The 122076-nt window shown below is 33.1% G+C and overlaps 6 protein-coding genes across 8 annotated transcripts; 3 read left to right on the forward strand and 3 right to left on the reverse strand.

Annotated features, from left to right (window-relative positions):
- Window positions 1-2029: 2029 nt before the first annotated feature.
- LOC114327394 (CBP80/20-dependent translation initiation factor-like) lies at window positions 2030-33340 on the reverse strand. Of its 2 annotated transcripts, XM_028276001.2 has the most exons (6): window positions 33170-33340; window positions 32417-32570; window positions 25189-25346; window positions 20011-20201; window positions 16285-16512; window positions 2030-2916 (listed from the first exon to the last, which is right to left on the reverse strand). In XM_028276001.2, the coding sequence occupies exons 1-6, from the start codon at window positions 33183-33185 to the stop codon at window positions 2485-2487; spliced, it is 1179 nt and encodes a 392-aa protein (XP_028131802.1). In that variant the 5' UTR covers window positions 33186-33340; the 3' UTR covers window positions 2030-2484. The 2 variants fall into 2 exon arrangements, with proteins under 2 accessions (XP_028131802.1, XP_028131801.1); XM_028276000.2 differs by lacking the exon at window positions 33170-33340 and having other exon boundaries at window positions 32417-32835.
- Window positions 32941-66236, forward strand: LOC114327395 (coatomer subunit zeta-1). 2 transcript variants are annotated; one of them, XM_050649905.1, is made up of 6 exons: window positions 35431-36031; window positions 36089-36381; window positions 37475-37723; window positions 51712-51845; window positions 65851-65941; window positions 66106-66236. In XM_050649905.1, exons 2-6 carry the CDS (start codon window positions 36352-36354, stop codon window positions 66151-66153), a joined length of 552 nt encoding a protein of 183 aa, XP_050505862.1. In that variant the 5' UTR covers window positions 35431-36031; window positions 36089-36351; the 3' UTR covers window positions 66154-66236. The 2 variants fall into 2 exon arrangements, with proteins under 2 accessions (XP_028131804.1, XP_050505862.1); XM_028276003.2 differs by lacking the exons at window positions 35431-36031; window positions 36089-36381 and adding an exon at window positions 32941-33095.
- On the forward strand, window positions 56798-58871 carry LOC126884104 (uncharacterized). The gene is made up of 2 exons (XM_050649902.1): window positions 56798-57348; window positions 57440-58871. Exons 1-2 carry the CDS (start codon window positions 57017-57019, stop codon window positions 58404-58406), a joined length of 1299 nt encoding a protein of 432 aa, XP_050505859.1. The 5' UTR covers window positions 56798-57016; the 3' UTR covers window positions 58407-58871.
- On the reverse strand, window positions 59974-64943 carry LOC126884105 (uncharacterized). The gene is made up of 5 exons (XM_050649903.1): window positions 64558-64943; window positions 64371-64502; window positions 64127-64277; window positions 62575-62870; window positions 59974-62028 (listed from the first exon to the last, which is right to left on the reverse strand). The coding sequence occupies exons 1-5, from the start codon at window positions 64562-64564 to the stop codon at window positions 61805-61807; spliced, it is 810 nt and encodes a 269-aa protein (XP_050505860.1). The 5' UTR covers window positions 64565-64943; the 3' UTR covers window positions 59974-61804.
- Window positions 66237-74311: 8075 nt separating the features above from the next.
- Window positions 74312-90272, forward strand: LOC114327396 (coatomer subunit zeta-1). Its single transcript, XM_028276004.2, has 5 exons — window positions 74312-74482; window positions 74875-75120; window positions 79907-80040; window positions 82256-82346; window positions 90137-90272. Exons 1-5 carry the CDS (start codon window positions 74465-74467, stop codon window positions 90182-90184), a joined length of 537 nt encoding a protein of 178 aa, XP_028131805.1. The 5' UTR covers window positions 74312-74464; the 3' UTR covers window positions 90185-90272.
- Window positions 90273-92358: 2086 nt separating this feature from the next.
- On the reverse strand, window positions 92359-118307 carry LOC114327397 (guanine nucleotide-binding protein G(f) subunit alpha). Its single transcript, XM_050649906.1, has 6 exons — window positions 118057-118307; window positions 116535-116709; window positions 102187-102284; window positions 99531-99863; window positions 96241-96412; window positions 92359-92619 (listed from the first exon to the last, which is right to left on the reverse strand). The coding sequence occupies exons 1-6, from the start codon at window positions 118215-118217 to the stop codon at window positions 92428-92430; spliced, it is 1131 nt and encodes a 376-aa protein (XP_050505863.1). The 5' UTR covers window positions 118218-118307; the 3' UTR covers window positions 92359-92427.
- Window positions 118308-122076: the final 3769 nt, after the last annotated feature.

Consider the following 122076-nt stretch of genomic DNA (forward strand, 5'->3'; position numbering starts at 1 on the left):
AAAAGATGTCTCTTAAGTTTTCCCAAAAAAAACTGCACCACTTTCGAGTTATTTGATATTAAAGGTTCTCCATTTTGAGGTTCTTCGAAAATAACCATTTATAACTCAGTCGTTATTGGGTTTACACAAGTCTTTCCGACGCGAATCACTTTGTCTTTTTATTAGCTACAATTTTATTCTTAATGAATATTTCTATAAAATTAAAATTTTAAGTTATTCATGAAAAACGCTTATAAACGTGAGTTTTCTTAATGAAAAATGCATCGTTTCAATTGCTAATAACATGGAAAGTAGCAACTTTGCAAAAAAAAATTTATAGAACAAAAAGGCCTAGCCGGGTAAGATGATGAAAAGTGCCCCCATCTCGATTCGAATTCCATATAGGTCGCCGTTTAGCATATATAGTGAAATTCACTTTCTGAAATTTTTAGCCCCTAGGTGGTCATGTGACCCACCTAGAGCCTAATTAGGGTTTTTAGGTTTTTATTTTTTATCTCAGCGGCATCGAGAACTAGCGAAAAACTTTAAATAAAAAAGTTGTATGCTTTAATAAGTTCTATCCGGAAAAATTTTTTTTATTAATTTTTGGCGGGAAATTTAAATTTTAGAACGATTTTACAATTTTAAATGAGTATAAAAAAAATAACTAAGACATTCGTTTTCACGAAAAAAATATATAACGTGTATTTTTGCATAATGTTTCACCCTGAATTTTTCCAAATTTTTAAAATTGGTGAAACGCACCTTTAAAAATAAAAAACCGCATTTTTTTGGTTTTTTGATACAATTTTATACATATTTTTCAAACAAGGTAACACCGTCACTATAATAGGTAAAAAACTGAAAAATAATTGGGGTTTGCTTAATAAAAATTTTTTGTAACGCCATCCATTTTCACGATACAGGGCGTTAAAGAAAACAAAATTTGACACATTCTTTATGATTTTGCCGAAACTACTGGCAACATTGTAATAAAACTTGGCTGGTTTTAAGAGGTAGTTATTGTGCATGTTTTGACGTACAATTAAGGATTTGATATTCATCATTGGCGCGCATAGGGGTAATGGTCTGAACTTTTCAAAGAAAAAAAGATAGTACGCCACTGACATATTTCAAATTAACAATCATTTTTGAATTCCTCGTTCAATTTGCGATAAAAAAACTATCTTCTCATTTTTCATACGACGCGGCGTTTTGCTGCAAAAAATAAAATATCTTAACGCTTCCAAAGTATTAGAATTAGTTTTTATAATGGATGTACGAGTTTATGTATGTAGATGTAGAAACTACTAGAAGTTCGAATACTTTGTAAGGGTTAAGATGTTTTATTTTTTGAATAAAAATGGCGTGTCGTATGGAAAAATAGAAGGATAGATTTTTTGTCACAAATTGAACGAGGAATTCAAAAACGATTGTTAATTTGAAATATGTCAGTGGCGTACTATCTTTTTTCTTTAAAAAATTCAAACCATTACCCCTATGCGAGCCAATGATAAATATAAAATTCTTAATTGTATGTCAACAAATGCACAACAACTACTTCTTAAAACTCGCCAAATTTTATTACAATGTTGCCAGTAGTTTCGGCAAAATCGTAAAAAATGTGTAAAATTTTGTTTTCTTCGACGCCCTGTATCTTGAAAATGGATGGCGTTACAAACAAATTTTATTAAGCCAACCCCAATTATTTTTCATTGTTTTACCTATTCTAGTGACGGTGTTACCTTTTTTGAAATATATGTATAAAATTGTATCAAAAAACGAAAAAAAAAACCGAAAAAATGCGGTTTTTTATTTTTAAATGTGTTTGCACCAATTTTAAAAATTTGAAAAAATTCAAGGTGAAAGATTACGCAAAAATACACGTTATATATTTTTTTCGTGAAAACGAATGTCTTAGTTATTTTTTTATACTCATTTAAAATTTTAAAATCGTTCTAAAATTTAAATTTCCCGCCAAAAATTAAAAAAAAATTTTCGGACAGAACTTATTAAAGCTTACAACTTTTTTATTTAAAGTTTTTCGCTAGTTATCGATGCCGCTGAGATAAAAAATAAAAACATAAAAACCCTAATTAGGCTCTAGGTGGGTGACATGACCACCTAGGGGGCTAAAAATTTCAGAAAGTGAGTTTCACTATATATGATAAACGGCGACCTATATGGAATTCGAATCGAGTTGGGGGCACTTTTCATCATCTTACCCGGCTAGGCCCTTTACTTAGATTTGGTCAATCTATCGACTTCCATAGTTATTTTGATTGAAAGAATTTGCATCCCCTAGATGGGGCTGTTTTCACCCCCAGGGCAAAAGCCCGGTTCGGCATAGGGTAGATTTTGAAGAGAAATCGGTGTTGATTCTCATAATTCCACGGTTTTACAGTTTTTTACCGCTTATGACTGGTCTATTTTAACAAGAAATAAACTCATCAGTGCTTGACAATGCCATCACCACAAATCTTACGAACCTAAACCAATTACACCTTAACTATAATTATTCTCAAACCTGTCGTCGTGTTCCCATCCTTTACTTTTACCCTTGGAGTTTTTATCATTGTTCCCCCACCCGGTCTTCTTCCATCCCCCGGTCGAAGAGTTATCCTTGTCTCTCCAATTCGAAGAATCGTTGTTGAATTTCGCTTTGTTAAGACGTGCTCCTGCCCCCAAAATGGGTCTTCCGAACTTCCCTGTGTTGTTACTGGAGTTCTGAGTCTTCGGAGGTTCTTTTGGGGTGTGGTTGACGACTTCTGGTGTGAAGTTAGTCACGGAGTTGGTGACTTGTGGAACGGTAGGCTCTAACGCAGGTTGAGTTGGTTCGGGTTTAGTGGATAGCTGGAGGACGTTCACGCTGCTCTTGTAGTTTTCTAAGGTCTTGTTATCTTCTGGCGTTTGTACGCTTAAGATGTTTTGGGAACACTGAAAAATCAATTTTGTTATTTCTAATTGTATATTTAGATCTAGCAAAAAATAAATTATAATACATTTTTGGAATTAATATTCCATCTTCGGTGCTGCTACTAGGTAAAGTACGTTTAGAGACTACGTCTTTCCACCAGCCACTCTCGTTGGGAGTTTACGTCGCCGTGAAGTGAATATACTTAAAATTTCATGTATTCTATTACCAATTTAATATCATTTTAAAGGGTTTTCACATATGTATTTAGTGGCTTTAAACATGTATACCTAGTAGCAGCACTGAAGATGGAATATTTATTCCGAAAATGTTCTGTGATTAAGCCTGGAAGGGTTTATAAATAAAAAATATCACAAGGAAAAATTCATGTACTGGCTGTATACCATAAATCACAAAAAATAAAAAACCTTATCTTGTAAAAGGTATATTTAAAATCCCTAAAAAGGGCTGTATTACAACAAAACGTTTTCGGAATCAATATTCCATCATCAGTGATATCACAGGTTTACATGCTTTAAGCCACCAAAATGTACGGGTAAAAACCCTTAAATTGATTTTAAACAGTTGGGGTTACATTATATTATCCGATTTTAAAGGATGTTAAAAATATTTCCAGATTAACCCCTGGCATCACATGACATCAACTATATTGGTTGGGAAATTGTAGGTAGAACCTTACATGGCAGAGTTTAGGTAACAACAGTTGTCACCTAAACTCTGCCATGTAAGGTTCTAAAAAAAAAACAACCATGTAGGTTCTATTACCTACAATTTCCCAACCAATATGGTTGATGTCATGTGATGCCAGGGTTTATACTGGAAATATTTTTAACATCCTTTAAAATCGGATAATATAGTGTAACCCCAACTGTTTAAGATCAATTTAAGGGTTTTTACCCGTACATTTTGGTGGCTTAAAGCATGTAAACCTGTGATATAACACTGATGATGGAATATTGATTCCGAAAACGTTTTGTTGTGATACAGCCCTTTTTAAGGATTTTAAATATAACTTTAACAAGATAAGGTTTTTATTTTTTGTGGTTTATAAATGATTTTTTTATATTTCTTTTTTATTAAAATATACGTTATTTGAACACATTTTCATAAAATGCAAAATAACCATTAATTTTTCCAAAAAATCACGTGAAAATTATAGTTTTCGTCATCACTAAATTTTATGTTGCCAAAAAAATAAAAGTTAGGGAAATAGTTTAATATTTAAGGTATGTGCAAGTAATATGACCACCATAAGATCTTTTGTTTGTATTTGGGGCCAAAGTCAAATTATTATAGTTATATGGGCAATCTAGATGCACAGGGTGTTTCATTAATAATTGGAAATATTTTAACTGTAGCTGTAACTGGGCTAAAAATATTGAGGTTTAACTCAAATCACCTAGTCCGAAAATGCTTCCTAAAGTTGTGCTCACTACGGAGAGCAATGGATTGTATCCTCGCTCCGACCCTTGCTCCCTGGTATTTATATTCGGTATATTCGTGAATTCTCGCATTTAAAATAGGCGTCCCTCTTGGGTAGGGCAACGGTTATTTCATCGCATAGCTTCTTTGTCTTTAAGTTTTAAGCATTTTTGAAACTTCATTAATAAAAAAAATTAAAAAAACTTTTTATAAAAACGAAAACTGGTACGTTTATTTATCTTCCAGAGATGAATCGATTTCATCAATTCCGAATTTCTACTACCGGTCATATGCGTCCGTTTTGCGTAGGTCAACCGTTATTTTATCGCATTATTTTTGGGGCTTGAATTTTTAAGCATTTTCGACACTAGATTATTAAATTATCAGATATTCTAGTTCTAAAAGTCACTCTTGCTCTAAGTCGGTAAAATACTTACAACTTTTTTTTGAAAAAAATTTTCAAATTCAAAAAACGAAAAATTTTTTAAATTAATTTTTCTAGAAAGCGATAAAGATGAACTGAAGAGTACCTTTTAGTACTAGAATACCTCACAAATTAATAATTCAGTGTCAGAAATGCTTAAAAGTTAAAGACAAAAAAGTTATGCGATAAAACAACCTACCCTACCCAAAAAGGGACGCCATGACTGGTACTAGAAATTCGCAATTTATATCTGGATTATAAATAGGCGTACCAATTGTCGCTTTTCTAAATAGAAGCGTTCTGGAGGTATTTAAAAAAATAATTACAAGACGCCATCTTCAAAGAAAGCTCCTATAAGGAAACATTTTCGGACTAGGTGATTTGGGTTAAACCCTAATATTTTGAGCCCAGGAATCTACAGTTAAAATATGTCCAATTATTAATGAAGCACCCAGTAGATATGTTTATTTTATAATTTTTAAAAATACTATATTTATGACGTAATTAAAAAATAATGCTGTTGGCCAGAAAACTAACATGGTGTCGGCAATATGGCCACAGTGAGTGAATTTTTATACCTAATTATGAAACTTAACACCTAATACTAAAACAGTTTCAGAATTTTTAACAGTTTTATTAAATGTCAAGCAAATACAGCACAGAAACATAAAAATATCTTATTTGTAACAATCAGGGCATAAATATTGTGGATGTTTGAAGAATCACTCTGGTCATCGTCTGAATTAATAATTTCATAGCTACTAGAGTCATGCAAACTAAAGGACAAGTTAGATTTGCTATCAATTTTATCGGTAGTATCAATTATCATTTTTCTAAAAAAGTAATAAATTGAGAATTATATAGTTTAAGTAACCAATACAGTGAAACGGGTCAGATTTGTAAGTCCTGCTAGTTCCCCTTTAATATAGTTCGGAGGCTGGTTGTTTTTTCTGGTGATTAAATATGTAATTAAAAATATTTATTTTTACTTAGATATACCGTTAAAGCAGGACATATCGTATGTGCTAAAATTAATTATTAATTAATTAATTTATCTTAAATTAAACAACATTTTACACTCCATTATCGAGCTTTAAATCACACACCTATACTCCAGTAAGACATACTACTGAACTAAAAGTTTTGTAAAACTTGTAAATGTCTGAGGGGACCGATTATGTGGGTGTGAAAAACAGATGTCATCAAACGAACCGCCTCTTAAAACATCTTTGACAAAGAATACCAAATTTTGCCGACCTTAAAGCTGTTTCACAATATAAATTTCTCGAACTATACAATAAAATAAGAACATTTACAGTCTACGAAATATGTAAGTACAAATAATATAATAAAAACTTACCTATTAGAACCAGTTGACACCTTTTTTAAATTATGTAATTAATAAACAACTTTGGCATTAAATGCGTATTACGATGGTACTATAAAAATTTCTATCGTTTAAACATAAAACTAGTATGAAATTTGTTACATGACCTTATTACCGTACGCATCTAAAGATTCCGTATATGTATTTGGCACCTAGGAGTTTTCTATTGGTTCTTTGCAGCACGCGGTCATATTTCAACCAATACGCAGCGAGGTGCCAATCGCATATACGGAATGTTATTCGGTGCGAAATTCATATACGGAATGTTAAATATTCGTAGACGGAAAAAGATAACTTCTTATTAGTCCGTTAAAAGGAGACTGATTATAGAATACCTGTTAATGTATTATTAAATAAAAATAAAACAATTATAGTATTTGGAATGTTATTTGGTGCGAAATTCATATGGGGAATGTTAAATATTCGTTGACTAAAAAAGACGACTTTTTATTAGGTCAGTTAAAGAAGACTGATTTTAAAATATTTTGTTAATGTATATTAAAGAAAATAAAACAATTATTACTTATATGGAATGTTATTTGATACGAAATTTATAAATGGAATGGTATAGATTTGAGAGACATTATTATTTCTTTATTTGACTATTTCGCTTTCGCAGAATTTTTAATGACTTGCACGTGTTGTATAATATGTTTAGATTTATGTTTCAGCTATTCAATTCTGTTATTTCTGTTGAAGTCTAGGGCTGTGTGCTACCAGACGAAAATAGTCGTCTTTTTTTATCTACGGACATTTAACATTCCGTATATGAATTTCGCACCAAATAACATTCCATAAGCTATACTTGTTTTATTTTTATTTAATAATACATTAACAAAATATTTTAAAATTAGTCTTCTTTTAACTGACTTAATAAAAATTCGTCTGTTTTAGTCTACGAATATTTAATATTCCGCATATGAATTTCGCACCAAATAATATTCCAAATACTATAATTGTTTTATTTTTATTTAATAATACATTAACAAGTATTTTAAAATCAATCTCTTTTTAACTGACTAATAAAAAGTTATCTTTTTCCGTCTACGAATATTTAATATTCCGTATATGAATTTCGCACCAAATAACATTCCAAATACTATAATAATTGTTTTATTTTTATTTAATAATACATTAACAAGTATTTTAAAATCAATCTTGTTTTAACTGACTAATAAAAAGTTATCTTTTTCCGTCTACGAATATTTAACATTCCGTATATGAATTTCGCACCGAATAACATTCCGTATATGCGTTTGGCACCTCGCCGCCTATTGGTTGAAATATAACCGCGTGCCGCAAGGAACCAATAGAAAACTCCTAGGTGCCAAATACATATACGGAATGTTTAGATGCTTACCGTACATGATCATATCATAGACGTATATAATAACATACTGAGCCGTCTATAAAGCTAAGTGACATCATCTTTTTTTTTCGTTGTTTGTTGTGTCTCTGTCTTATATCAAGTAAATAAGCAGATTCTCTTTTTGTTGGAGGGAGAGAGAGTTGTGAGTTTCAATGCTCTAACTCTAGAGAAAGACGGATCAAACAAGCGCACGAGATTTTGTCGTCAGCTCGCGATATGCTTGGTCTATGTTAGTATATGTATACTTCTACGGGCCATATTACCTGCACATACTTTAGTTAACACGTTCGGTGCCCATGACGCACGAGTAGCGTCACGAAGGTTTTATCAAAGGTACCGATGACGCATAAGTGGCGTCAGTAGTACTGTGTTATTAAATGAACGATTTAAGAACGTGGTACCAGCGGGTGGCGCTTGTTCAAGATGGGCATCAAACGTGTTAAGGAATATCTTGAAACTTTTGTTATGAATCAAGATGATGAGCTCGAATATGACATTTATTTTCGCCAGGAATTCTGAGACTTAACTAACCTAATCAAACCTCAAAGAAGAAGAAACATGATATATTTCACCAACACAAGAAATTAAAAGATATTGCTGAAACGCGGAAATCACTACTGTTCAATTTTTCTCATGTTTTCATCAAAGGCAACATAAGTGCATTCTCTCTCTTGCGTTAGCTTTCTTTGCCAAAACATCTCCAATAGTACACGATCCTTTCTCAGGGTTCAATTATAGCTAAACAATATATAATTTCCTTTTTTCTCTCTGTGCAATAGTAGACGATAAACCGACATAGACAAACCGTTAATCCGCCAAAAACAATTAAAGCTCGTATGAGAACCGCGCGTGAAATAGGTATATGTGACGTGATAGAATCGCGAGTGGTGAAACAGTGACTTGGGTAAGATTTTTATACATTTATAATATTGTCTATATATATTAATTCCTCTCTAAAATCTACCTTAAGCCAGCAACCTAAAAACATAGAGTCCACTGAAATTATATTAATAATTTCATATAAATATGTACATACCTTAAGGGGATGGGTACGAACTTTCGGCTTCAATGCTATTTAAATGGGATTCATTTTTTTCGAATCATGAGAAAACTAATAAGTATTTTTGAAAAATTTAAACGCAGAATGAAAGATTACGTTATTACCGAGGGCCGAAAGTCCCTGAAAACTTAATAAGTTACAGGGGTGAAAAACTAAGAGAAAATTTAGTGTGATTTTTAATTTCAAATATCTCATTCAAAAGAAACTTTTTCTTCATTCTAAGGGACTCTCGGCCCTTGGTAATAAAGTAGGTAATCTTTCATTCTGCGTTTAAATTTTTCAAAAATACTTATTAGTTTTCTCAGGACTCGAAAAAATGATTACATTTAAAATACATTGAAAATTTTGACAGGCGTCAACCACCCCAACTTTAAAAGACAAAAAGGGGCACAGATTGCTTGTACTCGATATCAACGAACAGTATACACTATACAACGATCAATAGAACACTATACAACGATTAGCATGACAAGTTCATCAATAACAGAAAGCGAAGTTACACAGGCAAACAGGCAATACAAGTAACAAAACACAAACATTTAACCCCAAAATAAAAAAAATATGACCAGTTTTGGTAATTATATCATTAAAATTGTTGAAAATATTCAAAGATAGGTACTTACATTTTGGACTCCTGTTTATTTGAATCATCTATAGATTCATCACGTGTTTTTAAAGCAATATCATCACTACTGTATTTATCTTTCACAGGTGATAATTACTGACTCAAATTCAAAATCATTGACTCCTCTCGTTAAATAAATAGGCTCTTCCAACTGTTGTATAACGGACTCTCCTTACCGAGTAAATTGACTGTTCTATTTCGTGTCATGACATGCTCTGCATTTTATTATAGAGAAACAATAATACGACGCCAGTATGAAAGTTTCTCTTTAATGAGGTCCTTGGTCTGTCTCAGCATACTCTTTTTTCATTTTTCTCAATACTTACCGGTGCGTGCATATTTGAATTTTCTGCTAGTTTTATTCTCTGGTTTATTTCGTTTTCCTCTTTAGTTTCCTTATTACTTTTGGCGTTGTTTTCCATTTCCATTATTGATTCACCATATTTAATATTTTTTGATTTACCCCGACTTGCCGGGATGTTTGCTTTTTTCCATTATCACTTTTTCACTTCACAAATGAATGTGTACAATCAAAACCAATATATCAAATCAATTGCACTTCACAAAAATTAAATAGTAACGTTCATTGAACTAAAGCCTGGGTTTCCTCGAAAGCGGCACCGACAAACAGCGACCGTAGCACTGCGATGAATTACGTCAGATTACGGTGATAAATTCAAGGTTCTTCACTGGGGCAATGGAATGTGCAAGCTCAGCAAGCGGTGGCTTCCAACGCATCCTTGGAAACCAACGCTATTATTTTGCATGGCACAGTTTTTTATGATGTCATTCATCGTAGTGTTATGATCGCAGGTTGTCGGCACCGCTTTCGAGGAAACCAGCGCTTAATTCAAATACAGCATGCGGCAAAATAAACAGTACTGAAATGAATATTGAAACGTTTATGATTATTTATATATTTAGTATACATGATACAGTCTTGCCAACATTATTCATGACGTTGCCGATAAAACAGATGTTAAATATGCCTTATGGCACGAAAAAAATCTTTAATTCTAGTCCGCAATTCCGGAATGTCAGAGGGTAATCGGTCTGCCTCCTTCAGCATTCCCTATAGGTACGCATCAGGTAGCGTTAGTTCTGGTGAGTGGCGGTCTCACAAAATGATCACGCGGTATTTGAAGAGACTCTGGCCGTGTGACAGGTTGCCCTGTCCTGCTGAAAACATTGTTTATTTTAAACCTGGACCGTTTTCGCAACCTTTTCCGTATGACCGAAATAGTACTCCACGATAAAATTTTTTCTGCAAAACTGAGAACCATTCAGAAGCACCTAACATTAACACGACATTCACATATTATGTTATAACGACGTTCAGAAACCACTCAGTACGTTTCGGCGCACGACACATATATATTTGAGGCATACGCATTTCAGTAGTGTTTATTTTGCCGCATGCCGTATTAACTACTGTTCTATCTTTAAAAAATCACTACATTTTTTTTTATTTTGGTGTCGCTGCAAGGCGATTACAAGCACGATTGATCACTAAAATTATTAATTTTTAAATTGTCATACACACAATTCGACAGTGGTGTGGTTTCACAGTAGAAGAATTATTTCACGCAGCAGCCAATAGAGAAAGATTTCAGAAAATTGTAAACATGATGACCTAAGGAAGAAGATATACACAGTTCTCGCGAATTCCATTTTCACTTTGTTCCCCATATACTTCACCTTTTCCTAACTTCTTACTTATAGTGCTGGGAGGAAGAGGTCTGGGGGCTGGGAGGAAGATTGACAATTGGATGCTTGAATAATAGTTATCCACAATGTTCTGCATTCATTTATTACTCCATTTAGTGAGGTCTAAAACATCGTAAGTGTGACCATGAGAGGAAGGAGGAAGACCATTTTTTCTGGCATATACCTAAAGATTATAGGTGTAGCCACCTAGAGTACACATTTTATACACCATATTTGTGCGTTTTCTTATATACATAACTCCATATTTGTGCGTTTTCTTGGCAAGCTATTGACAAAAAATTAATCGTCCTCTCCATGGCTTCATCATTACATCACCATTACATCTTCATATTGTTGACGAATCATTTCAGTAATTTGTTTTACTTGAAACAATCTCTCATTACATGCTACTAGACCTGCTTGATTTGAAAAATATCTCTTCTCTTCCTCCTCATATCCATTTGACAAGTTGTCTTGTTTATCACGGCATTGTCCCCAATTTTCTAATATCGGATTATTCTGATCTTCTTCATCAGGGTCACTTAATCCTATCAGTTTCCTGATATAATTTGTCTCTCTAAGGCACTATCATCCTCTTTGAAACCAGAGACATTAGAAAAAATATATTCGTCCTCGGAATCTAAATATGGTTTAGGTTCTAAAATCTTCTTAGGTTTGGACTCTTCCTCTTCGGAATATAAAACATATTTTGTTGTAAATGAAGAAACACTCACATCATGAAGGACTTGCCACATCAATTATGGTCGACTGAGGACCGACCGTATCAATACACCCATTTGACGAATCATTTTCCGACACTAACGATACACTTTGTTTATTAGAGTCACTTTATCTATTCACTGATACTGTAAAGTCACTAGCAGATTCGGACTGCAGCAGGACACGATATTTTACCTCTCGATATCATCATCTACTTTGTGGTTTATCACAAACTGAAACAAAGAATATATTGAGGTAATGTTTGAGGTTATGTGACAATTACCGCTTGTACCATAAGTGGTACATGACGGCTATCACTACCGTAGCCCTCATATACCACCAATGGTACAAAAAATACGAAACAACAGGCTAAAACAAGTCCGAACATACAACAGAAAAACCACTTTTAACCCTTAACCAGAGAGGTAATATTTTTGGACACAAATGGAAAGGCCTCGTTTCAGAGATGGTTGTATATAATCCGTATACAGCAAGCGCCATGCTACTAGACACATAGGTAGGTACCTAATTGCTATGCTTATGGGCTAATCCGGTCCGTTCTCAAAAGTGACTTTCATCTCTGTCATGCTACTCTCAAGAAACTATTCGAAATCATTGTTTTGCCATACAAAAAATATATTAATTAATAGTATTGTTCTGGCCATCTGTCTTCCTAAGCCATAGTAACACTTCACTGGCCTCAACTTACTAGAGGCACATTGAAGGAACAGACAGTCATGTCTATTTAAAAGAAGAAGAAGACTAACATTGTTATCTTTAGTTAGCAGCGAGCGTAAGTATATGAAGGTGTCGACACCTTCCAGTACTAGATCGTCAATTATTAGTCGGGTTGCTTGACCTAGTGCAACAAATATATTTGGTCATAACATTCATATTTAGTCCCATCCTCTGTGCAGATGCTCTTAATGACCGAAATGCTTCAGTCAGAAATTCTGTGGACCTACCTATGATGTCTATGTCATCGACAATTTGTACTGATTTGTTAAAGATAGTACCATTCACATTAATCTGGGACTCTCGAATTATTTTTTCTAATGCCAGGTTAAATAAGAGACACGATAGTCCATCACCCAGTCTTAGTCCATTTTTGCAATGGAAGGGAGAAATCGTTTTGGATTTTTACCATGCTCTTTGCTCCTGTGAGTATAAGTTCAGTTAATTGGACAAGAGTAAGCGGTATTTGAAATTCTACCATAGCAAGTAGAGGTTTACCTCTATTAACTGAGTCGTATGCGGCTTGATGTCTATGAATCTGTGGTGGGTGTCGATGATGAACTCTAGGGTTTTTCAAGAATCTGCCTCACTGTAAATATCTGGTCCGTTTTTGATTTATTAGGATGGAACCGGAACCCGCACTGATATCCTCCCACTATAATATATAACATATTACGTTCGGCGCAGGGGAGGAGTCTTTTGTACCGGGTGTCCCAATAAGAATGGCTCTCGGCCATATCTCAGGAACCGCTTATAGTACAGCTTTGAGAAAAAATATTTAAAACAAAAGTTGCCTCGGGAAAAGCCTGGAAATTATTTTCATAATTGTGGATGCACCGCTAGAGGGCGTAATTGAATATCAAAAATTAAAAAATCAAAATTTTACAAAATTTACCTAATAAAAGGGCACTGAAAATCCAATCATCGTATTCTTCATAAAATTCTGCGCATTCTTGATTTCACAAGTTTAAGTCTATCTTTGCAAATAAGAGGTGGGGGTGAGTGGGAACCTTCTTATGAAAAAATGGCTGTAAGTCCGGTTCTGCTAAATCGAATTTTGCATACTTGGTCTTGTTGAAAACAGCTCTTTTTTGTCAATGTAAGAGTCTTATTTTCGAAATAGCCTAATAAGTAATATGCCAGCTAGTAGGCGTTATTTAATTATTTTCGGAAATCTAGTTTTCTTTGGAGAATATTAAATACAAGTATGCATTTTTAATCCTGTATTACAAAATTAGACCAAATTAGCAACATAATACCGAAAATCGCATGTCGATACTTTTTTTCTATCTCGAGATATCTTAAGAAACGTGTAAATTTTAAACAACTGTTAATGCCACCGGTAAACGAAATTAAGGAAAACTAGTGTGCTATGGAAAAAACAAAGAAACATTTTCCAAATGTAAACGTATATAATTAATTAAAATAACAATAAGACAAACAACACTATAAAATATAACAAAGAAATAAAAGCAAATACATACTTACTTAGTGACGACCCAAATGTTCAAATTGTTGCCCATCATTTTCGGTGCAAGTATTTACTCTTTGAAGAGTAGATTGAACAGCAGTCTCAATTTCTGCTTTCGCAATGCTTTGAATGACGTTTGGTATTCTCTAGATTCTAGATCATGTTTTCTCGAGTAGTGGTCCAAGCGACAAAAACAAAGTCTTTATTTCGTCCCCATAAAATAAAAGTCTAAAACAGTTAAATATGTTGCTATTCAATCTACCCTTGAAAGAGTAAATGCTTGCATCGAAACTGATGGGCAACAATTTGAACATTTAGTAGGCAGTCACTAAGACAAAGTAAGTAGTTGGTTTTATTTCTTTGTTATATTTTATAGTGTAGTTAGTCTTATTGTTGTTTTCATTAATTATATACGTTTACATCTGGAAATTGTTTATTTGTTTTTCTATAGCACACTACTTTTCCTTAACCTCGTTTATCGGTGATAGTAACAGTTATGTTTAAAATTTACACATTTCTTAAGATATCACGAGATAGAAAAAAGGTATCGACATGCGGTTTTCGGGATTATGTTGCTAATTTGGTCTAATTTTGTAATACAGGATTAAAAATGCATACTTGTATTTAATATTTTCCAAAGAAAACTAGATTTCTTAAAATAATTAAATAACGCCTCCTAGCTTGCATATTACTTGTTAGGCTATTTCGAAAATATGACACTTACATTGACGAAAAAGAGCTGTTTTCAACAAGACCAAGTATGCAAAATTCGATTTAGCAGAACCGGACTTACAGCCATTTTTCCATAAGAAGGTTCCCACTCACCCCCACCTCTTATTTGCAAAGGTATACTTAAACCTATGAAATCAAATATGCGCAGAATTTTATGAAGAATACGATGATTGGATTTCCAGTGCCCTTTCGTTAGGTAAATTTGGTAAAATTTTCATTTTCTAATTTTTGATATTCAATTACGCCCTCTAGCGGTAAACCTACAATTATGAAGATAATTTCCAGGCTTTTCCCGAGGCACCTTTTGTTATAAATAGTTTTTTCTCAAAGCTGTACTACAAACGGTTCCTGAGATATGGCCGAGAGCCATTCTTATTGGGACACCCGGTACAATACGTTGGACAACACTTTATACATATGCCATATTGAGTAGAGTGATGCCTCTATAATTATCACACACCATCATGTCTCCCTTTTTGTGTAGAGGACACAGTACACCCAACTTCCAGTCTGTAGGTGTTTCTTTCTGTTGCCAGATTGCAGTTATCAGTTTATCCCTGTGTTTCAAGAGGGTGTCGTCGCCGTTTTTGAAAAGTTATTATTTTTAGTGGGCTTTATTATTTTTCAGTGTTAGGATGGTTTCGAATGACAACAGATAGGGTAGTCAGGACAGCGAGAGACGGTTCCCCAATAGGAAGAAGATCATTGGGAAAACCACGAAAACGATGGAACGACAACTTACTAGAGGCACATTGAAAAAACAGACAGTCATGTCTATCCAAAAGAAGAAGAAGAAGAAGAGGATGGCTTCTCTAATTTCTTCTTTGGTGGGGGTGGGGAGTGGCTGCCGATCATCCTCATTCGTTTGAAACAAGGGACCTTCCATCTCGCCATCTTCATAATTGCCACTAAGCAGTTCACAACACATAGTAATTCAAATTTCAATGGAAGGCTAACTGACCAGTCGGATTAGGGTTAACTTGTCGGTTACGGAAAATCTGAGATAACAAATGTATATTGAAGGTCGTCTCACAGACGGCATATTTCCGGTTAAGGGTTAAAAATACCCATATTCACGTTGCACCAGTTTTAGACACTGACGGCTGCGGCTCGAGTGTGTCATTGTCAATGTCGGCCCAAAGTGTTAAATATTTAAATAATACTTCTTGAATTTCATAAACGAATATTTTGTGTATCTTTGTGTATAAGTTGTAATATTTCGACTTCAAAGTTGTGCAGTTAAAACATTTACATATGAAGGACCAGGGGGGAAAACGATGAATGTCAATTTTTTGGTCATTTTGCGATTCTTGCGTATTATGTTAGCTTAGAAAGAGTACTATCAACCTGTCCAAGGGAAAATAACGATGAGAATCGCCTTAAAAACCCATCGGAAAATTTGACGCAAGGAGCAAAAAAGATGAATATGTAACTTTGTTTTTCATTTTACCGAAAACACTTCCAGATATGACATTCATTGTTCTTCTCTCTGACCCTTCATATATTAATGAAAAGCCCTGTATACCAGACAAACATTCAGATTTCTAACACAGCAAGTTACATATAGTAAAGCATATGCACACAGTAAAAGTGAAGTAGATTTAAAGAAGCGTCTAAAAAAATATAAAAATTTATTGTTATTCTATACAAACTCCATCCAAATATTTTTACTTAATCTTTTTACATGTACCACATCTTTTTCTATCTTCTTTACTTACTTGAAACAAAGACATTCCATTACCACCGATTTGCTCTTGATAAAATTTAAAGACATCTATGGGCAGCACTCCGAACTTGTTGGCCCCCAGTTCTATGGATAATAATAGCCATAGCTTTCCTTCTTTGGATATTTGTTTGTCAGACGTGAGAAGAGTTCGTATTTTGTTGAATAGCTCGTTAAGCTTATCAGGACATTCAGTTTTAATAGCGGCGCCGTTCAAATAAAACTGAAAATAGGTGTTTATTAATTAATAAATACATATTATGTATGTAAATATTACTGCTATATAAGGCTCTAGATATGCAACTTTCGTATAAAATGCCAAATCTGGACCTATGAATGTTCCTTTTGCCCCTACCCTGGCAAGTAGGTCTTCTTTCTCATTCCCTTCCATACCAGACTGCCTATAAATCCAGGGCAAATTTACTTTGTTACTGTTTGCGATCTGAACAACATTCTACAGACAGATCCACACTAACTTGGAGCCAATTTGATTCGATTTCAGCGACTTTGCATCTGGTACCATTTTCAACCATTTCCTTCCTGGAACCTGGAACAATGGATGTCAAGTATGACCTCCATGGACGGAGGCGGTTGGGTTGGTCAACATGCCTCCTGGTATAAGTAAGTATGCTTCTCGTTGAACTTTATTCAGCTTCTCTTTGGTGATCTTTTTGGCATTTAGACCATCATACTATTGTTTGTTTTTTAACCAAGAGGAGTGATTCAAATTTAGCGCGCCGTAATGCTTATTTCTAATTGGTCCAACCGCGGGCAAGTTTACTCCACTGTTATTATATTTTGACACTAATGACGTTTATGAAATTTTGTCACTTCTGTCATTTTATAGGTTAATTACGTATATCGGCGATTTTTTGTGTTTTTTGATGTCTCGTATTTCCTAAACCTGTTGTCCGATTTGAGTGATTTTTTTAGTATATTATAGCTTTATTCTTCAAGAATATCGGTGTAATAATATAATTGCTAAAGAGGTAAGTGTCATTGTATACCGGGTGTAACAACGATAGTGTGTTTTTTCCTCAAAGTTTGGAACACCCTGTGGAATATTCTAGCGTATATAAAATATTGAAATTAAAACTCAACTATAGCCTTATGCTTTCTTAACATTTTGCTTTTTGATTCATTCGCTTATGTGGGATAATAAAAAAGTTAGGTACTTTAACAACTAGCAATGTTATTCATCAATACAGGGCGTTTCTAAATAAATGCGACAAACTTTAAGGGGTAATTCTGCATGAAAAAATAATGACCGTTTGCTTTATAAACATATATGTCAGCAAATGCTCTGTTTCCAAGATACGGGATGTTGAATTTTTTCTTACAAGCTGACGATTTATTTATTGCTCTAAAACCGGTTGAGATATGCAAATGAAATTTGGTAGGTTTTAAGAGGTAGTTATTCCGTATTTTTTGATATACAATTAAGAATTTTATATTCACCATTGGAGTGCATACGGGATGTATCTAAAATGTTTATACCCGTATGCACGCCAATGGTGAATATAAAATTCTTAATTGTATGTCAAAAAATGCGCAAAAACTATCTCCTAAAAATTACCAAATTTCATTTGCATATCTCAACCGGTTTTAGAGCAATAAATAAATCGTCAGTTTGTAAGAAAAAATTCAACATCCCGTATCTCGGAAACGAAGCATTTGTGGACATATGTTTATAAAGCAAACGGTCATTATTTTTTCATGCAGAATTACCCCTTAAAGTTTGTCGCACTTATTTAGAAACACCCTGTATTGATGAATATCCTGGCTAGTTGTTAAAGTACCTAACTGTTTATTATCCCAAATAAGCGAATGAAGCAAAAAGCATAATATTAAGAAAGTCTTACGCTACAGTTGAGTTTTAATTTCAATATCTTATATACGCTAGAATATTCCACAGGGTGTTCCAAACCTTTAGGAAAAACACACTATCATTTTTACACCCGGTATACAATGACACTTACCTGTTTAGTAATAATATTATTACATCGATATTCTTGAAGAATAAAGCTATAATATACTAAAAAAATCACTAAAATCGGAAGACAGGTTTAGGAAATTCGAGACATCAAAAATGTCCCATTTTTAAGGTGGTGCGTTAATTTTGGTGCTTAGTGTATAATATAACATGTATGGATTATCATCGAAACAAGAAGATGAATCTTTTTAGTTTACTCCTCTTGGTTAAAAAATCAACTATAGTAGTGCTCGATATTTCATCATAGGTCTGACTACAGTCATATATAGCCAACACCTATGTTTGTGTTCCAGAGACACATAATCGGTCAATAGCCCAATCTTATTAATCACGATTTCTTTAAAGCCCTATCAAGTTTAAATCAAAGAAACCGATTCGTTTGTACAAGACAAGACAGTTGACCCTGCATTTTTTTTGCTTCTAACCAACTTCGTGGTAAAATGTCTTGATGGGCCAGTGGTAAAAGCGTCAACTAATTGTGCTGAAAAACTCAGTGATCGTGAGTTCAAATCCAGCGGAAATAAGAATTTTTGTTAACAATCCCTTCTTTCTTGGAATCTCTGTATAGAAAATGACAGTGGCGATGCGTGACTTTTTCTAAAGTGTTACCAAAACCAGACGTAAACAATTTTCTTAAAAAAAATTATTTTGAACCTCCCAAATATAAGTTTTTGTTTTCAATCCTGTGGGATAAAATTAAACAAATCACTATTCCCAAATTATAGATATGTATGTAATTATGTATATGTAACAGGTATAGCAATAAATATGAAACAAACTAAACATATTATTCTACCATAAAATTAACATAAAAAATGAACAAGTAGGAAAAAGAACAGATTTTGAAAACTATTGTTTATATTTTAATTCTTCCATTTTCAATAATCTCATTTTTTTCTTCAAAATTATATATGTATATAAAAAATATATATACAAGGAGAATGACTTTTCAAGTAATTGATCAATTACGCAATACGCAGCAACACTCTTCCATATTTAAATGCACGCACACTGTAATCTGTAATAGGTACTAAAGCAATGTTACCAATCCTCAAAATGGTTACAATACTGATATACACAGCGTGCCCGCGTGCCGTCTCTAGAGCCGTCGCTTCTTCAAAATTTTCAGAAACGAGCTATTTAGTCCCACGTGATAGCGAGGTTCCTCCTTCCTCTTGCGTTACCACTGCCAGAATTGGTAACAGCATATAATAACGTGAAATGGATTCACATATCTCGCCAATATTTTCGTGCGTCTATTAGTTGACTATTTACTGAATAAGGTAGATACTATTAACAAATATTTATCCCGTTGGTAAAAAATATAAATGGAATTATTTCATAGTAGTCATAAAATATTTATTTGCAAGATTTTTAACTGTTACCAATGGTAACAGTGGTTACATGGACGCTTCGCCAGTGGAAAATGAAGTCGACTTTACTTAGTAACATAGCAATTATTCAAAACAGTAAAATATACACAATGTACCAAATAGGCTGCAATAACCAAATTAGCTGCAATATAACTGGTTGGTAAAGTTTTTGCCACCTAGGATTAACAAGCGTTGATTTTTCATTTTCTTTGATTCTGTTGATTCTCAGCCAACATCTACTTCTCGGTAACATTCAGAAATATGTACTAAAGATACGCGAAGTGGTGGATGTAGTTAGTAGAACGGTTCTGTATGTCAAACACATTTTAAATGTTAAAAATAATGAGTATCTTACCTGAAAAGCAACTTGTTGTAAATCGGAAACTTGTGGTGAATCTAGGAGCATTTCTAGACAATTTACCAATGGAATTAACATAAATGTGAATGGATCACCGTTTACTAGTCTTGCTTTACTAAAAAATTCCCCTAACATACGTACACAGTTTCTAAATGCTATCGGATTTGTTTTCTGAAGAACTTTGCCACCTAAAAAATGTTTTAGGCGTAGTAGAATGATGTAGTGTAATATAATACATAATAGTTGATATACGAAGGGGAGTCAGATAGGGATGGATTTATATCCGTTCATAGGTGTTAACCTGTACTTTAAATTTTTCTTGGCCAGCGACAATGTCTTAAAATATATATTAGGCAAAGTACTGACAGTATCATATGTAAGGGCTTAAGTTGGAGCCCCCATTATACTTCACACATTCACAGAATCGAGCAGAATACAGTTGAGTCCGGGAATCTTTACCCGTGCGTCATCATTTAATTAAAGCATACGAAATAAGTCGATGATAAGTCGAAAATTGAAATTTACTAAACGCAACAGTAAGTGACTTGCTGTTGCGTTTAGTAAATTTCAATTTCCGACTTATCATCGACTTATTTCGTATGCTTTAAATGATGACGCACGGGTAAAGATTCCCGGACTCAACTGTACCTCGTGTAAATGAGTTTTCATATGATTTTGCATTATTACAAGATACATTTTCCTTGCCTACTTTGAAAGTGAGGAGGGATCAGGCAGATCTCAAAATATTTTTAAACTCATTAATAGCATTATTGACTGTCCTTCACTAATTGCCACAATGTTGTTAGCAGTTCCAATTAGAAACACCAAATCAGTTAACGCATTTCATCAGCCATTTAGGAGAACCAATGTTGGCCTTAATTATTATATACCTAGAGTGTCACGAATTGTTATGCTGATAGTTTGGATTTTTTAATGAAAGCTTTAGTTTTGTGAGCCTGTTAAAGCAAATTGTGATATAAATTAGTATATGCATTATGACGATATTTTACAGATGCTAAATATTACTAAATTAAAAAGCCGTCGATTACATCACGACTTAATTATATTATTTAAGCTGATTAACTCACAAATCAACTGCCCAGATATGTTAGCCAAAATTAATTTCGCAGTTCCCAACCGCCAGACAAGACAATTGGTTTCATTTTCTGTACCAATGCATAGAACAAATTATGCTCATTATTCGTTCTTATCTCGAAGCCAAAGAATTGCAAATCAATTTCAGGAACTCGACTTGTCCTACAGCTTAAACAGATTCAAGGCCGTATTGTCAAATATCACTTGACGACGGTTATTATCAGATGTAGGTACCTACTTTTTATGTTTATTATTTATATTATGTCTGTGTACTTTCATGTTTAATTGTCTTGTAGTTTTTAGCTTATAAATGTTTTATTTTGTTTTAAACCTTTAACCCTCCTTTAGTCGCTAGGATAAACGGAGCATCAAGAGTCGCTACGGTGTCAAAGACTGACAATTAAAAAAAAAGTTATTGCTATAAAATTCATACAAATATTTTATATTGTGTATAGGAATGACTGAAAAATATTTTTGAAAATGTTTTATTGAAAAACAACAGATATAAAATGAAAAACCCTAGTATAACAATATACATATTGTTATTAGTAATATAAAAATATTCGCTAGGGACCATTTCCCATAATTCCAACAAACGATTTTGTTCGGCATAAAAGGACATCTATAAATAAGATTTGACCAAAACTTACCGATAAAATGCAATAATAAGATGCTAAATCTTTACCTGAACTGCAAGTTATGCCAATAAAGTAATAACCACACCGTTAGTCGCTACGGAGTCTTGCACCGAAAATAGCTATAAAACTCACACACCTGTACCCAAGTAGGTAAGAATGTAAACTAACACGAGGTTAGTTGATAGGAAGAGGTACAGAAAGTGGCGATAGAAAAAACCAGTTATTTTGTAAATCCCGAATGAATAATTCTGTCGTCGGTGTGTGACACCGATAGCGACTAACGGAGGGTTAACATGTTAATTGTATTTTTTTAAATTATCGTACTTGTTTTAAAATTGTACTTAATTTGTAAAATGGGTTCGCCCGTAAATAAATAAATAAATTTAGCAATATTGTAATAACGTGTAACTAATGATTTTGTACCTGTCAGTTTCATATATCAATGTTGTATTGTTTTATTATTTTAACTTTAACTTTATTTTTCTAAGCACTTTTTAGACTGTATTTATATTGTTTTTATATTAAGATTTTATTATTTGACTAATTCTATTGAGGTTTTTAAACTGTAAATTGTACTAAAAGTGGGCAAGGCCCGTTAATAAATAAATAATAAATAAATAAAGTTAAAGATCAAGAACACTAAATAAATGTGGGGTATTTCCTAATGAACAAATTATCAACAGCAACATTAAAGTTAACAGTTACTCACTTCAAAGAATTACCTTCGTCTTCCTCTACTTTTAACCAGCCATATTGCATGTTTTTCTTCGACGTTGCCGCATTTTCTATTGAAACATTGTCATTCTGTCTCGTTCTAGGTTGTCCAATGCTTTTTCTTACAATCAGTGACTTATCCCCAAGCTATTCTCTATTCTAATTTCTATCATTCTGCTAATGTGACTATCCCATTCTTCCTTTCAAAAATTGCACCCATTCATTTATATTGTCTAACCTACATGTGTTTCTATTATTGTTATTCCTGTCTTTCCTGTTATTCTTCTAAGATTCTCATTTAACTGGTTCCAGATATCTTCTTGTGCTATAGTCGGGTTTCATTTCAGCAGTGCATTTCATGATAGACCTAATTACATATTTATTATATACCTAGACACATAGGCCAGGAACCGAAGCTTTTCACCTCGCAATTTTTACAGAATGGATCGATTTGCTTGAAAATTTTCCGCTTGAAAAGGCGCTTTTACCATGGGGGCGCTTTTACCATGGCGTAATTTTTTTATTATATTTTGACCGCAAGAGTTGATAAAAACATTCATTCTGAGCAAAAAATGTTCTATACATTTTTTTGATAAAATTAATAGTTTTCGATTTATTCGCTATTGAAAGTGTTAGTTTTGTATAGAAAAAATCAATATTTTTCAATATACACACTCATTTAGGATTCACTCAATTTTTGCTGTAGAAAAAATTTTTTCAAACCAAGTTCTTGGGAATTAAATAACTTACAATTTTATATTGATATATTTTTTCGTATCTCTGATGCTAATCTTTCTATTCTGAAGAAAATGGCATTTTTTACCAAACTACAAAAATTCGTTTTTAGCTTTTCACTCCAGTTTTTTTAAAAACTAATCATTCTAAGCCAGTCAAACTTCTAGAATCTATTAATAATACATAAATAAGAATTAATAAGGCCAATGAGTAAAAACACCGCTAACTTACATTATTATGCTTCCATTATTATGCTAAAAATATACTAATTTTTAAACCGTAACTTTTTTATTTTTTATCTTTTTATAAGTTTTTACAAGATCTATAAGCCTATTGATATTAAATCTTTTTAAAATCCTCAGTTGCAAAAAGAGGTGACTTTGAAAGGGTTAACGGTGGTTTTTGCATGTTATTACAAGTTTTAATTGTCAATAGCTCACTCATTTTTTGCCGTAGAAAAAATTTTTGCAAACCAGGTTCTTGGGAATTAAATAAGCTACAATTTCATGTTTAAACATATTTTCGTATCTCTGATGCTAGCTGATCTTGCTATTCTGAAGAAAAGGCCATTTTTTCCAAACTACAAAAATTCGTCATCCGCTTTTAACTCCATTTTTTTTTAAAATAAACATTCTAAGCCGGTCAAACTTCTAGAACCTATTAATAATACATAAATAAAAAAGACCAAATAAGGTCAATGACTAATTTTAATTAGGGTGGTGATTAGGGGGTTGCTTGCGATCACTTTTTCGCTGAAAAAAATAGGGAATGGCATTCTTTTCATTATAAGTCACTTAATTTTTGAGCTAGAGACTTTTTTTATTTCTGGAGATAGATATTTTTAAGTACTTTAAATTAGTTTGAACAAGTTGTCCTCGAAAAATGCATAGTTTTCCCGTCTTTTGACTTTGAAACTACAATATTTAGCATTTGACGAAGAAGAGCTAACATATAATAAAGTATAGCTCGATTACTAGGTATTGGTCTTAAAGAGAATTAGAATAAACGGTTTTGTTTATTTTTCAAAAGGTACATTTTTGTTAAGTAAATTTGTTTTGATAAAACGCAAACTTTTGGAGTTATTAGCAGAAAACTTATTAAAAACATGGATTTTTTCGATATAAAACTAACACTTTCGATAGCGAATAAATCGAAAACTATTAATTTTATCAAAAAAATATTAGAACGTTTTTTACTTAGAATGAATGTTTTTACCAACTTTTGCGATTAAAATATAATAAAAAATAAATCGATCCATTCTGTAAAAATTGCGAGGATTTGTCCAATTTTAAGCTTTATTACTTGGACTAATATAGATCTAGATAAAGAGATGGACATGGTGAACATAGTCACGTATATCAAATTTTAGTACGATGCAGCCATTAGTTTATTTTTGACAGGTCAAATAAGTTGACGTCACATAGTTTTTGAGTTACAATGTCCACCGCCTTTGAAAAAAACAGTTTTGAGAAAAAGGTGTTTAAAGTTTTGACAACTTTTATTTTTAACTGGAAGCTGCTTACTAAATTTACTAGACAGTTGGAACTGAAAATTCAGTTTGACAGAAAAGATCCATAAAAATATGAATATCTTTGCTTCAAAACTTGACCTAAGGATTGTACAAAAATTTGAATGTCTCTTTCTGGTGTCAGTTAAAAAAAATGATAATCGCCAATCCAAAAAGAAGATGGATGTGGCTTATATAAAGATATAAAAAATTTGGTAGTTTCTGACTTAAAAAGCAATGTTTTTACAATGGATTTAAATAATAATTCTTCTGTATTTCTTGTTGATATATAGGACTTGTGATGTGATTATATTTACTTTCCTTGTGGCTATTAGTTTTTATCAGGTTTTATTGCATCCCTTACATTCTCATCATCGTCCCTTATTATGACATGCCTGATAAAATGTTAAGACTAGTATAATACCTTGATTCACATTTAAAATAAAGAGGAAATTAATAACATAACACCAAAAAAATTACACTTACCTTCAAAATCATTCTGTAATTTTCTTAAAAATAAGAGACGGAAATTTTGGTCATGAACTTCTTGAGATATGAAAGATCTTGACGAGATCATAATAACCAGCTTAGAAGCTAACTCATCATCACTTAAACATCCTTGATACAAGGCATCAAAACTTTTCCTATTAAAAAATATTTACAAATTAGTAAAACTCTTTCACTTTACATTTGTAGATTAGTTTGAAAACTGATTTTTTTCTACGAGCGTGCAAAAATGTCTACTTTCGCGCACGCGTTTTAGTTTAGAAAGTTTTACTTTTCCGCACGCGTGTTACTTTTCCGCACGCGTTTTACTTTTCCGCACGCGTTTTACTTTTCCGCAAGCGTGTTAATTTAGATATGTTAATATGGCCTTAAAGTAATTATAATACATGCAATAAACTAATATTTAGATATTATTTACAAATTTTTTTCAAATATATCTTATTGTGTTCATGTTTTAATGAAATTAACGCGAGAATTCGATGAAATAAAATAATTTTGACATAATATTCGAAAGTCAAATCAGTAGACAATAACAGTGGTTTTGAATCGTCGTCATGGAAACCAAGATCGTCGTCATGCTAACCAATTATGCTGAAAGTTTGGTTTTGAAACCCTTGTCAAAGAATTAATTTGTGTATGTATTTTCATATTAATTAAATTAATTGATTAAGATCATTTTTGAAAGACTCATAAAAAAAATATTGTTCCTAACGCTTGCAGAAAGTCTCTTTTCCGCACTCGACTGCTTGTTGAACTCCCGCTTCGCGTCGTTCGGCAAACTGCAGTCGCGTGCGGAAAAGTATGACTTTCTGCACTTGTTAGGAAAAACTCTTACAGCAAATGTTTAAAAATGATCTGTAAATAACAAATGACTAACATTGTTTATACAAAAACGTATTTCTAAAAATCTTGATATTTTTTACAATTACAGTAAAACCTCCATTAACCGAAATAATTGGAGAAGCCATTTCAGATAATAAAAATTTGGGTTAAAAATAACATTGTGTTATTTGTATTCTTCTTGTATCAATTTACAATTTACAAGTATTCTTAATCAAATTTGGTATTAAAAAATACTGTGAGGTGATTTCGTAATGTTTTCTTTAATATGTAAATACAGAATAATGAAGTTAAGGAAAATGAACATGTTTAAAGTGTTTTTTTAAAGAAGTCTTCTATTTCCTTTGTGTTTTCCTTTGACAATGATGTTTTGCAGCTATATCTCTCCATAGTTTCATTTGCATTGTATATTTAATTGCATTCTTTAGTTGTATGGAAGCAATGTTGATACTGTTGACAAATTAACATCAAATTGTTTCCGTTTTGTGATAAAAATTTATGTTTTATTCGTGAAATTATTGAAACTGCCAGCCGTTTCGGTTAAAAAGGTTTCAGGTAACAGAGGTTTTACTGTAAGTATTATACCCTATTACACGAATATACGACTGTGTTGGATTATTTCGACAACGCATATTTTATTGTGCAAAATATTAAGAACGAAAATAATGCAAATTACATTGCTGTTTATTGGAATAATTATTAGAGTCATTTACTTTCGTACTTCTTATGTTTCACACTGAAATATTCGTTGGCGCGATAATCCAAAACAGACGTATGTTGATGGAATAAACCATACTATTGCATGATTAATTTTAAAGCTATTATTGTTGTGTACCAACAATGAAAGATGGGAAAGGCATACAAGGAAGATGGGTGGAAGATACAAATCAAAAACAAGTTAATGGCTTTGTACGAAGAACCAGCCACCACCAGGTTTGTCAAGTCACAAAGGATCGTTAAAGGATAACCTAAACTGGTTATGACCAGAAAACTAATTGGTCAAAAAAGAAGAGGTAGACCCAAAACGAGATGGATTACTAAAGGGGAGGAAGACCTTAACACTTTCAGTGTCCATGATGCACAAGTAGCATCATGAAGATTTTATCAAAGATACTGATGATGCATAAGTGGTGTCAGAAGTACTGTGTTACTAAATGAACGATTTAAGTATGTGGTACCAGCTAAGTGGTGCTTGTTCAAGATTGGCACTGAACATGTTAAACACCTGAAGGTGAGGTACTGGAAAAGCCCAAAACAAAAATGAATGGAGAAATATTTTGTTCATCAGGTCTTTCAAAGTACAGTCGAACCCGCTTATTAGAATACTGGTTATAGGAATATACCAGTTTAAGAAATAGAAATTTGAGGTCCCGAAATGTTTCCACTAGTTAACAATGATCGGTTATTAGAATATCCCGGTTATAGGAATACTTTCCCATGGCACGAAAGCTATTCCAATAAGCGTGTTTGAATGTAGTTAACAATTTTGTATATACAGTAGAACCCCGATTATCCGTGCTCCTCGGGACCGGACAGTGGCACTGATAATTAAAAAGCACAGATAATCAGAACATTTATTTCTTATATAAAATACATATACAGGGTGATTGATTAGTGGGGTAAAGCTCAATAGATCCGCTATAGTAATAGATAGCAATAAAAGTTAATAACAAAAATTGTAGCCAACTTTGAGCTTCACATTACAAAATTAGTAAGAATGTTACAGGGTGTTTGATAACACAGTGGCAGGCCAAACTTATGTTTTTTTGAATGGAACACCCTATATTTTATTTTTTATTCGAAATCCTGTTAACTTCTCCATCACAAAAATATAAAGGTTTGTTATGTTATACAGGGTATTTACAAAGTTATAACCAATCATATATGAAAATCGTAACAAGTTCAACTCCCTGTATAAATAAAAATAAGCAAACCAGCAATGCTTTATTAATGCCATATTTTTTTATGTATTGTCAAAATGTTTAAGAATGATTGATATTTCTAATTTTCTTTATATCAAATACAGGGTGAGTCAAAACACAAGTACATTATTTTCTAAGTAATTTTTAAATGGAACACACTGTATTTTATATCACTATTGAAAAGTACCATTACCATACTTTAATTTTTAGACAACATTCCCATGTCTAAATTTATTAGTTTTCGAGATATTTTCATTTTTCAATGGACCAGTAGCGTGGCCACCCGAATCACCAGAATTTAATAAACTGGACTGATTTTTTTGGGGTTACGTTAATAATGAAGTTTATAAAATACCTGCAACAACAAGGGATGAGATGAAAAATAGAATACAAAGTGTATTTCGATGTGTAAATTTACAAATGCTTCATAGAGTAAGTAGCTCATTCAATGATTGTTTTTAGGCGTGCATAAATGTGTTAGAAGGTAATTTTGAACACCTTATTTAATTAAATATTATAAATATTTTATTAAAAGTAGCTTCTAATTTTTTCAAACATGTTTTTTTGCAAAATGTATTACTGATAAATTATTTTTCGTTCTTTATTTGTTACATTGTTACATTTACATACAAAAGTATTGTTTAATTGTCTTCACAAAATGTTGTACTTTGTGTTAGTTTTTTTGTAAAATTTATTACTAATTTTCTTTCTTTATTTGTTACATTTACATAAAAAAGTAGTTTTTAATTGTTTCAAAAATGTGGCATGTCGTGCTTGTTTTTTTTTGTAAAATGTATTACTAATAAATTATTTTTATTTCTTTATTTGCTACATTGTTACAATTCAGTCATGGCTGACTTAAAATTTAGATAAATTTAGACACCTAAAATAATTTGCCCCGAAAAATGAAAACATCTCGAAAACTATTAAATTTGGACATAGGGAATGTTATATAAAAATTAAAGTACAGTAATGTTACTTTTCAATAATGATATAAAACACAGGGTGTTCCATTTAACATTACTGAGAAAATAATGTACTTGCGTTTTGACACACCCTGTATTAGATATAAAAAAAATTAGCAATGTCAATAATTCTTCTTGAAAATTTTGACAATAAATAAATAAATGGGGTATTAATAAACCATTGCTGTTGTGCTTATTTTTATTTATACAGGGAGTTGAACTTGTTACTATTTTCATTCAAAATTGGTTACAACTTTGTAAATCCTTGTATAATATAACAAACCTTTATATTTTTGTGATGGAGAAGTTAACAGAATTTCGAATATAAATTAAAATATAGGGTGTTCCATTTAAAAAAACATAAGTTTGGTCTGCCACTGTGTTATCGAACAACCTGTAACATTCTAACTAATTTTGTAATGTGAAGCTCAAAGGTGGATAAAATTTTTGTTATTAACTTTTATTGCTATCTATTACTATAGCAGATCTATTGGGCTTTACCCACTAGTCAATCACCCTGTATGTACTATACATACTATTGTGTTTTCAATTTATCAATCAAAAGCAAAATGAAAATTAAATTAAATTTTTTTTTAAATAACGCGGGCACATAAATTTGATACACCCTGTATATTGAGCTGTAAATATTTATTAGAATTTAGTTTGGATGTAAGTGGATTTCTCTTTTAATGAGTTTTCCGATGAACCATTAAAGACTTTTGTGAATAATTAAAGTGAAAAGGACGATGTATTTAGGTTTATAATGGAAAAAGATTGTTTACTACGGGAACTATAGAATCCACAGGTAGATGTAATTATCACTTTCTGGGAAAGTGGTTTAAAAGAAAGTTTGGAATTTTAATATCTTTGTTCAACACGAGTAAATGTTGTAGAGTTTCCCCGAAAGTAATTAGGATGGTCGGAATAATTTTGAGAATGACTGTTTGTTTGTCGAATGGAAAAGATTGTTTCTGATTCTTGGCAAGTTGGAAGGGGAAAGGTAGTTTGAATGATTGAGAGAGTTTGAAAAAGAAGTCATTATGTTTTTGGCATCGCTGAGGAGTGGTTCGACGTTTTCGTGGATAGATAGTTAGCAGATACCAGTGGCTGTTTGATAGAGGAGAATAGTGTTGAAAAGTGGAACGAGAGACAGATCAAATTGAGACGAAATACCTCTTTGATTCTGTATTATTGTGAGAAGGAGAGCAGAGAATTTTTGGAGTTTTGTTTGAATCGAGTACGTGTCAAAAGAGGCCCGGCTTGTTGGAGAATTGGTGCTGGTATGCTGATAGTTTTGAAGCTGGAGAACGGAGAGGGCTTTGATGAGTAGCCTTTAACATAGTCAACGAGGGAGAGCTGTTTTGGGTCACGAGAAGACATCAGAGTGAGTGAAGCAAAAGGTCAGTCAATTTATGTGAAAGAGATTTTTATGTTCGGAAACTAAATTTTTGAGTAAAAAGCATATGAATTAAAATTCCAATATTTCAAAAAGTAAACAGTAAATATAGGTAATCTTGCGAATACATAAATTTGTTTTGTTTAGTTTGTTTTACCAAAGTCATCGGGAACAAACCGATAAATTGTTTTTTTTTAACTATAATAAATTTTAAGTGGTAAAAATTTCATTCGGACATCTGTGTCCACAGGTTCTAGATTTGAGAGATTTTAGAGTATTGATTTTGATAAATAAAAGACAATTCTGTATGTTTATTTTAATATTTTGCTTTATTTCTTTTCCCTATTTTATCCCGATTAGGATCAACTAAGAGATACTGAACCCACGAGAGAAGATAAGTATAACGTGAGATAATTTAGATTTTTTTTAATAGTATAAAAAGGCACCCTGAGATTTTTTATTCATTTTTATGTATGATTTGCGACAATTAAATATTTAATCAAATAAATAATAATTAATATAAAATTAATAAGAAGCAGATCATAACAATACATATTACGTACCTACCATAAAAGGATAACAGAAAAAATAAATCTTTCATTATGAGTCTCCCTCTTGGCGTATATAGTCTTGAGCTATTTTGATAAAAGCTTAAACATGCAGCTTGAGTAATAGAAAATCATAGCACGGATAACACAGGCCAACGATGAAAAAATTTTTTTGATTAAATTACCTTTATCTTATGTATTTTGGTGTGCTGAGTCCGAAAATCATATTAAAAATGCTGTATCACCCACCATTCTTTCACAATTTAACATTTAAAATTGCATAATTACCTTTGAAACCAAGATTACTACTAAGGAAAAAGAAGCTTGGATTGGATTCAAGAAAGTTGTAACCGAGTTTTTAGGTAATATGTGAAAGACCCTAACTATGAGCTTATAGTAGCTAATTTATTAGATAAGTTTTTTAAGATTTTAGATAAGATTTAAGATTTGGAAATGAGCCTTAAAATCCACCTTTTGCATAACCATCTTGATCATTTCCCTGAAAATCTCGGTGCAGTCACTGAAAAACGAGGCGAACACTTCCACCAGGATATCAAGGTGATGGAGCAACCATACCAGGGATGTTGGAACACCCCAACATGATGGGTGATTACTGTTGGTCACTTCATCAGGAACAACAGAGTGCCTCGCATCGGAGAAAAAGCTACTTGAGAAGTACAGAAAAAAAAAGAGAAAGAAAATACAAAAGCACTGACTCCTGAAATGCTTGTACAGATCTATACTATGAAAAGATAAAAATTAGATAAAAGGTATTATTCTAATAATGTATCATTTTAATGTATTCCGGTATTTTGTGTTTTTAAAATTATTATATTGTAGAATAAGCCAGTGCCATATTATGGGAACACTGTGGGTGATATGTAAAATCTAATTTCAGATTCTTTTTTAGCGCCAAAAACTACATAGGATTCACATAAATTTATAAGAAAAGTTTTTAAATCTTTTTTTTTTGTTGGCATGTGTAATCTGCACACAGATAAGGGACTGTTCCCTTATTAAAGATAAGTATTACGTAACGCAGGTACGGGCGGGGGGGGGGGGGGGTGTCAAAAATCTTCAAAAATTGCGTTACGCAAATGTTACTCCCATAAGAGTGCGTTACGTAGGGGGGGGTTAAAAATCTTCAAAAATCGCGTTATGTAATACTTGAACGCTCCTTAATTGGGGTTCTACTGTACTTAATTTTGAGTTTTGTTTAAAATCATTGTAATTAGTTACGATTGCGATTTACAAAAATGTCCAATTCTTATAAGTCTGTTGGGTGTATGAATAAATAAACAGTGTATAAAAATAGTCATTTGGATCATTTCAGTTTGGTTTAGCGATAGCAACATATTATGCATTTTCTGATAAAAACTAACAAGTTTTGAAACCGTTCGGTAAGGGTGCTTGTTGAGCTCACTAAACGAACTGAAATATAAAACAACTTTGGCTTCGTATTGGAACAAGATGAAAATGTTAATTCATTTTTTTTAATAAACAGTGCTTTAAATTACGTTTCACATAAATACTTACTCAACTTCTTCACTACTTTTACAGTCTTGTTTCCAATTTTCCAAAATATATCTAAGTTTTTGGTTAAACTTTATACCATCATCAGATATATTGAGCTCTTTGACTCTATTAATAATTTCTTTGTATTCAGAAGCATCAGTAAATAGAGACTCATCTGCAACGGAAGGAATATTTGGTTTAGCTACAGTTACAATATTACCTGGGGGCACAGGGTTATTCTGATTTTTATTGATATTTAGCCATCCTCTACCTCTGCCGCCTTTAGACATTTTTCAGAATATATGATGGAAAGAATTTTTAAAATTGTAAATTCTGCGTTTTGGACGATACGAAAGTGAAAATTAGAATAACCCAAAGGAGTGAAAGGATAAAGATAAACTTATTTGGCGTATTTGGGCATTAACCTAACTTTCTTTCTATTTGACAATCTAACAACAACATCACGTAGCTTGTCTGTTCTGTGCCACAGAATAGCAAACAATTGTGCTTTCTCCACAGAGTCAATCAATCTGTCAAACCAGTCAATCAAACTGTCAAACATCAAAAACTGTCAAAATAAATGGTATCTGTGATGAAAAATTAACAATTAATTGATAAAAAACTATTTTTTTTATTTTTTGATATAAATCCATCTATATAAATAATTAAGATAGGCTCGGACATGGAAGGAATGCAATGGGTAAGAATATAAGAGTTTTTTAAATTCTAAAGATAAGACAAAATATAACCAGAGAGAATTTTTGAAATACATACTTATAAACATACACATTCTTGTATAACTATCATACAAATACACAACATAAGCTCCAAACAGTTTTCATACACGCAATACATCCGTCTTAGTTTAATTTTTTGCTTTTGAAAACGTTTAATCACTATATACTTAGTTTATGTTTTATAACTGCCTTAATATCCACTACCTTTCACAATAAACATTTCACTTCACCATAATTCAATTTTCCAAGCTAACTAATATGATTCATGCATGACTAATATTATCAATTTGTACATGCAGTACTTATGAGATAATGTACAATAATGTCAGTGAGTGGCCAAATTATTAGGGCAGTAAAATGATTTCTTAATTTTCTAGTTTCATTGAATTTTTAGCAAGTAGTTGGTTTTAAGGCTTATAAAAGTGCTGCAATTACAGCTTCTACACGTTGGGACATGCTCTTTTGTTATGATACCATTCTTTAAGTGCTTCAATCAACTGTCACTTCGTGGCAATAACATCTGTGGTGATCGCCTGTTTGATTAATTCCCTCATGCTCTCTATTGGGTTCATGTCAGGTGAATTTCCAGCCAGGGCAGAACTGCAATATTTTCTCTCTCTCTCTCTTATGGCGCTACAGCCCAAGTCAGGCCCTGGCCTCCCCTAGCATCCGCCTGCAAGTATCTCTGCCCCTGGCTGCTCTCCTCCAGTTGTCCACCCTCAATATCTCTTTAGCATCGGTTCTTACTTTGTCTATCCACTTCTTCCTTGGTCTTCTTACTGGCCTATGCCCCACCACAGTTCCGCTAAGCATTCTGCTGGATGTTCTGTCGTTATCCATTCTTATAAGGTGACCTGCCCAGCGCAATCTTTGTATTTTTGCATAATTTGCTACAGAGGGTTCTCAATATTATCCTTAATATCTTCCTTTCAAAAGTATTAATATGGTTTAGGGCCGGTTGTACGAACGCTAATCATCATTGATCACTATCAAATACTTAATTACTGTCACAACTGTCAATGTCAACTTTATTTGGGTTGCCGAAAACATAATTATTGATGACAATTATGAAATTAGTTAATCAATTATGTTAATAATTGTTATGTTAATTGACTAACTAATCTCATAATTATAATTAACTATGTTTTCAGCAACCCAACCAAAGTTGACATTGACAGTTGTGACAGTAATTAAATATTTGATAGTGATCAATGTTGATTAGCGTTCGAACAACCGGCCCTAAGGGCCGAAAGGGTTGGGTTGCTGAAAACATAGTTAATTATAATTATGAGATTAGTTAGTCAATTAACATAACAATTATTAACATAATTGATTAACTAATTTCATAATTGTCATCAATAATTATGTTTTCGGCAACCCAACCAAAGTTGACATTGACAGTTGTGACAGTAATTAAGTATTTGATAGTGATCAATGTTGATTAGCGTTCGAACAACCGGCCCTTAGTCTTTTCAGTTAACCCTACACCATTGTATGGTAGAAGGAATATGATTATGGGCCGGTTGTTCGAACGCTAATCAACAATTATCATTATCAAATATTTAATTACTGTCACCAAACTGTCAATGTCAACTTTGTTTTGGTTGCTGAAAACATAATTAATTACAATTATGAGATTTATTATCAATTATGTTAATAATTATTGTTATATTAATTGATTATAGTCTCAGAATTGTAATCAATTATGTTTTTAGCAACCCAAACAAAGTTGACATTGACAGTTGGTGGCAGTAATTATTTATTTGATAATGATCATTGTTGATTAGCGTTCGAACAACCGGCCCTATATGTATTGTCTTTTCAGTCATTTTTTTTATTTATTTATCAACAGGCAATCACCCAATTAAAATACAGTGTAAACATTAATCACAGGAGATTTATAACCTAACCTAAAGTAAATTTAAAAATTAAACATTAAATAAATAACAAACATTAACAAAAAATATACAAAACACAAGGATATCAAGTTATCACATACAGTTTTTAAGCTGAGCTTTAAATTCATTTGGAAAACTATAACAATCTAAACCCTCCGAATATTGGTTAGCAAACCTAGGTGTTCTGAAGGAGTTGTGTCCGTAGTTAATGTGATGGGGTCTAATGTAAAAAGGTTGATTTAGCCTCATTTGTCTACTGAGAACATGGAGGCTAAGTTTCTCCAATAGTTGAGGACCAAAATTATTGGAGTGTAGTATATTATAAAACATTGTGAGATCCTTATGCATGCGTCGGATTTGGAGAGAGGTTATGTTGAGAGACTTTTCTATATTAGAATAGTTAATTTCATCAACCCTCTGGTTTTGTTTAAATGCAACAAATCTTAAGAACTTGTGCTGAACTCTCTCAATAGCTAGAATATGGGTGTTATAGTGTGGAGACCAAACACATGAACAGTAATCTAGGTGAGGTCTCACAAGTGAACAATACAATACTTTTATGGATGGGATATTTAGAAAGTCTTTTGCACGTTTGATAAACCCTAAAAGTTGAAGTGATTTTGAGACAATATATGAGATATGGGGGATGTAGGATAAGCTGGAATCAAGCACAACACCTAGGTCTTTTATCTGAGATACAGAGTCTAAAGGACAATCCTTAATAGTATAGATATGATTTGTAGGAGTTCTATTTCGACCAAAAACCATTAAGTGACACTTTTTAACATTAAGTTCCATTCCGTTGCTATCACACCAATAGCTCAACCGATCCAAGTCAGATTGTAATTTTTGATAGTCACCATCATTATTGATTTTAAAATATAATTTTAAATCGTCAGCAAACATTAGGAAAAAAGCAAAGTGGAAACAGGAGGCAATATCATTAACATAGATATTGAATAGAAGGGGTCCAAGAAGTGACCCTTGTGGCACTCCTGAAGGTACCTTAATTTCAAATGATCGAAAACCCTGAACATGTACTATCTGTATTCTTTCAGATACTTAGGATAACAACCATTCTAAAAGTTCGCCCTGGATACCCAGACCTCTCAACTTATTAATTAAAATCTTGTGATTTGCCCGGTCAAACGCCTTTGTAAAGTCTGTGTATACAGCATGAACTTGGAAGCCACCTTCAAGAGATTCCACAAGGAAGTCGGTAAATGTCAATAAATTAAATTCAGTGAAGCGGCCAGAGAGAAATCCAAATTGCTGGTTGATAAAACAGCATTTTAAACTTGCTGACAAATAGTCATGATCCATGTTTCTACACCATATGTTGCTATTGGCTGTATGCTGGTTTTGTATATTTTAAACCTTACTTCCCTATAGATGTCTTTTGATCCAACACCTGTGACAGGTGTTGGATCAAAAGAAGGCCTGGGGAGATCTGTAATTTGCATCCTGAACAGGCAGGAAGGATTTGTTTCAGTTCGTCCAGAGGTAGTCAAATAAACACTCTCAGAAAAATAAGGAGCTTGAAACCGCTAAGGATGATTATGACGCTCTCTAAGCGAACTGAAATATAAGATGTCTCCTGATTTCATTTTACAGCAAAATTATTATTTTCTACCAGTCTTACTCCTAACTGAGTATACGAAACCAAGTTTTCATTGGAATTTTGCCACGCTGAACAGGCAGGAAGTGAGATTCAAATTATAGATCTCCCCAGACCTTCTTTGATTTCAGCATTCAGTTGGTTTGTAAATAATTAAAACCACGAATATAATATATTATTTTATTTAGTTTTATTTTAATATTATTTTTAATTTTATTAAAATAAAACTTTGAATTGTTAATTAAAGTTTAAAACATAGTTTTCTCGAAAGTCCGAAAATTGTAGTCATAGTCTGTTCGCTAAACTCAGACGCAACTTTCTAGATATTTTAGTCAGTAATTTTGCCAATTTTAGTAAAATTGGCAAAAAATAATTACTAAATAGTTAATAATCACTAAATAGTTAGTAATTTTGCCAATTTTTGCAAAATTGGCAAAAAACAAAAAAATTATCGACTAAAATATCTAGCCAGTTGCGTCTGAGTTTAGTGAACTGACTATAGCTGGTTTTGGCTGTAAGCAAACGATATACATATCGATACATTTTTGGCAAAGTAACGTAAGTGACATTTTTGGCGAAAATCATGTTTTTCCATTAAACTAACGCTACTATTGTTTAGAAGGTACTGCCAAAGTGTAGTAAGCCTAGAATTACTTTAAACATAATACACGTATAGGCTTACTACACTTTGGCAGTACCTTTTGAACAATAATAGCGTTAGTTTAATGGAAAAACATGATTTTCAAAAATGTCACTTACGTTACTTTGCCAAAAATGTATCGATATTTATCTGTTTATCTGTATTTATCTGTTTTGGGATTTTTAGGAACCAACCTTATATACTGTAAAAGGTATTTTAATAATGGATTGTATTGGTGAGAGAGTATTGGCCAAATACTATGACAAAAATCTATTTATCACATCCAAAGAACAAAGTGCATTTGAGAAAACCTTATTTAATAAAACCTACAAGGAAGTAGGCGGTGAAATTATCAATGTAAATGGCTTAACATGTGTTTATAAGAGTAATGTTGAACTGCTTTTTTATGTTATAGGAAGTTCCCAAGAAAATGAGGTATGATGTTAAAGGTAAAGTGGTATTATAGTATGCAGTCTACCTGTTCCTATAAATTTTAGTGTGCAAAATAAGCCAATTTTGTGACTTATTCATAACATTATTATCACAAGAGAGTGAGAATAAATTGACAATAATGCGATAATTTTTCGAAAATTTTGCTGAATGGAAACAAGTTAGAGCAATTATTTTCTTATTTATTCTTAGTATCGTGTGATATTCGACAGGTTATCTTTTAATACTTAATAAAATTCAAGCCTTTGTGTATAAAAACATTCAGTGACATTTATCCCATTAATGTGACACACAGTTTTCAACTTGTCAAAGTGAACAGCACAGTTTAGCAATCAGACGAAGATATCAATAGAATATTAGTTAAAAGTATTTATAAATACAGTTTTATTCATGAAATAATCTTACCAAAGTACAATCGAGCTCTTAAAATTGCCGATGTTTGTTGTCCTCGTGACAATTTGACCTTAGATGCAGAACTAAAAGCAGAGCTGGGCCGGGTACTGATAAATTGTACTCGGGTACAGAGTACCGGGTACTTTTCATATTTGAGGAACGAGTACAGAGCACCGATTACATTGCTCCAGAAAAGTACTCAGAGTACAATACTCAAAGTACAATTACCCGAATTTCTCGGGTACTTATTTCGAGTACATTCGAATGTAAAACCTGAAAAAAGGTAAGAAGGTAATACAGTAAACTCTCTCTATAACGAACACGGTTATTACGAAGTTTAGCTTATAACGAGGTACGGTAGATGTCCCATGAAATTCCTATTGAACTGTAACACCTGTATAACGAGGCATATTTGGTTATAACGAGGAAAAAGGAAATCGAAGAATATGTTTCTTTACCTATTTTTAGCGCAGTAATGGCTATAAATAAACTGCCTGTATACAGAAGCCCCAACATCTGTGTGGTTATCGAGGTCAGTGCCGTAATAAAATCCACCGCCTATAATAAACTTCTTCCTGATCTGTTTATTTTTCGACAGGTATTTAATTTTATAGGAAATTTACAATTTATGATGGCCGAAGCCTTATTGTCGAGGAAACAATATTTAGCATTTTATATTGCTCCGAATGGCTTAACTATAGGAAGTTAATGTCTTAGAAAACTATATTTATTCATATGTATGCACAATATTATTGTTGTCTGATATAACGAGGTAATTAGTCCGCCATTTCAGTTCTCGTTATAGACGGAGTCTACTGTAATTATCTCTGCATCTTTAAACATATTTATGAGTCATGAAAACATAAAATAACGTACAATTTCAACTGACAAAAACTAAGAATTTTAAAAATTAATCATCAATTAATAATCAGTATAACACCACTCACACTCACTGATTAATTTTATTGGCTTTTAAGATTACTCAGTTTTCAAAGTTTTCATCAGTTAAAGCATTTCTTCGAGGGCTATTAATTATTGTAGCATAAGAGAATAGGTGTTCTGTAGGTGTAGGCGCAGAAGAAGGCAAGCATGTATTATATCTAGAGCCTGGATTATATGCACTAAAAGATGGTTAAAATATGCATGCAATATGCACTTATAAAGTAACCAAATATGCTTTTATTATATGCACTTTAGAAAAAAATTTTTGCAGTTTCCAAGGCTTGAGATTTGAAGAGAAATAAAATTATTGTATAACTTAAAGAGTTTTTATTTATTACTACATTTAGTAATAAAATATAAATGAAAATTCACAAGAAAAGGTCCTCGCTCCTGCTGTTACAATATATAATCATAAAATATTCAATATTTTCCAGACTAATGCTATGCCTTCTGTCAGTTATTAAGTGTTTATATGAGAAAAACGTTCTTTCAACATCACAAGATGTAATGGGCGCAAATCTAAAGTTTGACAATTAGCGAGGGATCCATATTAACAACTTCGTCTAAACTTCCATTGATTATGTTATTTATTGATCGCAATAAACAAAAGCCCTAATTTCTGTTTAAAACGTCACTAAATTTATCTTTAATTTTTTTTCCAATTATTGTCCCTGAAAGATTTATTGTTTATTATTCTTTCTTTGATATCTTTCATGTTATTATTTGCAAATGCTATCTCTGAGGTTCTCCTTCTATCTTTGACTCTCTAGTTTTGTAATAGAGTTTATAATTACATATTATGTCAAAATTCGATTTTATATAGAACAGTTCATTCTGAACAGAATTCTCACAAAAATTTTTTGGCATTTATAGGACGTTTTGCCGTAAAGAGGATTTGAAACGAATTTACTATACCTAGCTACCTGTTGACCCTATTCTACTGATAAACAGTTCCAGATGGATTTTCCAAAACAATAAAACTTGTAATAAAGCCATTTAGTAGATACATACTTGGAATAAAGTAATTAAGTTATTTAGTAGATACCCCAAGTATATACCTGCTCTGAATAATTTCAAGAAAGTATTATCTAAATATATATAGGAAACTATTTTATTTATAGTCCCTTCTTTAACGGTAAAATATTGCAAAACCTCTAAATTTTAAAGAACCGCTTGGATTGACATGAAATTTGCACATGACATGTGCTTTTCTCCTGGGGGTGGTTTTCACCCCCTCTTGGGGGTGAAAAAATATTCGTCCAAAGAAAGTCAGGAAATGGATAAACTGGCTAATTTTGAGTAACTTTTGTTCTATAGAGTTTTTTCACTAAGTCAATACTTTTCGAGTTATTTGGCAGTGAATATGTTCATTTTTTCAACAAAATAACCACGCTTTTAGACGGTTTTTCGCAAATAACTCATATTGTAAGTATTTTGTCGAAAAAACATTCTTAGCAAAAATATAGTCTGTAAAAAATTTAAAAAAATGGTGTATACATCACGTCTCTGCACTTAGTAGAAGCAGAGATATAGGTAATGAAAAATAGGTTCATATTCGTCAAATTCCAAATGGAATACTTTAACGTGAAATAACCAAAAATGAAGCACATTTCGGGGAAAACTCATTACAACTTATTTAAAGTGTTTAAAAAAAGCTCCATTTTTGTTTTATAAAAAAAAATTCTAGCATCAAAATTAAACAAGTTACGCTCAAAATAAAGTTACTCCCTTTTGGTTTTGGTAAAAAAATCGAGAAAATCACCCCCTAATTAGTATCTTAAATGAACTTAATCGTTACGACTTCACAAGTTTCTTGACTCGTGTATATATTGTTTATATAATCTGTAAGTTTCATCGGTTCAAAGTCCTTATTATTGAAAGGGCTGTAGCTAAAAGGGGTTGAACGAGTCACTGATCACGAATGTATGCAAATTTAGAAACACCAAATCTTAATCAATTTTTGTCTTAATTTTTGTCTTAACAGAAAAACAAAAAAATACATGATATTCAGAAAAGCAAATCTGACTTTTTTTGTTTTTCGAGATTTTTGGTATCTCTAACAATTTTTAAGTTATTTTGAAAAAAAGCATATTTTTCAAAATTTAAATTTTTAAAAATTTTACTTTGAAAACCAAATTTTTTCAAAAATAAGCACTTTTAATCGATGAAACTTACAGATCATATAAACACAACATAAGTAAAATAATTTGTGGAGCGGTAACGATTAATTTCATTTAACTTGCTAATTAGGGGTTGGTCTTCCCGATTTTTTTTTGCAAAAAGAAAAGTGACCAAGTTTATTTTGAGCGTAACTTGCTTAAACTTAATGCTAGAAACTTTTTGTAAAAACAGAAATAAAGCTTTTTTTAAACACTTTAAAAAAGTTATAATGGGTTTTCCCCAAAAAGTGCTTAATTTTTTGGATATTTCACGTCGAAATATTCTATTTGAAATTTGGTGAATATGAATCAATTTTTCATTAGCTATAACTCTGGTTCTACGAGATCCAGAGACCTAAAGCGTACACTATTTTTTTTTACCTTTTTATAAGCTATATTTTTGCTAAGAACGTTTTTTTCGACAAAATACTTACTTTTTGAGTTATTTGCGAAAACTCGTCTAAAAATGTGGTTATTTTGTTGAAAAATGAACATATTCACTCGCAAATAACTCGAAAAGTGTTGACTTGGCGAAAAAGCTCTATAGAACAAAAGTTACTTAAAATTAGTCAGTTGACTCATTTCCGGACTTTTTTGGACATATATTTTTTCACCCCCAAGAGGGGGTGAAAGTCACCCCCAGGGCAAAAGCACACATCGGCACAATATCACTTTTTTTCTTTGACATGTAAGCTATGCGCTTGCCAAATTTCATGTCAATCCAAGCGGTTCTTTAAAATTTAGAGCAAAAACCGTGAAAGAATGGACTATTATGCGATATTTTCTAGTACATCAAAACATGCCGCTATATTCCCTTAATCCCATGTTTATGCACATGCATTTTGCATATTATCCTGGCTCTAATTATATCTTAGAAAAACTTTTTTAATTATAGGAAACTTGCCTTCTAGAAATTTAACAAGTTCTAGTTGTATTTTGGATGTTTTTATTGTTTCGTTTTCAGACGATTGAGACTGCGTGATGAGATTGGTTTCTTGTGTCTTGTTTAGGTGAATACTCTGGTTCATTGAAATCGAAAAAGCCATCTGGAGTGGTATAACTTGAATCTCTCGTATCTAGTTCTCCGCAATAATCAAAATAAGTTAGTTTTTCAGCAGCATTCATCACTATCTTTTTCAAAGCGTCCATAGAAAATTCTGCATTTTTTAAGACATTGTACCAACGCAATTTAAACTTAGGATGGACAATTGCGGATATAATGGCCTCTTCCGATGACAAATTAAGTATTTCAGAGAATCTTTTCTCCAAGCTCTGCATATATTTTTTAGGAAAAACTCACCGCCAGAACTAAGTGTTTGAAGCTTTAATTTCTCCCATTTATTCCTCAAAGATAGCAAACTTGGAAGTACCCATAATAAACACAATCTTCTCCTTGCAGAACATCGAAGGTTGTAGCGAGAGGTTTCAAGACCTTACAGTACGCCTCTAAGTACAGCAACTCGCTTTCTTTAAAGTTTTTTATATCAAGCCTTTGAAAAAGAGACGGTAGCTTTTCTTTTTCACTTAAAATTTGCGAAACCGAGTCATCATAGGAGTTCCATCTTGTTACAGCTGGATAACCTTTGATGAATGGACTGATACTGAAAACGGAGTTTTTGCGTGTTGCTATTAATTTGTTAGCACATGGCGCAGCCCAGATGGACGAACAAGGAATTAAATAGACTACATCCTAATAAGATCAAGATGGAAGTCGTCGTCCATCAACTGTAAAACATTTCCTGGCGCAGACTGTGGAAGCGATCATCAACTCCTGGTATTGAGCGTTCGACTTCGTTTCAAAGTCCCCAAAAGAACACCCCAGAGAAAAGTCATGTCTCTAAGTCCATCAAAAATCAATGACTTCCAACAAAACCTAGAAGATGCTCTTTCTTTAGATCAAGTAGATAGTGAGCCTGAGAGCACTTGGATCTATCTCAAAGATAAGGTAATCGAGGCTGCAAAAGACTGTGAGGCAGCGGTTTCCACTGGCCGTAAGCCATGGATATCCGATAATACGTGGACTGTGATTCAACGCAGAAAAGAACATAAAACTAGATACGGAACAAACGATGAATACAGAGCGTTATCGAGAGAAATCAGAAAACAGTGCCGCAAAGATAAAGCTGATTACATCTCTCAAATATGCAGAGAGATAGAGGAACATGGCTGTCGAAATGAACCGAGGGACTTATTCCAGAAGATCAAACTCCTTACCAGAGAATTTAAACCTCAAACGTGGTCTGTAATAGATAAGGAAGGTAATTTAAAGACCGATACTGATGAAATATTGGAAACGTGGCGAAACTACTGTGGCGAGCTATATAAAAATAACGAGGTATCAGCAGAAAATCAGTGGCCTTCTGACTACCCTAGAGAACCTACTGTCTTACTCGCTGAAGTCAAAGATGCAATTAAATCACTAAAGAGAAATAAATCCCCAGGCATTGATTCAATACCATGTGAAATACTACAGTTACTAGGTGACAAAGGATTACATATCATCCATTCTATCTGTGTCGCTGTTTGGAATTCAGGTAAATGGCCATCTGATTGGTGTACCTCAATTTATATCCCACTACACAAAAAAGGAACTACTACCAGATGTGAAAACTACCGCACACTGTCACTAATAACACATGCTAGTAAAATCTTGTTGCATATCATCAAAAACAGATTAAAAACCTATCTACATTACCAAATACCTCAGGAACAAGCGGGGTTTGTAAAGGGTAAAGGTACAAGGGAACAAATCCTGAACCTGAGACAACTCATTGAAAAGTCTAGAGAATTTCAAGTACCTATGATTATATGCTTCGTTGACTACCAAAAGGCATTTGATTGTGTAAGCTGGATAAATCTGTGGTCAATTTTAATAGAAATGGGCGCACCAATGCACCTGGTGACACTTATTAAAAATCTGTACCAGTCTAATATAGCGACAGTACGACTAGATCAGAAGTTCTCAAACCAATTCAAGACCGAGAGAGGTGTTAGACAAGGATGCGTGTTGTCACCTGACTTATTTAACATTTATGGTGAACATGTCATAAGGATGGTTTTAGAAGGATGGGCCGGTGGAGTAACAGTAGCTGGTAGAAAAATCTCCAATTTAAGATTTGCTGATGACACTACACTTATAGCAGCAAATGAGCAAGAAATGTTTGATCTTCTGCGAAAAGTTGAGTACGAAAGCAATAAAGTTGGTCTGAAAATCAATAAAGCTAAGACAAAAATAATGGTGGTCGACAGATTTGACACTATTCAACTGACTAACATATTACAGGAATACCAGATAGTAAACACCTTTGTCTATCTCGGATCTAGTATAACTAACGATGGTAACTGTGAAGCAGAAGTTCGGAGACGTATTGGTATGGCAAAAAATGCGATGAGTCGCCTAACTAAACTTTGGAAAGACAGATCTCTCTCTCAAAATATCAAGATGAGACTGGTGAATGCCCTTGTATTCTCAATATTTCTATACGGAGCAGAGACTTGGACTCTTCGTGCATGCGAGCGCCAAAAAATTGATGCCTTTGAGATGTGGTGCTGGAGAAGAATGCTGCGCATACCTTGGACAGCTCATAGGACAAACGTTTCCATTCTAAACCAACTCAATATTAAAAAAAGGCTGTCCACAATATGTCTGCAACGAATTCTGCAATTCTTTGGTCACGTGGTTCGCAGAGGTGACGACAGTTTGGAGAGATTAATTGTTTCTAGAAACGTTCCGGGGAGAAGATCAAGAGGACGATCACCAACTAGATGGTCTGACCAAATAAAGCATTCAGCTGGAAACTCATTCTGCGAAGCTCTTAGAGCAGCTGAAGATAGAGGCCAATGGAGAAACATTGTTAGGAATATTGGAAGAAATCACGATCCTTAGTAATGGGGAAACGACAGGAGAGAGAGAGAGAGAGAGATTAATTTGTTCTCCCACATGCAGCGACAAGTTTAGACTTGCAAAAAGTACTCGGAAAATGTACTCGTATAATAAACGCGCGTATCGGGTATTTTACCCATATTCTACGGGTACGAGTACCGAGTACTTTATTGAAAATGTACTCGGGTACCGGGTACTGAGTACCCAAAATGTACTCAAGAGTACAGAATTCGGGTACTTGTACCCGGGTATTGCCCAGCTCTGACTAAAAGTTTATTATGGTTCATTTTCTGAAATGTGACAGTTGTCAAAACTAGGAAACTGGTTGTAATTAAACAGAAACAATCTTACCTAAAAATATTCCCAGTATAATAATCTAGCTAGAATATTCCCCGTATAATAATAATCTGATTGGAGAGAATTAAACACCTAACGAAAAATCTTACTACACGGTTGGAAATTAAAATCTTAAAAAAAAAATAACCAACTAAAATCGTAAATTGATATGACAAAGTATTAGTTTGTAAAATTAAAATAACAATTCTGATTTACGCGTTTCATTCACTTTGTAAAGATTTTTTTCCTGACACTGTATACCTATAGTGTTTCCATCGGGAATTTGCCAACTGTCGGCTCTTTAGTCTCTTTGATGACAGTGCCGACCATTGGCGTGGAAATGAAGAAAAAGGGTCGGTCAGTTCATCAAACGCATATTTCGAGAAAAATCATATTTAATTTCGGTTTTAACTTTAAAAAGAAACACACACGGTTTTTGTATCTGTATATTTTTTTTATATCAATTAAATAATTTTTTAAACAAATTCAAAAGATTATCTTTTGTGTTCCGGAAAATATGTTTTAGGTTTTTTGGGTCATTCTAAACAAGAAAGTTATTTTGTCATTTTTCTCAAAAGTTGATAGTTTTTGAGTTATAGGCGATTTAAAATCGGAAAAATGCGAAAATCGCTGTTTTAGAAGGTTAAAAATTAAAAACTCATATTTAAATTATTATTTTTAAGGTTGCCAAGTGCTTAAATTAAAGTTTTAACATTCATTTTCAAGATCCTGAAGAGTAAGTAGTCTGGTCTAACTTCAATTTAGACCTTTGTTTTTTAATTGCTAATAATGCGCGTCCATCCGATTTTTACGCCGGTGCGGTGGCGCTCTATTTCAACAATCTCCTATGTTGCCCCTGAAAACATTTTTTTAGTTTTTTTGGGTGATTCTAAACACACAAGGTATCTTGTCATTTTTCTGAGAAGTTAATAGTTTTGAATTATAAGCGATTTAAAATATGAAAAAGGCGAACATACACATTTTCGAGACTTACAAACTCATATTTAAATTATTAATTTTAGGTTGCCAAGTGCGTAAATTGAAGCTTAAGCATTAATTTTCACGATTCTGAAGGGTAATCTGATCTAACTTCCATTTAGACCGTTATTCTTTAATTGTTAATTATACGGGTCCATCCGATTTTTATGCCGTATACTATTTCAAAAATCTCATATTTTGCTCTGAAAAACATTTTTCAGATTTTCTGGCTCATTCTAAACAAAAAAGGGTCCTTGTCATTTTTCTGAGAAATTAATAGTTTTCGAGTTATAAGCGATTTAAAATATGAAAAATGCAAAAATACGCATTTTTAGGACTTAAAAACTCATATTTAAATTATTATTTTTGAGGTTTCCATGAGCTTAAATTGAAGCTTAAGCATTCATCTTTAGGATTCTGAAGAGTAATCTGGTCTAACTTCCATTTAGTCTGTAATTCTTTAATTGTTAATTACACGAGTCCATCCGATTTTTATGCCGTATGTATACTATTTCAGAAAAATCTTCTTTTGCTCTGAAAAACATTTTTTTAGATTTTCTCGCTCCTTCTAAACAAAAACGGTTTCTTGTCATTTTTCTGAGAGGGTAATAGTTTTCGAGTTAAACATGCAAAATGTGAAAATACGTATAGCGTATTTTCGCATTTTTCAGATTTTAAATCGCTTATAACTCGAAAACTATTATCTTCTTAGAAAAATGATAAAACCATTTGTGTTTATAATTGCCCAAAAAACCTAAAAAAATGTTTTCGGGGCAAAATCGGAGATTTTGAAATAGCCGACGGCATAAAAATCAGATGGACGCGCATAATTAACAATTAAAAAACAAGGGTATACATTGAAGTTGGACCCGATTACTCTTCAGAATCCTAAAGATGAATGCTTAGGCTTCAATTTAAGCTCTTGGCAACCTCAAAAATAACAATTTAAATATGAGTTAATAAGCCTCGAAAATGCGCATTTTCGCATTTTTCAGATATTAAATCGCCTATAACTCGAAGACTATCAACTTTTGAGAAAAATTGATACCTTTCATGTCTAGAATGATCCAAAAAACCTAAAAGAATATATTTTGGTGCAAAAAAAGAAATGTTTTGAATTTGTTTAAAAAAATTGTTTTAACAATTTCTGACAAAAAAATTCACTCTTCACTATTCACTCTTCAGATTTGTTTAAGGGGGATATTTTTGAATAGGAATCTGCAAAGAAAGCGAATCATATTTTTTTTCAGACTGGAGCGTCCTCACAATATGGACTATCTATTTTCTTTGTAATAAACTAATAAGATATAAACTGTTTATTGATAAACGTCAACAGTGTCAATCCTCCTACCCACTTTTTTATTTCTTCGCTTCCGTTTTAAGGAATGATTATGTAACAGTACCTAATTAAACAATAATTGTACCTATTATATTATATCGTCTTGTACCCGATTTTTGTTAATTCATGAATTCTCGAAACAATTGCATTATCAGTCATTCAAGTATATTCATTTTTGAAACAACGCGTTCACATTGAACATGCAAATCTTTGTTTTTTAATTCGATTAATATTTGGTAGCAAAAATATATATAACTCTCCAGTAACTCCGCCACTGTTCAAATAAACGAATCGGAAAGAATTTTGTTTGGTGACACGCAGGTGTACAATTATAAACGCGGTGTTGCCGCGTTCATGAAATACGATGCCGATTTAACGTTAGGCAGAGAGGGAAGAACTAACTAATAGTGTTCTTTTGTTGTTGAATTGAAACGAACTAGAAGTACTGGATGTGACTATCACAATTTGGTTTTTTATTACTTAAAATTTGATACTTTAAATGTTTAAACTTGTTTTAACATTAAAACAAAATTCTTAATATCGTGTTAAAATCATCAATATGGCAACGTCAATTTAAAACCCGCTACTTAATTCTGCCCCGACTACAGTGTTGCCGATACTCCAAAATTTCCTTTAAGTATAATATATACAAAGTTGCTTCAATTTATTAGTGAAGGCCCATTGAAATTTGAAGTACCTAGTTAATTAATTTGTATATTTTTTAAGAATATTTTCATATTATCTTTCTAACAGTGTCATTGAGTAACAATTGAATACTAAAATAGAGAAAACATTTTCAGAATATATAAACTTGGGAATTTTAGGAAATATATCTGACAACCTTGATTTGAAAGCCGGTCTCTTTGATATTAATATGAGTGCTGATTATGTTGGAAAATTATTGGTGGATAAACTATATCTGTGTGGCTAAACAATACCACAGATAATACCATAATCTTTTTAATCTTTTCTCAAAATGCTTTGCGCACTATACTTAATGAAAATCTTTAGAAAGTGAACAAATCACATAAATCAGAAGAATTTTTGTTATTTTAATCTACAAGTTAATACATTGTCATAACAATCTATTATTTAACTAATCCATTCCCAACTAAAATAGTAAATAAAGATATAACAAAGGATTATTTGTAAAATTAAAACAATAATTTTTCTTATTTATGCGTTTATAAACGCGGCGGTAGACCGCATACTATCGTGGCACCGGTATAGTAAATTACAATCAAATTAATTGAACAGAAGCACATCAATTGATACAGAGTCTTTAAAAAATTTTAATTAGGGTAGGCTATGAAATGGCTTCAAAGTCAGGGATGCCGGTAGTTTAATTTAGTATTATGTTCATATGGGATTGAGCTACAATTACTGGTGTAATGAAAATTCATCATCATCAATGGTGCTACAGCCCTATAAAAGAGCCTCGACCTTCCTAAGTCTTAGGTCAGGAACCAAAGCTTTTCACCTCGCAATTTTTACAGAATGGAGCGATTTGCTTGAAAATTTGAGAATAAGTAGTGGATAGTCAAAGGATCAAAATCTACATGATGCCAATTTACCATGGGGGTGGTTGCCACCCCATCTCGGGGGTGGAATTTTTTTTTATATTTTGACTGCAGAAGTTGATAAAAACATTCATTCTAAGCAAAAAATGTTGTATACATTTTTTTGATAAAATTAATAGTTTTTGATTTATTCGCTATCGAAAGTGTTAGTTTTGTTTAGAAAAATCAATGTTTTTCGATACACTCATTTATCACTCAATTTTTGCTGTAGAAAAATTTTTTTTAAACCAAGTTCTTGGTAATAAAATAACCTACAATTTTATATTGAAACATTTTTTCGTATCTCTGATGCTAATTTTCTATTCTGTACCAAACTACAAAAATTCGTTATTCGCTTTTAACTCCAGTTTTTTAAAAACTAATATTTCTAAGCCAGTCAAACTTCTAGAATCTATTAATAATACACAAATAAATAAGAATGAATAAGGTCAATGACTAAAAACACCGCTAACTTACATTATTATGCTTCCAATTGGATTACTCCTTTCTTTTTCAAAAAAATATATTGATTTTTTAACCGTAACTTTTGTATTTTTTATTTTAGAAAGTTTGTTGAAAAATAATTTTGTAGGTTTTTACAAGATCTATAAGCCTATTAATATTAATTATTTTTAAAATCCTCAGTCGCAAAAAGAGGTGACTTTGAAAAGGTTAGTAAAGGTGGTTTTAGTGATATTACAAGTTTTAATTGTCAATAGCTCACTCAATTTCTGCTGTAGAAAAATTTTTTGCAAACCAGGTTCTTGAGAATTAAATATGTTACATTTTCATATTTAAACATTTTTTCGCATCTCTGATGATATTCTTACTATTCTGAAGAAAAGGCTATTTTTTTCCAAACTACAAAAATTCGTTATTCGCTTTTGACTCCATTTTTTTTAAAAACTAATCATTCTAAGCCAGTCAAACTTCTACAACCTATTAATAATACATAAATAAAAAGACCAAATAAGGTCAATGACTAATTTTAATTAGGGTGGTGATTAGGGGGTTGCTTGCGATCACTTTTCGCTGAAAAAAATATAGACTGACATTCTTTTCATTCTAAGTCACTTAATTTTTGAGCTAGATACTTTTTTATTTCTGGAGATAGATATTTTTAAGTAAGTACTTTAAATTAGTTTGAACAAGTTGTCCTCGAAAAATGCATAGTTTTCCCGTATTTTGACTTTGAAACTACAATATTTAGCATTTGACGAAGAAGAGCCAACATATAATAAAGTACATATAGCTCGATTACTATTGGTCTCAAAAAAACGGTTTTGTTTATTTTTTCAAAAGGTACATGTTTGTTAAGTAAACTTGTTTTGATAAAACGAAAACGAGTTATTAGCAGAAAACTTATTAAAAACATTGATTTTTTCGATATAAAACTAACACTTTCGATAGCGAATAAATCGAAAACTCTCAATTGTATCAAAAAAATGTATAGAACGTTTTTTGTTTAGAATGAACGTTTTTATCAACTTTTGCGACTAAAATTTAATGAAAAATTTCCACTCGCGAGATGGGGTGGCAACCACCCCCCATGGTAAAAGCGCCTTTCGGCATGACATAGATTTTGATCCTTGGACTATCCACTACTTATTCTCAAATTTTCAAGTAAATCGATCCATTCTGTAAAAATTGCGAGGTTTTGTTTGGACTATCTATTACGCCAGTCAGTTCTATCCATTGCCAACTGTTGCCAGTTTGCTGCGCCTATTTTTCTATCATCCTCATCTACACCATCCTTCCATCTGAGTTTTGGCCTATTCCTATTTCTACTTCCCACAAGTTGTGACATAAGGATTCCTATTTTTTAAGAGACACTACATCTTTACAACCAAATATATGTCTATATCTAATATATATTACACTGGGGAACAATTTGAAACTCAATTTCTGTTGAGTTAGATTTTTTAGCTGTTTTCTATAGAATTCGGCATGCTGGTTTCAAAACTGTTTTTAGTTTTCTTCTATCACGTCACGTTCGGTTTCTGTGTGGGTGGGGGTATGACGCGCTGATAACTGCAACTGGTCTAGACTTGCCTGTTCAGTTACGTCTGTTATACTGTGGTGATGGTGAAACGTTGTATGCCGGTTAGCAGTATTTAGTATTTCGTTATTGAAGTGTGTAGAACTACTTAAAAGCTTATTTTTCTTTTTGTTCAGAGCAGACCATAGAGCCTCTCCAATGATCCCTAAAGAGGGTGAAATACACTTGAGAGGATGGTGGTCATCTCTGAACGAATTGAAATATAAGATATCTTTTATTTTCATGATATTTACTCCTATTGAAAATACGTACATATATCAATTGATTTGTTTCAGAATAGATATCTGTTTTTTTTTTTATTTAAAAAATAATAAACTCATTTTAGCTTATGCTTGTGAGTGTTTTAAATTGTTTATACGACACAATTAACCAGATCTTAAAGAAAAATATGGAAAGGAAGGCACTTTTAGATCAATTAGATATTGTAATGTTAGCTGTGGATGAAATTTGTGATGAAGGGTAAGTTAGTTATATCTGTATTAGGGCAATCCGATAAGTAGTAAGCCTCCAAGAGAATAACGAACATTTTGGAAAAGGTGCAATTTATTTTTCTATATTGACCCAGCGATGTTCTAACCTCTTTAACTTGTCTGGAAAATATGTTTTCTTGAGGTCTGCAAAGTAGACTTCCATAGCGGCATTCGATTTAAATTTCTGCTTTTAAGTTTGGAAAAGAAGTCTAACATGGCCAAATCTGGAGAATACGCTGGATGGGACAGTAGTTCATAGCCCACATCGACCAGTTTAGACATGGCGACGGCGCGCGGCGGAGGTGTGAGCCAGTGCGATTAGGTCTGGATCCCGCGTATGAAAAAAAAGTTGATAAATAGCAAGATGAAAATTTGTTAATAGCTTAAGGGTGTCTAGTCGGACAAACTTTGATATATGGGAACACTGGAACAGGGGAAGTTTTAATTGTGGAACAGGTTAAAAATTTGGAACGGTCAGACCACAAAAACGTCACATGTATTTTGTCCGACAGAACTTCCAATTGATTTGTTACCCTTTCATTAAACTTTCATGCAAAAATCTGACTGCTATTTGCTCTGAAATGATCTTATGTTGGCCTGAGTGCGAAAATGCAGCATCCATCGCGTTGACAGCTTTCTCATGCCCAAAATTTCATGCAGGACATGACTAACGCGATCTTTGAGGTGCCTACTGTCTCAGCTATTTCGCGAACCTTCAGTGGACGGTCTGCCAATAGTCGATCGGGGATTTTTTTCACGTTATACTCCGTGGTAGCCGTTTTCGGGGCACCTGTGGGTGACTTATCATAAACCGACGTGCGACCACGTTGAAACTCAAAGCAATTTTTGTCGGTCGCCATCGAAGAAGAATAGTCACCGTACACAGCATTCAAGCGCTCTTTGATTTAACTGTGCGGTTTTCCTTCCAAAAGTCAGAATCGAATCACCGGCCGATGTTGCTCTTTTTTTCATTTTTCTAGAATCCCCAGATACGCTGGCTTCCACACGCGGTGTCGCGGTCAAAACAAAAGTTGTGATGATATCGGTTAACAAACTCAGTCGGAGATAGGATTCGTTTTTAAGATATTTATTTTAAAGCCAAAACATTCAAAAGATAAGGTAATTAGCGTTAATGACTTGTTAATTACAATCTATATATCGGACTTTCGTAAACCTCGGGCCGATGTGACGATATTTGATACATGAATGAATGATACTAAACGACGATTGAGTGAATTAGGAATTGCATTTATTTATTAATGTGAAATGGACATATAAGGAGAAGACATCTCGCTTAACTCGCCAGGAGGAAAGACAAGTAACGATCTACGATCAGCTGTCGTAAGGGATGGGGTTTGTGAACCGTCGAAATCGCTCAGCTCGCCAAGACGACGGAGTTCGGAAGGTTTCGGAATATGGTCGGAATATTATTCTCAGTTCAACGCACAGAGAATGATAAATGGCTTTCCGTTTCGTCTTTTATACTGTCCAAGACGGTATAGAATCCAGAGACACCTATAGAAGAATACGAAATGAAACAAAGCGATTGGTAAGAAGAACAAAAAATGAACACTGGGACAGTTTACAAAAAGGATGGAAAGCGACTTCTACGGAACACAAAAACAAATATGGAGATTCATTAGAAACCAACGGAAAGAAACGGCAGAATTGAAGGAATACAATAACATACTAGCAAAAGAATGGGAAAGATACTTGACGGAACTGTTTTAAGGAAAGGAAAATAATAATCAAAACAATAACCTACCTGAATTAAGACACGAAATAGAAATCAGTTTTTAGGAAGTAGAGATAACCATAAATTCACTCAAAAACAGAAAGTCACCAGGACCAGACGGAATAACCAACGAGCTTCTAAAATACGGAAGAGAAAGTATAACCCTAGAGATGACAAAACTTATACAAAAACTAATATTGCGCTGCAAGATACCAGACACATGGAGAAACAGCATAATGATACCAATGTTCAAGAAAGGAGACAAAGAAGACCCCAACAATTATAGAGGTATAAATATACTGAACACCGCACTTAAGCTAACCACAAAAGTCCTAACCAACAAAATCAATAAACTAACAACTTTATCAGATGAACAACAAGGATTCAGATGCGGAAGATTCTGCGTAGATGTCGTATTTGTACTGAGACAAATCACAGAAAAGGCCATTGAGTACAATAAACCAGCATATCTATGTTTTATAGACCTGACAAAGGCTTTCGATCGCATCCAAGTCGAAGACGTCTTACATTTATTGTATAGAAGAAACATACCAATCAATATTATACAAACCATCGAAAACATCTATTTTCATAATCGAATACAGGCAAAGATAAATGGAAAACTAACGCAGTTTATACCAGTACAAATCGGAGTCAGACAAGGTGACTCATTAAGCCCACTGCTCTTTAATATAATAATGGACGAAATAATAGAAGCAGTACGTAAAGGTCATGGTTACAGAATGGGGAACAAAGAAATCCAAATATTATGTTATGTAGACGACGCCGCAATAATCGCCGAGACAGAAGACGATCTCCAAAGATTAACACACATCTTCAATACAACAGCCAATAAATACAATATGATAATATCAGCAGAACAAACCAAATGTATGACAACATCTAAATACCCACTAAGATGTAAAATCGAAATTGATGGGAAAATAATAAAGCAGGAAGCAAGGTTTAGATATCTGGGAATAAATATAACCAGTTACGGAAATGTTCAACAGGAAGTACGACAACAAAGCTTAAAAGCAAGTAAAGCGGCGGGATCCCTTAATGACACAATCTGGAAGAACAAACACCTAAGACAAGGCACAAAATCAAGAATCTATAAAGCAGCAATTAGACCTATATTGACATATACGGCGGAGACAAGACCTGACACATCTAAAACGAGACGACTACTAGAAACAACAGAGATTAAAATACTTCGACGAATATCAGGGAAAAGTCTGTTGGATAGGGAGAGAAGCGAAAACATAAGAAGATCATGCAATGTAGATGATATAAATGGATGGGTGACAAAACGGAAACAGGAGTGGAACGAACACATTAGTAGAATGGCAGAGGATAGGATAGTACGAATAGCACGAGATAAGTCACGAAATGGACGAAGAAGTATTGGCAGACCAAGAAAAGATGGTGCGATAACTTAAATAATTTAGGAGGCTAATATTGAAGAAGAAACAGGCTTTAAAGCCTACATACAAGAAGGAAGAAAAAGAAGAAGAAAGTCGGTATAAAAACACTTTTTTGTTTTTGCTTAATACATTGGCGTACTCTAGACGATAAAATTATATTAACGTCACAGACTATGAGCTTGATTCACCTGAGATTTTGATACAGCTCGTCTACAGAAATGTATGATAGTAGATTTCTCTTGCGATAGTGACGCCACAGGGCAGGGAAGCTAAGTATTTTTCCACCTACCTCTACCGAAAGTATACTTTTCCGAACCTGATTTTAGGGAGCAAAGTTGTACTTTTCCTCCCTAGGGAGGAAAAGTAAAAGTGACGTCATGGTATTTCATTCATGAAATATAACTTATTGACGCCCTGTACAATATCTATTTTCTATTACGTAAGTATCTATACATTTTAACGTTTATTTAAAAACATTCTCTATTTTGCAGAATGGTAAAAAACAGTAAATTGTTATTCTGATTTAACAATGTTTACATTAATAATTTGACTTATATTTGACAGTTGACAGTTATATTGTACCTACTTCACAAACCATACATACTCTAGACGTTTCACGACCATGTTAATCTTTTGGATCGAATTAACGCCATCTCTTGATTGGAATGGAAACTAAATTGACAAATTTTAGTTACGTGGGAATTTAAAATTAAAAATTTTGCGGGATTTTTGATGAAATTTTGCAGGAAATTAAAACAACAGAAAGACAATTCAATGTTTTATTCAATAATTATACACGATTATACTATGAGTTAAAATTACCTTAAAAGTTCCATCTACATAAAAAATACCTACTAAAAGTATTGTCTAAAAGTTCTGTTAGTAGGTAGTGTTGTAATCTGGGCTGAAATACCAATGTAACCAAAAATCATAGTTTTACGGTTTTACTGAAAATTTAAAAATATTCCAATTTGTTTTCAAAATGCTAAACACTACTAACTGCCATGTGTAACGTGAAAGCACTGATGTGTAATATTAAGTTGAATGAAAATTTTTGAAAGAATCTTGTAGGATGATTGTTTAGATAAATACCTTATAATCTTTTACAAACTTCCAAAAATATATAGGCCCGGAATGTTGATGACACACTTGTCTATTGGAATAAACTGTTTCGGGATCTATTATATTGTTTTTTTTTAATATGGAGAAACACAACAGGAGATGATCAATGTAAACTAAAAATTCTACTCATAAAAACGGAGAGGAGGTTAATACAATTGATTAAAATTGTGATTAAATCTAATTAAGAACGTAACACCACTATTATAATAAAATAATTAAGCCACAAACTGTAAAATAAAAAGTAAATAACAAATTAATTTAATTGTCAACTGTCAGTTGTTAAATATGACAAGAGAATTGACTGACAGCGGCATCTCTGGATTGGAATGGTAACTAATTTGCTGTCTTGACCTTGACAATTTACGTGAAACGTCTATGAGTATGTATGGTTTGTGACCTACTTATTAAGTTGGATTTATAGTTTGACGTAGCGTAGACGTAGACGCAACGGAGACGCACTGGAAAAGATCAAAACCGAATTTTGTGTACTCGTGTTTATAGATGAACGCAAGCGCCTGACGGAACGTAAGAGAAACGTAACGTAACATAAGAGATGACTAAAGTTGGATTTATAGTTTGACGTAGCGTAGACGTAGACGCAACGTAGACGGAAGAAACGGAGTGGAAACGTAAGAAAATATTTTGGCAATTTATAGATCGACGTAGCGGAATTTTTGCGCATGAGTAGTAACAGTAACTTGACTTGGTGACCGTGAATGAGGGAAGGGATTTTTTATTTCTTATCAACATTTATTAAACACAACATAACCCTATAAATATAGAAATCAAAAAACAAACAGTGTTTGTTTATTTCGTTTATTTTAACTATACCGTTGCTTTAACTATCTATTATAATATTTATCCGTTTTGTGAATAATGGATTGTGAACTACACGAAGGTATCCTTCTTGGTGCTGTGGGATTGCTATTGTGTGCAGCGGTTTTGGAAAATGCTCGACGTAGGACTATAACCAGACCCAGGCGGCAAAGACGCTACAAAACAAGACCAATAAACCGAAATAGAAAAATGAAAAATGCTTATAATTATTTTTTAAATATGAAGAGAGCAGATGAAGAACAATTTTTCAAATATACCAGAATGACTGTTCCAGTTTTCAATGAATTGTTAAGTCTAGTGAAAAGAAAAATTTCCAAGAGAAAAATAAAAGACGGCATATCTGAAGAAGAAAGGCTTGCCCTAACATTGCAGTAAGTAATGTATCTGTTAGATAAATATCTCAAAATTATTCAAACAAAAAAACTTTCCTCAACAGATACCTATCACAATATTTTTTTTTAGATACCTATCACAAGGAGGAAGCATGCAAAGTTTGGCATGGCATTACCAAATGGGCTTAACAACAGTTCACAAAATTATTCACGAAACATGTAAGGCAATATGGGAGGAACTTTCTCCAAATTATCTAAGAGGTCCTTCGTCTCAACAAGACTGGAAGAATATTGCCAAGAGCTTTTTCGAAGTATGGAATTTTCCCAATTGCATAGGTGCCTTAGATGGGAAACATGTTAACATACAAGCTCCTCCAAAAACTGGCTCTCTTTTCTTCAACTATAAGAAAACATTTAGTATTGTACTGATGGCAGCTTGTGATGCTAGGTATCTATTTACTTTGGTAGATATTGGTGCATATGGTTCCCAAAGTGATGGGGGTATTTTTAAAAATAGTGTGTTTGGTAAGCGTTTAGATTCAAAAACATTTAATGTACCTTTGCCTTCTGAAATTCCCAACACTAATATTAAATTCCCCTATGTGTTCGTTGCTGATGAAGCATTCCCCCTAAAGGAGTATATAATGCGTCCATATGCAAGGAACAATTTGACTCTAAAACAGCAAATTTTTAATTATAGACTTTCAAGGGCTCGCAGGATTATTGAAAATACATTTGGAATTTTAGTTGCCAGATGGAGAGTTCTCAAACAAACCATTAATGCTGATGTGGACAATGTGGATAATATAGTAAAAGCATGTGTGGTTCTCCATAATTTTTGTATGCTTAAAACTCATGGAACAACCGAAACAACCCACTATTGTCCTCCCGGGTATGTTGATTGTGGAGATGAAGAAAATGCTGTATGGCGGAGAGAGATTGATGAACCACTACAGTCAGTTGGGCGTGTATCAGCCAACAACGCTAGTCGGGTGAATATAGAGTCACGAAACACCATGACAGACTATTTTGTATCACCTCAAGGAGAAGTTCCATGGCAGTTAGAAAGAGTACTGAGAGGAAGAACACCCCAATAATATTTTGTTATGGGTTTAAATATAATATCATCTTTGGCTTTTACAACTCCTTGTGAGTCTTTGCAGCATTGACTATTGTCTTCCATTGGTTTCTATCCTGTGCTACTATTTTCCATAATCTCACTTTTTCCATCTTCTCCAGGTATTCTCTGACTGTATCTTTCCACCTTTTACTAGCCCTCCTGCCAGTTGTCTTTCCCAAAATACATTGTTAATCAGTATGTCGTCATTACGCTGTACCACATGGCCTGTCCATCTTAGTCTATTGGATTTTATGTATCTCACGATGTTACCTTGCCTGTAGAGAGTCTCTAATTCATTATTGTATCTGCTCCCCCATTCATTTGTCACTGTCACACTGTCCCTGCAAGGACCATATATCTCATAGGATTTTACATTCCCATATTAATAGTTTAGTACATTTGGATTTTGGCATGTCTATATAGAAGCTTTGACCTCATTAGATGTTGAACAGCAAAGAAAGATTTATTCCTCTCCAGTATTTGTATGTATTTCAATCTCCCGTTCTCCTGTGTTGTCACTGGTAATTGTTGTTGCTAGGTATTTGAATTCCTTGACCACCTCACACTTATGATCGTTTATGGTAATGTTTTTTCTTATTCTTTGTTGTTCCTTTCTTGACACGACCATGTATTTAGTTTGTTCTTCATTTATTTTCCGGCCGACATTTAGTGTTGCTTCTTCAAAGTTCGAAACCATATCGTTAACCAACTTCCATTGTTGTCTGTGTTACAGCATCTACATCATCTGCAAATGCGAGAACTATCTTTACTCCTCTGGCAGTTACATCTAGTTTGACTCTTGTCAGTCTATTGAATGTTTTGCTGTTTTTTTGTCAAATTTTTGCATTTTGAAGTTTTTATATGACACAAACAGTTTTTTTCACAACTATTAATTTTATATTAGAGTTGGAAATTTTAGGGTAAATGTATTTTAATTTGTGAAAGAAGTTTTGTTAAGTGACAGTTAAGGAATAAGAATATTATAAGGTTGTGTTAAGTTTCCGCCAAAGTGTATGAAATGACAAAAAGAAAATATTGATACATTTTTGGCAAAGTAACGTAAGTGCCATTTGTGGAGAAACATGTTTTTCCATTAAACTAACGCTATTATTGTTTAGAAGATACTGCCAAAGTGTAGTATGCCTATACATTATGCTTAAAGTAATTCTAGGCTTACTACACTTTGGCAGTACTTTCTAAACAATAATAGCTTTATTTAGTTTAATGGAAAAACATGATTTTCGCCAAAAATGATAGAGGGCTTAATGGTTATTTTTGTGATGCACATTAGGTAGAGATTGAAAATTTGTTTATTTTTAGCTGGCTCTAGGTCTATGAAAAACAGTGATAAGGGTTGCTTAGTTGTTCTACTCACAATGTTTGAATTACTCATGTTTCGAACTTTATGACCATTCTCTTCGATTTCTGTTTTGACATCTTCTGGTAGGGCTATGTCCTTAGGTATGACTGTAATTTGTATATCTGGTATTTTAGTGTATTGTTTTTTTTTGTAAATGGTGTAAATATTAATAAATAAGAATAAATAAAATTCACTATCTATTATTTATTGTTATAATTATACAATTTATTTCCAAATAAATGTGATAGTTGAACCAGCCTGTTGAACGAGCGGGATTCTGCATATAGATGGAGAGAGATTAAATCATCTGAGGTTTGTGGATGTTGTATGAAGCACAGATAACTTACAGAGGCGGATACAATTTCTACGATACATTCGCTTAAAACTCTGTCTGAGAGATCATGATTAAAAATAAACTTTGAGAAAACTAAACTTATGACAAATCTCGTAATGAGTGGAAATATAACTATTGACAATAATACAATACAAACCAAACAGACACTTACAAATATCTGGGACACAAGATCAAAATAAGCAGAGACAATCAAACACATGATACACAGAGGCAAATAGGCCTTACATGGGCAACAGCGTTTGGGAAACTAAGCCATATTCTAAAAAGTTCAATTCCCATGTATCTCAAGCGAAAGGTTTATAACCAATGTGTTTGGCCTGTACAAACTTATGGAGCAGAGAACACTGACGCAAAAATCGGCAAACAAATGCCAGAGATACACAATTAGCCATAGAATGTGTAATGCTAAACGTAAGCCTTTGAGACTACATAACAAATCAACGAAAGATCAGAAGTTAAATTAGGAACGAGGAATTAAAATTGATGACAGATTTTTAATTCATCTAAGTATGAGTAGTACTCAATACAGAAGATCTAATCTAGTAACAATACAGAAGATCTAACCTACATGCTAAATGAGCTTAAACAAGAATCTAAGAAAGTCGGTTTAAAAATGAATTTAAGCTGTAAATGTGCAGTATAAATAAATAAAACAAAAGTGATGGCAAATCAAGATATCACAATCGACTTAATGAAAGTGAGATCAAATGTGTCGAAGAGTATATATACCTAGGTCACAGGAGACTCGCTCAGCCCATTGTTATTCAATATGGTGATGAATCAAATAATTCATGAAGTAAGAAAACGACATGGATACCACATGGGAGCGCATAAAATCACGATACTATGCTATGCCGATGATGCAGTACTAATTGCTGATAACAAGGATGACCTACAAAGGCAGCTCCAGACTTTCAATAACACAGCAAACAAACTTAATATGAGAATATCCGTAGAAAAAACTAAATGTATAGTGATAAGTAAAGAGCAGCATAGATGCAAGTTAGAAATAGATGGCAAAATTGTAGAACAAGTAATGAAATTCAATTACCTAAGAGTAGAGATCACTAGTGACACGAATATAAGAACAGAGACCACAACACAAACAACAAAAGCAGCAAGAGTAAGTGGTTGCCTCCGAGAAACCATATGGAGAAACAAATATCTGACCAAGGAAAGCAAAATAAAAGTATACAAGACAACAGTGAGACCTATCCTAACATATGCAGCAGAGACAAGGACCGATACAAGAAAAACGAAACAACAAATAAACAATATTGAAATGAAAGTATTAAGATCAATAGCGGGCATATCATTAAGATACAGACAAAGCGACAGAGGTATACGAGAACGATGCAAATTCAAAATATTAACAGATGGATAAAAACAGGAAAGAAAAATTGGACCGAATATGTAAACCGAATGAAACCAGATAGATTAGCGAACATCTGTAAAAACAACAAGCCATATAGCAGAACACCTGTTGGAAGGGCGACGAAAAGGTGGAAAGGCAATCTACAATCAACAACAACTGAAACAGAATAAGAGGCAGACAAACAGGAGTAATCCTTGTTGCACAAAGAAGAGGCACAGAGGGCGATCGAACGGGAGGATGAAGAAGGAACATGATAGAAGAAGTAATTGGAAGAATTTTCAGATGTTAATCATCTTCAAGAAGTACTTCAAGAAGTCTGTTCCTTTTCCTTTTTTGTTTCTCAGGAGGCATCTCTTTTAACACACTGGCAATGTACTCCCCCAAGATATCTGATGGTGTTTTTGGCTGTTTGGCTTGACCAACCAGGTTTTTTAAATGCTGACTGATGGCCTTTGCTGCATCAATGACTTCAGCTGTGTCAGGTCCATTTATGGTCTTTTTCTTTTTTCCTATAATGAATAGAATAGATTAGAAAATTGTACAATTTTACAGACAAAGCTTACAAATAGTCGAAAAACATTACAATACCAAATACAATAGAATAGAGAACTATTTGGATACCCAAATATAGATAAAAATACAACTTTTACGTAAGGGTACTATAATTTATTAGATATTTAGAACAAATTCTTCTACTGAAAAATATGGTCTTTCAGATAGATAGGCTTTTGTCATTTTATGGAACTTAGGGAAAGATTTTGCAGATTTCAGTTGCAAAGGGGGATGATTGTACAGTTATTTTGCAGAATGTAATATAGATTTCTTTACTAACTCGCTGGACAGGATTAGTAAATAGACGTCAAAGGAAGAATTTCTGGTGGAATAGTCATGTCTAGGTCTTGATGGAAAGACATGTAGATGTTTACAAATTGTAGTGTTGTGAACATTTTAGGTAGGATGTATCAATTTTGTTTCCTAACAAATAGGAAATAGACAAGTATAATAATTTTTATGTGATTAAAACTTTTATTAAAAATTTAAATTAAAATCCTCACCTTTATCAGCAACCTTCGCTGTTTCTGCATGTACAGGATGTCTCACTTCCTCTGTATCTTCGGCCTCCTCCATCTGGATCACAATATTTTCCTCATACATTTCTTCATCCTGCGTTTCATTTGCTTGATCAGATTCAGACATGTCATCACCCTGTGTCTGGAAATCTGCATTGCTCTCAATTATGGTCGAATTTGCCCATGCATTGGAGGAGCAGCTTGACTCGAACACAGGTGACTTGAGAGGCTGAGTACATTCATTTACAGTCCGTGCAATTTCTGCTGTTCTTGTATGTGTACTAAAAAATTAGGGTAATTTTTTACTTTTTCTGTGCCATCCTGATGTTCATGACATTTGGTATACTTATGTATTTTCATAATTCATGTCAATGGCTGTATATCACGAAAATTAGTGATTGGTGTTCAATTTTTGTAAAATTTGCAGTGGTGAGTGTTAATATTGTTCTATGTGAACGTTAGTTTTTAATTTTTTTAATTAATTTAAGATATTAATAGACACATGTTAATTTCTAAAAGATTAATATCTTCGATTGGAGTTTTTCATATGGGTGACTGTAAAAATCTTTTTGTTGAGCAAATCTCTTCTGTTACTACTCTTCCAAATTCTTACAAATTTATTAAAAATCGTTGCCCTCTGGAAGTCACTGAAATCTTTCTGCCATACCAACCCCTCCAAATCAATGTAACATGATGTTTCCCTTTAGGTTTTTAACTCGACCTTCGAACTAAAGAATAAGATACACCGCATTTTTTTGCTATTTCCTTTTGACAACAAGTGATATTTTCTAAAAGAGCAGCAACGGAAGAGATTTGCTCAACAAAAAGGTTTTTACAATCACCCATATGAAAAAATTCTAATCGAAGATATTCATCTTTTAAAAATTAACATATTTATGTTAATATCTTAAAGTAAATTAAAAACTAACGTTCGCATAGAACAATATTAACACTCACCACTGCAAATTTTATGAAAATTGAACACCAATCACTAATTTAACTAAAAAACTAAAGTTGAAAAAAGTCGAGTCATTGTGCCCTTTTAGCCCATTCTATTGCCATCTGTCAAGTTTTCACAATTCAATCAAAAACTTTCTCCAGTATTAACTTAATTATGTAGCACAATTATTAAGTAATCGTTATTTAACCCATTAAGCAGTTTCATATGACTTTGAATAAATATACTTTTAGGGTGTTTCAAATGAAAAAAAAACTGATATTTCTAGGGTGGGTCTAATAAATTGAGCCTTACGTTCAAGATGCAGTAGAAATAAACGAACCTAGACATGTTAAATGCTACTAGGAGCACTTTCTAATCATAATTTACAATGTATAAACTTTGGAAATAATCATTTGGGATTTACAATGTCTACACCTTGTAAATTATGATTCGGGAGTGCTCCTAGTAGCATTTAACATGTCTTGGTTTGTTTATTTCTACTGCATCTTGATTGAAGATTTAGTATATGGTCAAAAATACATAAATAAGTACATAAAATGTTATGAAAATCGTTCATTTTAAAAATTCGGTACTTACTGTCTTGGCTTGACATATTTGTTAATAAATGACATGGAATCGAAGTACTCCCATTGTGGAGTAGCAGGAGCTCCTGAACCAGAAGGCAATGCTTTTTTTTCCCTTCCATACTTATTTCTAAGATTCAACCAAAGTCTCTGGCAATCTTTTACTGAAAAAGTAAAATCCAAAAATCACATTTACAAGTACATAGTGCAAAACTGCAATTAGGCTGTTTACGCCGAATTACACAATATAAACATACCGGTCATTTCAACTCCTTCTGCTATTTTCTTCCAACTATTTTCCTTCATGTGCTGGTCCTTGAAATTTCTGTTTGATTTATCATAAAGGTGTGGATAACCCCGAATTAAGCCAATTAGCATCTCAATTTTGTCTGTAAATTATTGAAGTATTAAAAATCGTAATTTTTTATTAAATTATTAACTTACCGTCCATTATAACAGATAACACAAAATAATAACAAAATTGTAGGAACTGTTGATTGTTGATAAACAAAACAAAATGGAAATGGCCGGCCGGACAGTTGAGTTTTGAATTTAGTTGACAGCGGTTGACAGCACGACAGCACAAAAATCTTTATTTTGATTGGCCCGACGTAAGAAACGCACTGTAAAAGATGAAAGTTGGTCATCTCTTCCGTTACGTTACGTTTCTCTTATGTTCCGTCAGGCGCTTGCGTTCATTTATAAACAAGAGTACACAAAACTCGGTGTTGAACTTTTCCAGTGCGTCTACGTTACGTCTACGTCTACGCTACGTCAAACTATAAATCCAACTTTACTTTCATCTTTTACAGTGCGTTTCTTCCGTCTGGCCAATCATAAGGCAGAATTTTGTTCTGTCACTCAAAGTGGACCCGCCCCGCCCCCTCATTCCTTGTGTTGTGTAAAAAGTTGATTGTCAACATATTCGAATTTTGTTAATTATTTGTTAATACAATGGATGTTAAGTTATTAATTTAATAAAAATATATCATAGAGTCATTTCAATATTTCAGATAAATATGAGGTGTTATTAGCCTAATTCGTGGTTATCCATACATATTATACGATAGGTAAATCCAATAAACATTTAAAGACCAGGAAATGGAACAAAATAGTTGGAAATCCCACGGCATGCGGCACCAAAGAGCATACTTTCGTTTATTTCCTAATCCATGTAACACACAAAACAGATAAATATTATAATAAATAATAGTATAAGTATAAATAAATAAACACAAAGTTTGTTTACTGTTCGTATAATTTATAGGCTATGTTCTATGTTGTTTAATTAGAATTAAGTCATTGTTTACTCTTTCTACTCATGCGCAAAAATTCCGCTACGTCGATCTATAAATTGACATAATATTTTCTTCCGTTTCCAGTCCGTTTCTTACGTCTACGTTGCGTCTACGTCTACGCTACGTCAAACTATAAATCCAACTTTAGTTTTAGTTCTAATAAATTTTGTTGGTTAGTTACATAAATAAATTAGGTAAAAATGAAAAAATGACTTGTTATTTGAGGAAGGTGGAAAAACCATATGTATAACATGGGAGTAAAGTGCCTTTTCCTCCCTTGAATGATTACTGCCCTCCGCTACGCGTCGGGCAGTAAACTTCATTCTCGGGAGGAAAAGTAGCACTTTCCTCCCTTGTTATACAAATAGCTATATAGGACCACCCACATATTCTGTTCTTTTTTAAAATTTGGCCAAAATCATTTATGACTATTTTTTAGGATAATGATGGGGGCAGACTCTAATTCAGTAATCTCTAGAATAGCTCTCCGAAACGATGATCTTCAAATCGGGGAACAGACAGTAGCCCAGGTAACTACTGCGATACATTCTTTGTTTTGGTAGGATAAGTATATCCTGTAAAAGTAGTGTCAAAAAGTTAAAGTTATACATTACCGTAGTTGTAAAGATAGCAGTATTTTTGTATTTGTGTACGAATTATATTTTAATAATTGAACAAATAAATTTATTTATAGGTGTTTCAATCTGCCAAAGAACAGCTGAAATGGTCATTTTTAAAGTAAGACATATATTTTAATAAAAATACAATGTTAAATATTATACATTTATTTCATATTAAATAAAAAATAAATTTATTGTTCCTGAACCTGTTTCGTTATATAAGTTACATTTGTTAATCAACTTGTTATTACTCAACAATTTCCACTGATGTTACTAAAAATGGCTTTGCTTACGACAGTAACCGTATTTTTTGTTTACATTTTTTCCTAATAAGTCTCGAACAAAGTATGGAACGAGAAACAAAAATATACTATTATAGAACTAACATAATAGTCCGTCTAGAAAGTATCCGGAATTTTATATTTTTCCCAATTTTAATAGATTTCCTTTTTGCAATATTTTAAGACAAAAGTAATGCATCAAGTAGGTTGTGCCGATAGTAGGTTATGGACAAAATCTCATGACAACACCATCTGTCAAATATTGTTGTTTGTAAACAGACTTAAGATTTGTGAAATAATGTCGCAAGTAGAAAAAAGAAAAGTGGTGGAATATTTTTATAGAAAGGGTGTCCGAAACGTTAAAACATTAGTGCAATTGACTGAACTCGGAAAAAGTGCAGTGTATGAGGCAATAAAGAGGATAAAAAATTGCATAGATATGAGACATTCACCAGTTTCGGGTAGACCGCGTAAGATTCGCAGAAACAATTTAAATGCTTTAGTGGCTTGAGGGTGACAAAATCCGCGCCTAGGGTTTCGAAAATTAGCCAACATATTTGGAAATCAAAGAAGAATAAAAAAGTGCCCAGAAACTGTCCGCATGTCACTGAAAAAGCAAGGCCAAGGAATAAAAAAAAATCCCTACAATAACACCTCTGCAAAGGCAACGAAGAATATATTTTTCTCAACGTTTTCGAGAAGATAATTTTAATAATGTCTTTATATCTGATGAAAGTTGTTTCCAGCTTGGTGCAAATCATCTAAAAGTCCTATCAAGAGAAAATGTTACCGTTCAAATTTCCCACTAAAATAATGGTTTGGGGAGCAATATCTCAGCGTGGTGCTACACCTCTGTGTATAGTTAATAATACTGTTGATAGTGCGAAATATTGTGACATCCCAAATGGTTTTCTTCTTGAAACGGCTCATGTTTTATATCCAGAGGGGTGGCGTTTTCAGCAAGATAATGCAAGATGTCATACTTGCAAGCTTCGATGCAAGAACACGAATTGGCAACAATTCCGTGGCCAGCAGCATCTCCAGATCTTAGCCCCATGGAAAACATATGGGGACTGATGAAGATTGAAGTGGAACGAGTAGCGCCACGAGATAAAGGTTTGATTCGGTCAGTTTTACAGGCATGGAACACCATTACCGAAAATTATGGCCTTGACCTAGTTTCGGGTGTACCTGGACGTTTAGTTAAGTGTTTAGACTTAATTAAATGGAGGTTGTATAAGTAAATTATATGAATTATTTGTTGAAATTTTATATTTCAAGTGATAGAAATAAATACCGTAAAATTATAATTTTGCTTTCTTTTTTCCGGATACTTTCTAGTCTAGACGGACTATATTTTCATAAAATACATAATTTTCTTTCCTCATTAAAGGCTAGTCCACACCAATATACACGTTGCGCGATTTTGAACTCGGACGTGTCTGAGGATGTCTCAGTAGATAATAGATATACCCATGATACTATAAATAACAAGATAATATATTGCACATCCTGAAGTCGTGACGTAAGTGGAGACTGGCAAGTTCGTAATGGTTCGTAATCATTCGTAATGTCCGATTAGTTTGAATTGTTCGCAGTTGTATGCTAAGTGTATTTTATACTAATTTTATCTTTGACAGTTATTTTCACAGAAATTTCGACACTAAATTTTTTTCGAATACATTGAAGTTTAATATTATTTTGCTAATTGAATAATTTCATCACAGAATGCATACAAATCCCATTTAACTTTAATAAGAATTCAAATTTAACTTCCGGTCTCCAGTTACGTCATCATGCGCGAACTCGGACGTATTTGAGCTACGGCAATATACCAGCTCGTGATATATTCTTTTTCTCATAGGCATCTTTCAGTGCGTCACAGTTTTTCGATTTCTTTCTAACGCATTAAATTGTATGTGACAGAAAAAAGGCACGTCTGTGATTACAGACATTTATAACATTTATTCTAGTTGTCGATAGATGGCGCTATAATCGAAAAAAAAATTATTTACGAATTATACAGTGTGTCCACGGATGGGGTGCCCAAGAGGAAAAACTTTTTTATTTTCAATTTTAACGAAAAATGTCATTCTTGATAAAAAGTTTTGCTTGTTCTAAAACCCCATAAAACGAAATAAAATTCAAGTTTTTCAAATCCTGCTTAATTTTGTAGCCAATTTTATGTAAATCCCTATAAATTTTTTCACTAAGTTCGAAATTGTAACAATAATAACTTGGGAGAATAACCCTTTCGCTTCTTTGGATTATGAAGCAAGACTTTTTCGTTCTCCTTGAAACATTTAATTATTTATTAATTAAATAATTATTAATCTAATAATTTTAATAATGACATTTGCCACAAGATAAATTCTTTATTGGACGCTTAACATTGTCGAAAAAAAAATGATAATCGCAAATTATTTATCGGAGTTGACAGTTACTAAGCTATACTGTGACTTGGCAACACTAGATTATTGTTACGATTTCGAACGTAGTGCAAACATTTATAGGGATTTACATAAAATTGGCTACAAAATTAAGCAGGATTTGAAAAACTTGAATATTATTTCGTTTTATGGGGTTTTATAACAGGCAAAACTTTTTATCAAGAATAACATTTTTCGCTAAAATTGAAAATAAAACAGTTTTTCCTCTTGGGCACCCTAACCATGGACACACTGTATATCTACGAATCTGTACAATTTATAAGACTATACAAATCAAAGAAAATACTATTTTATAAATGCAATAAACACAATCGATTTATTTTTATGCCAAATTGCAAATAAAATGTGACAACTGTCAGATTTAACTAAAATGTCATGTTAGAATAAATGTTATAAATGGGTGCGTTCGGACGACCACAGCGGCTGGACAGCTGAGCCAGCAGTAGCTGTCAGACGTCCCCGCTGGAAGTCAGCCGCTGAGAGATTTACTAAGCTTTCCCGGCTGGATACAACCACTCAGCCGATTTCTGCTACAGTCAGCCGCTATGGTCGTCCGAACGCACCCAATGTATATTATCAAGGACTTACCTTTTTTTCTATCATTTGTGACGCACTGAAAAATGCTCATGAAAAAGACTCAACCTACCTAATAGGGCTTTTCATCGATTGTCATTTGTTTCGAGCTTCTGTCATATATTGTATAATCTGTGTATAATTATTAATATACACGGTTTATACAACATATGACAGAAGCTCGAAACACATGACTGAATGAAAAGCTCTATACGATTTGAGCTTCGCTGGTATCGCTACTAGCGGATTACTAATGCAACTTTCGCCGGTAATTTTTAAATTTATTATTTAATTGTTATCACATACTTCGGATACTTTCACAATTATCGTGTAGATGGCGCTTAGAATAATTTATAATTACATATTACGATATATTCAAAAAACTTAAATTCAGTATTTAAAACGTAAGTATATTTAAGGTAAAAATATACACCACAGCTTTGACTAATTAATATTTTTTCCTATTAATGTTTTTAATTTCAATGTTTTAAATTAATCACTTTGACATATGTACTGATAATGCTGAAATTTACTAAAAATTTCTTAATAGTGACCAAATTCCATTCAAATCAACAATTTTCTGGTTTGTTTATACCACTTATAGTAGTTTAAATTTATTCCACCAGAGGTCAGCTACTTTGTTTTTCATCGCGAATAGATCAAACCCGAACTACGTGCCGTTCCGAGACCAAAAATCGCAGGTTTGAAGTCTTCTGATCTGATCGAAGTAGGAGACTTGATGGACTTGATGTAACGTTGAGACACGTTGTTCAATATATACACGCGACGGCCCCACTCTGTCTTGCTTTCAAACAAAGTGCACGTGGTCTCTGCTGATTTTGTTTACCATTTGGTCAAACGACAAATTTTTAAAATTTATTGAAGACTATTAAGGCCGCGTCTCACCATCAAATAATTTGAGCAAACTCCGGAAGTACGTCAAAGTGACGTCACAATTGCAGTTTTTTTGAAATTCTAAAAATCTGTGCTCTCACTATCAGTCTAGTTTGATCAAATTTTTTGTATTGAGTTGTCTAACTTGTTTGTACTTTATTTAAAATTAAAATTTTTCATTATTATCCACAATGAACACTCAGGATGTGACGTCACTAACTGTCACTTTCAGTTTGCTCAAACCAGTTTGATCAAATTATTTGATGGTGGGACGCGGCCTTCATGCCTCCTTTTGTTTGTGGGATGTAAAGAGTCCCGATTACAAAAACCGGGAGAAAAGAAGAGCGGCCATGGATTCACTGGAGGAAATAGAAAAAACAAATACATGAGCGAAAAAAAGTTTAATCCGAGGAGTTAATCTTCTCACAAAAAGTTTTCATAGTTTGCCTACGAGTATTTGCTATTCCTACTACTAATTATTACCAAACAGGCAACCATTCTGCACAAACCAATTTCCGCCATAGTTTTTTGCGAACATGAGACTAAAATAATTATTAACATCACAGTGTGGATGATAGTTGAGAGAAAAATCGGTGTCTCTAGATCATGTATATGTCTCAAGTTTAGACCGCCTAATAATAAGAATAGCGCAATCTGGTCTATTAGTGAGTATTAGGCTTTAGGTTTCTAAATCGTCGAGAATAGAATAGTCGTTTGGTCTTATTAGATTTTATATATTTAATTTAAGAAAGAACTAGAGATTTGACTTTTCATAAAACTTCTTTTTATTTATTCAACAACTTCAACTTTCTTTTTTATCAACAACAACCTACTTATTTTTTTTATAAACATTTTAAATAACAACCTAAAGGGTGGTTTATATGAACATTACAAAAACATATTCCAATAGGTCTGATAAATCTTTTGCGACACTACGACTTTGAAAGATGTTTTGTGTATACCTTACGTCTATGTTTGCAGATTTCAGATAGGCTAGTCCCACTGCGGAAGACTTTTGCGCCTTAGTACAAGCATTGCGTAGGTAGGTCAATTAATGCTACAAGTAGGTACTTAAAAGTTTCCTTGCTGTGACTCTGATATGTACCTGTTTCGGTCCTTATCAAGCTCTTTTTAGAGCTATATATTTTAGCATTGCGGTTTTGTCTTGTGCTTGTCCCAATAGAACCTAGAAAGGATGGTCACTACAACGATATGAGTCATGGTACCAAGAAGGTATTCAATAGGTAAACTTAGGATTCTCGAAGGGATTAGTAAAAGGTAAGTCATCATTTATTTAAGTTTATTACGTAACACACTGATATAAATCTGGATTAAAATTTGACTTTAAACATATGAGAATAAATAATATTCAATAAAATATCTCCAGTTATTCACTAATTATTGTCGAATCCAAATTTCCATGTTTTGAAAAGGAATAGAGTTCGGGAAAGGAACGAAAACATCAGAAACGTGCTAACGCTGGGTTTCATAATCAGTTAAAGTGGACTTTAAATTTTAAGTTGGTACCTTTATCAATGCAATTCATATGGGCAAATGTCAACTTTAGTTGTTCACTTTAAGTTGATTAGGAAACCGGGCGTAAGTCAGGAACCAATAGAGAAAAAAATAAAAAAAACTGAATTGGTTTGGACATATAACTAGGATGAACGAGAACAGACTAGTAAAGGAGGTGACAGATGGCAAAAGACAGGGGAAAAGAAGAAGGGGTGGATGGAACAAATCGAGGAAATCGGGAAAAATAGAGGGAAAACAGTGCAACAGATGAAGGAAATGGCAGGAGACCGGAAGGCGTGGAAGAAATGGGTAAAAGATGGATAGGTGATACCATGATACTATAAATAACAAGATAATATAATGCACATCCGGAAGTCGTGACGTAACTGGAGACCGGCATGTTCGTAATCATTCTAATTACTTTGAATTATTCGCGGTTGTATGTTATATTTTATCTTTGAGAGTTACTTTGACTGGAATCTCGACACTAAATTCTTTTCGAATACATTGAAGTTTAATGTTATTTTGCTAATTGAATAATTTCATCACATAATGCATACAAATCCCATTTAACTTTAACAAGAATTCAAATTCAACTTCCGGTCTCCAGTTACGTAATCAATGCGCGAACTCGGACGTATTTGAGCTACGGGAAAATACTATCTCTTTATTTATAGTATCATGGGTGATACCAAAGACCGACGCTCTTATAGGGCATAAGGACAACGAGAAGAAGAAGAAAAGAGTTCAAAATGTTTTAAACATATATTATACTTACTTATTCATGCAGAAATTCATCATAATGGGTCTATTGAATAAAAATAAGTATTTGCTTTTACTTACAAGTATTTAAGTATTTACTTAATATTAATTAAATAAAGCATTAAAGAAATGACTTTATTCAATTACTATTATAAGTAAATACTTAAATATTTGTAAGTAAAAGCAAATACTTATTTTTATTCAATAGACCCATTATGTTAGTTTTTCTTTAATAGCTTGTTGATACGGTAGACGTCTAAATCTTTCCAAAAGCAAACCTAAAAACACGAGAGATAAGAGAACTGCTTCTAAACGGTGTGAATGCAACAATTTATATGTGGGAGAAACCGTAAGACCACTAATCAATTAGCCTATATTTGTTTTCTGCTGAACGTAGTCCTCCCGTAAGACTACAAAGCGTCAAGAAGAATTCAGCAACAAGAAAATACCAACATTGGCAGACTAATAAAAAAGGTGAAACACAGCATCTAGAATTATACAAATAAACACAAAATAATTAGAACTTGATATTCGTGATATTCTTTGGGCACAACCCAAACGCCACACTCCAAATTTTTTGAACTAAAAGGTGACTATTGTTTTCACCCATTTTGAAAAAATGTGAAATCTGTATTATCCACGTCCGTCTGTCCGTAACCACAACTCCTCCGGCAATATAGCAGCTAGAATGACAAATGAGGTGTCAAATGAAAGCTGATAATCCAAGGATGGTACTAAAGGTGAGATATTTGACCTTGGCGGTCTGTCCGTCGGTCTGTACGACCGCGAATATAACTCCTCCATCATTATACCAGGTAGAATGACAAATGAGGTGTCAAATGAAAGCTTATAATCCAAGGATGGTACTAAAGGTGAGATATTTGACCTAGGCGGTCTGTGCGTCGGTCCGTACGACCGCGAATATAACTTCCCCGTCATTATACCAGGTAGAATGACAAATGAGGTGTCAAATGAAAGCTGATAATCCTAGGATTGTACTAAAGGTGAGATATTTGACCTAGGCGGTCTGTGCGTCGGTCCCTCCGACCGCGAATATAACTCCTCCGTCATTATACCAGGTAGAGTGACAAATGAGGTGTCAAATGAAAGCTGATAATCTAAGGATGGTACTAAAGGTGAGATATTTGACCTTGGCGGTCTGTCCGTCGGTCTGTACGACCGCGAATATAACTCCTCCATCATTATACCAGGTAGAATGACAAATGAGGTGTCAAATGAAAGCTGATAATCCAAGGATGGTACTAAAGGTGAGATATTTAACTTAGGCGGTTTGTACGTCGGTCCCTCCGACCGCGAATATAACTCCTCCATCGTTATACCAGCTTGAATGATAAATGAGGTGTCAAATGAAAGCTTATAATCCAAGAATGGTACTAAAGGTGAGATATTTGACCTAGGCTGTCTTTCCGTCGGTCCGTACGACCGCGAATATAACTTCTCCGTCATTATACCAGGTAGAATGACAAATGAGGTGTCAAATAAAAGCTGATAATCCAAGGATGGTACTAAGGTGAGATATTTGACCTGGGCAATCGGTCCGTAGGACCGTCAATGTAACTCCTCTGCCATTATACCGGGTAGAATCACAAATGAGGTGACAAATGTCAAAGTTTAGTAAGAATGACTCAACATTAGTAAATTCGTATATCAATCCACGCAAAGTTACACGTAAAATTCAAATATCGTCTTCCAGTTCTACTTTCGATTACTTTGGGTGAAAACCTAGGACTTACGAAGTCCAATTACTTGTTTGCTTATATGATCGAGGCCAGGTAAGTCACCCGTCAATTGCCGTGGCTGACTTCAATGGCCTCTGTCAATGTCAGAGTAAATGTCAAAGTGTAAAAAAAGGAACAACACAACAGATTTTATTAAGTTGTAGACGTGTAATTTTTGTAAATTTATTCTAAGCCATTATTAATTAAAGTAATACTAAAATGGAAGGAATACTACTGGTAAGGGAGAGCAAAATTTAATTCATTATTTTTATGTATATTTTCACTTTGCTTTTGAGAATGGATTCTCATGTTGGCATTTAAATGTGATTCCAACAGAAAAGTAGTTTTTCTTGTGTTGAAGTCATTCTTCAAGTTGAACGACTTCTAAATTATATTGTGATTATATTGTTTGATACTACAGTTAAATAACGTATGGTTTTCAGTTATTTATTCATTTAAGAGTAAACCAAATATTCATAAATATTCAGGGTTCCCAAGAGAATATCAAATGTCTGAACTCTTCATGTAATTGCTACCTGAAGGTTCAGTTATATAAGAAGAATTTATACATAATGGGAACATTTTATATATAGTTGTGGTGTTATATATTTATGATTTGCATTTTGTAGGAACCAACATTATATACCATAAAAGGTATTGCTATATTGGACTACGACGGTAATAGAGTGCTGGCTAAATACTACGATAAAGATATATTTCCTACAGCAAAAGAGCAGAAAGCTTTTGAGAAAAATTTGTTCAATAAAACTCATAGGGCAGACGCAGAAATTATCATGTTGGATGGTTTAACTTGTGTGTATAGAAGTAATGTAGATTTATTCTTTTATGTTATGGGCAGTTCACATGAAAATGAGGTAAGCGTTTTATGACTCAAGTTCTTATACTACAGCCCAAGATTAGCTGATTAATTATCCAAAAATTAACAAAATTAAATTTGTATGTTTACGTTGAGAAAACGTAGTTCAACTCAAGCTGGCAGAGGCGCTAGTGGCAACGTGCTTCCAGTTTTCTGTGGGAGTTGGATGTATTATAGTCTAATGTATTTGCTATTATTCATTTTGCTTATCATTTCCTCTTTAAGCCAGAGGCTTTCTGCATATGAATCTATTCATTCCAATTTTGGATTTTAACAACATTTGGAAAATTTAACCACCAATGAAATTGAAGCTCACCCATTTAAGCTTACTCAGTGTGTCCACGATTGGGGTGCCCAAGAGGACAAACTTTTTTATTTTCAATTTTACCGAAAAATGTCATTCTTGATAAAAAGTTTTGCTTATTCTAAAACCTCATAAAATGAAACAAAATTAAAGCTTTACAAATCCTGCTTAATTTTGTAGTAAATTTTATGTAAATCCCTATACATTTTTGCACTAAGTTCGAAATCGTAACAATAATCTAGTGTTGCCAAGCCACAATGTAGCTTAGTAACTGTCAACTCCGATAAATAATTTGCGAATTGTCATTTTTTTTCGACAATGTTAAGTGTTCAAAAAAGAATTTATCTTGTGATCAATTTTATACTGACATTTATTTAGATTTAGATGAAAAACTGGGTGTTGAACTGGTACAATTTGTAGAATTTTTCAATTCATTTAAAGAGGAAATCAGCTCATCAAATATAAGTAAAGAACTTCAAATGTACCAACTGCTAAAACAAAAGAATGTAAATAATGAGTTTCCAACATTGAGGTGGCACTTCGATTATAATTAGTTGTGATGCTAACTAACTGCAGTGGAAAGAGATCATTCTCAAAACTTACGTTAATTAAACATCGACCTCAGTCTATGATGAGCCAAGAGCGTTGAAGTCAGCTCTGTATAATTAGCATTGAACACGATGTCTTAAAGCAACTAGACATGTCTGACATAATCAAGGAATTTTCAATTAAAAAATCTCGAGAAATACCTGGACTTAAACCATACATCTTACTATGTTTATTTTTAATATTTTACTGTAACAAGATACAGCTCTTGTATTTTTTATTATTTAAAGATATATTTATAAACGTAGATCAACATTTTTCTTTTATTTTCTTAAATGGAAAACCTTGTAATTAGCTGTATATACCATATAGTTATAACAACAATTTTTTTAATGGTAGGAGGTAGGGCCCCACACCATTTCTGCCCAGGGGCCCTCACTGCCTTAAATCCGGCTCTGACGAGTCATAAACTTGATCATTTATTATCATATCGTTTAGCTATCGCTATGACTTTTTGCTTTTCATAGTTATTGCTATAACTACTGACACGCAACTACTATTCGCAAAAGTGTGTGTGTTATTGCGTTGCCGCTTCTGCAATACTCAGATCAGATTTATCGATGGATTCTTATGTAGTTTTTTCTTCTGAATCCAAATCCGAAAACAGCATTTCGATTTTTCTAACCGTCTTCGAGATAATCGATCTCAAAGTCTAAAATGTGACGTCACAATCGTTTTATTTTCTGCCGACACATTACACGTCCAGCTGAAATCGTTGCTATTAAGTAGGCTAGTTTTTTTAATCTCGATTTGTTAAGCAAATCATAGGTTATTTACATTTGAAGACCACATGGAAGAAAGGCGAAATGTCACAAAGAGGTTAATTCGAGAAAATTTAATTTGAAATTGATACCATCTGCCTTTCTTCCCTGTAAGAAGAATTTTATAATGTGTTTTAAGCTATGAGGATTCGTCTTTTTCCCATGTTTGAATGACTCACATAAAACTACTGCTAAAAACCTAAATATTGCTGCTCTGAACCAAAAATAATAAAAAATTGACATTTCGCCTTTCTTCTGTGTGGTCTTCATTTGAGTTTGACACTTCGTGAATGTCAAACTAAATTTTAAATTAAGTATTAATAAATCATCAATGACATTTGATAGTGAATTTAATTATTAAATAAAATAAATAAGATGTTCAAAAATACAATTTGAGTATATTTTAAGAGCAATAATTTATTAACAGCTTTAAAAGGGTTTATACGAGTATACGGCCTCCCCTTTATGATAAATGGACTGTTCCATTTGCTATGAAATTAAAATATAGTCGGTTCGCTAAACTCGACACAACTGGCTAGTGATTTTAATAGGTAATTTTTTGTTTTGTGCGAATTTTGCCAAAATTGGCAAATCTACTAATTATTTAGTAATTATTAACTAATCAGTAATCATTTTTTTGCCCAATTTCACAAAATTATTGACTAAAATCACTAGCCAGTTGTGTCTGAGTTTAGCGAACCGACCGTATATGAAATAATATTGTTTGGTATAAAAAATGATGGTCTGATATGTGCAATTACATCCTTCTAATAAAATAATGGAAAAAAATATTTGAAGATTTTTCTCAAATTATGGATACCAACAACATTTTAATTTATAACTCTTTTATTTTTAATTTGACGAAGAAAAGTTATTCTTCATAAAATGCTCTTCATGTTCTAAGATTTATGATGCAACCATCAAATATACAATTTTATACAAGGTATTGAAAAAATATGAATTTTGATCAAGCGTAAACTACCTTTATAGTTCATATCATTTAAATTAGAATGATATAATTGCACATTAAAACATAGTTATTAATTCTAAACTACTTTTCATAATAGCAATTTTCTATATTATGAATTAAAATACATAAATAAACAAAGTTTTTGTTATGATAATGCTCGCATTTTCAGCTTGTTATTATTATAAACAAAAATATAATATCTTATTGATACAATATAAAGTGACCAGCAAGGAACCATATTTTCTTATGCACCACCAATGATTGAATTCACAATTTCTGAGATTTTTCTAATTGATACGTGATTCTGGTTGCTTTTCACGATTTCACCTTTCTGGTTAGAATGTGTGACTTTCGATAACTAATTTTATATTTTGTTAGCTAGACTATAGTGGAATATAAATTACTAACCAAAAACCAATTTTTTTAATGTTCTTCTAAAGGGTTAATGTATAAGTGAATTATTTTTTATGAACATACAGTAGAACCCCGCAAATCCGAACTAATTGGGGGGACAGCCTGTTCGGATTCCGAAAAGTTCGGATTATCCGAAAGTTAGCCTAAGAAGCTAACGAAGATGATTTTTAAAAGATTTGGACTGCCACCGATCCCTTTATGAAACTTTATCCGCACGTTTATGCCTCCAATATTCTAAAGCTGAAAAATATTTAGATCACTGAAATATTAAATCGCTAACGCCAGTAGTTTTGTTTCGTCAGGGGACATGGGAATTCGGCCATGTAAATTATTCATTTAATTTGTAATATTTGGATATTGATTACACTATGTTTCTCATGTTTCTTATCTTTTTCAATGTTTTCGTTCATAGTATACCATGGGAAATGTGTATTATGCACATTCCTTTATTGATTGTGTTTAGTCTAACTCGACGCTTTTATTCACCCATTAGTGTTGCAGTATTTAATACTGTAGCTAGCATATTACGTAATTATTTTCTCACATAATAAACATGTTTTTAAATTTTTATTTTGAATTTTAAAATTTTTTTTTTACTTTCCGTTGGTTCGGATTTGCCGAAAGTTCGGATTTGCGGGGTTCTACTGTATATTATAGGCAAATATCGAATATACTACTTATTGGTAGAAACAGCAATAAAAATTTTTGTATTCAGCATCTTAATTGTTTTAGCCAATTTAAGGTTGATTAGCCCATTAGCGCCAATGAGATCTGATTTTAAGAATCAATATATTTTGCATTAGGTTTTTATTAGTAATATTATTTATAACAAAACTTCAGATGTAACTATATTAAAAAAAAATAGAATTAATTAGATATAGATATGTACTCAAATGAGTACACTAGGCACTACAGCACCTTAATAAATAAGGTAATAGAAAAAATTAATTTAAATGAAAAGTTTGAAAACGGTCTCTTTCAACGCAAAAGTTATATTACACTTTTCACAACTCCATCTGGCTCTTTGATGACACTGAGCACACCTTAATTGTTTAAGGTTTAAGGTTTTATCAAAGGTACCGATGACACAATAGTACTGTGTTATTAAATCAACAATTTAAGTATGTGGTATCAGCCAAGTGGCGCTTGTTTAAGATGGGCACCGAACTTGTTAATAAGTTTTTTTGGAAAGTGTCCTCCTTCATGTTTTCTAGTAGTAGGCGGAATATTTCTGGAAGGTCTAGATTTCATAAACATTGATTTGACATTACAACCTAAATAAACTTCATTAAAGTCTTGTAATGAATGTTGTAACAATTTTAAACTGCTCATTCCGCCATGATGTTCCTACCTTACTATTATTTGTACAAGTTTTTGTTCATGGTGGGCCTAAACACTTTTGATCTCATAATTTTTTAACCATAGTGCCGAAGGTACATATTCTGAGTCTTCATCTGAAGAGCAATGAATTTCAATTTCTCCTCAACGTCTTTAGGTAGTGTCAAATTCCTTCTATACAGTTATCATCCTTAATGTCTTCCTCATCAGTTAGCATATCTGGGTCTGACGGAATAATAATTCTTATTTAGAGAATTTTAAATATACCTTTCACAAAAAATCTCGTATTTTTGTGTTTTATGGTATACAGCCAGCTACAGGAATTTTATTTTCCTCGTCGATTTTTATAATATTTAATATAGTTTTAATTAACTTTTAAATATTGTTTTAGCTAATTTTAATGAGTGTTTTAAATTGCTTGTATGACTCAGTAAGTCAAATATTGAAGAAAAATATGCAAAAACGAGCTGTCTTGGAATCACTAGATATTGTTATGCTGGCTATGGATGAAATTGTTGATGGAGGGTAAGTTGATTTCTTCCAAATGTAAATATACTTAAATAGGAAACACATTTTGGGTTTATTGCGATTAAGCTATTAACTAGGCATACTGGGATATAATTTCAAGTATAAAGATTATATTCTACACTCAACTCCCGATTAACCGTAATCGGAATAACCGTGATGCGGCTTAACCGGGACATGTTTCAGAAAAAAAAAGGAAAATTAAATGCAGTTGGAGACGGTCCTGTGAAGCTCAGTAGACGAGTCACTCATCTCCAGCCGGCAGCCGGGCCCTCTCAAGGTCATAGACCCCTCCCCTCATATCTCTCCTGATACGTCGACACACTCTCACCCAAGGCGTTATTTCTTCTCTGAAACGTAACTATCGCTCAGCTATCCTTCAGAAAAGAATAGAAGAAGGGAACGACCTCAAGAGCTTTTGGAAGGACTTCACAATCTTAGATGCCATCTACGAAGTATGATCTGTTTGGGAAAAAACCAAACCGCTTACTATCGTACGATCTTGGAAAAAAATCATGCCCGACATTTGTGAAGACTATGACTTCCTAGGATTTGATGAGACTGATTTTGTTGTTAATAATATCACTGAAGCTATAAAAGATGTGCCAGGAGGAGAGGAAGTGGACGGAGAAAAATATACTGCAGTGGTTGGATTGTGATGCGGAAGATCAAGGGTATGAGCAGCTGACAGATGAGCAGATTGTAAACAAGATAACAGGTGGAGTTGGGGAGGACGAGAGTGAAAGTGATGAGGAGGGGGGTCACGCGATCAAACGCGATCAACAACAAACAACTGTGTCGCACAGTGCTGCATTGGCGAGTGTGGAACAGCTGCTTGAGTACGTTGAGAGTCAAGAAGATGCTCCAATCGCAGACAAAATTGTGTTACGAAACATGAGAAGTAGAATCAAAAAGAGATGTTTCTCTGTTCAAAAACAGAAAACTGTTACGGATTATTTTCAAAGAAAGTAATTCACGCTAGTTTGTACCTTGTAAATATTTTTTTTACATATTTGAAAGTATGTACTGTTATTGTTCATATTCTTGGTATTTACAGTAACGTGTTTTATTGTGTTACAATATGTATGTGTGTTATTCATGTGATTCTTGTCAAATACAACATTCAGGTATGTTTTAATGCAATATAAATACGTTAATTACACCATTTAATAGTGTTTTGCGTTTTAATACCCTTTCCTGTTAAATTTATAGTATTTTGCGGATTAACCGCGATTTTACGTATCTGGGAAGCCTTAACCCTACTTTATCCCGGTTAATCGGGAGTTGAGTGTATTACTTCTTGTATACAGCCACCTAAAACAATCATAATTAAGCTAAGTGTCCATTTTAGACAAAAATAGTCTCAAGAGCAGTCTTGAGATTGCACTCACAAATGTATATGGGTGTGGGAGAACTCTCAGGGACAATTTATGACTTCTTGCTGAGACTGCGCTTATCACAAGTGGATATGCTTATTTTTATACTTGAGATCTAATCTCCAGGCTTCTGTCTATGCCAGAAGAGATAAGACTTGTCTCAGTTTAGTGCTTGGTGAAAAAGTAAAATGAGTGTGTGACAGACTGATGATAAAATTTTGCAATCAATTTTTCTTTACAAAGAAAAATAATTCTTGTGGAATGTTAACCCCAAGTTATACGGTAATCTCAAAAAAAAATTAATGAGTTTGCAACAAAATTTAATAATTGTGATGCAAACGAAATACAAAGGAAGTTACACAATTTAAAGTTATTTCTAAGTTATAAAAATTGTAATCTGTTATTTATATCCTTAAAATATAGTAATAAAACCCAGATGCCTACGATTGTGTCTAGTGGATTGTTCAGTTGGTACAATTTATCACCTGGCATTAGGTACTAAACTATTAAAATTTATTTACTTTTCTGAAATAATTTTATTTTGGAAATCAGATTTTGTAGAAAATATGCTATAATATGCCAACTATTGCAAAATTTGCAGAAACAGTAAACAAAGCAATTACTTATATGCAAAATATGCAACAAATATGCAATTGTCATAAATGCCGGTCTCTATTAATAACTGAATATGATATTTTATGTGACACATAGCTACAAGTAAGACACAACAGTAATTTAAGCGAGCAATTTCTAAGCACTATAGACTGTTAAATTATTTATGGTTGTGAGGAATATTTGTAACTACAGGAAATTAAAAAAGTGCTTATATTTTGTTTTAGAATAATTATAGATTCTGATTCAAGTTCAGTAGTATCTAGAATAGCATTAAGGACTGATGATATTCCATTAGGAGAACAAACTGTAGCTCAGGTAATTATAACTGTAAAGGTTTGATTTCTGTATTCTCCATTTTTGTTTATATTACATGATTTCTCCCAATTTTCGTTAGTTTACTCTCTCTAATCTGTATTTTCCTCCTGCACATCTCATATAGCAATCATGCACTCCATATAAACTTACGTGCATAGAAATCGGCCCACTTAAAAATTTGGTCATTTTCGATGTCTCATATTTCCTAAACCTGTTGGCCGATTTAAGTGATTTTTTGAACGTGTTATAGCCTGATTCTTTAACAATACCACTGTAATAATATTGTTGCTAAACAGTTAAATTTTCATTATATACCGGGTGTACCAATCAAACTGTGTTTTTTTCTCAAAGTTCGCATCACCCTGTGGAATATTCTAGCATTTATAAAATATTGAAATTAAAACCAAACTATAGCCTCAGGTTTTCTTAACATTCTGTTTTTTGATTCATTCGTTTATGCTGGATAATAAAAAAGTTACGTACTTTAACAACTAGACATGTTCTTCATCAATACACGGTGTTTTTAAATAAGTGGGACAAACTGAAAGGGGTAATTCTGCATGAAAAAATAATGGTAGTTGGCTTTATAAACGTATATCCGCAAATATTTCGATTCCGAGATACGGGATGTTGAATTTTTTCTTACAAACTGACGATTTATTTATTGCTTTAAAACCAGTTGAGATATGCAAATGAAATTTGGTAGGTTTTAAGAGTTAGTTATTGCGGATTTTCTGACATAAAATTAAGAATTTTATATTCACCATTAGCGTGCATACGGGTAATATGATCGGTCATATTACACGTATGCGCGCTAATAGTGAATATTAAATTCTTAATTGTATGTCAAAAAATGTGCAATAACTACGTCTTAAAACCCACCAAATTTCATTGGCATATCTCCACCGGTTTTAAAGCAATAAAATAAATCGTCAGTTTGTAAGAAAAAATTCAACATCCCGTATCGTGGAAACGAAACATTTGCCGACATATGTTTATAAAGCCAACTGTCATTATTTTTTCATGGAGAATTATCCCTTAAAGTTTGTCGCACTTATTTAGAAACACCGTGTATTGATGAAGAACATGTCTAGCTGTTAAAGTACCTAACTTTTTTATTATCCAACATAAACGAATGAATCAAAAAACAGAATGTTAAAAAAACATGAGGCTATAGTTGGGTTTTAATTTCAGTATTTTATAAATGCTAGAATATTCCACAGGGTGATGCGACCTTTGAGAAAAAAACAGTTCCATTGGTACACCCGGTATATTGTCCTTTTCATGAGCATTTTTCAGTGCGTAACAAATGATAGGAAAAAGGGTAAGTCCGTGATAATACACATTTATGACATTTATTCTACCATGACATTTTAGTTAAACCTGACAGTTGTCACATTTTATTTTCAATTTGGAATAAAAACAAATCAGATGTGTTTCTTGCATTTGCAGTAATTAAAAAAAATATATTTTTTTTATTATGGCGCCATCTATCGATAACTAGAATAACTAGAATAAATGTTGTAAATGTCTGTAATCACGGACGTGCCTTTTTTTCTGTCACATACAATTTAATGCGTTAGAAAGAAATCGAAAAACTGTGACGCACTGAAAGATGATCATGAGAAAAAGAATACAATGAAAATTTACCTGTTTAGCAACAATATTATTACAGTTGTATTGTTAAAGAATCAGGCTACAACATGTTAAAAAACCACTTAAATCGGCCAACAGGTTTAGGAAATATGAGACATCAAAGATGACAAAATTTTTAAGTGGGCCGATTTCTATGCACGTAACGTTATATTGATTGATCAAATGATAGCATTGAGTTTTCCTTGGTTGATTCTTTCCTGTATCGTCTTGTCCTCAGTTCATACCGAGTTCTTGTACACAGTTCATTGTTATGATCATACCGAAGTACTTCGTAGGTAGGGACTTCGAAGTAGGTGTCAGTATTTAATTATTTCCCCATTTTTCAAAACAAGGTCCAGTCCCGCCTTTGTTATTCCTCTTAGGACATTTGAAGTATTAAATATCAGCTGATAACTAATAAATGATATTTAATAGAACATTCTCAAATTAGATCTACTTCAATACTTGGGATATAAGTACCTATACCATAATTTGGTGTACTCAAAAGTACTGTGGGAAGACTCCGGGTTCAATTAATGCTTGTTAGTTTTCTCCAAGACTGTTCACAGTTTGTTTTGATTGATGGACGTTTTCTTTTCAACATTTTGTGTAATGCATAATAGGAGATCAACTTGATTTCCCTGCAATCCATGCCCTGGTGAATCTAGTGCAGTAGTTCTCAATCTTTTTGAGTCATGTACCACCAAATTATTTTTATTAATGTTGGTACCTCACCGGAGGGACCGCAGACGTTCGGATCCAATTAGCGTCTCTTTGCAAAGACAATGACGTCGACTTTGCTAAGTAACAAGACATTAACTTAACACACACACTACACATTACACTAGGTACCTGATTGGAAAAATCCACTGTACCATGCCAGTGGCCTTTAATTGTCGAGGCATTAAGCTAAATAAAAAAAAAATTGATACAACCTAACTGAAATACCTATCTAGCTAGGTAATTTATTTAACTATAATTTTTTTATAAGCTGGAAGTTTAAGGAATAAATAAAATCAAAGTAAGTTATCAATCGAAGTAGTACAGAAAACAACAATAAATATCGTTCCCATACCACCATATTGACAACAGGTGGAATACTTTCTTTGGTTACAACCTTCCGAGATTTTCAAAAATTATAAATCATACAGGATGCCGAGGAAATTAAGATGAGAGAATTTTAAATAATTCACAACCCATCTGCTCAGCGTGGTAAAAGTTCCAACAAGAAAGATTCCTTAGTACGCAACAAGAGAGTAAATGAATTAAAATGTATAAACATTTTCAATTTCTTTGCAACACGAAAATGCAGCAGCTGCATAATACTCTGGTTAAATCGGAGAGTGCAGGAAGAGTCTATACCTGTTTCGGAGGTTTTTTACTGACTCTTCCTGCACTTTTATAGACTCTTCCTGCACTCTCCGATTTAACCAGAGTATTATGCAGCTGCTGCATTTTCGTGTTGCAAAGAAATTAAAAATGTTTATACATTTTAATTAATTTACTCTTTTGTTGAGTACAAAGGAATCTTTCTTGTTGGAACTTTTACCACGCTGAGCAGATGGGTTGTGAATTATTTAAAATTATCTCATCTTAATTTCCTCGGCATCCTGTATGATTTATAATTTTTGAAAATCTCGGGAGGTTGTAACCAAAGAAAGTATTCCACCTGTTGTCAATCTGGTGGTATGCGAACGATATTTATTGTCGTTTTCTGTGCTACTTCGATTGATAACTTACTTTGTTTTTCGGTAGATGGCTCTAGTTCATCCGCGGCATTTCGTTCTTTGCAATTCGGAAAGGCCCAAAGTATGATACCTGGGGAAATCGGAGAGAAGAGGATATGGGACTACTGATGAGGAGGAAAAAACCTCCGAAACCGGTATAGACTCTTCCTGCATTCTCCGATCGAACCAGAGTATTATGCAGCTGCTGCATTTTCGTGTTGCAAAGAAATTGAAAATGTTTATACATTTTAAATAAAATCAAATTTAACACGGTACTGATTTGTGTATGCTGTGTTTGTGTTTTTGAGTTTTGTGTACCACCGCAAATAATGGTATGTACCACCAGAGGTACATGTACCACAGATTGAGAATCGCTGATATAGTGTGTTCTTCAGCTACCTATGTTTGTATTTCTTTTTATATTCCGTATTTTATTAGTTTTCTATAAAGGGTGTTAGTAAATAAGTATGAAAAATTTTAAGGGCTAATTCTACATGAAAAATTAATACCAGTTTGCTCTATAAACATATGTCCGCAAATGCTTAGTTTCGGAGATACGGGGTGTTGAAATTTTTATTTCAAACTGCCAATTTATTTATCGCTCTAAGACCAGTTGAGCTATGAAAATGAAATTTGGTGAGTTTTAGGAGGTAGTTAGTACGAATTTTTTGACATACAATTTAGAATTTTGTATTCATTATTGGCGCGCCTACGGGCAATTGAAGACCTTGGGACCAAAAGGGGACAAGCCACAATTTCGTCAAAAATGAGTTAAAGTAGAAATCGCACACTTTAAGGCTATATTAATGTCCCAAACAGAAAATTTCAGCCGATTTCTCATAGATGGCGCCGCTGTGGTTAAGTCCCGTTATGTCACCATAACTTTATATTGCAACAGAAGGAGACAAGCCACAGTAGTAATCAACATGGCGGCGAAACATTCCCGTGCATGTAAATGGAAAATAGACGTTTCTGAATTAGATTCTGAACACAGTGACCAAGATCCGTTTTTACCTGAAACCGAAGATGTCAAAGACTACACAGTATGCGCAAGTAGCAGCGATTTCTAAAACATAAACTTAGGAACGGTATGTTTATTAAATGTGTGGCTTGTCCCCTTATGTTATCATTTTCAAACCTAAAAATATTAGTATTCTAAAGATTTTTGTGGCTTATCCCTTTTTAGTAAAATACTTACTTTATGTTTATGTAGGAAAATGAATAGGTTTATACCCCATAGATTTCTCCAGGTGTCTTGCTATCTCCAGAAAAGAAGGCGCCTTCTAGATGGAGACACAAGGATAGCCAACGACATAAAAAAATTAAGCGCAAGACTAAAATAAATATAGGTTACGAATATATAAATACAAAAAAGTCAAGGAAATAGAACCAAAAAAATGAGGTGCACCTTGCGGTTGCACAAAACAGTGTAGACAGAAATTGGTGCTTGCCAACAGATTCTACCAGATACTGAGAATAATAAACCACTGAAAGACACTGAACATTTGGACCCCTTTTCAGCTACTGAAAATATTGACAACTGAATTATTTTATTGTTGAATTTTATGTTCATTTTTAGAATATAATTTTTTATACAAAAGGGGATAAGCCTCATATTTTTTTCAAAAAATGTTCAAAAACTCAAAAACCGTTCAATAAACATTTGTGATACTTTTATTGTGTATTGAATAACATATTTCCAAACGAATATGGGCCTTACTTCCGAGATCAATGTAAAAATTGGATTTCAGGATTTGAAAATAAGTTTAAAATGATGTTTTCTCCAAAGTATTGTTTGGTGGTATGTCCCCTTCTGGTCCCAAGGTCTTCAATTGTCTGAATTTTTTTAAAGAAAAAAATAGTACGCCACTGAGATATTTCGAATTACAAATTATTTTTAAATTCCACGTCTAATTTATGATAAAAAACCTTTCTTGCCTTTTTTTCATATGATGCACCGTTTTTATGCAGAAAAATAAAACATCTTGGCGCGTATTTTTCATTTCTTAATACATCATCAATATCTATCCAATATAATAATACTAAACTAGAACAATAACAGAAAATATTACTAGTAAAATTTCAACTAGGTGCAGAGCTGCAAGAAGTGTTTAAAATGATCTCCTTTACAGATAACAGAAGAATTTTATATTCATCATTGGCGCGCGTACGGGTAATGGTCTGAATCTTTTGAAGAAAAAAATAGTACGTCACTGAGATATGTCAAACTAAAAATCATTTTTGAATTCCTCGTTCAATTTACGACAAAAAAATCTTTCTTTCCTTTTTTTCATACGAGGCGCTGTTTTTATACAAAAAAATAAAACATCTTAACGCTTACCAAGTATTTGAGGTAGTTTCCATGCATAGAAACTGAGTTCAAATACTTTGTAAACGTTAAGATGTTTAATTTTTTTGCATAAAAACGGCGCCGCATATGAAAAAAAGGCAAGAAAAATTTTTTGTCGTCAATTGAACGAGGAATTCAAAAATAATTTTTAGTTTGAGATATCTCAGTGACGTACTATTTTTTTCTTCAAAAGATTCAGACAATTACCCGTACGCGCGCCAATGATGAATATAGAATTCTTCTGTTACCTGTTAAGGAGATCATTTGAACATTTCTTGCAGCTTTACACCTATTTGAAATGGTATTAGTAGAGGAAAGGATGCAAATATGGGCTACCCATTTTATTTTTCTTTGTAAAAAAAGAATAAAAATTCTATTTTATTTCCAAAGATATGCAAGAATACCTACATTTAGTTACTTATAACCTGCCCAAAGTGCAAATTGATTAAAAAATATACAACTGTTTTAAATGTATAAATAATGACAAATTGTACTTTTGCGCCGTTTGAATAATGATCCTAAATATGGGCTACCCCGAAAAATGTGTCTTAAATTTGTGTGAAATGAGATAAATGCGTGACAAATATATTTTAATATCTAAAATGCAAAAAATACATTAAATAACTCATAGGCTAAAACTATTTGCAAAAGTCACACACATATTCTTCTTTTTCGGCCCCAGCGCACTCGTTATGTGCCCACAAATGGAACAGAAGCACTTGACCCATATTTCACCAAGATTATCCTCTGAAAAAAGTACTTCGTTACGTCAGCTGCGTCTTGTGGAGGCTGTGTGGAAGGAAACTCATTGTAATCGCTTTCATCATCTGCAGGCACATATTCCTCCTCATCCTCGCTACTAGAAATCGATTTCTTTTTTTGGTTCTTTGTGACTTTGGTAAGCTGCTTACGTTTTCCTTTTTTTATTTCTTTTCCTTTTCTTTTTTCTTTGCCTTTTCCTACTTCGTTTTGCCTACATTGCTACATTGTTCTAAATATGGGCCACTAGCCCATAATGAAAACAGAGGCATAGCCCATATTGTAAACACGCTTGCTTTGCACAACAAAAGAAGTTATGTCTAAAAGCAGACAATTTGAAGAAAACTCATTAACATATATCAAAGACTAATAATAGAGCTTCAACGTGACACAGACTTTTTTTTGAAATTCGTGTTTATTTTTAAATACTGGAATGTATCAACTTACCCGAAAAAGTTTTGACACTCCCACCAACCGACAAACAATTATTATAAACTGGGAAATATCTACCACAGTGGTGCCATCGCTACGGTGATAGTTTAACTTCGTTAAATACCATTTGAAATAGTCAAAATGTAGAGATCTGCAACGAATAGCTGTGAAACCCACCTAGCCCATATTACAAGACCAGCCCATATTTACAGCCTTTCCTCTAATATTTTCTGTTATTGTTCTAGTTTAGTATTATTATATTGGATAGTTCTTGATGATGTATTAAGAAATGAAAAATACGCGCCAAGATGTTTTATTTTTCTGCATAAAAACGGTGCATCATATAAAAAAAAGGCAAGAAAGGTTTCTTATCATAAATTAGAAGTGGAATTTAAAAATAATTTCTAATTCCAAATATCTCAGTGGCGTACTATTTTTTTCTTTAAAATAATTCAGACCATTGCCCATAGGCGCGCCTATGATGAATACAAAATTCTTAATTGTATGTCATAAAATTCGTAATAACTACCTCCTAAAACTCAACAAATTTCATTTTCATAGCTCAACTAGTCTTAGAGCAATAAATAAATTGGCAGTTTGAAATAAAAATTTCAACACCCTGTATCTCCGAAACTAAGCATTTGCGAACATATGTTTATAGAGCAAACTGGCATTAATTTTTCATGTAGAATTAGCCATTAAAATTTTTCATACTTATTTACTAACACCCTGTATATTCTGATAACCGAGTTTTTCACAGCAATGTCCCTATAGTTGTCACATTATCATGTTACCCCGGCTTGTTGCTTATAATCCTACCATAATCATCCATGACGTAAAAACAGAATAGAGATATTTGTATTAATGAAAAATAAATTTATTTTTAGGTATTCCAAACGGCCAAAGAACAGCTGAAATGGTCATTGCTGAAATAAAGTGCGTATTTTAAAACAAGGTAATCGGTATTTATTTCATGTACAATTTAATTATTAAGTGTAAATAAATTTTTTCTGTTTAAAGATTTTCAATTGTTTTTATTTCAACCATTCTCGTTTTTGTTTTTTCTTGAACTTCATTTGAATACGACCAGGTCTCTAATAATACTATACCCTTTTTTTAAACCAGAAGGAGTAAACTCGAAAAGACAGATTCACACCCAATAATATCACTAGAAATATCTCCAAATACATCTTTTTTTATTAGGTTGAAAACTTTAAAACTTTGACTTTCAGTTACCAGATGTCGTTAGACACCTACTCCATAAACGTCAGTTGCAATGCGGGGATAAGCTCTCGGAGATTCGTCACTTTGGGCAGAGAGCAGCAAACCTACGCCTCTCTGATGATGACTCCAAATAGAGTCGAAAATCGTCGATTTAGGGCCGGTTTTTCAGTGATGGGTTAACCTATTTATTTTTCGGTCACCGAAATATTTATGGTTAATCAGTTTTTCAGTACTAGGTTAGCGTTTAAACCCGTTTAAGTTGACCAAGATTTTAACCGATACCCATTAGATGGTTTAACTCCGAATTTTTTGGTTACGCTTGCGCATAGGTGCAGTGAATGCATCAGAGTCGAATTTGTTTATTTTGAGAATTGCCTGACAGAAGAGATTAGTTAGGTTATGTTTTTTTACCCCGTTATTATAAGGAAATTATTACATATTATTATTATATCGTTATTATATAGAAAAGAATTATAAAGAAATATATTATTTAAAGATACCATAACTGTAACAGGTATGTTTACACATAACTACTGTAACAGGATTTAATGCATGATTCCTAGTAATATTTTAAAAAGATAATTATACAATTGTCTCTACAGCAAAATAATTATTTACCAAACAGTTGAACTTCTTATTTCCTGGTCAATCTGTTCCTAATAGCGATACCACCGTGGTCTTTGACAAGCGAAATCGACAAAAAAGTCTAAATCGTCCCAGTAATTGTAAATAGTCTCTCCTGCTATAAAACCGAGGTAGATATTATGAATCAAATGAAGATTAATTTTTTTTTAATTTGGTTATGAAATTGTTTTTATTATTCTGTCAAATTTATCATAATTTCTCGAATTGCACATGCGCAAGTACAATTACTGCAGCCAACATAAGAAAAAAAGTGGTCAGCTAACGGAGATTTTTTAAATCTAGTTTAAAGCGCTAGGAGGGTTAAATAATTGGTTAAAATTTAAACTAGGTTAGCTAACCAAAATTTTAACCATTCACTGAAAAACTGGGCCTAAGAGTGCTGGTTTGCGCTCTCTGTTCTAAGTGAAAAATGAGACGGTTTTGCCTTCGCATTGCAACTGAATAAAAATGTTATACGTTTTTATTTAATTTTATATTGGTTTTACTCCTTTGAGTAACTAGGTCCATTTTCCGTTGGAATTTACCAGCTGAACAGACGGGGTCGTGAATTGTAAATTTTTTGAATTCCCTCTTGTCTTCGTCGCTTCAGCATCCATCTGGCTTGCAATTTTTAGAAGCCATGGAGGTGTTACCAGGAAAATGGTCCAATAAGTTTTCAATTAAGTATCTTTTAGGAATATTTTTAATATTATTCAATATTTTTAATATTTCTGTTAGGTTGAAAACTTTAAAACTTTGACATCTTTTTTGGTTTATCATGTCGGCGCCTTCGACGGTAATCCATAAATATTGTATTATACCAATACGTCGCTAGAGTTCTAAAAACAACTGTTTTTTTTTATATAAAAGCAGACTAAAAATCTAAGAATTAAAGGAATATCGCAGAAAACACAAAAAATCGTATTGAATTACATTGATTTTACAAAGAAAATTTCGCATTTAGCGATATATTTTTACACAGAGTGGTGCATGTTAATTGTTTGAGAGTCGGCACACGAATGCTATACAAAAATAGCGGGAGAGGACCACACACCCTACGTTTACATAAAATCGGCTCACAGAGAACCCAACGCATTTACGATTATGTAGAAAAAACCTGCCTTATACCTAGCCAAATTATTCTGCTGGTCGGAAAGAAAAGGCGAGCGTCAGTTGCACCATAATTTTCTACAAGTTGCAATCGCAACACTCATTTAAGAATCCATTTTGTTTAATAATAAATAACTCAAAAAAATAAACATTTTCTTTATGTATGTATATTGTGTGATAATTATTTCTTAAAAGAAAAATAGAAATTATTTTATATAAATCAGATAAGCCCAACTTCTTGTACCGTTGTTCTAAGAATACTTTCATGGACGGAATCAAATACTCTCTTAATATTATTTGTATCTGTTGCAATTGTATAATGGATGTAGGTATCTCTTGGTGCTATTCTTTCAGTAATATTTTTGCCGCGTTTGACCGATTTTTCTACATTCACAGGCGTTTGAGCAATGCCCTACAAAAAAATAATACAGAAATATAATACATGATAATACTATAGTGAAATTGCTATAAAATTTCCAACCCGTGAATATCTCATGCTAACTGTAGACCAAGAGGCAGCGCTGAAAAATCTCTTTGAATTTACTAAAGCTAGATTTTTCACAGTTGATTACTGTGAGTGTGCAGAGAAACATACTGCGGTCGGTCAAGCAAAACGTAGAACAGGGGTTACTGAGAGGATATCAAAGTTGCTTTCCTACGAAGGTAATTAAATCCATTTACTAAGGCTGAAAATCAGTACACACATTCTAAATTAAATATAAATAAAAGTTATTATAGTCGGTCAGCTGTATGACGGGACAGAGCCAGTCGGTCGGCCCCAATAGTCGATTGAGGAAATGAAGCATTTTGGCTCGCAATTTTTTCGTCCAGCATGGATTTACTTGAAATTTTCACAGAAGGTAGGGAATAGTCCAAGGATCTTTTTCTATATCATGCCGCTATCATACGCTAAAACCTTAGGGGTGGTTGCCATCCCATCTCGGGGGTGGGAATTTTTTATTACATTTTAACCATGTAATTCGATAGAAATAGTGATTCTAAGAAAAAAATGTTTTTTAAATTTTCTTCGTAAAGCAATATTTTTCGCGTTATTCGCGCTTGAAAATAACATTTTTTCGACGAAAAAATCGACTTTTTAGAGGGTTTTTTGAGACTACCTCGAAAAATATTCTATATATTTTTGGCGATAAAAAGTTTCTTTCAAAAATGATTTTGTATGATTTTTAGAGAGCTATAAGACTGTGTAAATTAAATTCCATAAGATCCCTTAGTTTTTAATTGGGGAGGGTTTGAAGGGCTCGAATAAGGGGGTGTTTGCTGGCAAATAGAGGTTTTAAACAGCTATATCTGCTAACTATTCACTGTAATGAAGATCTATGCACAGAGTAATTTTAGTCATTAAAAAAGCCACAATTTAGTAGTTTATAATTTTTTTCGTATCTTCAGTATTTTCGGAGATATTTTGAAGTAAAAGGTGAAAAATACCAAATTGCAAAAAATCAATTTTTCTTTAAACTCCAATTTTTCCAAAATTAGACATTTTAAATAGGTCAAACTCCTTGAGTGTATTGATAATATAAATATAAAAGGAGCTACAGAAAGGTGAAGACCAATTTTGAATTAGGAAGGTAGTTAGGGGGTTGTTTTCACTGATTTTTTCGTAGAGAAAAGCAGGTACCGACATTTTTTTGATTATAAGTCGCTTAATTTTCATGCTAGAAACTTTTTATTATTTTTTTTGAAAGGTCTAATTGTATACTTGAAAAAAGATTATTTAAGTTTTCCTCGAAAAATGCAAATTTTTCCCATTATTTGGCATTGAATATTTCAAATTATTTACGAAAAAAGCTAACCTTTAGCATGTCGTATCTCGGTTTGTATTGGTCTTAAACATGTTATTAGAAAAGAATTTGGTATGTGTTACTAAAAGATACAATTTTGATATCTACAGTTTTTTTGATTAAATGCATATTTTTCGAAGTATTCTCAAAAAACCCTCTAAAAAGTCGATTTTTTCGTCGAAAAACTGTTATTTTCAAGGGCGAATAACTCGAAAAATATTAGTTTTACGAAGAAAATGCAAAAAACATTTTTTTCTTAGAATCACTTTTTCCATCGAATTACATGGTTAAAATGTAATAAAAAATTACCACCCCCGAGATGGGGTGGCAACCTCCCCTAAGGTTTTAGCGTATGATAGCGGCATGATATAGAAAAAGGTACTTGGACTATTCCCTACCTTCTGTGAGAATTTCAAGTAAATCCATGCTGGACGAAAAAATTGCGAGCCAAAATGCTTCATTTCCTCAATCGACTATTGGGGCCGACCGACCGGCTCTGTCCCGTAATACAGCTGACCGACTACAATAACTTTTATTTATATTTAATTTAGAATGTGTGTACTGATTTTCAGCCTTAGTAAATGGATTTCATTACCTTCGTAAGGAAGCAACTTTGATACCCTCTCAGTAACCCCTGTTCTACGCTTCGCTTGACCGACTGCAGTATGTTTCTCTACACACTCACAGTAATCAACTGTGAAAAATCTAGCTTTAGTAAATTCAAAGAGATTTTTCAGCGCTGCCTCTCCGTCTACTGTATAAGGTAGGTGGCGACCACCTAGCAAGTCATATCCACGCGGTCATCAAAGACATATAGCAAGAAGAGAAAATAGCAAACGACTGGAAGAAAAGTATAGTATGCCCGATAAATAAAAAAGGAGACAAACTCCAGTGTAAAAACTACCGTGGAATTTCTCTACTATGAACCTACAGCATAATGTGTGTGTTCACAAAGAAGGGATGGCATTAGATAAACTTTTTGCCACAGATATTTACAGCATTTAAAGTCCTCTCGTATATTATAAACCAGTGGAGCACTAGCATAAAATATTATTGGAGAGTATCAGACGGGGAAAATCGACAATGGATCAAATACTTACAGTCAGCAGGTCTTGAGCAAATCATGGGAACACGACATTGATGTTCACAACGTGTTTGTAGACTTCAAACAAGTATACGACTCAGTCAAAAGGATCATACCTACTACAGTATAAAATATATTGGCTGAATTGGCAATTCCGCACAAGCTAATTAGACTCATTAAAGCCACAGAATGGTTGAAACTCGGATGAGTACGAATACAAAACCACCAGACAAACTTTTTCAAAATTTCGCAGTGACTAAAACAGGGAGATGGGCTGGCCCCAACATTGTTTAACCTTGCACTGGAGTATGCCGTTAGGCAAATGCAAACTGGAACAGGAAATTTACTGACCAACAGAACGGTTCAACTGGCCGCTTATGCCGATGATATTAATATTATGAGTAGAACATCAACAGGAGCACAGGAAACATACTCAGAGTTAACACAAACAAAAAGGCTAGGTCTGGAAATTAACACAGAAAAAAACAAAAATAATGATACAAACGAGAACAAATATAGTCTCATAAAACATTATACAAGATGACATTGAAACGGTTGAACAGTTTAAATACCGACGGATCAGAAGATGGAGAAATACGGAAGAGAATAACGAAGACAAATAGAGCTTATTTTGTCCTCTTTCATATATTTCGGTGAAAAAGTGTCCACCGAAATACAAAGATGAGAATCTATAAAACCTAATTCGATCAATAGCATGCTATGGCAGTGAAGCATGGGTCCTGAAGGAAACATCCAAAAACAAGCTCTAAACATTTGAAAGGAAAGTACTGAGGAGAACACTGGGACCTGTGAGGGAAAACGGTATCTTCAGAATTCGATACAACAACGAGCTTTATCAACTTTATAAGGAAACATCTTACATTATAAGGAAACTACAAAAAGAGTACTGAACGCTAGAATGCAGGGAAAGAGACCGGTTGGAAAGCCAAGCAAGTGCTGTAGACACAGTAAGCAGCGACGCACAAACACTTTTAGGAGTCCATGTATGGAGAAGAGCAGCCACAGACAAACAAGGGTGCCGGCAAAAAAAAATAAGGGAGACCAAGGCTCAATTTGGGCTGTAGTGCCGTAGAAAAAAAAGTATTTAACTTATAACTAGTATAAATATTGGCAAAGCTATACTCACTAATAATTTTTGTTTCATAAATAATTTTGCTTTTTCATATTCACTGGTATCGCTTACGTTAAAATGTGAATATTCTGGAAAGTACTTTGCCAATTTTCTTCCTTGCTCAATTTTTCTCTGTAAGAGATCTTGTTTATTTAAAAATACTATCATGGCAACTTTTTCCACATACCTAAAATTGTAATATAATTAGTAAATAAAAGGACAATAACGAAAGTATGTGTACCTATATATTATTGTACAGGGTTATTCACTATATTTTGACCCCCTATAAACTGCTTTATTTACAGATATTTAGAAAAAAATGTAAAATACAAACGTTATTCGATTTTTAAATTATGATTTTTGACATATATATTGTGCTAGTGACGTCATCCATCTAGGAGTGATGACGTAATCGACTATTTTTTTTAAATGAGAATAGGGGTCGTGTGCTAGCTCATTTGAAATGTTATTCAATTCTCTATTCAGTAGTACATTATTATTGATAATTATACGTGAATATAAAATACCAATGGTGAATATAAAATTCTTAATTGTACGTCAAAAAATACGCAATAACTACCTCTTAAAACCTACCAAATTTCATTTGCATATCTCAACCGGTTTTAGAGCAATAAATAAATCGTCAGTTTGTAAGAAAAAAATCAACATCCCTTATCTCGGAAACGAAGCATTTGCGGACACATGTTTATAAAGTAAACGGTCATTATTTTTTCATGCAGAATTACCCCTTAAAGTTTGTCGCACTTATTTAGAAACACCCTGTATTGATGAAGAACGTTACTAGTTGTTAAAGTACTCAACTTTTTTATTATCCAACATAAGCGAATGAATCAATAAGCAAAATGTTTAGATGGCCTAAGGTTACAGGCGTATTTTATATACGCTAGAATATTCCACAGGATGTTCCAAACTTTGAGGAAAAAACACACTATCATTGTTACACCCGGTATACAATGACACCCCGGTATACAATGACACTTATCTGTTTAGCAACAATATTATTACATCGATATTCTTGAAGAATAAAGCTATAACATATTAAAAAAATCACTAAAATCGAACAACAGGTTTAGAAAATATGAGACATTAAAAATGTCCCATTTTTAAGGTGATGCGATACTTTTTTGGCGGAGTGTATATAATATCGGTTCACAAAGTTTTTCGACGTCTTCCGATTTCAAATCTCCATCACGTTCTGTCATTCCATAGATCGGCCTCGAGTTCTCTGTCCCTGATTTCTCTATCAACTCCTTCTCTCCAACATCTTCTAGGCCTTCCTGGTCTGCGTCTTCCTCTTGGTTGCCATTCGAGGATCTGTCTTGGTATTCTATTCTCCGGCATTCTCCTTACGTGTCCGTACCAGCTGAGTTGTTTCGTGTTGATGTCGTCAACAATAGTATGTGTAACCCCCATGATTTCTGGGACTCTCTCGTTTGATAAAGAGGATAGTTCTTCTTCTTCAAATGCAAATCCACTAATGGATGTTAGCGATCACATTTTCCATTAACTCTCTGTTTCATGCAATGCCTATCAGAGGTTGTATGTCGTTCGGAGCCAGGACATTTTCTTGCGTCCTATTCCTCTCTTGCCTTCAATTTTACCCTGGATTATAAGTTGAAGGAACTGGTATTTTTCGTTTCGCATGATGTGACCCAAATACGCCGTTTTTCTTTTCTTGATGTTTTCGAAAAGCTGGCGTTCTTGGTTGATTCCTTTAAGGACATCTATATTTGTGACTTTCGCCGTCCATGGTATTTTTAGGATACGGCGATAAAGCCACATTTCGAAGGCGTCTAATCTGTTTATATCCCTCGTTTTGAGTGTCCAGCCCTCTATGCCATATAGCAGCACCGACCACACGTAGCATTTAGTAAACCTTAGTCTCATTGTAAGGTCGAACTCTGAGCAGGTCAGTACCTTCCTGAATTTTACGAAAGCTTGTCGAGCTTGATCAATGCGACATTTTACTTCCCTGTCCGATGCCCAGTCTTCAAAAAGCCACGTTCCCAGGTATTTAAATTTGCTCACTCTTTCAATGGACTTAGTATTCAGTGTTATGGTGGAGTTTTCAAATGCATCCAAGTTTCTGGAGATGATCATGAATTTGGTCTTTTTGGTATTAATCTCTAATCCCATTCGCTTACTGTATTCTCCGATTATAGTGACAAGTTGTTGAAGATCTGCTGTTGTCACAAATTAAGACAGCATCATCAGCATATCGTATGTTGTTGATCAATACTCCATTCACTTTGATTCCCATCTCTGCATCTTCCAAAGACTCTTGAAATATGGCTTCCGAATAAATGTTAAATAAAAGAGGGGAAAGCACACATCCCTGCCGAACATCCCTTCTTATATGTATGGGTTTGGATATAGAATTGTTTATTTTTAATTGTGCTGCCTGATACCAGTACAAGTTTTCAATGCATCTTATGTCTTTTTGGTCTATATCAAGCTTCTTGAGGATCTGCATTAACTTGTGATGTTGGACACGATCAAACGCTTTCTCGTAATCTAAAAAGCACAGGAATACGTCCTTCCTCTGATCGTAACAATTTTAGACCAACACCTGTGTTGCTACTATTGCTTCTCTTGTTCCTAAACCTTGCCTAAACCCAAACTGAGAATCACTGATGTCCCATTCACATTTTTTGTATAATCTTTGATGTAGTATTTTCAAGAATATTTTTAAAGTGTGACTCATCAGGCTAATGAGTCTGTGATCCTCACATCTTTTTGCATTTACTTTTTTGGGTAGGGGAATAAATGTAGAGAGCAACCACTGTTGAGGATAGCAACCAGTTTCATAAATAAAATTAAATATTTTATGTAGTGCTGAAATTCCCCTTTCATCCAGTAGTTTGAGTATTTCTGAAGGGATTTCATCTGGTCCAGGTGCCTTATTGTTTAAAAAGAGGATAGTTATTGCGCTTAAATTGTCTTCATCTATAAGTTTAATCAGCTCGATGTGAACTTCATCCGGCCTAGGGAATTTTCCAGATTTGGAGTTGTTTATAGCATGTTGGATTTCAGATTTTAATATTATTGGAGCTTCCTCGCTATCAATTTGTGTTGTTTAATCCTGTTAAATCGCTGTTTAATCCAGCGCTTACCCTTAATCCATTTCCATTTATTTAAACGTTGAAAATATATGAATACGATGAGGTACTCTGTGATAGTCTTTCTTCTTTTACTTTACCTTATATGAGTACAACAAACAAAATGAAAAAAGACCAGAAAGTAGATTATTGTAAAGAACCTAGATAAATAATTACTTTACTTACTCACTAGAATAAATGTCTTGAAATAACCTGAAGGATTCCTCAAGTCTATTTACGCTTGTATCCTCTCTTAACATTAGATCAAAATCGCTAGCAGCAATTAGAAACAGGATTCCCTGAATTCCTGCAAATACCTTAATCCACTTCTTTCTCTCTCCTCTTTGACCTCCTACGTCGAACATCCAAAACTCTGCTTTACCTCCTCCGTATTGTTTAGGTACTGGCATGTCAAATTCTATTTTTGAGATGGATACAGTCATTATTCTACAGAATAGTATATCTTGATTTGTTGGTATGTAGTCCGGTTTGCAAACGACGTCTACTTGATTTAAGAAACTAAAATGATAATATTTAAATAATTTTTTAATAATACAATGGTTACTACCCCCTTAGAAATCCCCTAACAGCAGATAAATAGAAAAATACACAAAATAAAGAATATACCAAACAAAAACAACCATTGACGAATGTTGGTATGACATACAAAACTCGATTTTAGCAGAAGTAAAACAGTCTTTAAAAACACCTAAAATATTGGCAAAAAATGAGTGGATGATAGAGGAAATCCTAGACCTGATGGAAGTTCGACGGAAACATAAAAATAGATATATTAGATAATAAATACCGCGAAATAAAAAAACTCGTAAAAAGAAACATTAAGCAAGCCAAAGAATTTTGGTTCGAGATCTCATGTAAAGAAATAGAAGACTCCAAAAAACATGACAGTTTCAACCTCTATAAACAACTTAAATATAATCGGTTCGCTAAACTCAAACACAACTGGCTAGTGATGTTAGTAGGTAATTTTTTTGTTTTTGACCAATTTTGCCAAAATTGGCAAAATTACTAACTATTTAGTAATTATTTTTTTTGCCAATTTAACCAAATTGGCAAAATTACTTACTAAAATCACTAGCCAATTGTGTCTGAGTTTAGCGAACCGACTATACCTCTGACATTAGAAAACTGAAAACAATGCTCACATACTTAAGGGGATTAGTACGTTTCGGCTCTAATGCTATTTAAATGGGATTCATTTTTTTTCAAATCCTGAGAAAACTAATAAGTATTTTTGAAAAATTTAAACGCAGAATGAAAGATAACGTTCTTACCAAGGACCGAAAGTCCCTGAAATCTTCTGTAATGTTTATTTTAATGAGTTACAGGGGTGAAAAACTAAGAGAAAATGTAGTGTGATTTTTAATTTCAAATATCTCTTTCAAATGAAACTTTTTATTTATTCTAAAGGACTTTCGGCCCTCGATAATAATTTAGTCTTTCATTCTGCGTTTAAATTTTTTAAAAATATTGATTAGTTTTTTCAAGATTTGAAAAAAATGGACACCATGTCCGAGGTGATATTTTCCAAATCGAACATTCGCTATCTTTGTCATACAACGCACTGAGTCAAATAGAATATGATGACAAGACAGTGACAATTTTAAATATTTGACATGGCATCGGGAATATTTTGAGTTGTTGATTAAATAATATTGATAGTGTATTTGATAAATAATTTATTTAAGACGTGGACTTCATAAAAAGTTAATTGAAAAGGATATATTCTGTGATCCAAATATTTTGTTGTTAAAGATAAAATTGTAAGCGTTCCATAGTAATAATATATTATTAAAAAATCACTGTAACACTTTTCCCCTTTTCTCGATTGAGTATTAGTTTTTGTTGTATAGTATATAAATTATTACAATCACTGAATACATAATTAGTGAAAAAATTATCATATTTACTAACTGAATTAATAATTTGCAATTATACAAGTCACAGTTATCCAAGAACATTCAAAAGCCATCTCTTTACAGTTAATGATGACATTGTCAAGTAGTAATGTTTACATATCCAAACCAGTGAGAATTTTACTACACGTAATTTGCCGTGTAAAGACAGAAAAAGTAGGGATAGCCGTAAAATATTTGCGAATTATGTACCGATGGTCTTAAAACGCAGACGGAAAAATTTGTGATCACCAACAACAGTGTAAAGAATGGGATACATCACTGATCTTTTTGACGATGCTTCCCGAGAAAATGCTACACATACTACCTGTGACAACCAGTTAGACAGTATACTGAAACCAGAAGAAAGAAAAGCAATGGATCAAGCCAAAAATAATAAAGCACCTGGACCATCAAATCCCTGCTGAGCTACGTTTGGACGAGGAACACATTACCTACTTAACCACTTTCTTTAACAAAATTTACAACGAAGACGTAAGAAATAATTGGTTGGAGTCACTGTATGCCAAAGAAAAGCAGACGTTTACAACATAACTATACGAATTATACAAAACAGAGTATTCCTTCTGCGCGACAGTAGAATGGGTAATAGGAACTTTATGTTTGTTTCACCGACTTCGAGAAGACATTCGGCCGAGTACAACACGATACACTTTTCGTTTGCCGGTCGATAAAGAGATAGTAGATTTATCAAAAGAAACCTTTATGGCATATATTTAGCAATGGTGTGGTTCCATAGTAGAATAATAATTTCACGCAACAGCCGAGAGAGGAAGGTTTTAGGAAATTCTGAATACGGACACGACACACATAAAGAAGAAGATTTCGACTGAAGACAAATACTGCAATTTTATACTTTACTAAACCTAACTTGGCTTTCGACTGTATTCATATCGTATACTTACTGTTCTGCACTATCAATGAGTTGATATTCATTGGATCTGTTGAAGGTCTTTTGTACGCCGGCGTCAGCCCAAGCTGTCTTAACATGGTGAATGTATTCCTAAAAAAACATAAATGTAATAAAAATACATTTAATGCCTTACATTATCAAAACTTAATTCACTAAGTGAAAATAAAGTTTTCTACTAATATTTTAAAAAGAATGAATTTTTATTGGAGGTTTGAAGAGAGCTTAATAGACCAGGGCGCATCTGTAAAAATATTAGTACATTTGGACGTTGAGAGGTGACTCATATTTTTTAACAGAAATTGCTTGAAAATAACTCATATATTAATGTTTGAGTTAACCTCCCATTCAAAAAGGTCCGGAACATTGTTTAAATAATCAAAATATCAAAAAATGAAGGAAAAATTCAATTTTTTTCTTCGTTTTTTTATTATAACTTTAAAAGTATTCAGAATAGCGGATAGTTTGCTCTGATTGGGCATTTCAATGACCTTTGATAATGATTGATAAATTTTAAATTTTAGTACATTTCGATATAAATAAATAAATTTGTTTATTGCAAAATAAAAACACATAGAGGAAAGTCACCAAATTTGAGACAGGCGCCTAATTTGAGACACCGTCATATTTATATTTGTGTACGATGGGTTGACATCTAGTGAAAATATTGAAAACTGATCATTCTGTGAAGTTAGTAGTAGATCTGCTTTTAGTTGGCGCTTAGAAGTGACCGTTGTTGCTTTGTCGACGTTAATTTGATTTACACCATACACAAAGTTTTTCAGAATTTATAAAAACTTACAACACATCAAGGTAAGATGATTACATTTACTCCAGTTATGTTTTTTGTAGTTTAATATTAGTTAATACATTTTATGCAAATTAAATGGTAATTGTGTGGCATACATAACCAACAAAAATTCTTTTTATTTTAAACGGAAAAATCCTAATTTGAGACACCTGTAGGTTCCAAATTTAAGAGTATCTCAAATTAGGACCCCGTGTAAAATTTTTATTTTTATGTATTGTTTTGTTTGCAGATGCCGCCAAAAAATAAAAAATGGAATGCAAATGATATGATACGGGCTGTAAATACAGTAAGAAATAGAGAGATGGGCTATTTGAAGGCCTCAAAAGTTTTTGGAGTACCAAAAGGTACCTTAAAACGATACGTGAAATAAGACAAGACTCCAGAAGAACTCGTCGGGATATCAATTGGCCGCCGACCTATTCTTCCTTTGGAATTAGAAAATGAGTTGGTTGAGTATGCCCTAACTATGGAGCAACGTTATTTCGGGCTAAGAGCGCGTGATATAAAACGACTGGCATTTCAACTTGCAATACGAAACTCAATACCACATCCATTTAGCGAAGTCAAAAAATCAGCCGGAAAGAAATGGTTGAGATTCTTTCTGAAAAGGCATCCGACGCTTTCTATGCGTATTCCTCGGGGAATGTCATCTGCTCGAGTAAAATCGTTTACTCATGAAAATGTATCCAAGTTCTTTGACCTATATGAACCAGAATATCTTAAGCCTACTAACCCTGCACAACGTATATTCAATGTAGACGAAACAGGTATTACAATTGTTCAGCACAAACATAGCAAAGTCATTTCTTTGAGAGGGAAGAAGCAGGTTTCATCACTTACTTCAGCAGAAAGGGGCAAGCTGATTACTGTTATTTCATGTATGAATGCTGCAGGAGTTTTCGTACCACCATTATTAATCTTCTCTAGAAAAAATATGAAAACAGAGAGTTGATGCTAGGAGCTCCCACTGGAGCAGTCGCAGAATGCCATGTGTCAGGTTGGGTACAGGCCGATATTTTCACTAGATGGCTACAACACTTCATAAAATTCACTAAACCTTCAGCTGCAGACCCTGTTCTTCTCGTCCTTGATGGCCACTATTCTCATACGAGAAACGTTGCTCTAATAGATTTGGCCAAACAGAATCATGTGACGATTATTTGCCTCCCACCACATTCTACACATAAAATGCAACCGTTGGATGTTGCTTTTATGGCACCGCTGAAAACTTACTACGCACAAGAAATAGAAAACTGGCTTAGAGAAAATCAGTTGAGTGTTGTGTCGCCTTATGCCATTGCCAGTATTTTTTGTAAAGCGTATAACAAAGCTGCGACGATGGAAATATCTTGCAATGGTTTCCGAAAAACTGGACTGGTCCCTATTTGTCGCCATATTTTTAGGGACTTTGAATTTGGAATTCAAGAGCACTTGGAAACACAAAACGAAAGGGATGAACAAATAATAGAACCAAACCATGAACAACCAAATCATCCAATGCGTGAACATAGAACTCCTAGTCCACCACTACCTCATCAACAACTTGTGTCTCCGAAAGACATCTGTCCGATCCCTATATACAAGAGAGACACCACTAAAAAGCCACATGCCAGATCAGGAAAGGCTTCAGTAATTACTCTAACACCCTACAAAGAAGAATTAGAGCAAAGTTTGTCGGAAATTTTCCGACGATAAATATGGAGAACGATGGGCAAAGTGTTAGCAATGTGGCAGGGGGACACATGAAGACTGTGGAGAAATAAAGTCCAGCACATTTATTTGTCTTTTCTGTGAAGGAAAGGCTTTTTTGAATAGTATCTCAAATTGGGGTACCTGTCTCAAATTTGGATACCTGGCTATCCCAAATTAGGCAACCTTTTATTTTTAATATTAAATGTCGCAAAAAAAATAAATTTATTTTTTTTTTGCAAAAATATATGTCTTATTCACTTTATTTATTTTTTGTTTTGTTGTAGAAACACTAAATTTAAGTGTTCAATATAAATGTTTTAAAAACTTTTGAATATTCTGTTTTATATTTGTTTTTCAAAAAAAGTGTCTCAAATTTGGTGCCTTTCCTCTACTCTGTTCTTTGAAATAACATTTTTTTAGCAAAAACTTTCTTTGTTCATATATTTTAACTTATAGAATAAAAGTTTATTATTTTTAAACATATGCAATTGTTTAAACAATATTTCACAAACAATAATCAAATTAGTTAGATTTTTGTGGAAATAAAATATTAAAATTCAACAAAATATAGAGTAAGAAAATAATATATTAGATAAAGATTGGAAGACATTTTGGTGGAAATCAACTTGTGTGAATCGAACTGCGAGTAGCAATAAAAATTAATGTTTATTTAAAAAAACTCCTGGCGCAGTGGTAGTTAATCGATTTTAATTTTGCAAATTGCAAATGAAAAGTACAGTACTTTTAAATTTAAATTAACGCAATAATTCGATGAAAAAAAATTATTTTGACATAACATTTAAAAGTCAAATCAGTAGACAATTATAATGGTTTTGAATCGTCGTCATGAAAACCAATATCGTAGTCGTGGTAACCCATTATATTGAAAGTTTGGTTTTGACAACCTTGTCAAAAAATTAATTTATGTATTTTCACTTCTAATGATATGACTATCTGACTATTTTTTGTGGCTTTTTTCCAAACGTACGGCCCTAGAAAGAATATTGTTCCTAACTCATGCGGAAAGTGTCTTCCCCACACTCGACTGCTTGCCCGAACTCCGCTATCGCGTCGTTCGGGTCAACGGCAGTCTCGTGCGGGAAAGTATCACTTTTCGCACTAGTTAGGAAAATAACTATTTTTGCGAAAGCTGGATTGCAAAATATTTTGAACCGATCTTAAGTAAAATGCAACTACTTGTTTTTTTTTATGTTTTTTTCGCAATTATTGCTATTTTGCAACAAGGGTGACAATTTTTAAAATTTTTAACCAATCCTATATTATATGAAATATAATTAAGCAACTTTTATGTCAGTGCAACTTTTCTCGGAAGTGAATACTTTGAAAGTTATAATCAAAAACGAAGAAAAATCGAATTTTTTCTTAATTTTTTGACATTTTAAACAATGTTCCGGACCTTTCTGAGTGGGAGGATAACTCAATTATTATTATATGAGTTAATTCCAAGCAATTTCTGCAAAAAAATATGAGTCACCTCTCAACGTCCATCTCAAAACAGATGCGCCCTGGACTATAAAGGGAATAGTAATATACAGTCCACACAATGCTGCAACATCTCTTATCAACATATTATCTGGATTTTTCTATGTAATCTCTCATATATCGATTTGATAATTTGTTTCTCTCTTACAGATAACGCCACCCTTTATCTTTTTTTACTGTTTCTCTCATAGACAATATTAAATTTTATCTTTTTTATTAACAGCATGTACTACATGTTAATATAATTTTAATCGACTGTGCACTCATGTAATACTATCATCATACGCGATTTCATTAGGTAATTAATAATTAATTAATAATGTTAATTAGTAATTCACAATTAATAATTGTTTTTATCCGAGATTACACAGTTGCCGTAAGTTTTTTACTTTAGACATAAATAATAACTTATACGCATTAAGTTCCCTTAATTTTCTCAACCAATTAGCGGGTTTATTGGGTTGAATTTGTCTGTATCTTGGACTATCTTGGGGGTGGGGGGATTCCCCTATTAGATCGTTCACTGGTATTATTCAGGGAAGTCTTGGCTGTGAGTTAAGTTGATAAACACACTATACAGGGTGTTTGGTAAAGAATGGGCCATAGGTTAACCTCAGGTTCCTGAGGTTAAAATAGGCCGATTTAAGCTAACTTACCTTAGTACAAAGTTTATAATAACCGAGATACAGGGTGTCAAAGTTAAACTTTTTTTTTATTTATTATTGAATATTTCCTGACAGGTATGAGATAACAACATGAAATTTGGTATGTGGGGGTTCTTTGGGTCGAGAAAACTAAATTCCCTACCAAAAATTATGTATTGCCCAGAGGGCGCCACATACGCCTTTCAGCACTCATTTATTACGTTCAATTTTTTTATCCCTCACTCTGTATAATTTTGACATTAAAATTTTTATTCTCCTATTAGCTTTACTTAAAAAAGGTATACTTCTTTCATCTCCCTAAACTCAACCGTTTTCGAGATAAACGCATTTTAAATCTGCGATACACCATCATTTTTAGCATAATATCATTGTAGTTACACCCGAAAACTAACTTAAATGCGGATGGTATTATGCTAAAAATGATGGTGTATCGCAGATTTAAAATGCGTTTATCTCGAAAACGGTTGAGTTTAGGGAGATGAAAGAAGTATACCTTTTTTAAGTAAAACTAATAGGAGAATAAAAATTTTAATGTCAAAATTATACAGAGGGATAAAAAAAATTAAACGTAATAAATGATTGCTGAAAGGCGTATGTGGCGCCCTCTGGGCAATACATAATTTTTGGTAGGGAATTTAGTTTTCTCGACCCAAAAAACCCCCACATACCAAATTTCATGTTGTTATCTCATACCTGTCAGGAAATATTCAATAATAAATAAAAAAAAAAAGTTTAACTTTGACACCCTGTATCTCGGTTATTATAAACTTTGTACTAAGGTAAGTTAGCTTAAATCGGCCTATTTTAACCTCAGGAACCTGAGGTTAAGCTATGGCCCATTCTTTAGCAAACACCCTGTATATACTTAAGCCGCACGCACTTCTATTGAATTCCAAGTTAATTCAGTCAGTCGCAATATCTTCTTAGCCAAGCCGCACACCAAAGAAACATGAAACGAAAAACATGAAACATGAAGCGAAAAACATGTTTCATGAAAAGAAAACACTGCTAAACAAATCTCAAAGTCCGCCTATCAATGAAACGAGTGTGATTCATCCTCATGACACATTTTAATTTTCGGAGAGTTTCATAAATGGCCGGATATATATTTGTTTAGCAGTGGTTTATTTCCATGAAACGTAATTTACGTTTCATGTTTCTTTGATGTGCGGCTGCCTTATACCCCAGGCTGTGGGTGAAAAAACGTGATATAATTCAGGAATTTTTGAAACCTATCAGGTGTTGTAAAGGACGATGCCAGGAATAACTTATACTAAAATGTAACCAAAAATTTTGTGCGGTTTTTTATTTATGACGATTTTCATTTGTTAAATTTACAATTTTTAAAGATTTTTAATTTTGCAGCCTAGGCTATTCATTTTAGATAAAAACTTTTAAATAGAAAATTGTAGTAAATTAAAAAACCTACAATTTGAGCTATGGCAAGTTTAATTCCGTTAATACGTTATTACAAAACAGCCTGCCAAAGGTCCAAAATGGCCGTTTTTTGCAATTGCCTTATTTATTGTAAAAATAACTTTTATGTATTTTTTAAGGCTTTAAAATGAAGATCTTTCAATACTAAACATAGAAAAAATTTGTAGTGCCCGATTGGTGAACTTGTTGTTTAGATATTATAATTTGTTTATCCCAAGAGGTCAAACGTCCAAGGCTATAACTTTTTGAAAAAAAATATCGTACAGAGTTAATCCAAGATCCACTTCCTCCTTCTCCTTCTAAAGACTTATATTTTCATATTCTGATGTAAATATATGCGTATAACATTTTTCAACCTATTATTTCGGGTTTGAAAATAAGGGGGCAAATTTCGTTATAAACATTTAGAACTGAAGCCGCCCCTGTACATCCTATGAGTTTTTAACTTGTAGATTATTGTTGCTGAAGACAAAATAAAGATTCGAAACTAAATAAAAATTTTCTACGACCAACTAAAGTCGAGATAATTGTTTTAAAAAGGCAAACATATTGTAAAATATATCACTTGAGAAAGGCACTTTGCCGAAACAGCTGTAGTAATAACATAGTTGTAATAAATTTTGTGGAAGTATAGAAAAACAAACGTTTTTCAGTGTTTTATTGTGAGATAATTGTTTTTGTTTTCTTAAATCGTAGTGACTTTATTTATAACAATTAAGAAATTATTTCACAGTCATTGACTAAAGAAAGACTTATATTATCTTAAAATAGAAATTATTTTAACCGAAAATTACATTTAATTATTAAAAATGATTTTTAAAGTGTAATGGAGATTTATTTTTCGTTACAACTATGATTTATTGTGTCGGTTGCCCTTAGCAACGGCTAGCAACTTATAATACATTGTATCACGGTTTTTGCTTTAAATGTTAAAGCACCGCTTGGATTTACATGAAATTGGGCAAACACATAGATAACATGTTAGAGAATAAAAATGATATTGGGCCTGTGTGTGCTTTTGTCCTGGGGGTGAGTTTCACCCCTTATGAAGGGTGAAAAAATATATGTTCAAAATAAGTTCGGAAATGGATAAAACGTCTAATTCTAAGCACTTTATGTTCTATAGCATTTTTTCACCAAGTTAATACCTTTCGAGTTATTTTCGAGTAAATACCTTAATTTTTCAACAACAAAAAAAAAACACGTTTTTAGGCGGTTTTTGACAAATAACTCAAAAAATAAGTGTTTTATTGAAAAAATTGGTTTTAACAATAATATAGAAAATTAAAATTTGAAAAAAATGATGTATGGTGCATGAAATCTCTAGACCCAGTATAAACAAAGTTCTAGCTAATGAAAAATAGGTTCATATCCGTCAAATTTCAAAGTGAATTATTTCAACGTGGAATAATCAAAAAATCATTTTTTAAAGTATTTAAAAAAATATGTAAATCTGTTTTTAAAAAATGTTTATAGCATCAAAAGTAAGTAAGTTACTCTGAAAATAAAATTGATCTCTTTTTTTCTTGGTCAAAAAAATCGAAAGTCAACCCCCAATTAGCATCTTAAATAAAATTAATCATTACTGCTTCACAAGTTACTTTGCTCATGTATTATTTATATGATCTGTAAGTATCATTGGTTCAAAGGGCTTATTTAAAAAAAATTGGTTTTAAAAATCTGTTTTAATTTTTAATTAAAAAAAAAATCTATTGTTCTAAATAACTTAAAATTTATTAATGTGACCAAAAATCACAAACAGTAAAAAAATAGTTTTTGCTGTTACGAATATTTTGGATTTTTTGCTTTTTTCTGGAAGGCAAAAATTTGTTAAGATATGGCTGTTCTAAATTTGCATACACTGTGATTATTGACTAGTTTAAGTCCTTTAACTACTGCCCCTTCAAAAATAAGCACTTTGAACCAATGAAACTTACAGACATAAACGACACATACACGAGTAACACAACATTGAAGTAAAATTGATTAATTTCATTTTTGATGCAAATTAGGGGGTGACTTTCCCGAGTTTTTTGACAAAAAAAAAGAGATCAACTTTATTTTCAGCGTAACTTGCTTACTTTTGATGCTATAAACTTTTTTTAAAACAGATATACATATTTTTTTAAACACTTTAAAAAAGTTGTAATGATTTTTCTCCAAAAAGTTCATGATTTTTCGGTTATTTCACGTTGAAATAATTCACTTTGAAATTTGACGGATATGAACCTCTTTTTCATTAGCTAGAACTTTGTTTTTACTGGGTCTAGACACACCGGTACACCGTTGGTGGGTACACCGTTTTTTTCAATTTTTAATTTGCTATATTTTTGTTAACACTCTTTTTTTTTCAATAAAATACTTACTTTTTGAGTTATTTGTCAAAAACCGCCTAAAAACGTGTCTTTTTTGTTGTTGAAAAATGAAGGTATTTACTCGAAAATAACTGGAAAGGTATTAACTTGGTGAAAAAATGCTATAGAACAAAAGGTGCTTAGAATTAGACGTTTTATCCATTTCTGAACTTATTTTGAACATATATTTTTTCACCCCTTATAAGGGGTGAAACTCACCCCTAGGACAAAAGCACACAAAGGCTCAATATAATTTTTATTCTTTAACATATCGTCGGCTTACTGCCAAAACCAACCAACTCCATTTTTAAAAGTTTTGAGAAATCTACCTTTTAAACTTTAATTTGAAATGAAAAATCGTCTGAATTGAAATAATGATTTAATAATTGAAAAATATGGCAAAAATATTTTCCAGTTAATAAATAATTTTTTTAAATTCAGTTGATTTTCAATTTCAAATTAAAGTTTAAAATGTAGATTTCACAAAACTTTTAAAATGGAGTTGGTTGGTTTTGGCAGTAAGCCGACGATATTATCTATGTGTTTGCCAAATTTCATGTCAATCCAAGCGGTGCTTTAAAAGTTAAAGCGAAAACCGTGATTCAATGTATTATAAGTTGCTAGCCGTTGCTAAGGGCAACCGACACAATAAATCACAGTCGAAACGAAAAATAAATCTCCACTACATTTTAAAAATCATTTTTAATAATTAAATGTAACTTTCGGTCAAAATAATTTTTATTTTAAGATAATATCAGTCTTTCTTTAGTCAATGACTGTGAAATAATTTCTTAATTGTTATAAATAAAGTCACTACGATTTAAGAAAACAAAAACAATTATCTCGGCTTCAGTTGGCCGTAGAATATTTTTATTTGGTTTTGAATCTTTATTTTGGCTTCAGCAACAATAATCTGCAAGTTAGAAACTCATAGCATGTACAGGGGCGGCTTCAGTTCTAAATGTTTATAACGAAATTTGCCCTCTTATTTTCAAACCCGAAATAAGAGGTTGAAAAATGTTATATGCATTTATTTACATCAGAATATGAAAATATAAGTCTTTAGAAGGAGAGTGGATCTTGGATTAACTCTGTACGATTTTTTTTTTCAAAAAGTTATAGCCTTGGACGTTTGACCTCTTGGGATAAACAAATTATAATATCTAAGCAACAAGTTCAGAAATCGGGCACTGCAATTTTTTTTATGTTTAGTATTGAAATATCTTCATTTTAAAGCCTTAAAAAATATATAAAAAATATTTTTAAAATAAATAATGCAATTGCAAAAAACGGCCATTTTGGACCTTTCGCAGGCTGTTTTGAAATAACGTATTAACGAAATTAAACTTGCAATATCTCAAATTATAGGTTTTTTAATTCACTACAATTTTCTATTTAAAATTTTTTCTCTAAAATGAATATCCCAAGCTGCAAAATTAAAAATCTTTAAAAATTGCAAATTTAACAAACGAAAATCGTCATAAATAAAAAACCGCACAAAATTTTTGGTTACATTTTAGTATAAGTTATTCCTGGCATCGTCCTTTACAACACCTGATAGGTTTCAAAAATTCCTGAATTATATCATGAAATCGACCTATTTTTCACCCACAGCTTGGACTATTATTCCTCCTCTTCTGCTTGTTCCTTAACGGATAAATACATCTATGGAAGGTTGTCATTCCATCTTTTGCAGTTTTGCGCGATACTTCTTCTACCAATTGGTGATTTATCTCTTGTTATTTTGACCACACGTGTCTCCCCCATTCTGCTTATGTGGTTATTCCATTCTTTTTTTTTCTATTTAGTGTACATTCGTTTATACACTGTACGTTACATTTTTGATGATTTTATCCATGATTAAATTGAAGAGCATAGGTCTCAATGAGTCTCCCCGCCTTATTCCACTGTCTATGTCTATAGGTTCTGTAAGTTGTCCATCTGTTCTGACTTCTATTTCGTTGTTTTGGTAAATGTTTTCATTAGTCTTTATGATATCTATGGGGACTTCTCTATTATACAGAAGATTGATAACATCTTTGAGCCTTACTCTGTGAAATGCTTTCTTCAAGTCAGTCAGACATGGAAAGGCTGGTCTATTATACTCTAGTAATTTCTCAGTTATTTGCTTTATGACGAATATTGCAACTGTACACGATCTTCTAGTACGAAAACCCTGTTGCTCATCTGCTAAACTTATCATTTGATTCATTAGTTCTTGTAGAGTTTTAGTTGTAAGTTTTAGGGCAGTATTTAACAAGTTGATACCTCTGTAGTTTTGTGGATGCTTTTTATCTACTTTTTTGAATAGTAAAATTAGTTCGCTCGTTCATTCTTCCGGTATTTTATTGTGTTTTATGATTCTGTTAATTACTGTTGTTAATTGTTCTGTCATTGCTGCTCCACAACATTTCAGTAATATCGGTATCGGTTCGCAATTGTATATTTATTTAATTTGAACAAGCAACTAATATATTATCAGTGAATGTCCAGTAGTTACAGACACTACTGTACTATCGCTTCGTCTCCTTGTCTCTTCTAACTGAATAGCTAGTTGGTCGTTGGATTCTTGGTCCGGTATCCTCTTCTTGGTAAAAAAGATACCTGGTGGTTTCTCGGGTGTCTATTATCGTTACTGGTGTAGGTATATATGTATTTGCTAATCAAACTGTCAGAGTTTACAGAGTGTACAGAGCTAAACAAACAGAGAGGATCAGAGCGCTGATTGGTCAAAGACTGAGAGCGTCCGCACAGGTCGGATGGTTCTTTTGAAGATTTTTCTCCCACCCGATAAAAAATATCTAAATTCCGCTCATTTTAGAAATAATTTTATAAATAATGTTGCAATGGTCAAAAAACATTCAAAAATGCTTATGATACATATTCGGTCCGTGCGTGACCATGGTGGGGATACACGAAACTATGCCAGCGGCGAAATATGACAACTCTGACGAATAATGATTGAATAATAATTTTTTTCAATAGATATTTCGCTTACCTTATTATTGAAGTTTGGATTTTTATCATTGGATTTATTTTTTGGATCATGAATGGGTATTTCAAACATAAGGCAATACATACATATACATGGACTCAGCCTACAAGAAACTTGAGATCAGTAATTGATTACCTAATAATGAAACAAAAATCTAAAATAAAAGTGCATGACGTAAGAGTGTTTCGAGGAGCCGAATGTGGAAGTGACCACTACTTAGTAAAAGCCAAAATGATACTACCTCTAAGCGGAAATTGTAAACACCAACAAAATCAAAACATAAACGAAAATCACTCAGTAGAAGTTAAACAACTGCAGTACAATCTAACAAGTTTAGACAACGATAGTACTAGAGAATTGTATAAAAAAAGATTAGAGCAACAACTACCACAGGAATTCAAACATAAAACAACAGAAGAGCTACATAGAATAATAAAAAAAGGAATACATCAAGCCGCCAAAGAAGCCTTAGGTATAAGAGAAAATAAACCCAGAAAGACAAATAATTGGTGGAATGATGAACTACAGGAAATGAAAGAACAAAAGCAAAAATTATATCACAGATGGCTGGGAACAAAAGATCAAGAACATAAAAGAGAATATAGAGAAATGGTAAATAAATTTAAATCAACGGTAATAGAGTCAAAAAATCAAAGCTGGGAAAGAAAATGTCAGGAATTAGATACGTACATCGGCGGCCGCAAATCAAGAGAATCCTGGAGGTTTATAAAAAACATCAGATCCAACAAAACAGAACAAATAGCCATACACTCCATAGAACCTGAAAAATGGGAAAAACACTATAAAACACTGTTAGTAGAAGAAAGACCGGAATACAAAAACATAGAACAACATGAAGTCCTGATTCAAGGGGAGCCATTAGCAATCAACGTAGAAGACACTAAAAAAGCTGTATCACGGCTGAAAAATGGACGTGCTCCTGGTCCAGAGGGGATATATGCAGAGTTAATAAAAAATGGAACCAACAAACTATTCGAGATTCTAACAGAAGTTTTCAATAGGCACTTGCATGGAGAACCAGGGCCACAAAGTTGGAAAGAAGGATGGATTACATCTATCCATAAGAAAGGAAATAAGGAAGATTGCAATAACTATCGGGGTATAACTGTTACGAGTACGCTTAGCAGATTATATGGAAGAATTATAAAAGAACGCATATGCGAAGAATACCGCCCTTTTGAGTCAGAAGAACAAAACGGATTCAGAGCAGGACGATCCACAATAGATAGTATTTTCTGCTTATCCCAAATACTTGAGAAAAGAACACTGAGATCTCGAGAAGTGCATTTACTCTTAGTCGATTTAACAAAAGCATATGACACCGTGCCTGTTGCGAAGTTGTGGAAAGTATTGGAGAAAACCAGTATCAGCGTTACACTAATCGATGCTATTAAAGAGCTTTATAAGAACACAATAGCAAAAGTTAAAATAGGAAAAGAGGTGTCTAATGGTTTTCAGGTAACAAAAGGACTTAAGCAAGGTTGTTGTTTATCTCCCATACTGTTCAACATATATATCGATGAAGCACTCAGGCACTGGAAGAAGAAGTGTAAAGGGATGGGGCTATCTATTGGGGATGAAACGTTATATACGTTGCACTATGCAGATGACCAGGTAGTTATTGCCCAAGACAAAGAAGACCTGGAGTATATGGCTAGAAAACTAATGGAAGAGTACAAAAAATGGGGCCTCGAAGTAAATGTCCAAAAAACACAATATCTTTGCGTAGGAGGAGAAAATAATCCAGATGACCTCGACTTAGAAGATGAAACTATTAAGAAATGTGACCAATGTACATATTTGGGGGTAAAACTGACAAAGACAGGACGAAGTGATGAAGCCATAAAAGACAGAATAACCAAAGGAAAACAAGTTATAGGTGCGTTGAATTCAGTATTATGGCAAAAAAATATAAGACCGGAAACGAAAAAACGAATATATAATACCATATTAAAACCAGTAATCGTCTATGGCTCAGAAGTGTGGCAGTTATCACAAAAACTTAAAGGTAACCTATTGGCAGTTGAAATGGATTTTTGGAGGAGAGCAGCGGGAAAGTCTAGATTAGAACATGTGAAAAATGAGGACATCAGGAGACAAATGAAAGTACAAAGGTCAATTATAGAAGACATCGAAAAACAACAACTAATATGGTACGGACATGTTAGACGTATGGGGGAAGAAAGACTACCCAAAAAGATATTAGAATGGGTACCACCAGAGAAAAGAAAACGAGGACGACCACCAACAACATGGATCCAAGGAATCTCAAAAGCAATGTCAGCAAGAAATCTATCTGAAGAAGACTGGCAGAATAGACAGGCTTGGCGAACGGGAACCCAAAGGCGTATTACGCTGTGAACGGGATTTATATATATGGATTTTTATTAGGTATTTATATTTTTATACTGACTTTCTTTCCTTCCCTGATCTAGTGGTATATTCCTATCGCCATCTATTTTCATGTTGTGTTATACAAACACCACGAAATTAATAGTTCAATAGACCCAGCTAATGTTAAAATGTGATACCTACTAATAATTCACACTGCCTAATTGCTTTCGATGTACACTTAATTAATGTTAACACCGACAACTCAACTATAACGAAAAAGTGAAAAAGAACCCTTAAAATTGATATTTTCTTCAGATAACTTCCAAATATCCGCGCTTTTTAATTTGACGTTTATTTGACATTCGAAATTATTGTTTGTATAATAGATTTTATCAAAAACGGTAAATAAGTATTACATTAACGTCAAATATTTCATATTCATATGTGTATCATTTGTAACGTCAAAAATTTCAGGCGACTACGCTAGGTGTCGCGTCAGTCATGCACGGAGCGAATAAGGAAGCATCTTACCTCTGTAAATTCACTTGGACAACCTGGTCCTAGGTTTAGAATGTATTCAATAGATGCTTTACTTTCTTCACTTTGGGCTTCTACTGGAGGATTAATTCTACTCATATTACTAACAATGTCAAATATGGACTCATGAATATTTTGCTTTATAAAAGGAATCTTTTCTCTTCTTTCACTAAAAAATTTTTTTTTAGATATTTTAAAAACTAAAACGATATTAATTAAGGATGAAATAATCTCAAATGTTTTGGGATATTACTTTTTCAGGTATTGAGATTTTAGGTGTATGAGCACGAACTTCTAGTAGTAGTAAAACCAGTGGAACATTATATCAGTATCTCTATGGAAGGACGTTTTTATTCCTAACTCACCATGCCACCCTTAAGTGGGTTTAAGAGTCAAGAAGGTCAGATAGGCAGATGGGTAGAACGACTCTAAAAATATGATTTCAATATTGAGCATCGGGCCGGAGTTAGCCACAGGAACGCTGATTCTATCTCTAGAATGCCGTGTCCTGCAGAGTCTGCAACAAAACAGAAACCAAGGAAGCAGCAGTGCTAAGAAGAACGGTAGTCAACGAGGAGTAGACGCCTACTAAGTTCAGAGAATAAGAGAAAGGCCCAGTTTTACAGAAAATTCGAACGTAGACAGAAGAAGACCTTAAATCGTCTTAGCAAGAAATATCAAACCTACCCTTAGTAGTTAAAGTGGGACTCCTTTATCTTTATCATGGAAGACGGCTTGTTTAAACGAGTACTGGAAATTGATGATGATTCTTAGAGGAGAACACAGTTAGTAGTACCTAAGAGCAGAAGAGCCGAAGTACTTTCAGTTACACGGCAGTAAATCAGGAGAGCATTTTTGCTGTAAAGACAACCCTTCAGAGAATTCGGGAACGGTTACCGAAACGGGGAAAGGGACCTTACTGGAAAAGAAAGGCCCCTATGACACAATACAATGTTGGAAGTCCTGAAAGAATAGCTTTGGACATTGCAGGGCTATTTCCAGCAAGTGAAAATTGTTGTAGGTACTTGTTAATTATGAAGGATTACTTCACGAAATGGATCTATATAATTCCAGACCAGAACTGAAGGCCGCCACTATTGCAGATGTTTTGATCAAAGAGTACCTAAGTCGATTTTGGGCGTCATTGGAGATCCATAGTGAGCAAGGAAACAACTTCGACAGCGATCTATTCCAGGAAATCTACGATAGACTAGGCATGAGGAAAACATAAACTACAGCCTATCATCTGCAATCTGATGGAATGGTAGAGCTAATGAATAAGACAGCTGGCAAGTATTTGGCAAAAATGGTTTCCTTTTACCAGTGAGACTGAAGACAATTCATAAAGAGACATATAGGACAGCTTTAAATAGTCATACGATAAAGACGTAAGGGATGGAATTAAGTAGGGAGTAAAGAAATGTGTGGACAAAACTGAAAGAGGTAAATATTCAATAATAACGTATCAGATTTTTTATCAGGTATATAGATAATTAAAATAATTATATAAACTTACTCATTTGAATAGCCATTGATATGTAAAATCTTCATCTGCTTGATGATAGTCGTTTTCCCAGATTCACCAGTACCAAGGAGCAACAATTTGACTGTCTGAAGGAATTTCTTTGTATACAATTCATGATCTCTATCTTCTTTGACTTTACTGCCACAACCCATATTTATAAATAAAAAAAATTAATCTCTACATTGATGGCTTTACAAAACACCTTAATATTGATCAAGTATTGATTTATGTAATGAAAATATTTTACATTTCATAAGTGGTTTTAGTGATATACAGATAACTACCGAGAACACTTAATCTTATCAGTGCTGTACCTTAGATTATGAGTTTTTTATATCCATTTCCAAAATCAAGACATTATGAAAATAAATCACCGTGAACTGTTATTTTAAGGGTGTAGGCGCAAAATTTCAGCTACAGTGCTTTTTAAATGCATTCATTTTTTTCGAATCCTATATAAGAAAACTAATAAAAAATTTGGAAAAATTTAAACGCAGAATAAAAATGTACATTATTACCGAGGGTCGAAAGTCCCTTGGAATAAACAAACAGTTTTTTTTTGAATGAGATATTTGAAATTAAGAATCACACTCAATTTTCTCTTTTTTTTCTCCCCTGCAACTCATTAAAATAGGTAATAACGTAATCTTTCATTCTGCGTTTAAATTTTTCAAAAATACTTATGAGTTTTCTCAGGATTCGAAAAAAATTAATGCATTTAAAAAGCATTGGAGCCGAAATTTTGCGCCTACCCCTTAGTTAATTATTTTAAGCAGATGCAATTGTTAATCACAGAAACTATTTTTCGATTTTCTGTGTAATTTAATATATTCTTTCTATCCATTTTTTCGTGGTATATCTTTTTCTTTTCTTTGTTCTCTTTGATCCGATTATTTCTCAGTTAAACAGTTTTGGTTTTTCCTCATTAAATATCTGCACCAACCCAATTGTTTCCTCTTAATTTGTCTATAATCTTGAATCTAATAACTACAGAAATCCAACAGTATATCACGTGTTTCATTTTAAAATTTAATTACAGATTGTACATTTTGTTTTGCTCATCGTTTAGATAAAACTAAAGCCCTACTACAAGCAAGGAATCAATGAAACTTGCAAAATTTGACAATAGTTGACGCAAATATTGAAGTAGTAAAACAGCTCACATACAGTGTGTCAATTTTAAAACTTACAATGGCTATATCTCACGAACAAAAGCTGAAAACGAAAAATGATTGAAACCGTTTTTAGGATAGTAAGGGGGAACTAAAATGACATGAAAGAGAACTCACCCCTATCAACCCCCTAGGCCCCACCCACCACAACCAAAATATTTTAAATTGCAAACCCCTACTTGTGATACATCATTGAAAAGGCTATAAAAAATTCTATCCAATGGTATAAATAATAATTATACAGGGTGAAGCAATAATTGTGAAACTTTCGCTTAAATGAAAAATTTAATGAGGTTTTGTTTAACTACAAATTTGATAAAAATGTCAATTAAGTAAATGTTTAAAGTGCGTTCCGTTGTTTTGTAAACAATAATACAGTCTATTTTCAAATTCTGCACGAAATTTGACAAATGTTTTTCTAGTAATAGGACGACATGCTTGAGTAATTATTTCTCGCAATTTCCCAAGTGACGCAAGTTAAGTTTTATAAACAACTGATTTAAGGCAAAAATGGCAAATTAAGTTTTAATTAACAAAAAAAAAGTACGAGCGGACACTTACCATTTAAAATAATAGTCCGGGAGATAGCATTACAAATAGAAAATCATAGTAAGCCAGCTGATATTAACACCCTGTATAATTATTATTTATACCATTGAATAGTACTTTTTATAGTAGGATAGTATATTTTTTTTGTATGGGGTTACCCTAAATCAGTTGTTTATAAAACTCAATTTGCTTCACTTGGGGAATTGCGAGAAAGAATTACTCAAGCATGTCGCCCTATTACTAGAACATTTGCTAAAATTCGTGCATAATTTGAAAATAGGCTATATTATTTTTTACCAAACAACGGAATTCACATTAATATTTACTTAATTGACATCTTTAATAAATTTATAATTCAACAAAACCTTATTAAATTTTTCATTTAAGCCAAAGTTTCACAATTATTGCTTCACCCTGTATAATTATTATTTATACCATTGAATAGCATTTTTTATAGCCTTTTCAATGATGTATCACAAGTAGGGGTTTGCAATTTAAACTTTTTTGGTTGTGATGGGTGGGGCCTAGGGGGTTGATGGGGGTGAGTTCGCTTTCATGTCATTTTAGTTCCCCCTTACTATCCTAGAAACGGTTTCAAGCATTTTTCGATATCAGCTTTTGTTCGTGAGATATAGCCCATTGTAAGTTTTAAAATTGACACACCGTATAAGTATCTGGGCAGTGGGCATACAGATAAATGAGAACGGCAGCGAGGAAATACAGAAAAGGATAATGCTTGCTAACAAAGCACACTTCTATCTGTCTTAGGTAGTTTGAATCCAAACAAGTCCATAAGGAAGTAAAGTTCAAAATATATAAAATCATCATACAATCAATAGCAACATACAGCGTAGAAACATGGTTCAGGAGAGAAAAGACAATAAACCTTATTAATTCTTTTGGAAGTAAGATAATGGGACCTATCTGCGACAATGGTATGTGGAGAATAAGGTTCAATCAACTGTTATATCAATACTACACAGGACCCTCTATAGCAAATTATGCAAAAATACAAAGATTATAAGAATGGATAATAACATACCACTTGTAGAATGCCCAGTGGAACTATGGTGGGAGGTCAGCCAATAGGAAGACCAAGGAACATGGCCGTAACTACCATTGGGGCAACCGGAGCAGTGCCCCCGGCCAAGTTGGGCCCCTCGTTTGGTTAGCCGTGCATAGATTTTAACGAGAAAAATAAAAATATGTATTTTAAAAGCCGATTCCAACGAAATATTTTCAAATGACACAATTTTAAAGACCTTACAGTGGCATCCTAGACCTCAACATACAGTGAGGGGGATAAGCAGCGGCCCACAAGACCCTAACATAAAAATTTAAATTATTACTTAGGAAATTAGTTATTTCGGCGTAATAAAACCTACAATGTCATTGAAATAGTAGACCCGGGCTAAGCTGGGGCCCTGAGACCTTTCGTAAAGATATAAATTGTAATTGAGGAAATTAGTCATTTTGGCGAAATAAAAACTAAAATGCAAACGGAATAGGGGCCCCCAGTCCCAGCTACTTTGTCATAATCAATTTACAATAGACTACATCTTGGTACGCGAAAGGAACCACATTGTAGTCGAACAATGTAATTAAAATTATTATAGTATATTTTTTATGAAAACAGAAAAGATGTTATATTGATGGTATGGTTTGTTCAACAGTAAATGGTTGACTTCAATTAGTGCGGTCGTAAATATTATTAAATTTATCTGACCTGGCCCATTGTTAAGACCCACCCGGAGCGATAAGCAACCGAAGTAGACAGAGTTGGTCTTTTGCAATTAACACTGACTAGACGGTACTCCCATAATAAAGCCTGAAATGAATTTTACTTGAAACCGGGCCTTTTATACTATTATCGGTTAATCCAGGATGTTTATAGTGGTAACTAATTGAACTCAACCATTTACTGTTAAACATACCATACTTGCAAAATTATTTAGCTTAAAATAAGGTGTTTTCAAAATTTTTTGTGTAGGTCAACTAAAATAGCAATACGTAGGTACAAGAAACTTCAGTCATGGAATGCATTAAAATGAGTTTTCAAGGGGTTAAATATCAAACATTTTTCCGGACCCCCCATTCCGCTGGGGGGTAAACCCCAAACTCCCCGGTAGGGCCCCTGGTAGATCACGTTTTCCCCGGGGCCCCCAACATCGTAGTTACGACCCTGCCAGGAAAGAGGTGGATAAATGAAAAAAGAACCAATGTTAAAGAGATATTGCAAGTGAATAACTGGAGGAAAGCAGCAAAGGAAAGGGATGCGTGGAGGCAGATG

Source organism: Diabrotica virgifera, chromosome 4 (assembly GCF_917563875.1).
Source record: "Diabrotica virgifera virgifera chromosome 4, PGI_DIABVI_V3a".
NCBI lineage: Eukaryota > Metazoa > Arthropoda > Insecta > Coleoptera > Chrysomelidae > Diabrotica > Diabrotica virgifera.

Excerpts from the sequence above, each read along its gene's own strand:
- LOC114327394 (XM_028276000.2), bottom strand. The coding sequence starts at position 32,685 with ATGTCTAAAGGCGGCAGAGGTAGAGGATGGCTAAATATCAATAAAAAT. Across the intron at positions 25,347-32,416 it reads AAAAGTAGTGAAGAAGTTGA|GAAAAGTTTTGATGCCTTGT; the intron begins GTAAGTATTTAT and ends ATTTTTTAATAG. Across the intron at positions 2,917-16,284 it reads ATGGAATGTCTTTGTTTCAA|TGTTCCCAAAACATCTTAAG; the intron begins GTAAGTAAAGAA and ends TTGATTTTTCAG.
- LOC114327395 (XM_050649905.1), top strand. The coding sequence starts at position 36,352 with ATGTTTCTACACCATATGTTGCTATTGGCT. Across the intron at positions 36,382-37,474 it reads ACCATATGTTGCTATTGGCT|GAACCAACCTTATATACTGT; the intron begins GTATGCTGGTTT and ends TGGGATTTTTAG. Across the intron at positions 65,942-66,105 it reads GGGAACAGACAGTAGCCCAG|GTGTTTCAATCTGCCAAAGA; the intron begins GTAACTACTGCG and ends ATTTATTTATAG.
- LOC126884104 (XM_050649902.1), top strand. The coding sequence starts at position 57,017 with ATGGATTGTGAACTACACGAAGGTATCCTTCTTGGTGCTGTGGGATTG. Across the intron at positions 57,349-57,439 it reads AGGCTTGCCCTAACATTGCA|ATACCTATCACAAGGAGGAA; the intron begins GTAAGTAATGTA and ends ATTTTTTTTTAG.
- LOC126884105 (XM_050649903.1), bottom strand. Across the intron at positions 62,871-64,126 it reads AAATATGTCAAGCCAAGACA|TACACATACAAGAACAGCAG; the intron begins GTAAGTACCGAA and ends CTAATTTTTTAG. Across the intron at positions 62,029-62,574 it reads AGCGAAGGTTGCTGATAAAG|GAAAAAAGAAAAAGACCATA; the intron begins GTGAGGATTTTA and ends TATTCATTATAG.
- LOC114327396 (XM_028276004.2), top strand. Across the intron at positions 75,121-79,906 it reads GCAGTTCACATGAAAATGAG|CTAATTTTAATGAGTGTTTT; the intron begins GTAAGCGTTTTA and ends ATATTGTTTTAG. Across the intron at positions 82,347-90,136 it reads GAGAACAAACTGTAGCTCAG|GTATTCCAAACGGCCAAAGA; the intron begins GTAATTATAACT and ends ATTTATTTTTAG.
- LOC114327397 (XM_050649906.1), bottom strand. The coding sequence starts at position 118,217 with ATGGGTTGTGGCAGTAAAGTCAAAGAAGATAGAGATCATGAATTGTAT. Across the intron at positions 96,413-99,530 it reads CAAGACATTTATTCTAGTGA|GTATGTGGAAAAAGTTGCCA; the intron begins GTAAGTAAAGTA and ends TTACAATTTTAG. Across the intron at positions 92,620-96,240 it reads TTATGAAACAAAAATTATTA|GGCATTGCTCAAACGCCTGT; the intron begins GTGAGTATAGCT and ends ATTTTTTTGTAG.